General features: G+C 34.6%; 1 protein-coding gene across 8 annotated transcripts; it reads left to right on the top strand.

The window, feature by feature from the left end:
* The first annotated feature begins 39,574 nt into the window (after positions 1-39,574).
* Positions 39,575-112,772, top strand: LOC113120567 (gephyrin-like). Of its 8 annotated transcripts, none has more exons than XM_026290448.1 (25): positions 39,575-39,705; positions 61,775-61,853; positions 69,062-69,119; positions 69,410-69,502; positions 71,468-71,562; positions 71,752-71,818; positions 73,309-73,581; positions 79,370-79,504; positions 90,636-90,677; positions 92,995-93,069; positions 96,283-96,339; positions 98,738-98,780; positions 99,408-99,545; positions 100,675-100,767; positions 102,542-102,597; positions 102,686-102,805; positions 106,376-106,434; positions 106,514-106,667; positions 107,230-107,351; positions 108,387-108,474; positions 108,803-108,876; positions 109,665-109,738; positions 109,866-109,969; positions 110,554-110,650; positions 111,981-112,772. In XM_026290448.1, the coding sequence occupies exons 1-25, from the start codon at positions 39,642-39,644 to the stop codon at positions 112,112-112,114; spliced, it is 2,394 nt and encodes a 797-aa protein (XP_026146233.1). In that variant the 5' UTR covers positions 39,575-39,641; the 3' UTR covers positions 112,115-112,772. The 8 variants fall into 8 exon arrangements, with proteins under 8 accessions (XP_026146233.1, XP_026146232.1, XP_026146236.1 ...); XM_026290447.1 differs by having other exon boundaries at positions 96,277-96,339; XM_026290450.1 differs by having other exon boundaries at positions 39,576-39,705; positions 96,277-96,339; positions 109,665-109,729.
* Positions 112,773-113,565: the final 793 nt, after the last annotated feature.

Genomic DNA, 113,565 nt, shown 5'->3' with positions numbered 1-113,565 from the left:
TAATGATCCTAAAACAGGCTTTGTGCTATTCATGCAAAATGTAATTTCTATATTTCATTCTTTTGATTTATTGGTGTAATCTGATTCACACCTGTCAGACTCTTAAGTTCTTTATCTGTCTTCAGTCCGTATGTGTGTGTGTTTATGTGTGTGTTCACAAAGATTGTTTGTGCGCTTTATGTATTGTGCATCCACAGTTGTGCCTGAAATTAAAGGAAAGCATTAGGGGCCGTTCACATATCGCGTCTTTTGCGCGCTCAAGTTCATTATTTCATATGTAGGCGCGCGGCATGCACGCTCATAATGGAAGCGACGCGGTGCAACGCGCCCGTTTTTTCCAGACGCGTCCGCACCGCATCGAGTTAAAAACGTTTCAACTTTTCAGAATGCCGCAAGCGCACCACGGGTCATGTGACAAGAACTAACCAATCAGCTTCATCCTTTCCTGTAACACTGTTGAAAGCTCAGCCAAGATGAACGAACAGCTGATCATAGCTGTATATGGATTGACATTTTGACATAAATTTAGTAGCAGAGCTACTGCAACCGATATTTAGTCATGCAAATTCATTTATCCTTTGCTGAAATTTCCGCGTCTTCATGGAGAGAGCACGTCATGGTTGCTTAGCAAAGGCAGACGCCTCAGGGGCGCAACTGCCCGAGCGCTTTGGAAAAGAAAGAAAAAAGTGGCGCGCCTAGCGTTTTCCAAGCGTTTTTAGGCGCGATATGTGAACGTCCCCTTACATATAAATATAAATACATATATAAATTCTTAAATAGGTGGTACTTCACAATTTTCCATCAATATCGAATTACTCATTGTTAGCGAACCCTGAAGCATTTGGACATTTTCCAAATTAATAAAAAAAAAAAACAATGAATACTTTAAAGTATTAGATTTATAGTCAAATTTTAGATGTTATGATTTATAAACATGATCTCATTGGAAGTATTGTAATGTAAAGTGACTAGTACAAATTTTACATTACATACATTTCACGTAAATGTTTTCATGCATCAATTTATATAATGTGCACACTGAATGCAATGCAAGTTTCTTTAGATAAAACAAAATCAATATACAAAAATTGCACATAAATAAAATTTTAGTTCAAAGGTCAAAATCGCAAATTTACTTTACACACAGATACTTATGAAAACTAATGAGATCACTCTAGATTTAACAGAATTAACCAAATTTTTTTTGGTTTAATGTTCATTAAAGGGATAGTTCACCCAAAAAAATTAAATTCTGTCATCATTGTCGTTCCAGACCTGTATGAGTGGCTTTTTTATGTTGAACAGTTGGTGGTTGCCATTGACTTACATAGTAGAAAAAATAAAATACTATGGAAGTCAATGGCTACCACCAAGTGTTTGATTACCAGCAATCTTCACAATATCTTCAGCAACTCATACAGGTTTGGAGCGACATGATGGTGAGTAAACGATGACAGAATTTTCATTTTTTGGTGAAGTATCCCTTTAAGCATCTTTTTTTAATGATGAGACTATAACCCCCAGAAATGAATTGTGTTTTTGCATCATATGGAGAAATGGATGTGATTAAAGTGTCACTGTTAGTTTAAGGCTTTGTTGTTGTGTTAGAAACATTAATGGTTACTGTCGCTGCGATTACAAACTGAGGATTTAAAAATGACAAGATGCTCTTTTGAAATGGTTTCTGAATGAAGCTGAAGGCAAACCCAAATGTTCTTTCAGCTTTCATCGTTTCTTTATTTGTATTGACACTATTTGTCTGTTTATTTGCTGCTTTGAACTCGGAGTTTAACTTTCTTTTGTAATGAAGACAAATAATGTTCACTTTGTCTGCGAGATGGTTTTCATTTGTTTTGTTTTCGGGTTTTGCCTTCTATAAACCCAATGATCGATTAAAGTGGAGAAATCTGATTGGCTGATGTGTTCCTTCAGATGGTTGTGGGTCTGCAGACTTTTCACTGGTTCCTTTCATCAGAGTTCAGGTTTAATGCGCCTGCATGACATGAATCCCTCAGACCAGTGCTTTGTGACCGTCTTCTAGCAGGTAACTCTTTTGCAACCTAGATGTTTAATTGTGAAACTTCCATGCATCTTCCATGCATCCTGTGCTCAGGCCATACAAGAGAGTTTCTCCATCAGAACAGATTTGGTGAAACGTAGCATTCCATCACTTTCTCATCAATGGATGCTCTGAAGTGAATGGGTGCCATCAGAATGAGAGTCCAAACAGCTGATAAAAACACCACAATAATCCACACCACTCCAGTCCATCAGTTAACATCTGGAGAAGACAAAATCTGTGTGTTTAAAAGAAACAAATCCGTCATTAAGATGTTTTTAACTAAAATGCATGTCCATAATCCATAATGCTTTCTTCAGTAAAAAGTCATCCGATCTGAATCAGGAGAGAGATCTGCACAGATCAAGCACCGTTTACAAGGTAAAACAATTCTAAACAAATATATGGCTGGATTTTGATGTGAGAGATAACAGGAGATGGACTTTTTCACTGGAGGAAGTGTTATTATGGATTATGGTCTTGTATTTTGGCTGGAAGTGCCTTACTGATGGATTTGTTTCTTACAAACACACAGCTTTTAGCTTCACAAGATGTTAACTGATGGACTGGAGTGGTGTGGATTACTTGTGGATTATTGTGATGTGTTTATCAGCTGTTTGGACTCTCATTCTGACGGCACCCATTCACTGCAGGGCATCCACTGGTGAGCAAGTGATAGAGTGCTACATTTCTCCAAATATGTTCTGATGAAGAAACAAACTCATCTACATCTTGGATGACCTGAGGGTGAATAAAAATTTTTTATTTTTTGGGTAAACTATTCCAGTAATAAATTTTTAATTTCCGAAGCCTTGTATCTAGGTCCCATTGTTTTGGATTATAATTCATACTAAGTTTACTTGCTCATGGATTATGACTTTGCACAGAGTTGGTGAGTGTTTCTGTCACAGAAGTCTCTTCTTATATCTTCAAACAGTTCCACAGACTTTCATGCACGTGTTTTACTTTAAACATATTTGTGTTTGATTTTATGCTCATCACAGATGCTGGAGCCTGGAAATATCCTTCAAAAAGTACTCGTGCAGTGATTAAATGAGTGGAAAACCCTCACGTTATCTGAGAGCACTTTGATTATAAGCCGTGAGTGTGCTGCCCTGTGACCTTTTTTCTGAATGGATCTTAGTTTGGATCCATTATTCTGTTAATTGGCCACCGGTCCCTAGTGTCTTGTGTTCAGATTTATTTTGATCTGTTTCGATCCTTCCGTATATTTAAAGCATGAGCTATTTCTGCATTATGAGAGAGACAGTCCGGAGAATCAGAGCTGACAGATACTCTTTACAGTATTACAGGAAAAGTGCATGCAATAATTCTGTCATCTTTTACTAATCCTCATATTCCAAATCCATATGACTTTCCTTCTTACTCTGTTTTCCATTCAGAGAACGTGTATCACTTTTTTATCAACGTTTGGCAATATCCATTATATATTTTCTCTTAAATATGGGTCAAATTGTTGATTAATTTAAAAATATATATTTATTTATATATATATATATATATATATATATATATATATATATATATATATATATATATATATATATATATATAAAGAGGAACCATAATTTTAACCAAAAATAATAATAATCTAGATTTAAAAAAATTAATCAAAGCAGGTTTTTTTTTTTTTTTTTAAACCAGCTTTCACTAAATCAATCCAATTAATATTTATTAATTTATTTTTCATATATATGCATTGGCATGAAAATACATATTAATAAACAGAAATATTTATTTAATATGTTTTAATAAGTCATTTTTAACAAATAATGCCACACAATGGACAATGAGTGAATTAGGCTAAACAAAGCATTGAAACAGAGTTTTGAATTGATTCACTTCGATCTGATTCACATAAATGAATCAATCTGACTCCCTATTCATGCACAAATAAAATCTGAATGAAAAATGTACTTTTGTGTTCAATGGAAGAGAACTCACACAGTTTGTAACGACATGAAGATAAATAAATGACATTTCATTTTTGGTAAACTTTAAACACAAATCGCTGTATTTGAAATGATGCTAGTTACTCAGATCTTTACTAGAGGTAAATCACCCTGTGTGATTACATGAGTCTAATCTGTATTTATGCATTTGTGAAATCTAGACTCACAGATTGAAAAGTGTGTTCCAGCGCAGTGAAAGGTTTGCTGTCAGCTCGTTGTGAGTCGCTGTGATGACCATTAGCACGCAGCGGCGGTCTGCGCGAGATAACCGGTGATTTAGAGCTCTTTCTCTCGTCTTATCGCTCCTGCTCAAAGCCATCTGTCTCCGTCCGCAGCCTTTGATAAAACTGCAGGGCTGTGCATGTTCCCATCGCATTATGCACTTTCCAGAAGTCTGTGTTTACTAAAAACCGTTTGGAATCCCATTAGATTGTTTCACGGTGAGTTTAACAGCTCAAAAACAGGTGTCAAGTGAGTTTAATCTTCTAGATCAGGATTAAAGGACTAGACGTTGTCATCATTGTTGTTTCAAACTTGGAAGCTTGTTCCCGCCACGGTGAAAAAGACTCCAAGGGAATTGCAACTGTTTCACAATTCAGACTATTTTCTCTCTCAAATTCTCAGAATTGCAAGATATAAATGCAGAATTGTGAGATATGCTCTTTTTTGGAAAATCAGTCAGAATTGCAAGATGTCTTTTTTTACTAAAAAGCAACTATAGAACTTGTTGTTCTACCATCTGAAAGAGTCTGTCAGACAGTAAACTTTCAATAAAAGTGCTGCAACAGCAAAGATGAAAGTTGTTGGACGTCTTCAAACTTTAAAAAGTTTGTTCTATACACACGCGCACACACACAGAGAAACACAGACAGACGGTCCCCAGACGACCCAGAGTGCTTCAGGCTCCAGGTTTGTTTTCATCAGCACCTAATCACACTGTTGTTGTTTGACAGCTTAATAGCTTTGTGAAGAGTTAAAGGGGTGCAGACGTCCACTGCAGAAATACTACAAAAATCATTTCAGCAACAATCTGACTTTTACTGTGATACACCCATAAAAATAAAGCTTTCATGAAGAACCTTTAAAGGTGCCATCTGTAATATTTTGCAAAAAAAATCAAATCATACTCCACATTCCTTACCAGATGGGGGCAGCATGCCTCAATAAAGTGAATTGGTCTACTCTAGATTAACAAACGAGAAACGGCATAGTCTCTATGCTCCGCCCCTACTTTCACAACAACACTACAGCCATAGCCGAAGCCTAACTGTGCGTTCACACCGCCGGCGTCTAGAGCGTAAAAAATCGCTCTTGCCGCTCTGCTCACGATGCTGCAGAAAGATTTGTGAGCGCTCAGACGCTCTGACGTAGATCGAATGCTTATTTTGTATTTAAAGCGGCCGCAAATCAAAACAAGCTTGTTGATCTCGTGCAGACTAACCACTGGGAGTTATAAGTTAACGTCATTAAATAGTGTTGTGGACGAAATATTAGGATCCTTTACTTAAAATGAACAATCCCAGACACCTTGGTCCACGTATCACTTTTAATTTATTTTTTATGTCCCTGTACGCAAACAGGGACACATCATAGATTAATACAAACGCTAAACAGCAATAATCAACCTGTCCTCTATGTGCCAACTCTCAAGCATTCACCGTGAGACACACGCAATAGACTCTTTTCACACGCTTTCACGCCACACATCAATTTTTTCACGCACAGAAAAACCACGAAGCAAAGAAGACACGGAGACCAACAGACTAGACAGAGCAGGTTAGTTATGATATAATAAAATGGGTAACGTTAAGTTATAGCTAGCTAATTATCAAACGCAGCTACGGTTAGCCATCGCTAACATTAGCACGTTTATCGAACAGCCTTCGATACATTTCTATGTTATAACTTCCCGAAAACAAATACACAAACATATAAAACAAACTTTTAGCGAAATACTAACAGCATCTAACTTACCAATCCAAAAGAAATGTTGCAAGTTCGGAGTCGAACCTCATTTCTTTCAGGTCCATCAGATGTCTCCAGCGATTAAAAGCAGTGCCGATGTTAATTTGATTTGTGATTCCGAGCGTGGTTGTTTCCCTGTAGCGGGTGGCGCTCTCTTCCCTGAACTGAAATGGGTGTACTTTCCACACGATTGACATCAGGTTCAAGTACACGCCCAGAAGCCGTGCGAGTTATTTGTGTATTACAGGTTTGCTGGTGGTTATGTTGCCCGCATATCGCCTCCCATGGCCGAAACTGGTATTACGACACCTGTCGGGCCGGGGCTAGTAATGCTAATGCTAATTAAGGTTGATATCTCTGCAGCACTATAACTTGACATTTTTTTAATGACATCATCGCCCTTATTTCTTCTCATTCTTTTGATGCGTGTAGGTCATGTTATGGATATTTTTACCTCAATTTTTGCATATGGCACCTTTAACACCCATGGGATATTTCAAAGTGTTTCTTTAGATCATTAAAGTGTTCTTCAAGAAAGGTTACTCTATAACTGAAGGGGTCTTTGGGGAAGCCAAGATGGTTCTTTTACAGAATCAATGCCTAAATAAAATAAAATAAATTAATAGAATAGAAATCTGTTATTATTATTATTAGTATAGGTTTAGACAAATAATCATTATTTTGTTTTATTATGAAGTCATGCAAACTTTAAAATATGCAATTCGTCTTTATCTGGTCTTCATTTCTGCTCAATAACTCATGCAACTGTAAAATGTGCATCAAGCTTTTAGGTAATATTGAATGAGAACATATTGAGCACTTGGTGCTTTTCCTTCACTATCCTGTGTTCTGTTCTGTAATTCAAAGTGTTTCAATCGAACCGGATGAACAGAACATTTAGAAAATATCTCTACTTAAAGCACAATATGTTCATAATAAACCCAGAGCACTGCTTTATCTTCAGTCTTCATTATTTTCTGCATTTTTTAAGTTTATTTTGATTATTTTGTATCCAGCACAAATTCTTGAAATGTGCTTTAATTCGACCAAGCTTTAAAACTTTTTCTCATGTCTTAAGTGTGCAAACTAGCAAAACTGAGAGAACAAAGCCAAAAAGTGTGAATCCAAAATCCTGACATTAACTAGAATTGGAGGCCTGTAAAACTTTCCAAATACAGTAGTTGTAATGACATATTGTGCTAGTTAAAATACACTGTGCAATTTAGTGAGAACTGAAACGGCAAAGTGACTTTGGGTTCATTATGAGATAATGAGGAGAGAAAAAAGTTTGTGTTTGATTCTCATTAGCTTTCAGTTGATTACTAGTGGTTTTTATTTATATTAGTTTGCTTCATATGAAATGGCCTGTCAGTTTCCTTTCATTCTAGGTAATGGCAAAAATGCTCTATTATTAGTCAAAATGTGATTGATTTGCTTCAGCAGTGTTCTTGCAATTGGATACTAATAGAAAAATCCAATTTTCCAATGAAATGTACATTTCACAGCTCATTTTTAAAGGTCATTTTGCTAAATTAGACATTTTGAAACTGTAAATGGTCCATTCAGAAACAAAGCCTTGAGTTTAATAAATGCATTCATCTGTGGGCCCTGAATGACAGATTCACAGCAGTTAGTGAATGTGTTAAGATTTATAGTTCTAGATATAGTGTGTGTGTGTGTGTGTGTGTGTGTGTGTGTGTGTGTGTGTGTGTGTGTGTGTGTGTGTGTGTGTGTGTGTGTGTGTGTTACAAAAATTACAGGGTTGGTTTAACCAAAAATGAAAATGAGCCATCCTATATGAATATGACTTTCTTCTTTGAGTTGAATCCAATTGGAGTTATATTAAAAATTGTCCTGGCTCTTCTAAGCTCTGTCTTTGTAGTGGACGCATGTTTCACGTTAACAGTCCAAAACACATGAAATAAAGCATGCATCCATAATAAAACATGCCCCACACGACTCTCAGAGGTGAATGAAGGCCTCCTGTAGCGAAGCCGTGCATTTTGGTCAGATTAACATCCATATTTTAAATGTAATAAACATTTTCTATCACTTCCGCTATTACAGTTTCAGCGGATGATGTGGATGTTGGCGTAGTGTTATTAGTGATCAGTGCAGAGAGAGAACAAAACAAAACGCTGGTCATGAATTAAGCACAAAAAAGCCAGGACAATTTTTAATATAACTCCAGTTGGATTTATCTGAAAGAAAAGGGTCATATACATCTAGGATGGCTTAAGGGTGAGTAAAACAGGCTAATTTTCATATTTGGTTGAACTTACCCTTTAAGTAAAAAATTAAAAATAAACTATAGCCAAACAAAAATCAGTGTTAATATGATCTTTTATTATTAAATTATATTGTTTAGATTTTCTTTAACTTAAAATGTATGTTAAAGTTAACACTAGTTAACTTAAAAGTTTTTTGTTTTCGCCATTTTATTAATGAGTTTTTTTTAACACCACGTTATTTGTTGTTTATTAGTAGTATTAGATTTTTTTATATTTTATTTAAAGTAATGATTTTTTTTTTTAGTTTTGGTTTGTTTTTAGTTTTAGTTAACTATAATAACCCTGACTTAAATATAATGGCTTTCTGCTATTATTTACGTAAAGTCTTACTAATCTTCCATAAAAAAAAGTGTTTTCTTTATTTTTAGAGCTTTTTTTTTTTTAGAGTAGGGTTTATGACCTGGACATGTTTCTTGAGATTCACAATAAGAGGGTCTCTCAGTAGCAGTCATTAGTTCTGATATACCGTCTGGTCTCTGGTTATTCTTTGCAACCTTTTCAAGGTAAAAAAAATGCCATAACATGTTTCCCGAACCCCGTGAGGGTCCCAGGAGTCTGCGGTCCAGATGCAGAGAGACACAGGCTGACGGGGACCGTCTTGATTAATATTCCTATGAAGACTCATTGAACCTTTAAAGAGATGCAACTAAGACAGATTATCTACATGGACATCTCGCTGTGTGTGTGTGTGTGTGTGTGTGAAAGAGAGAGAGAGAGAGAGAGATGTTCCCCAGGAGATAACCGCATGGATGCAGCTTGAATTATTTAGAGTGTCCCAAAGAGACTTGAGAAATGTTTCACTGTTGAGTTGCATTAGACTCAGTGCCACTCCAAAAAGTGACTTTTAATAAAGTGGGAGAAATATTTTGGATGATCATTTAAAGTGTGTAGCATACTGTTGCAGTTTGTGAGTGACTCTAAATATTCCTGTTTTCATTTCACTGAACCTCCTCATGAATATGAATACATAACAATTTATTTAACATTTATACAATCATGTTACTCAAACTCAAACTAATGCTCATATTACACAGATGTTTTATAAGATGATACTTTTCAGTTTTTCTGCTTAAAAATTTTAAGTTTAATTAAGTGTGTTGCTTCTTTGAAAATATTGGGGAATTTTCCTAGCAACATCAGAGTGAAAATTGTTTCTACAGTAATTATTTATTTATTTATTTAATTATTAAATTTTCTGGCAATTCCGAGTTTACTTCTTGCAATTCTGACTTTTTTTCTGAGAATTCTGAGTTTATATCTTGCCATTTTGGTTTTTGCCTTCCAGAAAACTGAATTATCCCTTACGAAAATTAACCATGGTTTTACTACAAATAAAACCAAAAAACCATGTTTACTATAGTTAAACCATGGTAACCACAAAATAACCATGGTTTTGTTATATTAACCATAGTTTAACCATGGTATTTGTAGTAAATATGTGGTTATACAAATGGTAGTCAACACGCCAAAAAACCCATGGGTTACTACAGTTTTACTATAATAAAACCATGGTAATTTTTCGTAAGGGATAACCTGATTTGCAGTCCCCAAAATGACTCAAATGATTCGCGAACCCGCTTTGAACTCCCGAACTGATTCAAATGATTTGCGATCCCCAAAATGACTCAAATGATTCGCGAACCTGCTTTGAATTCCCGAACTGATTCAAATGATTTGCAATCCCAAAATGACTCAAATAATTCGCGATCCTGCTCCGATCTCCCGAACTGATTCAAATGATTTGCGATCCCCAAAATGACTCAAATGACTCGCGATCCCGCTACGAACTCCCGAACTGACTCAAATGATTCGCGAACCAGCTACGAACTCCCGAACTGATTCAAATGATTGGCGATCCCCAAAATGACTCAAATGATTCGCGAACCTGCTTTGAACTCCCGAACTGATTCAAATGATTTGCGATCCCCAAAATTACTCCAATAATTCATGATCCCGCTCCGAACTCCTGAACTGATTCAAATGATTCGCGATCCCCAAAATGACTCAAATGATTCGCGTACCCGCTACGAACTCCCGAACTGATTCAAATGATTTGCGATCCCCAAAATGACTCAAATGACTCGCGAACCTGCTTTCTGCAATTCCGAGTTTACTTCTTGCAATTCTGACTTTTTTTTCTGAGAATTCTGAGTTTATATCTTGCCATTCTGGTTTTTGCCTTCCAGAAAACTGAATTATGAATTAAAAAATAAAAAAGGTAATTGTGACTTTTTATATCTCAAAATTCTAAGTTTATATTTCATGCAATTCAGAATCATGAGGGGGGGAGATAGAATAGTGAGATAAAAAGTCACAATTGCCTTGATTTTTTTTTTTTTCTGTGGTGGAAACTTTTTTGAAATTTTGAAATAACAGCTATGAAAAACGTTTTACAGTGTTTGACATACTGAGTTTGGCATAATATAAAGTAGGCATATTTGGAATTTCTGATGCAGAGCAAGTCTGTTAAATTTTCAGTGTAAGTGATTTCCTCGCTTGTTTTATCGTTTGCTAGGTGAAGATTATTAGGGTTTGGGGTTTGTTCAAATAATGCTAAACTGCTCCATGCACTCACAACTCATCTCTTTTGAAGCAATAGAAAAGCATTCCCAACATGTGTGCATTCATCTGTCACTTTACAAAACATACTGAAGTTGTCAGAATATATCATACTGTTCACCTCTCTCTCCCTGTATATATCTATGCTCACTCGCCCAGTCTCTCTCCAGTTCTTTAGCTTTTTTATTTTATCAGGTTTTTACTGTCGCACTCATATCTGCTGAGCTGGCGGAGTGTCTTTAAATGCTGATACAGGCCTTCCTCTTATGTGAACTGCTGACTTTTCTAAGTTTCTTCAATCCCACTTTGTGTGTGTGTGTGTGTGAGAGAGAGAGAGAGAGAGCGAGATCCAGCGGTATGTGTGTCTCAAACAGACTTGACTATCAAATGAGCCCATGCACATGAAAGAATACACAATGATATATAGAGGTCTTCTGGCTGAAGGAAGAACAGATGTTGAACATATTTTGGCCTATTGATTGTTTATTATTATTATTATTATTATATTTTCTTTTTTTTAATTACCCAAATTGTTTTTTTCACAAATGTAAAGATTTTTAATTATATATTAAAACCTAAACTTTTGACATTTGACTGCATTAAACCTATGTGTGTGTGTGTGTGTGTGTGTGTGTGTGTGTGCGTGCAAATAGCTGATTCAGAGGAAGTCAGGAATCATGTCTTTGTGGCAGTTTTTCTGCTTATAAAGGGAGAGTGCAAGACTTCTTCACTTTACAAATGGTTTTAAAAGCAAAAAACTGCTAAAACAAAACACACACACACACACAGAAATGTAATGAAAAAGTGTGACATTCTTAAGCAAACGGGCAATATTTTTGGAATTAGCCGAAAATGAATAAGAAGCAAGTATTTAATTCAGCAAATGTGACGCATGGTGGTGTTATCAAATAACTTTTTGTTGGTTCTCAAAAGTATAACTTTCCCAGTGAAGTACACACATCGAGGGAATAGTAGAAGTATGCAAACTGGGATAAAGACATAGTTTAGACATTCAGCCCTGAAGAATCATCACTCGACAGTACGCTGCTGTCTTCTTGTCTGAAACAAACCTCCAGAAAGAAAAGGGTGAAAAAATATGTGAATTTTTGATCCAAGCTCAGAATGTTCTGCACATAATCTTTAAGTCCCTCATGAAGGGATTTGGGATAGAAATGCATGACTTTCAGACAGGATTGTCTTCATAAGTTGTACTTTGAAGCTCTGATGAGGTCTACTGAAAAGGAAAAGCATTTGAGGACAGATGAATGGAGTAATAATGCTTAGAATAAAGTCAAATCAGCTCAAAACTGAGTGCAAATAAAATGATCAGGCCTCTCGCTATTTATGGAGGAAGTGCATCACAGATCGCATTATAACTTCTCCTTACCTCTGACATTAAAGGACAGATGCAGGTGGACATGAAGATCAAAGCTTCATCGCTCTGGATCTGACTGAGTCAGAATGACTTGCTATTGGAGCTCAAAGTGACGTAGTGTAAAAGCATCAACCTTAGAGTGACAGATAAAACAAGAACAGTACATCGGTCCATCATTTCTGACAAAAATAGTCTTTGATGTGTAACATGAGAATTTTTTTTAAATATGAACAATCTACACGTTTTACCAAAAGTGACAAAGTCAGAAAAGTTTTTGTATAAGTATTGTAAGTAAGTAAAAGTTTACGTATTTGCTTTTTTGAAGAAATTGATAGTTTTATTTAGTAAGGATTCATTCAACTGATCAAAAGTGACAGTACATATCATTCTTTAATAAAAGTAAGTAGTGTTCAAAAGACCTCTATTTCAAATAAATATTTTCTTTTAAACGTTCTATTTATCAAAGAATCCTGAAAAATAAAATATTTCACAGTTTCTACAAAAATATTGGGCGGCAGGCACAAAGGCAGCTCTTCCTCTTCTCCGTAGGAGCTCAACAAGACCACACCCCCCCCCCTTTTTGTGAATTCATGTGGGCGGAGGTTAGTCAAAAAACTGTTTTAGTGACGTCTTTAGTGAGGGCTGTAGTCCAAACTGGTCGTTTTTTGTAGGCGAATTCTGTTAAATAAAATATCTCGCTTTGAATTGAACTTTGAGCTTTAGAATTTTACAGATATTATTTATACTCTAACAACAACATTACACACTAACTAAAGTTTAAAACATGGGATCACGAAGAACGGGACCTTTAAAAACATTTTTAAAATCTCATCAACCCCAAACTTTTGAATTGTGTAGTGTATGTAAAACGTTGTATTTATTAAAGCATTTTGTCAATGTAAATTAACATTTTGTATTCTAAAAGATCAAAAGCTTTGAAAAAAGAAAACCTCCTTAAAAGGAGTTAAAGAAACATGAGATATTTGTTTAATGGCAAAATGTCAAGAAAATGGCTTTTGCATGAGGCAAGATAAATACATTCTGGTTGTATAAAATAGTGTGTAAGAAAGTGTAAGTAAATAAATAAAACTTCATAATTTTCTTTTTTCTTGTTTTTTCTTTTTTTATTCCAAAGTCGAAATTTGATTAAAAAGGAACTGCCAATGAATCTTCAGTGTTTCTCTCAGCCTTAATGATGTGACGTCAGAGGCATTAGAGCGCAGAGCTCCAGTCAGGTCAAGATCTGCAAACTGACTCAAATGATTCGCGATCCCGCTCCGAACTCCCGAACTGATTCAAATGATTTGCGATCCCCAAATTGCAAATGATTCGCGAACCTGCTACGAACTCCCGAACTGATTCTAATGATTTGCGATCCCCAAATTGACTCAAATGATTCGCGATCCCGCTCCGAACTCCCGAACTGATTCAAATGATTTGCGATCCCCAAATTGCGTCAAATGATTCGCGAACCCACTACGAACTCCCGAACTGACTCTAATGATTCGCGAACCCGCTATGAACTCCCGAACTGATTCAAATGATTTGCGATCCCCAAAATGACTCAATGGATTCGCGAACCCGCTTTGAACTCCCGAACTGATTCAAATGATTTGCGATCCCAAATTGACTCAAATGATTCGCGATCCCGCTCCGAACTCCCGAACTGATTCAAATGATTTGCGATCCCCAAAATGACTCAAAGGATTCGCGAACCCGCTTTGAACTCCCGAACTGATTCAAATGATTTGCAATCCCAAATTGACTCAAATGATTCGCGATCCCGCTCCGAACTCCCGAACTGATTCAAATGATTTTCGATCCCCAAAATGACTCAAATGATTCGCGAACCCGCTACGAACTCCCGAACTGATTCAAATGATTTGGGATCTGCAGGGGCGTAGATTACGCGGGGGATGTCATTATTATTTGTTAGTGTCCAGCAGTTATAGATTTCTAAGCCATTTAAAAGCTAGAAATTATAGAAAAATTTAAGTTGCCTATAGTATCCACTACCAGTCAAAAGTTTTTGAACATTAAGCTTGTTAATATTTTTTAAAAAGTCCCTTCTGTTCACCAAGCTTGCATTTATTTGATCCAAAGTAAAGCAAAACAGAAATTTGTTTAATATTTTTGCTAACCTATTTAAATTAACTGTTTTCTATTTGGATATATTTCAAAATGTAATTTATTGAGATTTCAAAGCTGAATTTTTAGTATCATTACTCCAGTCACACGATCCTTCAGAAATAATTCTGATATTCTGATTTGCTTCTCAAAAACACACACACACACACACACACACACACACACACACACACATTATGATAATGTTGAAACCAGTGGAGTAGATTTTTTTGTCAATAGAAAGTTCAGAAGAACAGCATTTAATTTGAAATAGAAATCTTTTGTAAAATGATTACTTTATCATCACTTTTGATCAATTCAAAGTGAAGTGAAGTGACATACAGCCAGGTATGGTGACCCATACTCAGAATTCGTACTCTGCATTTAACCCATCAAAAGTGCACACACACAGTGAACACACACCCGGAGCAGCGGTGCCTCGGGAGCAGTGGTGTTTCTGGCCTGAGACTCGAACCCACAAAAGAGTCCTTGCTAAATATAAGTGTTAATTTCTATAATATTTTTTTCCAAAAAACAAAAATTATATATTGGCTCTAAGCTTTTGAATGATATAGTATATTATGTTGTAAAAGCTTTTTATTTCACATAAATGCTGTTCTTTGGATCCTTATATTTATCAAAGAATACTGATTTTTTTTTATTTTTATGATGTTTTAAATATTGATAATTAGCAAATCAGCATATTATGATTTCTCAAGATGTGACACTGAAGACTGGAGTAAAAATGCTGAAAATACAACTTTGATCACACGAATAAATTACATTTTAAAATATATTCAAATAGGGAAAAATGTTATTTTAAATATAAAAATATTTCACAATATTACTATTTAATATTTCTGTAATCTATATAGCCTACCAATTAATAGTTTTTTAACTGTAAGATATATATATATTTCTGTCCCCCTCACTTCTGAAAAGATGGCTACGCCCCTGCAGAGAGCAGACACCTTTGAGCTTCTATCCATCAAACCGTGCTCTGATCCATCACCATCACTCACTGCGGATGGGAAAATCACAGCTGGAAGAAATTGCTGGGAGACTTCCCATCTCCTATTAGAAATTATTTCTGATTTATGTCTAATAAATCTCAATTATAAGCACCGCCACCGGACAGAGGCCCGGAGCACGGAGCCGCGAGCGCGAGCAAACGGCAGGAAGCGTCAAACGATGTCCAATCACAGATGGAGGATTGATCGCGCGCTGGGAGGCTCTGGAAGGGTGACAGCATTGATTATGGCTCCGGGCGCAGCACGGCACAAGAACAATGTTATCACAGCACAACCTCGAACTAGAGACTTAAACACGATAGATGATGCCTAACTCAGAGAGGATCGAGCATTTCTGCACGAGTGACACTTTACTGTCTAGCAATTAGGGATTTCGATTTTGAAAATTAGTCATTTGCGCTAGCCAGTGGGTTACCCAAATGACTAACTTAGGGAAGAGTGGAATTAAGTTAAAATATATTCAATAATGCATTCTGAGAAATGAAGTCCATAAAAGTCTAATATAAAAGGCTTCCACCAAAACAGTTTGCACTACCAGTGTGTTCACAATTAAGATTATACATTAAAATAATATGATAAGTCACACCAGTTTGGAAAATTAGCTGTTTTGTACAGCTGAAATAGCTGAAAGCAAACAAACTGGAAGACACATTAAATTTACAAATGCCTTGCATGGTATTTTCCCATACAAAAAGTACTAAAATAAAGTTATGGAAAAAATACGAATGTTAAGTTAATATTTAATATTTTAAGTTTTACTTAAATTTCATCATGTATTTTATATCATTTTATGTCGGCAAATATTTCAAATATATTTTCAGCAGGAAAAATATATATTTTATACATTTTTAAGAATTCTGAACAAGAGCTTGCATTAACTTTTCTAGTTTAATTTTATGGTCACATTTGAATTTTGGTTCAGTTTAGTTTTTTGGTTAAGTGTAAGTGTATTTCCTTGCATTCTATTTCAAACTGTAATTCTGCTTCCTGATAGTTACCTCATTTCAATCTCGGGACATGCAGTGCAATTTAAAATGCTCGTTTCAGTTCTGAACGATGCACAACCATTCTGTTGGTGAGTTTGTGATGAAGTACTGTGCTTTTTATTTTAGTTTTGGGTAAAGTACTTGAATCCTCTGTAACAGATTAGATATGACACAAGACTGATGATTCTGGTCGTGACATTCTGGTGGTGTTTCTTATGAGCGTGTGGTAGGATGTTTCTGGTACATGCAGTCAGAGGTCTGTCATCAGGTTACAATGATGAACACACTGCAGAATGGAAACGAACACTAGCTCACGGACTCCAGCAGCTTATTGCTTTATTTTTAACACAAATGCATTGGGGGTGAATCTTCCTGACCACAAAGAGAGGAGAAAATTCACTATAAATTTTTAAAAAGCTAGTATGACCATCCATCTTGAGGAATGATGCTGGATGCTCTTAGAGTAAATTTGGATGCATTGCAGTAAGAAAGGAAAAGTGGTCTTAAGCTTACACTTGACTGATGTATCTGCAGATATCAATCCTCCTGTCAAGATGCGTTTCATTGGGCGCTAAACCACTTTTTTCTCTTTCTTTGATTGGATTATGATTTTTTTTTTCTTGGTTTGCTGAGAAAAATCCTACAGACTTGAAGGAGGGTCCCGAGCCACTTCTAGAGATGTGATGTGTGAGTCTAAGAGACTCTTTCAACTTCTAACTAACACTTCATTTGCTTCTGAATGTACCAGTGTGTGTAAAATATTCAACAAGCCGCTGCTCTTCAGATCACTAGGAACATCATAATTTGTCCATCTTCACTCGCTAACTGTGTGTATATATATATATATATATTCCTAAAGTAAATGTGATTTCCATTGCACACAGTGTTACACTTGCATCTTTCCATGTCAATCCTTGGATCTTTATTTTAAAGATGTTCTGCTTGCAGATGGTCAGAAGAAGGGTGTCATGAGATTTGCATTATTTCCCCTGATGCTTTCCAGAAAGGCTTATTTTATTATGCGAGCTCAAGTCTTGTGATAAATAAAACAAAAATCCCATCAGGGATTTTATGTTCATTGGAATATACAAAACAGGGAGCTTCAGTTTATTTGAATAAAAGTAAAAAGTGCAAACAATGTCCGAATGTCTCTTTTAATTGGGCAAGAACCAGTTTGAGTTAGCTTGCCTGAGCTCTGCTACAAAAAAAAACACATTCACTGCCACAGGATGAAGAATAGTGTTTAAATAAGTTATTTCGGGGTGCTTAACAAAAAAGGAGAAAGATGATGTTTGTTTCTTTATGTGATTCACCAACAAGACCTGAAAACACTGTTCTGAACACCAGGATCATGCCATTCAAAACTGCAGAGAAAATCTCTTTCAACATGTCAATTCCGGTAAGTATAATTTTTTTCATTTTACAGTATCAGTAAGCCATAAATATAAGCATTCATATCTCTGTTAATGTGTCATCTCAATTGCATACATTTGAACTTTTAATAAACTAATATTGCAAATGTATTTTGGTATTGTTATAGAAGTTCAAAAACAAGAGCTTGCATTTAAATTTCTAGTTCAAATGTAAGGTGATATTTAATTGAATTTCATTTAATTTCATTTCTACTTTCTTGCATTCAATTGGTAATTCTGCTTCCTGTTTGCTACCTGATTCAAATTCAGAAAATAGATTTAAATTTTCCGACATTAATTAAGGCTGCCATACAGTTTTTATCAGCCGACAACTATTTGCAGTGTAAAGATATAGTGTAGTAATGACATTTTTGACTTTATTAGGATAGAACAGATAAAAGCTGAGTCAATCCTGTAATGAAAGTGTTTGCACAAAATGTTTAATGAGCGATTAAGTTGGTCAAACCGCATGTTTTTATCTAGTTACCTGAAAAACATAGCACGCCTTGAGTGTCTGAGGTGTGTTACAGTCACAGCAATGCAGAACGGCGAGTTACAGGTATGTAAAACCAAACCTTTTCCTTACAGTTATATATAGGTAAGCATTCACATAATGGACACATGTGAGAACAGATTGCGGTGATTTTACTGAGCGCTAGACGAATGCTGCAAAAAGCCACAGTTAGAGAGAAAGTCTGAGAGAACAAAAGCACTGAGTCAGAACGAAAGAGATGAAGATGATGGTTAAGGAGGTCAGGTTGCTAGGAAATGACATCAGAATACAGAACAAGTGCTCTCAGAGAGAGAGTCGAAGAAGTCATCTCTCGTGAAGAAAGCCCAGAGGATGCATTCAGAATGAAAGCATAAGATGTTTTTCAGTCACACTTTATTTTAAGGTCCAATTCTCACTAATAACAAAAAATTCACTATGACTTTTGCCTCAATAAACTTGCTTATTAATAGTTAGTAAGGTGGTTGTTAAATGTAATTATTGCGATGTTGAATATGGTCATGCAGAATATGTCTCTATGAGAACTGGTCCCTGTACTAAAGTGTTACAGATGCTTCTCCTAAAATTCCCTAGCGGAATTAAAAATAGACACAAATGTAAAGGTGACAAATATTTAGAGCTAAATGAATATGGGTAGCAGCTCAGATCATTTGATTTAGAGAGAATTTGGTTAAATTTATAAGTTATTGTGAGATATATCTCTGAGATATTTTCTGAAAATCTGGAGGAGAAACATGTTGGTCTACTGGGGTCTTTTTCTCAGGAGAAAGATCTGAAAATCTGAAAAATCAAAACTCCGTTAAAAAAAGAAAATTATTTTGTTTGTGAGTTTTTTTTTTTACAAATGTACAATGTGCACTGATGAATCTCAGCAAAGGAACTTTTGCTAAATGCCTTTAATATTATATTATATTATATTATATTATATTATATTATATTATATTATATTATATTATATTATATTATATTATATTATATTATATTATATTATATTATATTATATTATATTATATTATATTATATTATATTATATTATATTATTGACTCATTTAAATTGTTAATGTAACCTTTTTCTTGACTTTTCCCCCCTAGATTACCATTAATTTCATTAAAAAAAAAAACGCTCATTCTCAGTATAGCAATGCGTCTGTGTATGTATGTGTGTGTGTGTGTGTGTGTGTGTGTGTGTGTGTGTGTATTTATATATGTATGTATATATTCATGGAAGTTTGTGTTTTAATTAACCAAGACTTCTCCTAAATGAAAATGTGACATTCTCATTAATGTACTATATTACCATTAATGAGGTTTGCTCACATTACTGTAATGCGAATTTAGAGAGGAAATGTGCTAAATTGTCATGAAAATAATGTCCTTGAAGAAAATTAATATATGTTGCTTTTACTTTATTGTGATTTTAGGATGAAATAGAATGTACTATTGTCCGAATTAAAGAATTGCATTACATTATTTCTTATTGCAATTTAACCAGAGTGTGAGATGAAGGTCGACTGATTTTGTTTAGTTTTTATTTGCATTTATCTTGTGTAATTTGACTTGATACTGATCAGAATTGCTAGCTAGTAGCCTGCAGCACTACAGATAATGACATCTCATGTCCTCATCCTCCATGTGATGTTCATCCATCTGCACATCTGTCCATCGTCATTAATGTCATGATGAGCGGCGTGTGTGCTTGTGTTTGTCTCTGTTTGGCAGGATTTCCCCTGTATGAGTGCATTCAGATGGAAGACGAGCGCTCCGTCTCGGTCTCAGCTGGCCTGTGTTCTTCTGTATTATGGACTAATTGAAGAAACGAGATGTTGTCTCATCCTGCACTGCTGCCCTTTCATCTCACTGGCCATTAATGGAATCATTTTCTCACACACACTCACAGTGAGGAAAGCTTTATCGGTTTTCGCTGTTCGAAAACAACACAGCATGAACAAATATAGGGAGATTACGGCGTGTTTAATACATCTGAAAACAGCAGTTGGTCTACACGAAATCATATCTCCTTTCAGGAAGTGAGAGGGTGTGTTCTGATTTCGGTCGAGGCTGGGCGACTCTTCTTTAAGGTGTAACAAAACCTAATTATATGAAGTCTGCACCGTCAACTGTTTGTGGTGAACACTGGTGAAGAAAGAATCTCAAACAGGTTGAGGATGAGTAAATGATGACGGAAAAATATTGCATCAGTTTGACATGATTTGACACATTTCAAGTGACTCCAAGTAAACCGTGGAAATATTTGAAATGCAGGAGTAGAAACATTGTTTTCACATGCTAAAATTGACCTGTTTGAGTTCTGCTTTTGGCCCTGCTTCTGACTCTTGTCTCTTGAATTATGTTCATGTCTCAGGGGATGTTTTTATAGCAAGAACGCACCACTTTTTACAGCTTTAGCTGGAATAAATTATAACGCTCTGTCTGGATCCTCTGGCTGAAGCCCCATTAATCGTAGCCGGGATGACACGTGAAGCCACAGGCCCTTCCTGCAGATTATTTGCAATTACCATCAGGTCATGATGTACTTCTGCTTCCAGCAGAGACTGAATTGCTAAAACACTAAACCCCAATCTCAGAACCAAAGTCTCACTAGCTTTAACCAGTCTGTCGAATGTAGCACTCTTTCTGCTAAATCCTAAACACGTTCAGTCAAATCTCATGCAATCTTTTTTGCAAAACTCTATAAACTCATTCACTTAATCACTTATCACACTGTGATGCATTTGTGCTGCAAAATGCAAAACACAAGCGTCAAAAGTTAAACACAACTAAAAAGCACAGTTGTCATCATCTACACAGCGAAATTGTTCACACTTGTTTCTTATGATGTGATCAAACCAACTGTACAAAATAGAGGAGGAGGAGTACATGTAAGAAGTGGAGGATGAGGAGAGAGTGTTATCAAGGCTGGATTTGTCAGACCAGAGGGTTTTTTTCTTTGTCTGGCAGAAAAGACAACATTACTTGTGATGTGGACAAACTCTTTATAAAGACGTGATGCTGAGACGGAGTTAATCTCTCACTGACCCTGATTTTACAATTGCACAACTTACATTATTTGAGTGTACTGTAACATGCCATTCATCTCGAGTTTTACAGTGTTTCTTGATTGCCTAAACACATTTCTTGAAACTATGCCTCATATTCTCAAAACAGTAAACACAAATCCATAACTTCTCACCCAATTCCCCAAACAACCTATTTTCAGGTCAAAATGAAGCTCTACACTCAAAACCATTCACTCTTGATGAAAAACCAAACTTTGCCCTCAGACATCACACACAAGCCCTAAAACACACACACACACACACACACTACAACATAGTCTTACACACTGGTGAGATACATTCAGTAAGAGTAAGAGCTGACCAAATCTGACCCGTGTGTTAAAGCAGGGGAATTGTGTTTATAGTTCAGCGAAATGGGTGTGCTTTCTGAAAAATTGTGTTATGGTCTTAAAATTTTTAGCTCAAAAGCCTGCTTGGTGTTTAAGCAATCGAGAAAAACTGTATTTGACCCTTTTGGTCTTTGCAGTTGGAATAGAGTATTTATGCAGTTTCCAAATTCTGTACTATTCAATATTCAGCACAATACTATTCTTGCAGTACATACAGTATTTCTATACAATACATTCAGTTCCAATTATTATACTTTTTTACAGGATTGCAAATTTTCTATTACTAAATACAATATATTTTTCTCTGTAGTGTCTAATGAATGCTCTGTACGGTTTATTTTATTGGATAGTGTGTGTGATCTGAGAGCACCGTTTGATTTTGAGTGAAAGAAAAATGGTTTTGCAGTGATTGTTAGATTTTTATGGAAGAGTCAGGGTTTTAATGAATTTAGCTTAGTATTTGGATTTGTTTTTAAGGTTTTGGGAAAATGAGGGATGGTTTCGAGAAATGTGTTTTAGCAATTCAGTAAAACTGTAATAAAACTTCAGGCATATACTGACACCTGCTGGATGATGTGGAGAATACAGTCTGGAGAAACATTGCAAAGACCTAGTCCAGAGTAGCTATCTATCTATCTAGAAAAAGGTGCTGAATGTACAGTATGTATACAGATGGAAATCAATTTATTATTAATTTTATATGATTTATTCTATTATGTCATACCGCCCAGCAGATTTCCATGTTTTCATTACAAGTTTAAACTGAACATGACACTTTTCATATCGACACATTGTCACATGGAAGCACATGCACGAGTGTGAGTGTGTGTGTGTGTTAGGCTCTTCTTTATAGCTATCACTCACACAAGTGTTTATTAATTATTGATCTGAGCATGCTGTGCTCTTGTGACGGCACGCTTTACTCTAAAGCGCATTGCAGCAAAGTAGAAGAGGACGGGACAGAGCAGAGAGGTGTTTTACAGGAGAAACGGGTTAGAAACTGGGGTAGAAAGACACAAATGTCCTCCAGAGAGCAAAGTGGAGGACACTTTCATTTTCAGCTTACACTCTTACAGTACAAAAGGTGCATATTGCATATATCTAGGCCTATACAGAAGGAGTAAAGCGGTGTCTGTTTTTGGGGTTATCACGGTTTTTATCCTTATTCACTTCAGTCTGGATTTTATCAACAGGACCTTAAAAAGAGAAGATATGCTGGAGATACTCTGCCTATAATTATTTAAAACACATGTCATGTTACACTGTTCAGGAAGAACATAGAGGCACAACAGAATGTTTAACAGTCTTTAATCAAGGAAACACTGTGAAACATCACAACAGTAGCTTGACCAACACACATCCTGACAAACACAAACTGAACAGACTGGGGCTTGTAAAGATAGGATAACGAGGGACAGACAGGTGTAGGGAATCAACTAATAATCAAACTAAACAAGGACAGGAAACAGACCAAATAAGGCAAAACAGGAACTGAAACACACGACAAAACAGATCCAATCCTGACAACATTCTGGGAGATAATGATCCTCTGTTTCTTCCAAAGATAAAAAGACAAGCAATTATTATGTTTGAAGGACATCCATTTTATTTTAAATTAATTATTTCATAAAGAAAACATTTCTCACATGACATTTCATATGAAAGATGATTCAGTTATTGTATTGTAGTCATTCACATCTCTTTATACGTATGAAGTATGAAGAAACATTTCAGCACTTGTCACCTAAATGTCTTAATATCAATGCATTAAATATATCTACATTTATTCATCTAGCAAGTGTTTGGCTTAAAATAAATGCCACTCGTTTTGATATTTTATTTAACGCACATGACATTCAGGCATTTTAAAGTCTGTCTTTAGTATCCAAAAACCTTTTGGGCTTACTTTCTGTAAAGAGGTTTGAAACAGATTCTTCCTCGTTCAGTGCCATTGCAGGTTTTGGTGTTTGATTAATGTGTAAAACCTCGACCTCAGATCTTCTCAAAGGTTTCAACTCATCTGATCTGAAAAATAGGCACAAAAACAGTGGAGGAGATAGCAGAAGGAGTAAAAGGACAGATAAAGAAAGGCTTTTAAGAGGAGAGCAGAGTGTGCAGAAATGCACCGGCTCAGTAGGGATGCGCAGAGGCCTCTATATGTGTTTTTGCATATTTATGTGTGTGTGTGTGTGTAAATAATTGTTCAGAAATATAACAAAAAATATTAAATAATCTTTTATATGTATTTGCATATTTATTAAACGTCTTCAATTTTCTACTGCCATAGTCTGTGTGTTCATTTTGCATTTTGTTTATTGTAAAACAAATAGGAAAATTGCTGTTTTTAATAAAACATTTCATTTTATTTAAATCATTTATTGGACCCTGTTATAACAGCACTTTCCCAGAATGCTCTGGTGTCTCAAAATAGAGTCAAACAGCATATAATCTGAAACCAGAGTGGAGCCATGTGACAAAATAAGAAGCTATTAATTGATCTGACCTATGTTGATATTAGTTTAGATAAAGGTTTAATCAGTTAATATATTTTGTGTATATCAAGTAATATATCAGACATAATCAATAGAAATGTTACAATGTAATTATTTATGTTTATGTATGTGTACTGGAATAAAGTATGTTTGTTGACACTGTTCAGTTTCTTTTAATTGCAGTTCAGTAATTTTCTCTTCCTGTCATTCCAGCTTCCTGCGTTGTGGTCAATTTATTTCAACATAATGATTTGAAAGGAGACAGTTCTTAAATTAGAATTTTGCCCCACCCCTGATAGTAATTCTATTCTATCTCTTTCCCTGTGTGTCGTGCAGAATTCCATCATTTGTCTCTGTAAGACACTTTCTCATTAGTCATCTCACTGACTCTCTGTCTCTCTGCTCTCGTTGCAGTAAGTCTGTCATCAAAGTGCAGCACACATCTAACAGCAGCAACAACAGATCTCTCTACTGCACACACACACACACACACACGACTGCAACACAAAATTCTTCAATAAGGGATTCATATGATAATTTTGTGAGGAACAAACTGACATTTGTCAGTATTCACTGATAATCTTGCTCAGGCCATGCAAGATGTAGATGAATTTGTTTCTTCATCAAATTTGGAGAAATGTAGCATTGTGTCACTTGTTCACCAATGGATGCACTGCAGTGAATGGGTGCCGTCATGATGAGAGTCCAAACAGCTGATAAAAACATCACAATAATCTAGTAGTAATCCACATCACTCCAGTCCATCAGTTAACATCTGGAGAAGCCAAAAGCTGTGTGTTTGCAAGAAACAAATCCACCATTACAGTTTTTTTTTCAACTGCTTACACATAAAATCTTTACTTGTGACACAATTTCTGAAACCCGACACTGAAATGCCAGAACCACACACCAAATCTGCAAAACTATACACTAATTCTCAGACTCGTATTTTAGCCTCTGTTTCAAGTTAAACATGTTTAAATGATGGATTTGTTTATAACAAACACTCAGCTTTTGTCTTCACTAGATGTTAACTGATGGACTGGAGTGGTGCTTGATTATTGTGATGTTTTGATCAGCTGTATGGACTCTCATTCTGACGGCACCCATTCACTGCAGATGATCCATTGCTGAGCAAGAAACACAATGCTACATTTCTCAAAATCTGAAGAAGAAACAAACTCGTCAACATGAGGCTGGGTACATTTTGGCAAATTTAGATTTTTTTGGTGAACTATTCCTTTAAATACCAATACACAAAGCATAATTGACTACTACTGTAATAAGATACGTTTAATTATTTATTTTTTAGAGCTTGGCAGCATAAATTTCATTAAAATGATTTTACTTCTCTATCATTTTACTACTTTAATGCATCACAATTCATGAATATTGTGTCACATTGCATTACATTGCATTGCATGTAATTTAATGCATTGAACGTACTCAGTCTCATTTGTCATATAAAAGTTTACTAAATATGTTTATACTGAAACTCCATTCATAATTTTAATTTGCGTTAATGTGGCTTTGCTAAAACTGGGCCAGGGGTTTTTAGTTCCCAGCATGCTTTTCATGTAATTGAATGTGGACTGTAACTGTGGAGATTAAGTGGCATTTCGTGTGTTTTTATACTATGAGACAACAGAGAGACCTAATAGTGTTTTGTGTTCTGTTACTGAGATTCAAAAGAGATTCTGTTAGCAGTTTTAAGGGTTACCATTATGGTGAAGAGTGGTGCATTTGTTTAGCTTCAGGATAGATGCATCAAGAATATCTATATTTCCATTTAATTATTTAGCCGACATTTTTTTTTTTCAGAATACTCTAACTTTGTTATTTACGATTTTAACAATACTTTTGCATTGTTTAATATGGCAACATTTAGCATGCTAACAAGTGCTTTTCCCCAGTAATAGTTAGCTTAGCTGCTGGGTTGCTTTGATATTTAGTAGCTTTATTATGTTTCAGGATTCTCACACACAAAGTGTTTCATTTAATGTTAAGAAAACCTATTTCCCAGTACGTGGAGTCACCGTCCACAATCCAATGAGTTCTGCCGAAGGATTATGTTCTTGTGTTGAGTGGAAAAAGGAAAGTCACACGTTTGGATGGGCATGAGGGTAAGTCAATGATTTTTTCGGATGAACTAACACTTTAATATTTATTATGTAAAGCTTGAATGGGTTGCTGTGGCTCAGATTTTCTGGCCGCGAGCGTTTGAACACCAGAGCTGCTGTAATTCTGCTGAAGTTACACTTTTACTGCTGAGTAAAAACTTCACCTCATCTAAAGCTCTGATCCTCTCATGACCTTATTAGAACTGCAGAAGGATTTCACAGACTGTGTGTGTGTGTGTGTGTGTGTGTGTGTGTGTGTGTGTTGTGATGCTCCTCATCAGTGGATGCTAATAGATCCTGCATATGGCTGTGAATGTGGAAGAGATGATGAGTTTGCTGATGTTAATGGAAGTCTGTGTGTGAGTTTCTCCTTCAGTGATGTCTGTGTTAATGCTTTTGCTTTAGGAAGTGAAGTACTTGCTAAACTATTAATAAGATGTTCTGTGTTGTTTCTATTGTTTGACAAACATTGTCTGAACAAGTCAGTTCATTTAGAAAAGCATAATTTGTCCAATATGTTGAGCATGGTGAAATTGTTTGATATAATTACTTTTGCAATGTTTTAAAGACTTCTAAACAGTAAGCAACCAATTCCTGTGGGGGATTGAATTTGTGAACAGCACCACCTACCGACGAAAAGTATTTTTTAGTGCTAAACCTGCTGCAGTTGTCATATATCCGTAGTTTTGCTGTTTCTCTATCATGCTTAATCCCATATCCATGTCTATAAAATTGTTAATTTTGCAATTATTCAATTTAGCACAGGGTTTCGTAATTGAGGTTCATGATGGAACTACATGGGGGTTCGTGTTGGTGCCTTCACTTTCTGTTTGTTGATGCTTAAAACACAAATATTTAGGTGCATCATAATTTTTTTCATTGCTTTTGACCAGTATTTTCTCACATTTGGTCCAATAAAAGAATCTTTACTGACTTATCCCTTATCTGACTTAGAGTTTTCCTGATTATCCAGGCATGTAGGCCTACCTGAAAACATCCTCCAATAGCTGATCAAATCTATACATGTTTTTGCACTTCAAGTTGTCAATCAATACTCTGAAAATGCTGAAATAACAGAAACTGTTACTCCGACTGTCTGGTTATGTGCATTTCTCAAAACTACTTGTTCAACCTCCACATCATCTAGTCACTTGTGCGCATCATAAAAGCAGTTTCTCATTCTTTTGAACAAGTTGCGATTGCTTTGGTACATTCATGAAATTGTTTAAGTGTATTTGTCTGCGGTTTCCTACATTATCAGTTGCTAATGTCATGTTGCTCAAAATGTATATATCTCTGTGCAATACTCTTACCCTTCAAAACATCTAGGCATTAATTCATCGTATAAATAATTAAATGCAAAATGGTCATAATCTGTCAAAGCATTTTTTCTACACATTTCTATTAGACTTTTTGTAAACTTGCCATGAACTGTGTAGGTCAATCGTGACATTCACTGATGAAGAGAAATGTAGATCATGCCAGTGATAAACCAGTTCTCTGAAATAACTCAAAAGTGCATCTGATGAGACAGAGGACACCACACTAGTTACAAATTCTGACATTCGATGAGCATCCAGGAAATGTTCAGGATCTACAGCTGAGAGGAGGAATAGCAGTAAGGATGAATGGTGGAAGGGTACAGAGGACAAGACAGAAGAGGCCAAGGACATAGGTGCATATCAGATGAAATAAGGGCCACTGTGGATCATGCTGTCAGTCTCTTTCAATCAACACACTACTTACTGTAGTTTGTAAATTTGTACTTTTAAAATGGATATATGGCATGCATAAGAAGTGCAGCCTTCTACAGTTCAATACAGTAACTGACATCCAAACTGTTGTCATATCAGGTAATGATAACAGAGTGAATTTTGACTCTCTTGTTTGTGAACAATGACAATCACAATGACTTTTCATTCTGATGGTACTGATATGTTCGTTGTAAATATATACTTTTAAGAGATGGACTAAAGATTCTGAGAAAGTTACAGGCTTTTGCAAAACTGTAGTCACTATAGTGTTAAGCACAAACCAGCAAACTGAGTTCATTTTTAACTAGGATTTTCTCAATTTATCTTACCAGTGTTATAGGAAGACATTCAAAGTGTTTGTTTTTGACAAAATGCAACTTGGCAATTATTATTATTATTATTATTATTATTATTATTAATTTTTTTTTTTTTTTTTTTTTTTTTTTGCCAAAAATCAATTGAGGTTGCCTTTAAAATGCCAGTTTTTCAATTTGAATTACAGTTTTTCTGAGTCACTTAAAGTAAATTCTCAAAACTACTTGTACAACCTCCACATCATCTAGTCATTTATACACCTCATAAAACCAGTTTCTGCTTTTGTACATTCATGCAATTGATTGCACATTTATCTGCGGTTTCCTACATTATCAGTTGCTAATGTCATGTCGCTCAAAATCTATTATGTAATTTTCTGTGCAAATAGTCTTACCCCTCAAAACATCTAGTCTTTAGTTCATCGTATAAGTCATTAAATGCAAAATGGTTCATCTAGTTGTCATAAACTGCCAAGCACACTTTTTATTTATTTTTTTACACTTCATTATTAGACTTTTTGTCAATCTGGCATGAATTGTGCAAGTGAACTTTCACTAATGATGAGAATGTAGATGATAAACCAATGATAAACCAGTTCTCTGAAAAAGCTCATAGGTTCATCTCATGACTCTTCAGTTGAAAAGCTTATACTGTACAGACAGAGGACAACACAAGAGTTACACATTCTGACAATTTACTTATTTTCATCTTTGTGCCCATATTTCTTTTTCCTTTTCTATATCACAATGACATTGTAAAGGTTTTTCTAATTGTTATTTTTGGGTCAGACCACTAGTACTATAAATTGCGTAACTGGGAATTCTATCCAGTCTCTTTCAGTCAATACCCCACATACAGTAATGTGTAAATCTGTACTTTTGAAATAGATATATGGCATGCATAAGCATATGGCATACTGTTCAGTACAGTAACTGTCATCCAAAATGTTGCTATAGTTTACATCAGAGCATCCCTCCAGAGTACACTGTTATACTGACAACATGACGAAGTCTTATCCGTAAACTACGACACAAGGACTTGTCATTCTGATGCCACTGACATGTTCATTGACACAGATATTTATTTTTGAGAGATGAACTAAGGATTTTGAGCAAAAGACTGGCTTTTGCCGGTAATCCATTGTGTTTTGCTATTTGTACGAGTTGTTCCGAGAAATGCATTTACTGTTTTACAAATCTCAAGAATGATTCCAGAAATGTACCAAAGCGACTGAGAAAAACTGTAATATTGCATGCTTTATGCAATATTATTGCAAAATATTGCATGCTTTAAATTGAATATATAACCCTATAAAACCCATTATATAATTTTTTTTTGATAAGCAAATTTCTAAATCTAGAAATTCTAGAAACACACAAATCTTTACGTACTTTCATAATGCAAACATTAAATGAACACTTATTAGACTGAAGCAGCTGAATTTTACTTGATTATCCATGCATCATTTTTTTTTAAAAATCGTGTGTTAAAATTTGAGCCGCAAATATTATCATCAGACTTTTGAGGGACGTTTATTTGTTCATCCTTCAATCATCATTGTATTGCATTGCATTATATGTTTTGATAATCAAACTTATCCACTGATTTACATTACAAAGATCAGAATTTCATCACTTTTTGTCCATATAAATACTGTACCACATTCTGCACCAAATTGCATATTTTTGCTCATGAGTTGCTTTTCTTCCATATTCTCACTATGATAAACTAAGCCTGCATCACGTTATACTCAACAAGCAACACATGAAATCTTTTCAATATTTTCTGTAAAAGTTCAATAAACTGTTTTCCAGACTTCTCTTTCATACTTCAGGCTTTACAGGGTTGATATCTTCTCCTATTAGAGGGAGCTTCAGGTTGGCCTGCTCCTTTTTTTCTGAATGAGTCTCTACTATTGCGTGACTGTCTCTATTAGTCATCTCTTCCACTCTGCTGGCTTCTCTCTCCGACAGCGCCGTACCTCAGTCTGATCCCCTGCGGCGGCTCAACATGATGAAGACAGCAATGCAAAGGGTCACCGCTGAGGCACCCAAAAATAAACCAGAAAAGTCAAATGAAGACTGACCAGAGCTGCATCTGCGACTAGGTTTTTAGAAATGATACAAGCATGTGGCTGTTATTTCTTTCGTAAGGACCATCAAAAAATCTGTATATCATACTAGATCATACTAACCTTACAAAGCCTACAGTGTCACATTTGATTATTATTATGTATTTTTATTTTTTTCCAATTCAAAAATAAAAAGAGCTTGCCTTTAAAAAAAATCTATTTGAATTAATTTATTTAAAGCATGCAATATATTGCAATAATATTGCATAAAGCATGCAATATTATTGCAATATATTGCATGCTTTAAATTGAATATATAACCCTATAAAACCCACTATATGTAAAACACAATCTACCACGTGGATTGTGTCTGATTCTCATCTGACTAACAATTTAGACTTTTTATTAGCAAGTAAAAGGCCTGAACAAACATCCACCTACAGTTTGTGCTTCATCTGTCTTTTTCAGACAAAACCACCCTCCCCATCCAACTACCCCAACATTTTTGCATTTGACCACAGTTTCATATCATGTCAAGTCTTTATTTATAGCTATGGTAGCTAACATACTCATTATTCATAAAGACAGCTGTTTTATAGCATATACATCAGACAACAATTACACAATTTTGATTATGTAAGACCAGCATATCCATAAAATCATGTTTAAATGAAGACCAAATATGATCATCAGGCCTTTGAGGAAAGTCTCAATCATCATTGTATTGCATTGCATTATATGTTTTGATCATCTAACTAAGCATTTAAATATCACCGTACTAAGAAATTATAGGGGAATATCGAGTGTCAATTGATATTTATATAATTTTATCTAAGTATCTACTATATAGTGATTTACAGCTATGTAAATCATTACAACTATGAAAATGTCATCACTTTTTGTCCAAAAAAATATCAGCATCTGCACCAAGTTGCAAAAATGTAGCTGTTTTGTTCTTAATATTGTAACTAAATCAGACTATCTGAGCCAGTCTGAAAAAAGCCTGAAGTATCATATGTTAAACATAAAGCATTTCGTTTTGTCCAAAGGTTCAGTAAATGGAATTATTTGATTATTAATTCATATGTCAGGATTTACAGGGTTAAAGTCACCATGAAATCACAATGGAATGAGTTGCTCTGAAGTTGCTCAAGAATTCTAAACATAACAATCAACATCATCAAAGAAAAGAAAAAAGATTTTGCAGTGATTTAGAAATGCATTTCTCAAAGTAGTATGCATTAGAGCAAACATAATTCAAGCACACTAAATGTCCACGGGCGGTTTGTAGGAGATCATTCTGTGAGCAGTACGTGACTCATGATTAGAGCCTCAATGTTGGACCGCTTGTGTAATGAACTGATGGCTAATGTGCTCTTCTCTTGTCTTTTTGATTCCTGGCATCATTGTGTGTGTAACCTCTTATGTGCTCATTTTGAGGTTATGTGATCTAGTGTTGTTTAGATGATGATTTAGATGTTTCAGATTCCATGCTAACCTTTGCAAAAACCAACACATGGTGCCAAATGTGAGCTTGTCTCTTCTCATCTGTTCTTTATTGATTGGTCTCTTTCTTCTTTTTGTTTCTACAGACCAGGGGCGGATCTACCACCCCAGTTGCTAGTAACGAATTAAAGGTTATGGCCAATTTGAAAATTTATGAGGCACATCTTTTGTGATTCGTGATCCTGCTCCGAACTCCCGAACTGACTCAAATGATTCGCGAACCTGCTACGAACTTCCGAACTGATTCAAATGATTCGCGAACCCGCTTTGAACTCCCGAATTGACTCAAATGATTCGCGAACCCGCTTTGAACTCCCGAATGACTCAAATGATTCGCGATCCCGCTCCGAACTCCCGAACTGACTCAAATGATTCGCTTACCCGCTTTGAACTCCCGAATTGACTCAAATGATTCGCGAACCCGCTTTGAACTCCCGAATGACTCAAATGATTCGCGTACCCGCTTTGAACTCCCGAACTGATTCAAATGATTCGCGAACCCGCTTTGAACTCCCGAATTGACTCAAATGATTCGCGAACCCGCTTTGAACTCCCGAATGACTCAAATGATTCGCGATCCCGCTCCGAACTCCCGAACTGACTCAAATGATTCGCGTACCTGCTCCGAACTCTCGAATTGATTCAAATGATCCGCGAAGCAGCTCCGAACTCCCAAACTGATTAAAATGTTTTGCGATCCCCACACTGACTCAATTGATTCGCAAACCCGCTTTGAACTCCCGATCTGACTCAAATTATTCGCGAACCCGCTCCAAACTCTGACATATATTCAGATATAAATGTAATTTAAAAAATAATTAATAATTTTCGAGTTTCAAATATTGCACCGGTCACACATAGTCAATTTTGCCGTCAATACTGTTGATGGTGTCCTTTATCAGTAGGCTTTATATTTATGTTCAACATGAAGTATAGATATTGTCGTCGTGAAGACGAGATCCTGGCCTGTCAGCGGTCTCTCTCTATGTCGCCTACAGCAGCAGCAGTGCGCCAGCGCCGCGTCAGGCACGATTCTGGTGTGTAAAGACCATAGACTGTATAAAAACAGCAACCAGTGTGTCACCGGCCTGAGACTCAGGAGAAAAAAAAACTTCCTCCATTCTCCCATCAGCGCTCGCGACCGCTCGCACCTCATGTTTGCGGCTGAATGTTCATAATTGATGGATGAACATCTATGCCAGGGTAGAGTAGGCTACATCAGCAATCCAGCGAAGAGAAAAGAAAACTAAAAGTAAGAAGAAAAAAAAAGCATAACAGGCATAAAGTTGGCTTGACGTTGGGCGTTGGACGAGTCTCAATTTAGGGACCGTCTCTAAAGTTACATGCGATATTGGTATACACTTTTCTAACGTCAGTAGCATTTGAGGAGAATAACTTACAATACACACCTTATACATTTTTAATATATATTAAAATAAAGTATAAATCATTTAGGTAAAAATGAGGCCCGTTTATAACTTTCAGGCACATTCCTGTGAAAGTTTTTTTTTTTTTTTTTTCAGGTTCCGTTACGAAAATTACCCAGGGTTTTAACAATTACACCACAAATCATCGTTCTTGTAGCCATGGTAACTGCAAATTAGCCATGGTTTTGTTACTTCAAATAATAATTTACAAAGTATTAATATACTGTAATATTTTTGATGTTATTGTTGCTATAAAAACAGACCTAAGCCATCAATAGCCTTTAAAATTACTTAAAATGCATTATATAAAAAACAATGAGGCAATAATTATTGGTTAATAATAACACTGTTAAAATACATAATGAAGGCAAATACAAAATAAACAATTTATGTACATGTTATTACAAATGCCATGTGATTGCTGCTGTTACACTTACAGGACAATATAATCCTTGTTTAGGCTACTGACCAAACATTTCATTCAAATATTCACTTAATCTTTCATTTTTGGACACCTTTTTGCTATAGATGAAACGGGCATTATCACAACCCTTACAAAAATAAACCATGGTTTTATTATAGTAAAACTGCTTAATTTCTTTTTGCATGATTTCTGAGAGCTTGAGACTATAAAATAAATTAGAGTCATAATAAAGTTATAGCCACAGGTAAATGTCGAGAGCTACAATAGTGATTTGTAAATAATAAAATTTATTCATTTAGTTTTTTATTTGATTAAAGTTTTTTTTTTCACCCCTATAGTATGTTTTCATTTCATCATCATATTTGAGGAAGGGGGCACAACAATACAATCCTGCTTATGGGCACACAATTGGCCAGCAGCCGCCCTGAAGGTGTTGTTATACACGTCACGTACATACAGAAACAGCAATGTCTTTACGACAACCTGTCAAAATAACATTTCGGTATAGCTTGAAGAAATTTAAACAGAAATATAGTACTATTGCACAGTAGAGTATGCTATACTTCAAGTAGGCCTAATAGCTAATAATAATAGTTCATTAAAAAACACAGAAACTCTGGTTACAACTCATGTTATGTAAGAAATTGGTTAGTAAAATATACTTAAAAAAAGATATACTAAAACATTTAGTAAGTTTTCATAGAAGTTTTAATTCAAGCTTGCCAAAACAATAACACCATATTTTTCAAAAACAATTTCTAAAAGTACATTTCTATTTGTGCCTATAATGTTTATTTATTTATTATTATTGTCAGCTAATAAAAGCTATGCTTCAGGGACTATATTCATATTACATCTAAGGCTAAATGTAGCTCTAGACTGGTTGAGTTAGATGATGATTAACACTAAACAGTAGAAAATCAGTTGAGTCTCCACAGCTGGAAATGTCATTGGCTGTTAAAATCTTGTGTTCCTTATAATAAATTGACATACTGATAACACTGAATCTTTTATAATGCTCTTAATGACATGTCGATGCATACTGTATGCATTAGTGAGTGTGGTGGTGCTTATGGGGTATGGTCACTTATTCTTTATATGAACTGTTTCAAATGCAAGACACTGATTGCATGAGATTAAGTTTGTAAATGACAGCCTGTGTCCTTTTGTAGTATGCACATATATTTATCATCAAACTATGACTAAATTCAGTATATATATGTCTGCCATATGTTGCCACCCTTCAAAAATTCCTGCCCCCTTCTCACCACCCCATCAATATTTTTCTAGATCCCCCCGTTACAGACCATATATATAATATTGCTTTGTTCTGATAAGTTCTAATGTAAATATTTAACTAATTCGATTTCCAATTGATTGTTTATTATTTGTAGTAGACCTTTAATATCCCATTTCCTTCCAATACATTCTTAAAGTTATTTTTCTTCACTAAATTTCATACAATTTAAGTTGAGTGAAACTATTTCTAAAGTAAAATCATGCCTTTTGTTTACATTTACATGTGGCATTTATCTGTATCTGATTTATGATAAATAATGTAGGCTATTGTTTAGTCTCTTACAGATTATTTCTTCTCTTCTGTTTCTACTTGAACTGCTTTTTAACTAACTTTAATTGATTTTTTTTAATGTTTTATTATTCTCTACCTTTATTTTCTGTATCCCAAGTTTTTTGCATCCCAAGTCTGTATCCCAAGTTTCTTTATTTTGTTATTTGTCAATGCTGTTTTTATTTATTATTTGTATTCTTCTAATTTGTTGCTTTCTTGCATCTCTGTTCTCGTCTGGTTTCATCTGTTTTCTGATCTGGTTTGGTTTATTCTTCTAGTTTCGTTTTTGTCAGCATGTGAATAAACATGAGCGGTTGAATCATTAGCATCAGTTCTACCATTTTTGAGAGCGTAAAATCTGTAGGTTTAACGCGTGCTAAATCAATTACACGACTCAACAAAACGGCCTGCGGTGATTTAATGTTTCACGTAGATTCTTCCTGATTGCCCAGTGAATGCAAATGACGCTACTGTACTGACATTTGCTACTAAAAAGCGGTGGTTGAGCGTCTGAGCAGGAAAGTTCGGATTAATTCGGAACAGAACGCGCGAGTGACTCCGATGTAATGGATTTAATTCTCACTTCCTCCAGGCCATTTTCTGCGCTGGTGGAAAATGAGAGCGAAATGGATCTTTCTTAACTCAGTATGCTGGATCGAGTTTAACGCTCTGTTGATGTTCATCAAAGTCTCATCAGTCTCCTTTGCATAACTTATATTTCATATTGCAAATATTTACTTATCATTAGATATACCATCCTTTGACGTTTCATTTGAGGCATTCAATGTCTATGTTAAGGCAAATCAAATATTTGAACTTTAAAGCATTCTAAACTGATTTTTAAATGCCACAAAACCGTACAGTTTAAAGTTTCAATTAGTTATTAACTATTAGCCTACTATTTGGTCGTGCTTAGACCTACATTTAGTCAAAAACATGCTTTTGAACGTCTTTCATTCAATAAGTTGTTCAAAGGTAATTAGGCCCCTGCTCAACTGAGTTTAGCGCTAGGGCCTAATAAAAACAGAGTTTGTGTAACTGTTTATGTCCATCAAATCACAATTGGGTAGAAACAGAGAAGAATAGTCCATCTTTTTGTAAGCAAATGATTGGGTCTGTCATAACCAATTCAGCTCAGTGTATTAAATCTAGAGCCCACTGCTGGTAATACTTAACAATGCAGGAACTCCACAGTGTCCCAATGATGTTCAGTCAAAACCGATTTGAAGAGAGAAATACAAGTGTTTTTGTCGACTGAAATTTATGTGTGCGCGTGCGTGCGAGTGTGTGAGTGTGCGCGTGCGCGCGAGCTTGTAATGTTTCACGTCGCAAAACTACTTTGCGTGGACAGATTATGCGCCAAACTGGATTATAATGAAGAGCCAAAGGTTTTGTGACTGGGATGTTGCTGTTTCATTAAGTCTGTGGTAAATCCATGATTTTGACAGCGAAATATAGGGTTTCTGATATTTCCCCCCCCCCCCCCCCTTTAGGAGATCAAAACTGAAAGCATTAGATTTGATTAAGAATATTCAGACAAATATCAGAACACTGAGATTCATGCTTACTACTTTTAATCCATTTTTACATACATTTTTACATTGATTCTGACATTTAGCATCATACATATAAAAGTGTAGAATTATTATATAAAATTATTTAAATCATAATAACTCTTCGTTAATTTATTTGATCAAAAATACAGGAAAACAATAATAATGATATTATTACAATTAAAAACAATTGTTTTATATTTGAATATGTAATATTCCTGTGATCAAAGCTGAATTTTCATCATCATTACTCCAGTCTTCAGTGTCACATGATCCTTTACAAATCATTCTAATATGCTGATTTGCTGCTTATACTTGCTTGCTTTATTTGTGTATGTATTTATTTATCCATTTGTGCTGCATATTATAATTGTGTAAACTGTGATACACTTATGAGTAAGCAAGCATGTGAATCAGTAAGATTTCAAATGAATTCTGTTATTTTGAACTTTCTATTCATTGAAGAATCCTGAAAAACAAAATGTGTCATGGTTCCCACAAAAATACAAAGCAGCACAACATTTTTCAACATTGATGAACATTTACACAGTTTATGCATGGTCAGTCATTTAGGAGATTCTGTAAATTCTTGCATTTGTGCAAGTTCTCCATAAAATTGTCAGCATCTTAGATGTAGCCTTCAGTCTGTATGCCTGATGTACTTGATTTTCTTTATGATCAGACAGAAGTGTTATGCAACAGAAGGTTCAGAGATGCAGAGCTGAAATAATGAGGCTGGTGCTCGTATGCTCACTTTGAACACTCAAAATACATGCTACCTATGAACAACTCTGGAAAAAAATATCCCACAGACCATTTACAACACCTTAGAAATATCAATGCAATAGCTTAGAAAACACATCACAATACCTGTTCCCTCACAGATTCACAGTTGCATTGATACCTATCTTTCTCTTTATGCTTTCCCAACACAAATGTGCTCATGAATAATGAATCTTGACATAGGAGGAAAAGACTTGCTGTTTTTTTTTTTCCATGAGCATAAACAAGAAGAATCTCACACCGCAGAAGCATGATGTGGCGCTATAAATAGAAACGTGGCTTCTGCTTCAGGCTGTGATTGTATTTGCATAGGTCAGGGCTGCTATCATCTGCAGAAGGAAGGTTGAAAACTGGAGACTTCCTGTGTTTCAAAGCTAATAAATCAAAAATGCCAGACATAAGAAAGGTTGTGACCCAAGCGGTGATTGGCACGTCATTGTTCTGCGATGTTCTGTGAGTCCAGGAAAGGAATCGATGGAGCTCTTCGTAAGTTGATGTAGAAAAGCCCACACATGCATTACTAGCGTGGCATTCAGCCAGACTACAGGTGTGTGTGTGTGTGTGTGTGTGTGTGTGTGAAGCCCCTGCATTATGACCCACTGATGCCATCCACATGACAGCCAGTGATTCCTATATTTTGTAATGGACATGAGTTTCTTAATATCTCTGAGATCATTAAAACAGTCCTTGTCTGTTTTAAAGAGGACATCACGGGGTTCTAAGAGATGCCAAATGTTCTGAGTAAATAAAATTGATTAGAACCTTAACCGATAGCTGTGGGTGGGGAAATTGGTTTAAAAATTGCTAAGATTAGAGCTGTTAGACAATAATTGTATTGTAGAGTCACCATTTTTGTTTTGGTTATTTCAAAAGTATAAAGACTAGTCAGGATCAAAGATTTACTTGTTGTTGTTGTTGTTGTTGTTTTTTCTCTTTTTTTTTTTTTTTTTACAAATATCTGGGTAATCAGGTTCCAAGAGCCAGTAATAGACAAACAACACAAACAAGCTCAGGCGTTTTTATAAAGAGAGAAGAAACTAAGATATTCTGTTAATCTGATACTAATATTTATTATAGAATGAGTTACATGATCATTATTGTACGAGTTAAGTCTGGAATAAGAGGAATTCAAGTGTGGTTTGGTTTTATGAAGTAATAATGTAATATAGTATAAAAACAGATTTGAAAGAGTATTTAAAAAAAAAAATAATAATAATAAAATAAAAAAAGGAATTTATGCTCACTAAGGCTGTACTAATTTGATAAATACAACAGCGAAAAAATAATAATAATATTAATAAAAAAATTATAATAATTTTATATTATATTGTGAATATTATTACAGTTTAAAACAACTGTTTTCTATTTGAAATATATTAAATATTTAATCCTCTGGTGCAAAGCTTCAGTGTCACATGATCCCTCAGAAACATGCTGATTTACTGCTCAATAAACTTTTCTGAAAACAAACAAACATTCTGAAGGTTTTCTTTAAAACAGTTGTACTGCTTCACATTTTTGCAGAAAACATAATATTTTTCAGGATTCGCTGATGAAGAAAAAGTTCAAAAGAACAGCATTTATTTAGAATAGAAATATTTTTGTAACAAATATATAAATAAATAAATTATATATATATATATATATATTACATGAATTCAAAATGACCCTAAAAGTTTGAACGGTAATGTATATAATTATGTAAATGCATTTTTTGTTTTACATAATTAAAACTCTATAATTGTGTAAACCTACAATCTCAAGACATTTGTTTGTTCGCTGATTTCCCAGTGAGATATTATGAGCGCTGAATCTTCGCTCTGCTGCTCTCGCCTGCGCGCTTCCCTCATTCCCCTCCAGAGTTCGATGCGCTCGGCTCTCGACTCTCGGCTCTGCCTGGAGTTCTCAGTGCGGCGACAGCGGTGCTGAATATGGCGACAGACGGGATGATTTTAACAAACCACGACCACCAAATCCGGGTCGGCGTCTTGACAGGTAAAGGCCCGAATCCTTCAAGTCACCCTGGGGTTTATATTGAGGGAAAGTGGCCGCGTATTTCCAGCTGTTTTCCAGCGGTGCCTCTCCTCCCCAAGTGTGTGTGTGTGTGTGCGTGTGTGTGCATGCGTGCATGTGTGTGTGTGTGTTTCTCTGTTGGACAGCGGTGATTTTAAGCCTTTTCCCTCTTTGCCATGGATTAATTTACCTGCCAAACCTCCTGCTTCTGGTTGATGTGTATCTGTTATATTATAATTAATTTTCATAGGAGGATATAGCTTTATCTGCGGAATTATTGTGTGTGTGTGTGTGTGTGTGTGTGTGTGAGTGTGTGTTGCACCTTTAAAAATAGCTCAACGTTCACGCTACACCGTTCCATGAGCAAATTTAATTCAGTGAATGTTGTATTATTTGTGAAGTACCCGGCCATTTAGACATCGGTGAAAGAAATATGTTTTACTGTCAGAGACAGTGGATGCAGTGGGCTGATATTAGTGAGGATGGCTGTGAATCGTGGGCAGAATGCTGGTTTCCTCTCTGCATGACAGTCTTGTTAATGCAAACATGCCTTCGCCGGTCATTTCCATTCGTGCTTCAAGTTTTTTCAGTGGTTTGGTTTAGAACGAATTAATTGTTTGAGGAAAGACTGTATAATATGCGATTTAATTCCCTTGCTCGGTCAAAAATGGTATGAAATCAAATGCAGACCCGAGTTACTGAACCATGGTATTTTGTGTTTGACATCTTCTAAATTGGCAGGATAATACAGCTTTAGGCAGAGGGGAAAAAAACCCAGAGGCCACGGATTTTCGTGTGATGTGATTGGAGATAACCCTCTCATGGAAATCCGCTGGTGAAGGTGGTAATGTGCAAAAATGGGGGGGGAGAGAGAGAGAGAGAGAGAGAGAGAGAGAGAGGAGCTCCATCCAGCTCTGAGGGAAACCCCGCTTCACCTCCCCCCTCCTCGCTGCTGTAGAGCGGGGAAACCAGCAGCAGTGGCGGCGCTGTCCATGGTGCTGAATTACAACGGTCGCTCGATGAGCGCTGTCCGCGGTGCTGAATTGCTGCGGCGGCTCATGAGCGCTGTCCGTGGTGCTGAAACGTTGCGATCGCTCCGTGAGCGCTGTCCTCGATTGCGTCTAGTGCTATATATTGTGCTGAAATATAAGCGACTGTCGCTTCTCACTGGGTATTTCCGTATATGTTCTTCTCCGTCATTTATCTGATGGTTTTTGTTAGGGCAGGAGACATTAAAGGATGACACATTCCCCCAGTATTTAGATCAACTATATAGGTTTCTTTCTTATATTATTGGATTTGGCCCCAAATTTGATTACAGGCTTGCTTTCATCTGTACATTTATGACAGGGGATGTCCCATGGAAGTAACCTGAGGATATGTATATTCTGCTCAGTTGCACAATGCATCAAACCTGGTTGGGCTTGAACCTACAACCTATTGGTTAACCATGCAACCTACTTTTTTTATTATTATTTAAAATATTAAACTTTTTTTACAAGAGGAAATGTACAGGGTATTTATAAGGGCTACTGGGGTATTTGTCTTGCATGTTATGCTCTGTCATTTATTAGACTCTTTATTTCAGCAAAACCGGGCATCGAACAGGAAATTTCCCAAAGTTTTGAGATTAGTGGCTTTTTTTCAGTAGCTGATTGCTAAAATGATTACATTCATACATTAATTTGTGTTTTTATGAAGTAACTATTTGCAAGGGCAGTACCCATTAAGGAAACAGAGGTTACATTATCAATAGCGGAATAGATTATACCTTGGAGGGTTTGAACAAACAAGCATTTGGTATATAATATTAGATTTTTCTAGGTAAACAGGGCTGCTGTTGTATTGACCTGCATTGTTCAGAACTATCTTATTTATCAGATACTTTTATCAGAACACTTATTACAGGTTCGGTCACTATGGTTAAATGTGAGGTAAAGAGTCTCGCACAAGAGTACAATAGTGATAGTTCATTGATCACTTCTTTTGGGGCTTGGACATACAGCCTTTTGGTTACGAATCCAGATGACCAACTTCTGGTTTGAAGGGCAAACAGTGATACTGGGGTGTTTCCTTGCATTGTTCTGTAGTGCTAAGCCCTTTATTAGATGCTTTTATCAGTTCATTTTTCCAGAATCGTCCCCCTTGAGTAACCTCAGGTTAAAGTATCCTGCTCAGTGGCACAGTGGTGATAGTTCATGACTTGCTCCTTTCACCACTAGGCTATAGCACCACTGGTGTATTGGCCTGCATTGTTTTGTCATATGCTCTAATGTGATTACCGCATCAAAATCAATATCCAACACCTTAAAAACCTCTAATGAATTTCACCACATATTGCCAGTAAAGCAAAAACAAGCCAGCAGACACATGCATGAACATGCATTGGTCACGCTTGTCATGCATCAGATTACTTTTGCGACCCCCTCTATTCAGATATGACATTTGAACAGGAAGATTGCCAATATTTGTCTTGGTAACAAATCTACCATTTCCACTTCTACCAGTTACCCTCTCTCTCTTTCTCTGTATCACCAAAGGCCTGTGTGTTGAGGGAAATTAAGACAGGAAGGTAAAAAGAAAGAGGAGAGAGATATCACAGTCTGTGCGTGTCATCTGACCTTTAAGAAATCTCTCTCTCCTTGCTGTTGCTCTTCCCTGTGTGCAGCTGTGGGATTTCACGATGCTGAAAGTGATTTCCTTCCAGATCTCTATCTTGCCAGTCACCTCTGAGACTCTCACTTACGGGCCATTGAAGTATCTTTATTACCAACAATGGAAAGATAAATGTGTTCAGTGATCAGGGATGATAGTGTTGACCTTTGACATCAGTGTTGTTACTTCAATCTTGTGTGCCTGTGCTTGACTAATCATCCAATGACGGAGGGCCCCATCCACATCTGCTCAATCTTCCCCAATGACAGTAGGGTCATGTGACCAGAACTGTCCCCATCTCTGGGGTTGAGAGGAGCTTTGGTTGGCATAGCAACACTGTGGCGGTTTTAGGAACACGACAAGCATACAGCAACTCCAAGATGTTGGGTAGGAAAAAGTGTGAGACCTGGAAACAATATAGAGATGTTGTTAGAGCCATTCAACATTCATTCTCTTGGATTGCCTATATTTTTTGAGGGCATTGAGAAAGAATTTCACTCATGTGAATGAGTGTCTGTTGAGTGTTTTTAAGGACTATACCATTGGTATTGGTGCATATTATTAAACTCATTTTATCCAGTGTTAAGTATTGTTTATATATTATTATTATTATGCAGTATTAATCTTTTAAATGAGCTTCTAGTTTTGTGTTTTCAGTCTTCATTTTAATTTAAGTTTTAGTGATTTTGTTACTCGATTTGGCACTTTTATTTATTTCTGTATTTTATTCAAGGAGAAGTCGTGGCCTAATGGTTAGAGAGCCGGACTCGCAATCGAAGGGTTCTGAGTTCGAGTCTCAGCCGGCAGGAATTGTTTCCCTGGGTGTCCACTAGTGTTCTCACTTCCCCATAGGCACCCCACTGCAGGCACTACATTTCCCACAAAGCATTGTCCCTTCATCACGGTTAATTGCACACCTGTTAATTGCACTCAGCTGTCTCCACTTTCATCATCTTCACCTATCTATATAAACCGGTCTGTTTTCTATCTGTGTTATGGAGTCCTTGTTTTCTGTCACCCGGTTTTCTTATGGTCCCTTGTGTTTTCTTATTGCTTGTTTCTGGACTGATTTTGTGTTATGACCTCTTGCCTGTTTTTGGATTATGATTTTTGTATTACCCTATTAAAACAATGCTTTTGCATCTCTCGTTTCCGGTGTGCATTCGTCACAATATTGTACTACTAACTTCATTTTTATTATTATTTTTAATTCAATTTAATTCAGTTCAGTAATTAGTTTCCAAGGCAATATTCCAAGGAAATATAATTATCTTTATTTAAATTAACACAAGTTTTATATATATATATATATATATATATATATATATATACGTTTTTCAGTTAAAACACTGGTTCCATGTAGGGTTTGATTTGTTGAAATCATGTAACACATGAAAAAGTAATCTACTTGAGCCAAATGGAAATTAGCATGTCATTGGTTAAGCGATTTGTCATGCTGCAATTAAAGATCACATGACTAACAGATCCAACTGAAAGGGTTCCAGTTTCTTCATATGTGTAGTTTAGGTTCATATTTCAGTAGCTATTGGGTTTTGAAATATTTAGTTCCACCCCCTTTTAGCACTGTGTCTCCAAATGTCTTCTTTTTTAGCATCCTCACCTTGGTGAGTACTGGCCTAAAAATAAACCTGATCTGACCTTGGAAGGACCGCCATCTTCCTGTCACTTCTACAAAACATGAGTTACTATTAAGGGGACCAAGGAAAGTAGTTCAGCTCAGAAAACCTTTTAACTGATCAGTGATTCACACTGGTTTTGTATATAAATGCTCATTGCATTGTGTTTTTTGTTTTTGTTTTTTGATGGTACTCCTATTTGCTTGATTTTGTCTTCTTTTCCAATCATTAATGGTGTTTGTTTAGTCAAGCATAATAAAGAATACATTTGAATTGAGGTACCAAACAGGATGAAGTATTGCAATATGAATTTGAATTTAAGGAAGTAGAATTATAATAGATTTAAATTAAGTTTAATGTAGTTTTCGGGTTGTTCTAGTATCATCAAGATACCATTGATGTAGTGTTGTATTAATATTTTACATTTTTCATATTTTACATTTTCATTTTGAATGGAAATTTTGTTGTTTGCTGGTATAAAAAATATATATATCTTGATATTGTCATAATTTGTATGATATTCAATATATATCTCTGTTTGCATTTAAATAAAAATAAAAACTCTAGACTATCACTGCTTTTTATTAAATGAACACATGTATAATGTAACTCAAGTAGTGCAAAACAAGTACAAAAAGTGCATTCTGTCAACCTTTTTTAGTGCATGAAATTCACAGTTTACACTGTGCATCTGGGGGAACTATAAACTGGGATATGTATTTCTAGGAACATGTCTTACTTGGCCAAATCACGGCGACTGTTTCTCTATTCACACAACAGTGATTGAGTTTACATTTTGAGTTTGCATTTCTATATTGCATTTATGTAGCTACCACAAATCACAAACAATACAGTCAAGATCTCATGACAGAACACAGACCGGCTGAATCATGCTTTCATTTAGATTGCCAAACTTTGTTTATATGTTTTTCAGATCATCTGCATCAAGGTTTTTATTAATTATTTTAAACTTATAAATTAAGTATACTTTTTTTATATATTTTATTTTAATGAATTTTTAATGTCAAGATAGGGAACAGGTTTTTTTTATTAGTTTTTAATTTAGTTGTATTTAACTATAATAAACCTGGCAAATTTTAGCGGTTTAACTCTACGAGCTTTGAAAATCATCCTGCTAAAAGCCTTGTTTGAAAGATTTGAACAAAGTTTATAAAGCATTGAAGTTTTATGGTTTATACACTGGATTTATGGAGGGATAGATGGCGCCTATAGAAATTTGTACTTAGTTCATATATTTCACTGTATTTAATAACTTAACTCTTGTGTATCAAGGTCAAAGAACAAGTAATTTCTCAGAATTAATCACTCACATTAAAATTCTTTGAATTGCAGTTCAGTAACATCCACTCCAATTGTACACCCATAAATGGAAAAGGAAAATTTTCTTTAATTCTAAAATTTTCAAATCTCTGTAAAGCAATTGGATTTATAAGGGTGTAACTTTCACCCGTCAGACGCTAAAATGGGTGATAAATCATTGTGACAGTGACAGAGCACCTCTGCTTTCATTTGACACAGCGCTGTCATTATAGTAATTACATAAAATGCATTACTTTTAACTTGTCACGCTGTTTGTACGCCTCATTAGTAAAGTGCAGCGTATTGTTGTCTAATTGGTGTTTTCTGTTAAAGCTCGACTAAAACTCTCTGTGTGTGAAAATTGACCTGGCAGTGATCAGAGATTGTGAGCCAGACGTTTCGACGGCAATGCAGTGGTCAGTGCTATTGACACATGGAAATGAGAAGCTTTGTCTTCACCCCAGTGTCTCTCGTAAAGGTTTTTATTTTTTTTACAGCTGTGATTTTACACACGCGTATCTCCTTTCTGCATGTCACTGAGCTGGATTCTGTCTAGACTTCTGTCCTTCCACAGCAGGACCATTGAAATGCAGTCACTGAACTGAACTGCCGCAGACAGCACACAACTCTCTCTATCTTCCTCTCTTTCTTTCTCTCTTTCTCTCTCTTGCTTCTTAGCTCTTGCAAATCTGGATAGCACAGGATTGTGTGGGCGGCATTCCAATCTCACATGTGTATCAAAGAGACATGCATCGACCACATTTACACAAGCTGCTAAATTTAGACGCCTGACAAAGTCATAAATAGTTATAAGATACAGTCCCCACTGGTTATTTAGCATGAGCAATTGAATGTGTGTGTTTTAACTCTTCTCCTTCCAGGTCTTCTTCCGATCTGAGCTCAGTTATTCTGTTAGGTATTTTGAGTTAGTCTCCTGAATGTAAATGCTAGGTGACTAATGAGTCTATTTTAAATGAATTATTACAATTATCCCATTTATGGATTAAAAATGGCAGCATGCCTGATTGCAGGTGCTATTTTTAATCAATACATGTGAATAGCATAACAGCATCCAGATCTTTTCGTTTAATGGATTTGAATGCTTGACACTTACACGTGATGTCTATTCATAAACTAATGGGTGTGTGTGTGTTTTTAGCTGATACATAGATAGATGGATGGATGGATGGATGGATGGATGGATGGATGGATGGATGGATAAATGGATAAAATGACACATAAAACAATAAATGGAGAAAACTATGGATTATAGAGTCAAAACCGGGCCGCATATACTTGCAAAAGAATAGAAGTAATGCAAAACAAAATAAAGTTTTGAAAAAGAAAATGAAAGTACTTCTTGCAAACCAAAATAAAGAATTGCAAAATATAAATGAAACCGAGCAAAAGCAATGATTTGCAATACATATTTTAAATGGACAAAATTCAATCTATTTGCCACGTTGCTTTTATAGTTGCTTTCATTTTCCTTTGCAAATCTTTAATTTCTTCACTTAAATTTTTTGCAAGTATATGTGGCCCTATTTTGACTCAATAGTGGATGAATGGATAAAGTAATGGATGGATGGATGAATAAAACAATGGATCGGTGGGTGGACAAATAAAACGATGGATGGATGATAAAACGATGGATGGATAAAGCTATGGATGATGAATGGATGAATGTAAAAACAATGGATGGGTGAATGGATAGATAAAACGATGGATGGATGGATGGATGAATAAAACAATGGATGGATGGATAAAATGATGGATGGATGGATGGATGGATAACTGGATAAAATGATGGATGGATGGATGGATGTGTGGATAGCTGCAGTTTCAGGCCATCTGGACAAAATACATCTTTACGCTTTAGTGCTTCATTTAAACACGTGTGTGTGTGTGTGTGTGTGTGTGTGTGTGTGTGTGTGTGTGTGTGTGTGTGTGTGTGTGTGTGTGTGATATTGCAAAAGGGGTTAATACATCTAAAAAATGAAAAACTTTTTGAACTTACCTCAAATCCTCCACCATAATTTTACAGATAAACACACAAATGAATGTGCTCCAAATACTCTGACATACTGACCTTTCAAATGGATTTGGGATTTAATTCATCTTTTCACACACAGGAAATTGTTGTGTTTGAGAATTGAGTCTAGATGTATTGCAGAATGAAGCTTTCTGCAATGTTAAAGTCAACATGAAATCAACAGTGAACCTATTTACTTAATACCTGTTCCTGTTCTTCTTTTTTAACGATTTATTGCAGTGCATGTTATTGTAAAAAGATGTCTGTCCACTCCAAACACATTCTGATCAATTCCTGATGGATAATTTCAAGTCTTGAGCTGTTTTGTTGTTGTTTCACTTAAAAATATAGTAAAGTAAAATGGGTTAAGAGTGTTTGGTGTTGACTTTAAACACGTGGCGGAGAGGTTTTATCTGCGCTGGACTCATTAAGAGCCGCTGTAACACACACTTGATTGCCAGTAAAAAGGAATTGCTGTCAAGGGGATGGTGAACATGAGTTTGTGTGTGTTAGGATTAATAGATCGTGACATTACATGTCATGATACTTTGTAAGAGAGTTGTTTCTGTGTGAAGCCATGCTGGAAATTTGTTTTAAGCTTGACATGCCCATGAAAAAAGGATTTGGACACAAATCACACTTACAAATGTCTGAATATCATTGCAGTACAGAAAAAAACACTTTTTATAAAAAGTTTACATTTTAGTAATTTAGCTATGTGCTTGCTTTATTCATTTATTTATTTTTAATATCCGTTTCACTTATAATATTTTAGCTCATTTAGAGATGGCTGCCAAGGCAACATTTATAATTCATCTAATATTTTATTTATTTTATTGTATTTTATTTAGTGAAGCCAATTTGAGTCTTGAGTTAATGTCAGTGTGTAAAGTGCGTGTTTGTTTACACAGTCGTGTGTGTGTGTGTGTGTGTGTGTGTGTGTGTGTTCTGATGAGTCACCACATGCTTCATTGCCATCCATTGAGCGCTTCTCTTTAATTAAGGAAGTGGGGATTAATGAAGTCGTCAGTGACCTGCCCACTCACAAACTCTCGTTCTCCCACATGGTTTTCACCACATCACGATTTGTAAAGTTGTGGGAGAAACAGCATTCGTATCCACAGCTATATCTGCCAGAGCAGTGAGGATGCCTTTATTTCAGTGTTATTTTAGTAGTGTTTATACACTATTATGGTATAATTCACATTTTTATTAACTTGCCTTTGTTTTTACATTTTTCACTTTTCATGTACATTTGATTGACTTTTTATGTGCTTTTATAATTGTATGTGTATTTATATTTAACTTTATTTTAATTTCAGTTTTAGTTTTAGTAATTGCAAAACTTTAGCTTATTTTTTCTCAGTTAGTTGAAAAAGCAACATTTATAATTTTATAGATAGAATGATAGATCAATACAACGATAGATAGATCTAAAATGGATGGATGGATGGATGAATGGATGGAAGAATAAAATGATGGATGGATGGATGGATAACTAAAAGGAAAGATAAAAGGATGGATGGATGGATGGATGGATGCGCAGTTATATAAAATGATGAATCGATGGATAAAATTATAAATTGCTAATATGACAAATAAGATGGATGGATGGATGGATGAAATTATAGGTTACTAAAATGACAGATAAAATGATGGATGGATGAATAACTGGATAGATAGATAGATAGTAAGGATTCAGCTTCTCCTTAAACACAGCAGATGTGTTTGATTCTTGTTGACTGACGTGGGAAAGAGTAAATTAGGTTTTGGAGGCTTCAATCCTCTTCCCTGCCTAAATTTAACCTCTTTCTCTGATGGCTCGTTGGTTCCTCAGTAACACCCACTCCAGTGTGCTGGATTCTTCTGTAAAAGCCACTGCTTGTACTCGCCGGCTTTAAATAATGGAGGAAGGTGCTTTCACAGGGCAGCATGTGTGTAATGGCAGGGGTGAATAATTCAGCCTCATCTACTCTCTGTCCTGTTCACTAGCACCATTATGAGAGGAGACTCTCAGATCATGCAAACACGCCATCAAATCTTAATGTCGGTCTCTGGCCCCGTGCACCGGTCCGCTCACAAGGGGCCGACCTGAGGTCAGGGCTTTCAGGACGAGAGAGAGAGTGAGGCTGAACTCGGGTCTACTGAGAGGAGCAGATATCTTCTTGAGAGCTGACGCAAAGGGTTTGGTTTGCCTTTATGAGTTATAGAGTGTAATATTGGAAAATCCTGCTTGGATGTACAAATGTACTGGAAGGTCAGGGATTAAAGGAACAGTTCAGCGAAAAAAGTTCATACCTTTTTAAAACGTTATTTTCCACACAACATAAGCACTTCATGGTGCAAAAGCATCACAAAAGTATCATAAAAGTTGTCCATATTAAAAAAAAAAAAAATGTTCCAGATGATCTAAAGTGATATGATGACGGGGAAATGTAAAAAATAAAAAATGCTAATCGTCGTACAGGTTGGGATCAATATGACTTTCAATGTTTTTGACAGAAGTCTCTTCTGATCACCTAGGCTGTATTTATTTGCTCAAAAAAAAAATACAGTAAACACAGTATTATTGTCAAAAATACTTACACTTTAAAATAAGTGGTTGCTTTTGTAATATGTTTTAAAATGTAATTTATTTCTGTCATGCAAAGTTGAATTTTCAGCATCATTACTCTCCAAAGTAATCTGATCCTTCAGAAATCATTCTAATATTCTGATTTGCTGCTCAAGAAATGTTTCCAATTATTATCAATTTTGAAAACAGTTGTGTTGCCAAATATGTTTTTAGAAACAGTGACATTTAATTTTTCAGGATTCTTTGATGATTAGAAAGTTCAGAAGAACAGGTTATGATTGGTATTGTTATATGAACCATACACCGACCCTGAAGAAAAAAAAAACTATTTTATGAAGAAAATGTGAGTGATGTTTTTCTATGCAGAACACACTATATGGCCATTTTTCAATGCAAATACTATTTTAGCTATTTTTAAGCACTTCAAAATGTCATGTTTAATTCAGTGTGATACTTGCTGTTTCCTTGTAATTATTTGTGAAATTTACTAGCAATTTCTGGGTCGCACTTTATTTCAACAGTCCACCTTAATAATGTGTAAGCAGATATTAAGCAGACAGTCTACTACTCGCATGATCGGTTGCATTGGTTGCAGGTTGCATGAAGCATTTAAAGTAAAAAACACAATTGTTCACAAAAGTTGCACTTATGTGACCAAAGGCTAAGAAAATGTTAAAGTCTGCTGCCTGTATAGCACCAGTGTGGGCCTCTGTTGACCAATGAGAATATAGCAAGAGCAAGAAAAACATGTTATAAATGTCTCGGCAAAAGGAAAGATTGCAAATACAGAGAGGTTCTTAGAAATGGGAGGGCTTAAAAGAAAGCAGGATGAAATGCGAGCGAGAGGATAAAATGGGCAGCAGAGGACCTGCAGTCTTGTAGAGGTAACAGTGAAGCTGTGCTGTAATTGCTGATGTCGTCCAGAGAATTGAATGAGATGAAGGCAGCTGCTTACAGCCAGATTCATTAGGACGGCTGTGCTCAGAACAGAGAGACAGACACAAGCAGAGAGATTGTTGTGTCTTGGGAAATAAGCTGATTCCAGAATCTGAGCAAGAGCGAGAGAGAGAGAGAGACAGACAGCTAGAGTGGAAGCGAGAGAGACAGGGTTAAGAGGAGTCTCTCTGTCAGGGGAAATAAGTGCACTGCAGAGTCAGGAAACTCCAGCCATGAGCAGCGTGTTTGAAATCACAGATGCTGTAAAGCAGCGCTGCAGCAGAGAGAGAGCAGAGGGTCTTCCCTTACTGCAGTGTGCTGAACGCAGCCCACCACTGCATACTAAACAACAGCACACGTGACCACTGCAATACTGCACTTCACACGGCTTACCCAACCACAGGAAATGAAGACTTTTCATCAGCAAGGATGCATTACGTTGGTTGAAAGTGACAGCAAAGACATTTCTAATGTTGCAAAAGCTTTTGATTTCAAATAAATGCTGTTCTTTTGCTCTTTATTGTTCACCGGAGAATTGTGAAAATAAAAATATGAGGCACTACAATTGTTTTTAATGTCGATAATCAGAAATGTTTCTTGAGCAGCAAATCAGCATGTTAGAATGATTTCTGAAGATCATGTGACACTGAAGACTGGAGGAATGATGCTGAAAATACAGCTGTGCATCACAGCAATAAATAAAATGTAAAGATGTTTTGAATAGAAAAAAAAATGTTTTTGAAATGATAATGATATTTTACAATATTACTGTTTTAACTTTATTTTTAATCATATAAATGCAGCCTTGATGAGCAGAAGAGACTTCATTCTACAACGTTAAAAAATCTTAACGCCATTAAAATGTTATACGTTAATAAGCATCGTCATACTAAACAAGGGCACTAGGGACTGAACCTAATGTTTTTTGATTTTATACGATTATCGTATATGAAGGTGGATAAGGATGGGTCTCCAAATAACCAAAAAGCATTGTAAAAGTATCATAAATATACACACTGTGCCTCTTGGTGCTATTTGTCAAACCTTATGGAGTCTTTAGAGCTTAATGAGCACAGTCCTCAGTCACTTTCACTCTTCAGAAATACACCTTTTGTGTTCCACAGAAGAGAAGTAGAGAGCCATATGGGTTTGGAAAGACATAATGGTGAGTAAATGATGACAGGATGGTTATTTTCAGGTGAAGTGTTATATTAATGGTGTAGTTCTGTAACATCTGGATGAGTGTTTGTGTTGATGGTTAAATCACCAAATGTTCAGCTAATCTCAGTCCACTTGTAACACATTCTCATCCTTTGTAAATCTACAAAACGGTGACCTTTGACCCTGACTCAAAACCACATCACCCCCACATCAGTGTATCAAACATCTGTGGTCGTCATATGTATTTGATGCATGATAATCAACTCCTAGCGTCTGCAGTGGCGTCCTCCATTAATGTCTCTCATTGAAATCTGATGAAATCTGAAATTCATAAGGATGCATGGTTGAAGAGGGCCATCGGGTAGATTTTAATTTTCATACTCCTGTGCGGGGATGGACGCTTACGCCGGCAGTGTGTGTGAGTGTCATGTGGATTAAATACGCAAGAGGCTGGCAACACTATAACTGCTGCTCATAGTTAGTGATCTGACATGTGCTTCAGAGCATCATTAATGTACTGTTATAGTTTGTTTTAGATTTGTTTTCATTGAAATTTCAGTTAAAGTTTGTCTAAATACTTTAAACTAAAGATTTTAATTTTGTTGTGATTGTAATGTTTTTATGTCTTTTGAATTTCAGTTTTTTATTTGATTATTTCACATAAGACTAAAATAAAATGTTAATTTTATTTATTAGTTATTTTTATTTTATTTTTTCATTTTTCATTATTAATTTATTTAAATTTATATAATTTATTATTATATAAATTGTATTATATTATTTCCATAATATTTGTTTCCAAGTAATGTGATTTTTTTTTTTTAATGGTTTTAATTAGTGTAAATTAAAGTGTAACAATATAACAATAACTGTGCTCCAAACATGAAGTATTCCTCAAATCATTTGTCTTTGTTTAGTTCAGGTCCAACGTTTTCACTTGACAAACAATAAAACTGTGAAAAAATGTGAACAGGTGCATAAATAAAATGCAGGAAAGAGGAATATCAGAAAATAAAATATGAAATACACGAAAGAATAAACGTTTTCCTTGTTTTTTCCATTTCTGAATTTTGGACATTTTTGGAGATTATTCTTTTCTCCAGTTGCTTCATTAGTCATTGTTATTTCCATATTCATAGAGGAGTTGATGAATTATCAATAATACAAGCCTTCATACAGATCTGAGAGCAGAGAAACAAAGATTTCTGTGAGAAGTGAGTGAGAATGACAGTCAGCTCTTAACATCCAATCAGTCTGATCTCTTCCATTGTCACAGGTTTGATTCCCAGCAAACACACTACAGTCACCAGATGTACGGATACAATCGGGACATCCCTGAATTTACAAGCCACGACGATCAGGAATTATGGATTATGGAATTAAAATATATATATACTTATTGCACTTTTATTTTTATTCTGGTAGATGACACACAACATATCCATAGATTTTTAATTTTTTATTTCAAGATTAATGTTTAACATATTTTAGGTCATGTAACTTGTCACTATATATATATATATATATATATATATATATATATATATATATATATATATATATATATATATATATATATATGTGTGTGTGTGTGTATATGTATGTTCTATGTAGTCTCGTACAGGTCTAAAATAATTACATTACATTATAACATTTTTAAACTTAAAATAAAAATATTTCACGAAGTGTGTAAATTGTTGATCACCGATCTCATGTTTTTTTTGTTTTTTTTTCATCATTTGTAATCAGCCTTTTGATTCAGGTTTTGATGTGGCAAATCCGTTTTGAAAGAACAAATATTCCATGTTCAATGTTTTTTAATCAATTAAAATTCAAGATGAATGTGTAAGGTTAAAGTATATATTTGAAATGCTGTAACTGGACACGTTATTCAATGTAGTTCCATATGCAGATTTAATTAATATGATTTGTTTTAAGCTTTTTTATTTTATGAAATTACATTTTAATTTAATGTAGTTGAAAAGTATGTATTTTGGGTCCTGTAACTGGTCACAATATTATAATTAAGGTTTTAAGTGATTTTATTTTTTATAATTTTGGATCAGCTTTTTGTATTCACTAGTTTACTTAACCTATGACTATGTTAGACTATGTGATTAGGCATATGTATGTATGCATATTTTTTTTTTTTTTTAGTTATAATTGAAGATTACTTTGTAGGAGAAAGTACTGTATGTAAATTAGGTTCTATTTTGTTTATATTTCATTATTTATAATTTTTATCAAAATATTTTAGTAGAATGAATTAATCTTAATATTTAATTCAACTGAAATTCAAGAACATGTAGGGGAAAGTGTGTATTTTATTTTTCCTAATTTTTAACGTATGTGTATACATTTTTAAATGCACAAGTATTCCATTTAGTCTCGATTAATACGAGGTCATAACAGCTTCATGCACAATTATAAAAAAAAAAAAATTATACTGTCAGACCACATTCTCACATCAGTGACCCGTTTGCTCTATATTTCAATACAATTTCAGAAAAAAATAGATGCAGCCCAGTGCATAGCTTTAAACATAAAATAGTTGATTGGCAAAAGATCTTAACAGTGCTTTTCATACTCAATAAGTGCATGTGATGTCTTCAGTATACTTCCATCGACATGCTGGTTATTACGGAGTGTTTGATAAGAGTGTTTTTGGGAGCGTGTTTGATAGCTGCTGCGATCCCACTGTGGACCCCGTTGCTGCTGCTCTCACAATGAACAAGGTTGCTAAGATACGCTGGGCTTATATTAGATTATCTTATCTGCTGTTACTATATTTTCCCCAGCACCGTGAAACCTTTATTAATTTGGAAATTTACCCAGCTGCGGAATTAAGAAGCTGCTATGTGTACAGCAATGCTCTCTCACTCTCTCTCAGCTGGACTGCTGGGTGCAGCATCCAGAACTCCCTCAGGTTTAATGTCAGCCCCTCCTTTTTACAAAGCCTGGCTTGATAAACAGCAGTAAGCTGCTGTAATCTACATCCCATGGGCCTCTGGCTCCATTTGATACCCCACTAATCAATAAGATATGTGAGCGAATGAAGCAATGATGTCATCTCCTGCTGAAGCCATTGGTGGAGCTCTAATATGGAAGGCCAATGGGGCCAAAAGTCATTAACGGACAATCATAATAATGTGGCAATTTTGAACGCATTTCTTTTGTATGTGTAGACACACACAATCTAGCTGTATTAAAGCATACATTTTTGCTGCATTTTTAGTATATGTAAAGATGCTCGGTTTTTCTTCATTTAGACAACAAATTTAAAAACACATGCACATTCTGGATGTGTTTGAATGTGTAATACTTTTTAAAAATGATTACATGTAAATATAAAGCAGATTTACCTCTAAAATAATTAACACATATTAATAATTTCTTAAGTTTATTATTTATCAGTTAATTTACTACAGTAAATTAATTGATGTTCCAATGTAAATTGAAACATTATGTAAAAAAGACTACCAGAGAAAGAATGTTGAAGTTAATAACTAAAAAGGACTTGAAAAAACATTACTTAAGAATGACATCACACATGCATCATACCAAAGCATTATCCCTCATGAACAAATATAACGTCTGATGTTTGCATACATTGCATCACATATGCAAATATGGTCTCAAATAAAGTAATTTCATTGGCTGCTGTGCATGTTGTCACATTAATGCAGAAAAACATGCATTTAGACATCTATTCTTTTGGCCCCATCTTCCTTCCATACATTGAGGCAGTAACACCTGTGTTTGTCATGTTTATTGTGGGCCAGTTCTTTGTGTTTATTCAGAACGAGGTGAGAAAAACCTTGGAAAATGCTCCTGGAGGAATTAATATTTCCTCATAATTAATGCACAAGAGGCCACGTTAATGTATTTTATCGGTAAACACAGAGTATTGTCAGGATTACCTCTTTATTTCATGGCACTGTGTGTACAGCTCTTGCAATGTGAGTGGAAATTAATCTGTTAGAGTTCTAAGATATTATTCAAATGACTGTTTTAAAGTTAATTTAACAAATGTAATACAGATATTTTAATACCTGAATGTTTTGTGCTGCTGGAAAGAAACATAGCCCTTACTGAATGTACTGTAACCTGCTTGTATTGTTGCAAAATATAATCATTATCTATTCAGGTATAGTCTGTTAAATTCAACTATACATGAAGATATTGAGATATTCTAAATATTATTATAGACATATGGATTGTGAAAAGCGCTAAATAAATTTGATTACTATTGAAATTATGAAAAAAGTTAATATGAAACAGCAGCATGCAGCGATGAATATTTCAACCTGTTGTTATCTATGTTGTTGTTACATGACCTCATTATTATATTATCAGTTACCATACACTGAATTTTTATTCAGTTTTAAGTTTTGGCAACAAATTATCAGATTATAGTTGTTATTCATCACTGGTCAAGTTGAGAGTTAATGCACATTTTGGCAAATGTAATAAGCAAAAGGCATGGCATCTAATGCCGCCAGTGTTATTTTAATATCATTAATAGATTGTTGTAGGTTTTGTTACTTTTTGATACTTTTGAATTCGATTTTATTATGAGATTTTCTGAAATTATTAGTAATTTTGTTTTGTTTTTTGTCATTTGTTTTTGTTAGTTGTGTGTGATATATATATGTTTTTTCAGTTATGTAATGTTTTACTTGATATCTATGGTTTTAGTTTTAAAGTCTGTCATTTTGTTGTGTGTTTTTGTAATTATTTATCATTTTAAATATATATATATATATATATATATATATATATATATATATATATATATATATATATACATATATTATTTTTTAATGTGTATGTAGTTTTATTTCTATTTTTTAATTTGGTTTATTTAGTTTGAGTTATTTTAGTAATTCAACTTAGTTAACATTTATTTAGTTTCAGGTAACTTTCTTATGTTTTGGTTTTAAAGTTGTAGTAATTTTGTCATTTTTATTATTTAAAATTTTTATCATATTTATTTTAACATTTCATTATAGTCTACAGCAATTTTTATTTATTAGTTGGTTTATTTAGTTTGAGTTATTTTAGTATGAAACCAAATGAGAAATGTTGCCTTGACAACTTAAGGTGTCCAAACAATCCCACTTCCATGACAGCTACACTGGTAACACATTTGCATTGGCCGGTCATGAACATCTTGACCCCGCCCACAAACACGTCATTCTACTGACGACTGCTTCTCTAATCTCGGGGAGTTCAACACGGGATTCACTTTCTGTTGAAAGATGGATCACTATCCTGTTTATTTGGACCAGCTGCTCCACTGAATCACAACCTATAAGTATAATAAATTATAGATGTATATGTTTTCTATAGGTTGTTTTAAAATACAGAACTATTGACATAGGTGTATTGTTTCTGACACCGCTGTACACCATAGACCAATCAGAGCAGAGCAGGCTCACAGAAAGGAGGGATTTAGACAGACTGAATCTTTGAACTGCTTTGAACAGATCATTTGAGATTCGCTGGAAAAAGAGGTGATATTAAATGCAATTTTCTGACCTTGCATGTTTGTAACCCTATTGAAGGAGATATTGCATAATGCAGAAAGCCAGTGTTTGTAAATTGTTTTTGCACTTTTGCAGCAGCATTCAAATATATTATGCGCTTTCTCGCCCTAGGTTCAACATTGATTAATTAATCCATTCCTAATTAACTCATTGAGAGCTTTGATTGGCTCATTTCCTGTTGCTTTCGTCCTGTATGTTGATCATGTTTCCCTCATCTTAGCACGTGTCACCTCTGTGCATTCTCTCTTGAAGGAAATATGAGAAGTAATGAGGCGTGACCTCCTGAAAAATTAGCAAAATTCAATTAACAGCACTCTGACATAATACAATTCTGGTGGGACAGAAATTCATTCAAGATTCAAGGTATTTTCCAGTGCGACTTGCTGTTGTGAAGCTTGAAGATGATGGTTTTAGTGTGTTTCTAGTTTTGTATTTGACATTATTTCGGGTCAAACTCGAAAAAAAAAAAATGACGTAGAAACAATTTTCCTTCAAAACTGTTTGTAAATTTAACTGTTCATTACAAAGTAACTGCAGGTAACATATTTAATTAATCATGAAATTTTGAAGTAGAAGACTGGAAAACCATTTTTCCAGCAATTTTTCAGCATTTTACAAAGTCTCCAAATTCTATTAAATGTTTTTCCCAAAGTCTGCTTTCTAAATCCAATTTCCCAAATTCTGACATAAAATAAAAATTGTGTTGTATTCCTTAAAAGTTATTATTATTATTATTATTATTATTATTATTACCTTGAGTAGTACAGTTTGCTGTACAAAGTCATACATTTATGTCAACTTTTATTTTGACAGGTCGTAGTGAAGACCTACAGTATGTGTTTCTGTGTCAATATCACATTTTGAATAATTGTACAATTCATCAACAATTTGCCAAAATCCGTGACATTAAACTGTAAATTCCATTTTATGACTGTAATTTGTGATTCCGTCTGGGTTTTCCATATAACAGCAAACATATGGGCCTAATTAATGAACACTGTTTTCCCAAACAAATCCAAATCTCTTCTGCTAGTAAGTGTTACTGCTAGAGACAATAAATAGTTTTTGTAACAGCATGCTGGCATAGATAACACTCATTTATGCATTATATAATTTGTGCTTACTATAAAGTAGCGCCCTCTGTCCTCATTCCTGTCTGATAACAGCGGCTCTCCCTGATCAGGGCAGATGAGGGTCAGGTCAAAGGTCAGGCGCTCCATCTTGTCCCTGTTGCAGTACAGATGGAGAAGCAGCAGGACTGCGTTTATTGCAGCATTTGCTTTGGGCCTCTGGACCTGTTCCCTGTCCTGGACCCATACCGCACGGCCTTAACAGAAGCCCAAAACAGCTTTCTCTGATTAATAATTTGACATTTAGCTGATGCTTTTTATCCAGACAGACTTACACCCTGTTCCAACAAATACAGGCATGATTTGTCTGTTCACACTGAAAAAGAAAAGCTGTATTGTGGTTCGAGATGCTCACATCTGGTTTGGAGTGTTTTCTACACTGAGATTAAAAAGTTTAAAATAAAGTATTTTTTTTAAATATTATTATAATTTTAAATAACAATTTTCTAAGTGAATATATTATAATCACAGTTACATAAATGATTGTATCTTTGCTGAATAAAAGTAAAGACTTTTGTTTCATTAGCAAACATGAACAGACTGCAACATATTTCTGGATGCCTTGCAAACCAGTTTTATTTCTTGCATTGAAATATTTCCTGTTAAATCATATTTATATATTTATTATTTTGCATACAGTATTGTTGGGCCTGTGCCTAAGTCTCTATGTATAATGCATTATAAAGGTATTCATAATGTACTCATAATGTCTTTTCATAAATAATTGTAACCAAAGTTAAAATGCATTATATGTTAATTCCCTGATATATCTAAAATATTTTGTCATGTTTTATTGCATTATATTCTTTAAATATTTTCTTTTTAAATCAATAAATTAATATTATAATTTATTATTACGGTATTCACAATTATTCATGAGATCATACAATGCATTACAATGTGCATTACGAAGCAAAATAATGCATTAAAATTTTTAGAATGCATTCTATTTAAAGGCTAGGTTATAACGGCTTTGTTAGTTTTAAACCATTGTGTCATTGTGATTGGGAGTCCAAATGGCCTCAAAGCTATAAGAGATGCACTAAATAACTTTAAATATCTCAACTATGGTTCAAGATAAAAGAATGACAAGCATGTCCTGAACCGAAGGAAAGAGTAAATCAGATATCATGAATCATATTGAGCTCCATACGCTGGGATGGCCGATAAAACAGGAAACATGTTCCCTCGTTTCCCTCGTCTTTCTCTGTCTTGCACTGGCTCCATTAACATTCCTTTGAAGCCTGATTCCAGAGCAGATCTTCCTCAGCATCTTTATCTGTCTCTCCTGATCTGCTGTTTGAACTCTCTCTTTAGCTCAGAGTCCTAATGAAGGCTGCCTGTGTAATCCAATGCTTTCTTTAAACCCAACATGAAACCAAAATCTGCATTGAAATGAAATGTATATTTCTCTTCTTACTGTGAGGGATTCAGTGCATATTATGCCAAAAATAAACATAATGTTGCCCGTATGTTTCCTGAAGTGGGTTAACAGCATGAAACTGACCTCAGCACAGATCATGTGTGTTTGAGCTGTACACAAAAGCCAGCTTTCCCCTCTTTCTTCCCTTTATGTGTGTTTTTTTTTTCTTTCTTGATCTTTTCTTTCATCATGTGTTGGTGCATTACATCTCTGGGGACCGGCCTGGTTTGAAGAGCTCTTTGACTCTCTCACTCTTTTCCTTTTGCTTGTGTCACAATGATGACTCACGGACCATTACTAAACTCTCATTGGATGTTGTGTGTGTGAGTGCATGTATGTGTGTTTTGTCATTTTTATTCTTTTTAATAACAAAATTATTTTATAAATAATATTCTTTTATTTCTCTTTCTTCAGTTATTTAGTTCGTATGTTCTTAACTTACGAAATTAACCCATATTCACAATTCACCTGCTTTTGTTTAATTTATAAAAAGTTTTTCACATGATTTTATTTGTTTCCTAAAATAGTTGACTAAAGGCAGTTTGTTAATTTGCGTTATTTTTAATTGTGTTTAGCTTGTTGCCGGTTTTGTTGGGTTGAAACTTTTGGTTCTGACTGTGATTTATCTATAGAGTAACTTTTAGAATTAAAGACAAATGTAAATTAATTTCTGATGTAACAAAAGCTTTTAAATTTGAAAAGTTATTCTAATCAAAAAAAAAAATTTCTTTCATTTTAGTCTCTAAAATACAGTGTGGTGTCCTTTCACTGAAATAAGGTAGGTTGTGTTGAAAGATGTCTCTTTCTGCTCAAAAAGGCTGCATTTGTTTAATAAAAATACATTAAAGCATTGTGAAATATTATTACAATTTAAAATGCTAGTTTTCTGTGTGAATATATATTAAAATATAATTTATTTCTGTGATGCACAGCTGTATTTTCAGCATCATTCCTCCAGTCTTCAGTGTCACATGATCTTCAGAAATCATTATAATATACTGGTTTGCTGCTCAAGAAACTTTATTATTATCAATTTTGAAAACAATTGTGCTTCTTATTTTTGTGGAAACCGTGATACATTTGTTTCTTCTGGATTCTTTGATGAATCGAAAGATCACAGTGTTTATTTGAATCAGAATTCTTTTGTAACATTATAAATGTATTTAATGTCCCACATTAAAAAAATACTATAGTAATTTACAGTAAATAGTGTTTTTGAACTATACTACAGTTAAGTACTTGAATTAATTTGTCATGGTAAATCTATAGTTGCTGTGGTAATATAACAACTATAATAATATAAACAAAGTTTCCTACAACTATAAGGTATATTATACTACAATACACTAGTTTACTGTAGTAAAAACTAAAGTATACTTCAGAATTTATTATTGTTTATCAGTTCACTAGTAAATACTCCAGTACACTACAGCATTTAGTAACAAAGGGTTGTAAATGCTATAATATATACAGAATAATACACTGTAGTATTTACTATGAATTACTATAGTATTATTTCATGTCACTTTTAAGCAATCTGAATACTGAATGTTTATCTGTAATTCTACCTCATTTCTAATCCTCTGGTGTCTGTTTAAAGCATGTGTCTGCTCTCTTTCTGTTTGTGTTGCAGTAAGCGACAGCTGCTTTCACAATCACACTGAGGACCGTAGCGGGATCAACCTCAAAGATCTGGTGCACGACCCTTCCTTGTGAGTGACCGTCACAAAACGCACACACACTTTACACTTAATAGATGTCCCCTGATGCTTTTCGAGTTATTTAATGATGTGTTGCACTGTATCATGCTGCATGACTTCAGTGGACTGTTAGCTTCAGCGCTCATGTAATGAGATCTTCACGTCATGCTAATCACTGAACGCTTGTCTGGAGTTCAGGATGTTTAACAGCGGCCTGCAGTTTTACATGCAAAACATGTGGTCGCAACGAACCCTTGATGGATATTAATGTCAGAAGGACTCATTGTCACGGTCACACTGCGCTGTAATGAAGTGTCATTGCTCATGTCGTTGTACGTGAATGAAATGTGTGTGAAGCATATCAAACAGTTTAACCACACTAATGTATAGGGTACAGAAAATCACAATAGTGAAAATTTGTTTTAAAATAATTCCTTTTTTTTCAGTGTACAGCATTAATCTCTATTAACATTAACAAAAACAGTCTATGATATTATTTGTCATATTAACATTTTTTTATTCCTGGTTGCATTAGCAGAAAACACTTTTTTTTTTTTTTTTTTTTGGAAAAGATAGTGCACTTTTTTTTCTTTAGCGTAATATGCTGATCATACTCAACATTGAACAGCAACATTTATTACAGGATATTTTATACAAATATAAGGATTCTTATTGTTTGTTGTATGGGGAAGAAAAAAAATCCCAACCTTGCCGTTATAAAAGCTCTTTGAATTGTATGTATTTGGGTCGTTTTTCACCCTGTTGACCCTGTCATTTTTCAGCTGTTACATTTAACCTCAACAATAGGGTTCACTGTATAGTTTAGAAAAATAGAAAAAATAACATAATTAGTTGCAAGCTTGTCAGTTATTTCTGAATAATTCTCCAGTCTGAACTCAAAAGTTGTCAGCCCTGTTTGAAGTAAGGTGAAGTTTTAGGTTTCCTGGACAGAATTGACATGTTTTTGCGTTTCATTAGCATACATGAACAGACTGCAATATATTTCTAGATGCCTTGCAAACCGGTTTTACTTGTTGCATTGAAATAATTCCTGCTAATATTATATAAATATTTAATATTATTTTGCATACAGTATTGTTGGGCCTGTGGTCCTGTGCAAAACATTAAGCCTCTATGTACAATGCATTATAAAGGTATTCATAATGTACTCATAATGTCTTTTCATAAATAATGCATTTTAACTTTGGTTACAATTATGTTAATTCTCTGATATATCTAAAATATTTTGTCATGTTTTAATGCATTATAATTTTTAAAGATTTTATTTTTAAATCAATAAATTAATATTATAATGTTTTATAATGGTATTCACAATTATTCATGAGATCATAGAATGCATTTCAATGTGCATTACAAAGCAATATGCATTAAAATATTTTAGAATGCATTCTATTTAAAGGCTAGGTTATAACAGTTTTAGTTTTAAACCATTGTGTCATTGTGATTGGGAGTCCAAACGGCCTCAAAGCTATAAGAGATGCACTAAATAACAAATCTCTGCTCATGGAGTCTTTAAAGATCTCAACTATTTTGCAAGATAGAAAGAATGACAAGCATTATCCCTGGTTGCATTAGCAGAAAACACTTTTATTTTTTTGGAAAAGATAATGCACCTTTTTTCTTTAGCGTAATCTATGCTGATCGAACTCATCAGGACCAGCAACATTTATTAAAATTTACTGTATCCTACGAGGTAATGTTAGATCTTTTGCTCCAACCACTGGTTAAATAAAACTGCGCCAAAACACCATAACCCATATGTGTAACCCATCTTTCTCTGGAAGGCTCGCTTCCCCATCATTACTGCCAAGCTGTAACAACAAATAGGAAAGATCTGAAGCAATCTTTCACTGAAGGTTGAAATCCCTTCTGTTAAGAAATTTCTGTGGTGAAAGGAACAGCGTCTTGGCTATCCCTGCGTCAGCAAATTTGTGCTGGGGTGCTGGGGTGGTGGGAAGGTCACGACCTTTGTAGAGCATTAGTAAGTAACCCTCATTTACTGTTTGAGGGAACAGAGATGTTATGTCCCCATGCCATGATCACGAACCATCGCTGGTTGCCAGGGACAAGTGTTCGGCTCTTCAGCATAAAACCTGATGAGTGGATGCACCTGTTGCCTATTTATACATGTGGAGTGGCTCAGCATGCAATATCCACTATCAAAATTGTATTGCCGTTTTCTCTTATTCAAAGAGGATTCGGGCTCCCAAGTAAGACCCCATAATGTCGAGTCACTACATAACACCTCCATCAGGAAATGAGGTTTAGGTACATAACCTTCATAAGGTTCATATGGTGCCTTTTGCTAATTTTAATAGCTATTTTTGTAGCTACCTTAAAACTTCATTCTGACTGTATAAAAGAAAAGTAATTTTGATTTGGAATGATATGATTGAAGGAAAGTGATGACAGGAAGTACATTTTTGGGGTGAAGTGTCCCTTTAAGACCACCGGCCTGCTGAAAGCCCTGTAATGAATCCAGGAGGAAGTTTTTGGACGAGCTGTCAGGTGGTTTTGGGGACGGCGAGATGACAGACACAGATGAAGGAGATGCGTGTTAAGTGTGAACGCTGCGGGCCAGACAGCTTGTTGTCCTCACGCGACTGCAGTTGTAACATCCTCTGTCAGTGGTGCTAATTGGTGCCGCTAAAAATAGGCAGTGAATAAATCAGATCGGTGGCACGCGGCTCGTCTTGCGCTGACCCTTTGTTAGAAAGCCAGACAGAGAGTTCAGCTGACCTTGGGCATGCTGGGAGAATTAAATTCCATTCTGTTTGGCTGAATCTAATTTTTTACCCTGAAGTCTGAAGGGAAGAAAACATTTCTTTTGTATACTGAAAATATTTTAGAACATTATAGTATTTTAGGTTTATAACAATGAAGTAATTTATTTTTATTAACTTAAACAATTTTTTTTATATTTTTGTTTTAAAAGAAATGTTGAATTGTTAAAATGGTTTGCACTTCAGCACATTTTTCAAGTAAATTCTCAATATATATATATATATATATATATTGTTTACTAATCATGTGTTAAATTGCTCAAACATAATTTGCACTTATTGTAAAATTAAGAACTTTTTTAATTAAAATTGCTATTGTTCATTATTGAAGAGTGAAATTTCTCAAGAATAGTTTGCACTTATATAATAAGAATTATTAAAATTCTATTCTCCACATGGGAATATGTTTGTTTATTAATAAAATAAAAAGCATTAAGCATTTTGTATTAAATTACATATATATATTACATATATATATATTTGTAATAAAACATACAATAAATCAAATATGGTTAGCACTTATATAATTAAGTTTTTTTTATGAAATTCTCAACATAGAAATCCTTTTGTTTTAATAATAAAGTAATTTTTTCAAATTGGTTTGCACTTTTAGCAATTTTTTATTTATTCAATTCTCAAAAAGCTGATTTTTTTATTAGTTTTTTAATTAAATGTTAAATTGCTCAAACATGATTTATATTTATTGTATAATTAAGCATTTTATTAAATTTTCAAATAAGTGATATTAATGAAATGCTAAATGGCATAGATATAGTTTGCACTTATAATTAAGCAGATTTTTATTAGGCTCTCAAGCTTAGAAATATTTCGTTTATTAATGAAATGTTGCAAAATTTTTGCTCAAACATGGTTTGCACTTATTGTGTAATTAGGCATTTAATTTACATTTCTTTAAATAACTAGTAATATTTTAGCTTAATAATGAAAAGTTGAATTGCTCAAATATGGTTTGCACTAATATTTAACGGCTCATCCATACTTCAGATGTTTTGTGAGTGTTTTCAGGCAGCGTCCCAGCGAGGGTCTCTGCGTCCTCCAGCAGTGTTTTAAAATGCACCAGAAGTTGTCATTCAGCACAAAGGCACTCTATTATTAATTAAATTACAGCAGCAGATGTCCTTGGTTTTGTAGCCCATCCAGAATTGAAGTAGGCCCGTAAAGCTGGGTCACAGATGTGTGCAGCCGGGATGCGCTCGCTCTCTGTCTTTCTTTATTCATACCCCGAGGAACGCAGCAAGGCCAGGAATGATGCTTTTAAGTGTGGCAAGGTCCATATGACAGCAGGATTCAATTAAACACACATAACTCTTCCATTAGACAGAGAAAGACTCTGGCACCGCAAAGAGAAACATGCAACTCTTAAACCACGCCAGAAATATCACTGGAATCCAAGGGAGGATATCAGTCCTGAATGTTTTAAAGTTTTTGTGTTATTCATGTTTTTTCATTATAGGCTGCTCTGTTTTCTAGACATTTCTATAAATGGACTTATTAATATATAAATGCTGCTGGAAAGCATGCCTTTTTCACAATATCAGGATTCCCAGATAATTAAAAAAATATATTTAATTTAATTATTTAAAATTATTATTATTATTTCCAATCTGAAAATTATCAAGAATTATGGAAAATATTTAATTTAATTTAATTTTGTTTTATTTTATTTTACAATCAAGGTTTAGTCATTATGTAAGTATATTGGAGAATAAAGCCGTATTCTGTAAAAATTCTGTATTGGAAAAAAAAAAACATTATGTAACAGTCGTAATAAAATTTCTAAGTGCTATTTAGTATGTAGATGACCTACATTTGCCAAATACAGTATGCAACAAAGATTTGCCATAAAAAAGTCTCTTCTGCTCACTAAAGCTGCATTTGCTTGATTTAAAGGTCCAGTAAAAACAGTAATATTATGAAATATTATTGTGATTTAAAAGAACTTTCTTATATTTTAATATTTTTTAAAGCATAATTTATTCCAGTGATAAAATGCTAAATTTTCAGCATCATTCCTCCAGTCTTCAGTGTCACATGATCTTCAGAAACCATGATTTGCTGCTCAAGACATTTCTGCTTATTATAAATGTTGAAAGCAGTTCTGCTGCTTCATATCTTTGTAGAAACCATGATATATTTTATTTTTCAGGAATCTTTGATGAATAGATAGTTCAGAAGAACTGATTTATTTAAAATATAAATCTTTTGTAGTTATAAATGTCTTTACTGTCACTTTTAATCAATTTAATACATCTTTGCTGAATTAAAGTATTGATTTCTTTCAAAATCATCTTACTGAGCCCAAACATTTGGACGGTAGTGTGTATATTGCATGAATAGTATATAATAGTAATCAATTTAAATTTTTGGGATCTCTATTTTGACTCCTTTTGTTGATACTACCAAAAGTTCGTTACTTTGGACTATAGATACAAAACAACATTTGAGAAAATATACACTCCAACACTTTCAAAGAACCCGTTTGAAAAAGAAAATGTCATTGTGTGAAGAACTTTTTATTAATCTAAAGAACCGTTTCCCACTGTAAAGAACCTTTTGTGGAATGAAAGGTTTCCATGGATGGTAAAGGTTTTTTTGTGGTACCATTGATGCCAATAAAATAACTTTTATTGTTAAGAGTGTAGCACACTTTATATTTTTTATATACAGTTTTACACACTATTTTTGTAATAAAACTTGATAGTTTTCTGTGTCTAGTGTCCAGTAGTCGTGCTCTTTCACTTTCTCTGTAGTTTAGTTTCCATCTCACTTCCTGTATGCTCGTCTCTATAGTGTCTAGAACCTCTGGAAATTATTTTACTCCCATAATATTTCCTTTTTAGACCAGCACACCCCAGGACAAATGATTTTCTCACTCAGATGCTTAATAATCTCCAGTTGGAGTCTCACAAAGCCATTTAGCTCATAAGCATTTTTTCCTAGGGGCTAAAATATAATATTTGAATTGCATCTAGACCTTGGATTCTTTTGTGCAATTGTTATGAGTTCACAATCCTAAATCACTCACTGGGTTGGATTTACTTCAAAAAAACTTTACTTATGGCATGTCAAGATGTGTTTTTGTTCTTTTTGGAGCTTGAAAATCAAAAATAAGTGAGCGAACAGATGGTGACTAAATATTATTTTAGGTTAAATTGTACTGTACATTTAAAGAGAGAGAAGCTGGAATGAAAGCACAGGAATTTCACAGCACTGGCTCCTGTTCAACACATTAAGCAGAATTATCCTCAAGCATGTTCTGTTGTTAACTAAACTCTGAGTTTAGACAGAGACACTCACTCTGGGCCCAAGCCATGTGTCTACCTGTGTCAGAGTCAAAGAGTGAACCGTATAGCATCACGAATGCTCTGAGAGAGAGAGAGAGAGAGAGAGAGTTGCTGCCACCAGAAGCTGTAGTCTGATTTGGCTGACAATTGACAGGTGTTACTGTTGCTCTGTTATTGAAGAGTATCTCCAATAGAATAAACCATGTGTTTAACTGGAAATAAAAACTACAGCAGTCTCAATGTATAATATAGATCCGTCTATATAAGGTGTGTGCGTGTGTGTGTGTGTGTGTGTGTGTGTGTGTGTGTGTGTGTTTTCTCTATATTCAAATATTAATTCATGCTTATTATATAAGTAGAACAAAGAACATCAAAGTATATATACATATATAAAGTTGTATACAATTATTTTATATTAATTTTCATGTAATGGGGCGTCTGAGGAAAAAAGCAAAACCAGTATAGAATTACAATTACTTATTAGGTATTTTTCAAATTATAATTTACATTTAATTATGGTTTTTAATTTACCAATATGGAGTCTTTTTATTATTATTATTATTTATCATTAAATTCATTTAGATTTTCCAGAATCAAATATATTAGTATATTTTCCTTTGCAAAGCTAGAAAAAGTACATTTATTTCATCCTTTTCATATACAAACTTCAATACGGTTTCTGTGATGAAAGTGTGTGTAGGTAATTTTACAGGAGTCTTGTGTGTGTGTGTGTGTGTGTGTGTGTGAGAGAGAGAGAGAGAGAGAGAGAGAGTCTGCTGTCACAAGGAAGCATGATGTTATAGTTTCCTAAAAATAACATGCACGCAAAAAGGGGAAAAAAGAGCGAGAAGGAAAAAGAGACCTTACATAAGACCTGTCTGCTGATCTACACCTCCTGCCTCAAGTGCTTTTCTCCTCCTCTCTTTCGCTCCCTCTCTCTCTCTCTCTCACACACACACACACACACACAATCTCTCTGTGCTTGTCCTAATTCTTGATTTGGCCACAGGATGGCACCATGCATTAGAAATAAAAGCTTGACTTCTACAAACACATTATCTTTATGGTCCTAAAGATTTTCTTATAATACTGACATGATCTTCTTTTTCAGGCTTGGAGGAACCATCTCCGCTTATAAAATTGTCCCTGATGAAATTGATGAGATCAAGGTAAGGTAACAGGAAAATGTAATGGTTTTATCAACAATTGATAATGATATATAGCCACCTAAAAAAACACACCAGTTTTAAAAAATTAGCGTCAGTAAGAATTTTTACAAATAAATCGATACTTTTTTTCAGTGAGGATGCACTAAATTGATCAAAAGTGACAGTAAAGACATTTGTTTATAATGTAAAAATTTTTCAGTTTTTACTGTGTTTTTGATTAAATAAACCTGTGATGAGAATAAGAGACAATTGAGTGCTTGATGAGATTTATTTCTTTTTGTCTGGTTCAGGAGACTCTGATCGACTGGTGTGATGAGAAAGAGTTGAACCTGATTTTGACCACCGGTGGCACCGGCTTCGCTCCTCGGGATGTAACTCCTGAGGTCGGTCCTGCACCACATATGTGTGTGTGGAAAGTGAGATGTGTGTTCCTGCCTAAAATATTCTCTTAAAAACCTCAATAACACACTGCTAAACTCTGACCAGAAGTCAAACTGAATCACCTGAATCAATGCCATCACTAGAGCACTTCCAGCGCTCACACAGATCCAGATCAGATCTCAGCCTTCAACAGCTCTCAGATCTCTGATCTCACCTCATCTCAGCTTTACTGATGTGCCATACTCATCCAGACGTCCTGAGATGAGCTCTGGTCTCACACCAGGGATGGGTGGATGGTTTGACAGACGAATGGATAGATAGATAGATGGATGGATGGATGGATGGATGGATGGATGGATGGATTGTTTGACAGATGGAAGGACGGATGAACTGATGGACAGATGAATGGATGGATGAACTGTTAGATACACAGACAGATGGGCACATGGATGGATGGGTGGACTTATGGAAGGATGGATGGATGGATGAATGGACAGACTGATAGATAGATAGATAGATAGATAGATAGATAGATAGAAATGGTTTGATGGAGGGATGGATGGAAAGACTGATGGAAGAAATAGATGGATGGATGGATGGATGGATGGATGGATAGAAAGACTGATAGAAGAAATGGATGGATGGACTTATGGATGGATGGATGGATGAATGGACAGACTGATAGATAGAAATGGATGGATGGATGGATGGACAGACTGATGGATAGAAATGGATGGATGGATGGATGGATGGAAAGACTGATAGAAGAAATGGATGGATGGACTCATGGATGGATGGATGGATGAATGGACAGACTGATAGATAGAAATGGATGGATGGATGGATGGATGGACAGACTGATAAATAGAAATGGATGGATGGAGGGATGGATGGATGGATGGAAAGACTGATAGAAGAAATGGATCGATGGAGGGATGGATGGATGGAAAGACTGATAGATAGAAATGGATGGACTTATAAATGGATGGATGGAGGGATGAATGGACAGACTGATAGATAGAAATGGATGGATGGATGGATGGATAGATGGATGGAATAACTGATAGAAGAAATGGATGGATAGATGAATGGATAGACTGATAGATAGAAATGGATGGACAGACTGACAGATAGAAATAGATTGGATGGATGGATGGATGGATGGATGGATGGATTGATAGATGGATGGAAGGATGAATGGATGGATTTACTGATAGATAGAAATGGACAGATGGATGGATGGATGGATGGATGGATGGATGGACTGATAGATAGAAATAGATGGATGGAGAGACTGATAGATATATAGAAATAGATAGATGGCTGGATGTATGGACGGATGGATGAGAAGATGAATGGATGGAACTTCACGTGTGTTGTGGCCAATTCAGTTCAAATTTAGTTCAAGATGTGCTTTGAAACATCTTAAATTATTAGTTATTTCCTTCTCCAGTGCTGCCATCATTTATAAAATCAGAATCATGCAAAATAGAAGCTCTAGTGGTCTCAGATTTTGGACTCCACTATATCTCTCTGCAAAAGGAGACTCTGGTACTCTCTGGCTCATCCCATGAGTCTCATCAATGCTCCTCTTTTGATGTTTTCCCTCGTTCTTCTCTAATGATGTTTGAAGTGTCACTCAAGGACAAAGAACACACACAGATGATTATTTTGTGCAGTGAGGGATGAAAGTAGGTTTTAATGTGACCCGCCTCTGTTGATCCTGACATTCCTGTCAAGCTTTTCTCCCAGAGGAGCATGGTATCGCTAAGAGGTTGCTCTTCAATAGCTCAGAAGACACAATTAAATATATAAATAAGACACAAATAAGACAGCTGTTGACTTACAATAAGTGTATAGTGCTCTAAAATGAAAGTGGATAGCAGCCCGGATCATTCATGAAAATCTGACAAATCTGAGACTACTTTTCTTTCTCTCTCTCTCTCTAATTCTGTCTGTCTGTCCAGGCCACTAAAGAGGTGATCGAGCGGGAAGCTCCAGGGATGTCTCTGGCCATGCTGGTGGGATCTCTGGATGTCACTCCTCTGGGAATGCTGTCCAGGTCTAACTTCAATACGTCCTCAACATGCTCATCTCATCGTAGAAGATCTTTGACTTTCATTCATAATTATACTCACTAGTATATTCAGAGAAAACTGATCCCAGATCAGCCTCTCAATCAAAGACACTGACTTCATTGAAGTAGCTTTCATTGGTCTCTTTTGAATTGTCTTGATTTGTGTGTGTACAGACCCGTGTGTGGTATCCGAGGGAAAACTCTCATCATAAATTTACCTGGCAGTAAAAAAGGTTCACAGGTAAGGATTTTTTTTTTCTTTTCTTCTTTTATTAAGTGTGTGGTTAGTCGTATGTCTGCATGTATGTCCTCCATTAGCCAAAACCTTTAATGTAGTCCTGCTAATAATCCAATTCATATATAATAAAAGATAAAAGGGAGTGTTTTACACATAATGTGCAAGTTTAATTATTTATGAACTTGCTTTTGGTCTCCGTGAAATATACATTAATGTGTGCTGGAAATAGAGATAACCTTGAATATTTAAAGAGCTCTTTTTGGATTAGTCCAGAATAGTTTACTTAAGGGTCATAATTATTTCATTGCTTGGTCAATTTATGAGAAAGATCATGCACATGATATAGCTTTTCAATCAAATTTGCACTTTACCATCAATTTCAGTAAATCACCTATAATAGTAGTTTATCCCAGTGTTATTTTAATATTAATGAGATACTATGATAGTTTTTATTCATATTTTGAATTATATTTTATTTTTATACGTTTTCATTTATTTGAAGTTTTAGCAATTTTGTTGTGTTTTTGACATTTTTTTTTTAAATACATTAATATAGTTTAATCCATTTTGTTTATTTTTGTTTTAGTTATTTAGTACATCAAGTTAAACTAAATGAAAATGAGAAATTAGCTGACTAGCTGAATTCAGATAATTTTTTGTATTTGTATTTCTTATTTTAATTTTTTTTAGTTATTTACTGTTCAAAAACAGTACTAATTTTGTTTTCAGTAGGATTGTATCTAGAGCAACATTTGAATAAAAAAAATTGTGAAGATGCCTTTTTATTGTTTATTTTTTTATTGTACATGATTTTGTTTAAATTAATGTAATGTTTTGACTTTCTTAAAAATATTTTAAAGGCTGAAATGTGCATTTTATCATTTTATAAAAGTTTTTGTTTTTTTGAAAACCTAAACCTGAATTACAAATCATGCTTTTTACAGTAGTTTTATGGTTTAATGTGTTAACTTAGACATTGCCCTGTTCGTATGGTATTCATATTATTTATGCAAGTCTTTTAAAAATAATGCAGTTACCCTGTTGTAAAACGGATAGTTCTGGAACTTGATTGGCCAGAATCTGTTTTCTTACTGGCCAGGAGTGCTTTTCCCGAAACCATAAACTTCATGATACTTATGAAGTATTAGTGACCCTTGCTGGCGGTATGTTGCATCATTCACCTTTGTTTTGAAGAGCCCACCCTTCCCACTGTCAAAGAAAATGAATGTTTTCTCATGCTGGGAGATTAACAAATGTACGTGTGTGCGTTGTTGAAAATAATAAGCAGATGAGAACAGTTCTGAGGCTATTTTTGTAGTTGAGCTCCACTGAACATTGCTGTTGTTGACTGTAACTGTTACTGCACAGGGACTATTTTTCCTAGCAGAAGGATGGCATTTAATAACTTTACTTAAACAAAAAGCAACATTAAGGATTGAGTTGTAATTTTTTGTCTCAAGCTTTTGTATGTATGTATTCTTTGTTGCATGTAGGAATGCTTCCAGTTCATCCTGCCCGCTCTCCCACACGCCATTGACCTGCTTCGAGAAGCTGTGGTCAAAGTGAAGGAGGTGCCAAACGAGCTGGAGGACCTGCCCTCGCCTCCACCTCCTCCGTCCCCGCTGCCCACCGGCAGCCCACACCGGCAGACCGAGGACAAGGGTGTGCAGTGTGAGGAAGAGGAGGAGGAGAAGAAGGACAGCGGTGTGGCCTCCACAGAGGACAGCTCCTCCTCGCACATCACCGCCGCCTCCATCGCTGCAAAGGTAAACCTGAAGCTATCAGTCTGTGGTGTAAAAAGGTGGCATTAGCAAACAAAGAAAAACAAGTGAGCAAAACACGATCTGATCAAAGTGTCTAAATCATTTTTGGTCCTAAAGTTTTATCAGTTTTACTGGTGTTTCACTGTATGAAAATTTTTGGGTATAGTACATCAGTTCACTTAATTTGTCTATTCTCACTTACATAAATTAACTTTAGTGTTCTGCACCCACTAGTAAAAAAGCATAAAAAATTATATCTGGTGTCTGATTAATTTTTGGTTTGACTATAGATTGGAATTTTAGGCCAGGTTTGCAAATCTTTTGATACATTGTAGCGGGAAGGGGGCAGGAATTTTTGAGGGGTGGCAACATATGGCAGACGTATATATATTGAATTTAATCACAGTTATCACAGTTTGATGATAAATATATGTGCATACTACAAAAGGACACAGGTTGCCATTTACAAACTTAATCTCATGCAATCAATGTCTTACATTTGAAACAGTTCATTTAAGGAATAATTGACCATACCCCATAAGCACCACCACAAGCGCGGATGGAGAATGGGGGAAGTTCTTTTTTTCTTTTTTTTTTGAGCAACTGGGATGGTGCCCCCCTCTGGGAGTTGGTGCCCTACGAAGACTGCATTCACTAGTCCATATCGAGATTTGACTAAATGCTCTACTTTTGATTTATTCATTCAAAAATGGCCATCCGATTTGTTGATTTATCTGAAGTTGACCAATCACGAACTAGGAAAACCACAGAAGAAGAAAGACGAAGACGGCAGCTGAAGTCTGTCAGGAACAGCGAGCGCTGTATGATGTTTCTAGCAACGTATTCCAATGCCTTTTTAGTTCTCTCTCTCTCTCCCTCTCTCGCTCACACACGCATATGTAGTTTACAGGGACTCTCCATAGACGTAACGGTATTCTATACTATATATCCCCATACACTACTTCTATCCATCACGAAAAATGCATGTTTAAAATTTCTATTAAACACCGTATAGTATTTTTTAAAGCCATTTGGTTTACGAGAGCACAGTAATTGTCCTCATAAACCATGTTTACATTTTAATACCCATTTAAGATATTTATAAACCATATAGGCCTACAAGAACACACACACAGGGTAACCAAACGTCCCGGTTTCCTATTGCTGAAAAATAACCTGTACGTGTAGGAAACAGTCACGGCTCGTATCAATATTTTATTTGCAGTTATGAGAGAGGGAGAGCAGTTATATTAGGCGCGTTCCCCTTTAGGCACCGCTGCACGCACGGAATGATCACCTGTATGACATCAAAGTACCGCGAGAGCGATTCGAATGCATTGGATATGTGTGCTCTCATATCGCTCTCGCGGTAATGTCATACAGTGATCCTTCTGTGCGTGCAGCGCTGCTTCAAGTCGAGCGCGTCTATCAACTTCGTGCGATTGCTTCTGGAATTCACAGGTTGTAAAATCGTGTCGTATATCATGTCGTCCGTACGATTTTCAGATAAAGTCACTCGTGCCGTGTGCGTTAACATACGATCTTCCGACCATCCGAATTCGCACCGTGTACGTCTCCCGCCAATATACAGCAAGTTCCATTTCCGCGATTCAATCCCTGTCGCTGTTCAAACACAAACGGGGTGAATTTATGAATGAAAGTGTGAAAGTTCTGACACAAAACGAAGTTGTTGCATATCCTCACGCTTTTTAAAAGTGGGTAACTATCGCGCAGTAGACTACACCACTGTAACGTTATTTATTTGTCATCTCAAAGTCTGTGCTTTCATTAAAGCTTCATTTATTGATATATAGATAATCATTTTTTTTACCCAACTTTTCCTCCTGAGTCTCAGTCCGGTGACACATTGGCTGCGTGTCGTGAGCGTGGCGGTTCTGCTGCGTGGCGGCTGCTTCGCGTTTTCTGTGTTTTTATACAGTCTATGGTCTTTACACACCAGAATCGTGCCTGACGCGGCGCTGGCGCGCTGCTGCTGCTGTAGGTGACATAGAGGGAGACCGCCGACAGACCAGGCTCTTGTCTTCACGACAACAATATCTATACTTCATGTTGAGCATAAATATAAAGCCTACTGATAAAGGACACCGTCAATGACGGCAAAATAGACTATGTTTGACAGGTGCAATATTTGAAAATCGAAAATGATTAATTTATTTTTTAAATTACATTAATATCTGAATATATGTCAGAGTTCGGAGCGGGTTCGCGAATCAAGTCCGTTTGGGGATCGCGAATCATTTGAATCAGTTCGGGAGTTTGGAGCGGGTTCGCGAATCATTTGAGTCAGTTTTTGGGGATCGCAAATCATTTGAATCAGTTCGGGAGTTCGGAGCGGGATCACGAAACACTAAAGATGATAAAATTGGCCATAACCTTTAATTATGGAAGCATATGGGTAGCATTATTCAATTTGGGATGTAATATGCAAAATGACAATGCAATATGTAAAATGGCAATGCATTTCTGTATTTACATTTACATTTTCCAATACATATGTGCAACGTTTGGTGCAAAATGAAAATGAAAATTAAATTACATAATTTTCATTTGCCATTTACTACACCAGTTTTAAAATGTAAAATGAATATTAATTTTAACGCTTTATAAGTTGCAAAATTAAAATGAAAATGTATTACAGAAATGATTAGATATGTCTAACATGTTAAAGCAAAAAACTGTGGCAAAATGATCATTTAAATGCTATTTTTCTTAATTGCATTAACACTCACAGTCAAGACACTTACGATTGCATTTTCATTCGGTGTCCCGCAATGAATGTAGCAAAACTCAATGTGCACATTGAAAATGCATTCCGAGCCGATCACGTGTCCCAGCCCGCGCGCCACGTCAATCATTGTGTGAACAAGGCGGGGCTTACAGAAGGTCAGAGACTCAAGTCTCAAGAAGAGGATTCAATCAAGTGAGACAACATGGACAAGACAGTTGGTCCGTGTATGTTTTGATCATTTCGGTTTATGGCTTCAATATTTCATTCGCACTTGTGGGCGGAGCTGAAACGCTGCTTTCATCTGATTGGTCGAATCGGATCGGTTTTCATCTGACAGCCTTCAGCTCGGTCTTGTCATTCTTTCAGGCAAAATAAGAGTCAGTGCGAGTGAAGCACTGAAATGTCTGAAACTACGCTCACTGTTAATTAGCATAATATTTGAATCAGATGTAGCTGGGCAAATTCGTGCTGCTGAGACCTGCAAATTATTTCTAGTTTGTAGTATTGTATGAATATTGTCCCACTGATAAATACAGTGCAAATAGTTCTGTCCCTTTGGATAACAGTGAAGTGGAAATTAAAATCAATAATAGACTGAACAGTTCCATGTCTGTAACATTTACCACTCTCATCTTTTAAGTCATAAGGCACTAGGTATGTGTGTGTGTGACATTAATAAATAATTGTAAAAATGAATATAGTTACATTTCTAAATAAAAATAGTAAAATTAGCTCTATGCTGCTCAGTGCTCCTGTAGCCTACCCCAGAGCGCCCTCTCGCGGCTGTAGACGGTAATGTTTTCTCTTTGTCTTGAATAAATGTGACATATAGTCCAGTGCGACTTATATATGTTTTTTTCCTCGTCATGACGTATTTTTGGACTGATGCAACTTATACCGAAAAATACAGTTAACATTATTATTATTATTTATTATGAGAGTAATTGACACAGACTAGAACTTTAATGTTTCACCCAATTCAGCTCATATCTTTAGATTCGTCCGACTCGTGTTGCTTGTATAACTGGCCAGACTTACCTTCCCAAAAAATCCTATTTAATTTTATTTCATAAATTTAACTATATTTATTTCCACTTTACTGTTATCCAAAGGGACAGAACTATTTGCACTGTTTTTATCAGTGGGACAATATTCATACAATACTAAGTGTCTTGACTGTGAGTGTTAATGCAATTAAGAAAAATAGCATTAAAATGATCATTTTGCCACAGTTTTTGCTTTAACATGTTAGACATATCTAATCATTTCTGTAATACATTTTCATTTTAATTTTGCAACTTATAAAGCGTTAAAATTAATATTAATTTTACATTTTAAAACTGGTGTAGTAAATGGCAAATGAAAATTATGTAATTTAATTTTCATTTTCATTTTGCACCAAACGTTGCACAGATGTATTGGAAAATGTAAATGTAAATACAGAAATGCATTGCCATTTTACATATTGCATTGTCATTTTGCATATTACATCCCAAATTGAATAATGCTACCCATATGCTTCCATATTTAATTCGTTGGGTGGCAAGGCTTTCTTTAAGGGTGGCATTTGCCACCCCGGTAGATCCGCCCCTGAAGATTGGAACTTCGGATCATTTGATTTAGATCAGGACTTCAGAGCATGGATCATGAATCATTTGATTAAGATTGGGACTTCAGAGCGGGTTCATGAATCTTTTGATTCAAATCGGAACTTTGGAGCTCATATTGGGAAACATTTGATTCAGAACTGTACTATTGCATATCTTGAATCTTTACTGTTTTACTGCAAATACCAAGATTAAACTATGGTTATTGTATGGTTAATTAGTGGGTACCATGGTGTGTTTTATTTGTGTGTGTATGTGTTTATGTATGTGAAATTCAGCTAGCAGGGAACACAAATTAATGAATTATTCTTTGCTAAATTCTCTTTTGAATACTAAGACTTTCAAAACATCTTTAACACTATCGCTGTAATGTTGTTGGTTTAATCCGTTAATTACCATAGCTGTTATTTAACGTAAGTTTATCATAAATGAAAAAATGTTGGTGTAAGTGGATGGGGAGGGGGTGTTTTCTGCTGTTGTGTCCTCTTTAGAGTCAGAATCAAACCTTCAGCCTAGTTCTCACATGACTGTGTTGGACGTTTGCAGGTGTTCCATCTGTCTTCATTCTCATCAAGATATTGTGTGTCATCTTCATGTGTGCCGCAGCATCCACTGGTGTGAGTGAATATCAAGACATCATCTTCACATCATTTGTGTGATTGTGTTTGTGTCGACCTCATTCATCATTTATAATTTGTGTTTAGAAACTATTCTCTGAATTGCCATTACACAGACTTCAAGTGAGATCTGAATGTAATGTTTCAGACACTTAGCTGCATGTTATTTTCCGATTAAAAAGATATATATTATAATGTAAATTTATATGAAATCCATTTAGCTGAGCTTTTTTTACCTACTTAAGTGGGATGTAAGTACATCTTATATGTAATTTCATAATTACTTCTATTATTTTATGATTAATGTGTAAACTAAAATGTAATGTAGGCTAATTTTTATTCAGACTTTTATGTTATGTATTTAGATATATTTGTAATTGCTGATTTGTAATGATGTTGCTATATTTAAATATATATTTAAAAAAAAACTCATTGTTATTTTTAATATAATTATGGCTTAACATTCCTCACAATTTTCTGCTGAAAACAAAAAAGTTGATATTGAACTGCCACGGTCTTCTCCTGTTTCACATAGCAAGAGTTTGTGGGTCATATTAGGCCAAAAAACGTGACAAATCTCGAAATACTGTTCCATTCGTGTATTTTTAAGCATATTATTTAAGTGTACTATACAGCCTGGATCACACTAAATAGAACGCAGTTTGGGAAGTGATTAGAAACATGACAAGAACATGTTTCACCACAAGCTCACTTGCAAACTTTGATTATATTATTTGATTATATTAACATTATATAATGCACAAATGATAAAGAATGAAGTTGATGATTTTAATAAATATCCGTCTTTTATGTCTCAGATTCCCGACTCCATCATCTCACGGGGCGTCCAGGTTCTTTCCCGTGACACGGCATCTCTGAGCACCACGCCGTCCGAGTCGCCACGTGCCCAGGCTACCTCCCGCCTCTCCACCGCTTCCTGTCCCACCCCCAAGGTGAGAGCGACTCACTTCCTGTTTCCTGTCCCCGCACTGTTCGCTTCCTGTCTTCCGTTCCTCTGCCTCCCCACCTCGCTCACCCTGCTGCCGACCTCCACGCTCACCTCACCCCAAAAGCCCTGTCAGAGTCCCATCCATGTGTGGTTTTCACAGGTTTCTTTTTCTGATGTTGCATACTGAAAAATTCTGCAGTTTTGTCTTGTTTTCCAGGACAAATATCTAAACATTCTTAAATCAAAATGCATGTACTAAAGAAGCAAAGTATGTTTTGTTTTCTGAAAAGTTAAGCAACTTATGTGTTAAAAAATGCCAATGGGGTCAGAAAAATAAACTTACTTCAAAGAGAAAACAAGTTACATTTTCTCACCCCATTTGCAGATAATTTTTTCTTGTTTGAACAAAAACACAATTAATCCTGATCAGTTTTTCAGAAAACAGTGCTCAATATCTTGAAGTCATTTTGTATTTCTAATAAATATTTTAATTTAAGAATGTTCAGATATTTGTATTGGAAAACAAGACACAATTACTAAGGAAGGAGGTTTTTGTTCATTTTATTTAATTAAAAATGCTACATTAAAAAGCAAAATATAGAACAAATACAGTTGCAATGCTCTAAAGGTCTAAACTGCTTTTTTGCTAACTATAAAAAACAAATGTAAAACAGCACCATCAGACTGCTAAAAAAGTATTTACAAGTCATATTAAGCCATAAAATATTCTGTATGATTCACAGACCAGAATTCAAGTCAATATTTATGGATGACTTTTATGAAATTACCATCATTTTAAATGCTAATAAATGCCAGAGTAAAAAACCTGTTAACAGAAAATTCCCTTCCTTTATATCATGAAAAACTCTAATAAATACAATTTTAAATTTACAGTTTTTGTAAGTGACATTTTTTAAATCATTTAGATATGCATAAACTATACATATACCAAAATTAAAAAATTTTAACAACAGTTTAGCCGTTTCTTAGGTTTTTTTTTGTCACTTATAAACATTAGGGTTTTATATTGCATCTTATGTTGAACACTTGAACACTTCAATTCTTGTTGAACACTTCAATTCTTCAGAACCCCGGCGTATGTGGCAAGGCATACTATCTATCACAGATTACAAACCACCTAACACTCTGCCCCGCTCCAGCTCTGCCTCCCTCCCAGACGAGCTCAATCACTTTTATGCTCGTTTTGATCAAAATATCAAGGAGATCTCACTCAAAGCTGAGCATCAACCCAGTGAACTGCCTCTCACACTCTCCACATCAGATGTTTACTCCACTCTGCGTACGGTGAATGCACGGAAAGCAGCTGGCCCTGACAGAATACCTGGTCATGTGCTTTAAGCCTGTGCGGAGGAGCAGGCTGAGGTCTTCACGGACCTTATCAATCTGTCCCTGGTGCAAACAACTGTTCCCACTAGCTTCAAAACCTCCACCATCTTGCCAGTACCAAAACACTCCACAGCCTCGGTCCCTAACGACTTCCGTCCTGTTGCACTCACCCGCATCATTGCCAAGTGCTTTGAGAAACTGGTTGCATCCTGCATAAAATCCTGTCTCCTTGCTACATTAGACCCATTGCAATTTGCCTATCGCCATTTCAACGGCACTCCACTCTGCCCTCACCCACCTGGACAGTCAAAACACACAGATGAGAATGCTGTTCATAGATTTCAGTTCTGCATTTAATACAGTAAACCCCTCCAAGCTGTTCTCCAAGCTCAGCCAGCTTGGAATCAGCACACCCATCTGCAACTGGATTCTAGATTTTCTGACTAACAGACCTCAGTCTGTTAAGTTAGATGACCTTTCATCCTCCATCACCCTGAACAACGGCGTCCCACAGGGCTGTGTACTGAGCCCTCTCCTGTACTCCCTATTCACCCATGACTGCATTCCTGTTTATGGCTCCAACACCATAATCAAATTTGCAGATGACACCACGGTGGTAGGTCTGATCAAGGATGATGAGGGTGGGACTTCAGGCGGACAAGGACTCATGCACACACACCCATCTACATCAACAGAGCTGTGGTGGAACGTGTGTCGAGTTTCAAGTTCCTTGGCATCCACATCACTGATGACCTCACTTGGTCCCATAACACCTCCACCCTGGTCAAAAAGGCTCAGCAGCGCCTTTACTTCTTACAGAGCCTTAAGAAAGTCCCAGGATCCTTGTGGAATTCTACCGCTCTACCATTGAAAGCATACTCACGAACTGTATCTCAGTATGGTACAACAATTGTTCCGCATCTGACCTTAAAGCATTCCAGCCAGTGGTGAAAACTGCTCAACGGATAACCGGCACCCAGTTAATTTCCATCGAGAACATTTATCAGAAGCGCTGTCTGGGCAGGGCAAGAAACATCATCAAGGATGCCTCTCACCCTAACCATGGACTCTTCACCCTCTTACAGGAGCCTATGCTCTCGCACTAGCAGGCTCAGGAAGAGCTTCATCCCCGAGGCTGTGACACTCCTGAACGCCACACCACCAATCTAACCTGCTCTCTTACTGCACTGGTCACAGTACTTTACATTTATTTGCACTACTCATATTTTGCACAGACTGCACATTGTTAAAGCTATTACAGTATATACTGTCTAAAGTTGTTACTATACAAAGCACAGTAAACTATTTCTATAAAAATATCATTGCACTACTGTTATTTTGCATAGAATACATTGTTTAACAATACTTTTCCACACTCATCTAACTGTATTTATTACCACTGTTCTCACGTTCCTGCTGTTCATAATGTACATACAATCCCTACATTGCATTCCTATTTATATTCTGTATATACTCTGCTCAATACTGTATATAGCAACTCCACTGTACATTCTGTAAATCATAGCTTCACTTACTCTGCACTTTTATGTATATAAGACACTATATTCTTGCACTTCTGGTTAGATGCTAACTGCATTTCATTAGTTCTGTACTTGTACTCTGCATAATGACAATAAAGTTGAATCTAATCTAATGTTGCTAGATGAATGTTTATAGCATTATTTTAGCATTACCATGATGTGTTAATGCCACCTTATTTATTAGTATTGACCTCAGCTTGTGGAAAAGCTAGTTGTGATGAAACAATTTAGTTTTTTCATTACCAACAATGTTTTATGGTGGTTGTCAGTGTACTACATAAGTACAAAACTAGTCCTCGAGATGGCTGGTATGTATATTGACGTTTACTGTATTTTAAGTTAAATCCATAAAACCTCAAATCTTGCTACCATATTTTTCCAAAAAATCCACAGATTTTTTTTGTTTTATTTTAACAGTATGGTGTAACTATTTATATTAGGGGTGTCCCCGACTAAGGATTTTCATAGTCGAACCGGAAATGTTTTGGATGGTTGGATTTATTCATGCAGTTTAAAATAGTAATTTGAAGCTTCTTTCTTTTCAGATTCTTACAGCTTTATCATAATTGGCTGTATATTAACTTATTGGCAGAAAACAGCAAGTTCTATGTGAAATCAGACATTTGAGCTCCCCCATATAGTCAAAATGGCATAATCCATAACACCTCGTGAATATTCAACTGTTAGATTAGTAGTCGAATCAGATTGCTCGAATCAAAGCATTGATTCGTCGACTATTCGGGGTCACCCCTAATTCATATATGTATGTATTAAGTACTTAGCAAGTGTTTATCATTATTTTTAAATGTTTTGACCAATTGACCTTCCTGAGGTTTAGAATGCATGCAAATTATCAGCAAATTTAACTTAATATTTTTCTATATGTGGATTTATAAAATCCTAGTCATTTTTAGCTGAAATTATTCCCTTCCACCATTGCTTTCAAAACTTGTTTTAGAAATGCATTTTTAGATTCCATTGTTATTTTAGTATCATTGAGATGCTATTGTAATTTTGGTTAATATTACAGTATGGTACTGTACAAAAACGATTAATTAATTGCAAATAAAAGTTAAAATGAATTGACATCCGTTTATATAAATTTTGAGTTTTCTGAAAATATATTACATGTATGCCTTTGGCATTATGCATTCATCTAAGTGCATTCAAACTGTACATTTTAATGCAATTCATGCTTTCCCTGGGAATCGAAACCATGATGTTGCTGGTGTTGCTGACACGATGCTCTACTGCGTGAGCTGCAGGATGACTATCCTGTAACTTTGACCCATAAATCTCCAGACTCTCACCCAAAGCATCAGCTCATGTCACAGTCATTTCTCGCCCCGCTGTGTGGATGCAGATGGTTGTCATGGGAGCAGGCATTGCTGTGGAGACTGTTCTGCTCTCATATGACTGAGAGAGTTTGCACAGGTGTCAGTTTGACAGAGATGCAGAATTCTGTCAACATTCATTCTCCTATTGCCCATTTTCATGGCAAACCTTTATGACATTCATGCAGATTTTTCCTATACAATGCAATTTACAACCATCCTGATCATAAGCATACTGAGACTCTCTCTGTGTCTCTCGATGTCACTTCCTGTGTTCTCTCACAGAGAGTCGCACACACACAGATGATGAAATTGCTGTGGCAGTCCTCCACACAGTTATATAATACGGTTGCATAACAGTGAGCCACTAACACACATCCCAGTTCCTGTGATTATCTGCAAATGCAAGCCTGAATCTCATTTTCATGCACAAATGGTGATGGCTCATTTGTTAAGGATATATTGATTAAAACCCTCTCAATTCTGTCTTAAGATGGGCACTTGCATTTGCATTTGCAACCTGCTGTTGATTAATACAGAAAATAATCATTACGACTTGTAACGTACTTTAATCATGCAGCATGCATGTACACTACACAATCAAATATTGCATAATAACCTGAAATGCTCCATTAATCCTGGTTTTCTCCATGTTGAACTATTTCAGCAGTTTGTGTTTGGGATGTTTTGATTGTCAAAACCTCAATGTGAAAAAACAGCGACTTTACTGACAGCTGCAGATGTGTGTTAGATGAAGGATAAATCCACATTGCTGGTGTGTGTGTGTGTGTGTGTGTGTGTGAAGCTCAGACGTATCGCTGACAGTTTTATAGTGATTAATCTATGAATCTTTATCTGTCAAATCTTATTTATACCTCTTCCATCACATTTCGTTCCCACTCTCCTCCTTTCCTCATCTCTACTCGCCTCTGTGTTTCTCTCTGTTGATTTCTGTGTGTTTAGGATGATGTCTCAAATACGGTCTAAAAGCCTCAGAATTATGTAGAAGTATAGAAGTGCAAATGATGCGTGTGTGTGTGTGCGCGCACTGATAATGTTCCTCCTCTGAACAGAGCAGCTTGTAAAACTGACTGGCTTCTTGTTGTCACAGAGGTGAGAACAGTTTAATGTAATGCTCTGTGAAGATCAGATAGTGATGGCCAAGGAGAAAGAGAAGAGAACAGGATAAACAAGCGCTTAGCAGTGTACATCCTCAGCTCAACATCTCTGACTATCACTTCATCAGCATTATTCCCACACAGAATCATTTCTGCTTATCCAGGTTGCTGTGAAATGTTTGTTTGTTCATTTGTAATGTGAAGCTCTTGATGCGGAGGGTCTGTTTTACTCGACATGGACGTATGTGTTTTTGTAGCATTGGTTTAGGAGCTGTACATGACTTTGTACCGTGGTAAAGCTGTTTTTGATGATGCCTGGTTTATTGGTATCTGATCTAGTAAGCAGAAGTTATTTCTATAGTTTCTGTACTATACTTCAGTCTTGTTTAGAGAATTCTAGAGTTGCTTTGAAAGAGGCTCCAGATCTGAATTGCATTTACTGTAAAATGTCCTTCCTTTTGGATTATAGTTTTGTCACAAACTAATAAACCTGTTATGATGCAAATCTGTCAGTCATATGTAATTGAGACATAATTTATTACTTTTTTTTTTTTTGCATATGGTTGATTTTATTTAAATAATCATGTTTTCAAAATGCATGTATTCAACATGCATTAAACTGTTCATTGTTAGAATAATAAAAAAATGTGTATTTATTTTAAAAGTATGAACGGATAAATATTTCTAGCTGTGGAACAAGCAATATTTCATTTAGATAAAAATTAATGAGATTGAAACAAATTGGATTTATTGATGATAAATGGATTTATTGGATTTATTGATGATCAATAAACCTGGTTATTGTATTTTTTAAATGCAGTCAGTTTACTATTACAGAAATCTGACCCATTTCATTTATTTATGATTGACAAAATGCATCACATTTATTAGTTTGTTAAAACTATACAATCCAAATAGATTTGATTTATGTATGTAATTCATACACATTTATGATTATGTTTCCGTTTTACCTTATGTAGACATAATCCGATTACCTCTTTTTAGAGATATCCTCATAGAGACAAAATATTCATAAATAGCGTTTTCTTTTGTGTTATTGATCATGAAATGATCCATTCACTGTCCATCAAATGCACAAAAGCACTTTTTTTAAGTCAGGTTAACAACATTCAGATATTTAGTTTTGATTTAAACATATTTCCTATGTGTTTTCTGTACAGTTGTGAATGTACTATATTTTGAGTTGCTCATTACCAGTATACTGTATTATGTAATATAATATTAAATTTCAGATTGACGGAAATGACACACTACACAAGACAAACTGGTTTGGTGGTTGATTTATGTGGTCTCTTTCTGTCCCATAAAATACCATAGATTTCAGTTATAGTGCATAAGCGTACATATTTGTAAGTTATAGTCCAGAGGTGTGTGTGTGTGTGTGTGTGCGTGCAAGTGTATGTGTGTGCGTGTTTGTAATTTTCCATTTCTCTTTTTATACTGTTTCTTTCTACTGTTAATGATTCCTGCCTGCTTTTTCTCTGTGGGCTTCTCTCTCTCTCTCTCTCTCTCTCTCTCTCTCTCTCTCTCTCTCTCTCTCTACTCCTCCTCCTCTTCTCTCTCCATCCATATGTGTGTGTTCACTTCCTCTCTGTGTCAGTGTGTGTATGTGTGTGTGAGATCTCAATCTTCATGTAGATGATGGTAAGTCTTCAGTCTTCCTCTGTCATTTGATGTTTCTTGAATCAGGAGACACTTATGTTTCGTATTATAATCCATTTGTTAGTTTATTAATCAGACAAATTGTGCATAAATCAAGTGCTGGTATGTTTGAGTGATTTTGTGCATGTTTTTTATTTATTTAATGGAATGTGTGTGTATCTCTGTGAATGATAAAATAAAATACAGAAGACATAGAACAAACTTTCATCAGCATTCATCAGTCTATCCATCTGTCTTCTTGTGTTGCATTTTTTTAGCAATAATTTTGTATATAAAGTTTTTGCATAATAATGCATATTGACACTTGGCAGTTTGTCTAATGTGATACTGTCCATTTGTGTCCATTTTATCGTACATTTGCGTTATTCATCACACAGGATGAGATGTAGAAGATCAGATCATGTGTTCTTTCAGATGTTTGGCTGAATTATGAGTTTGTTAGATAACTCCCTAAAATAAGCTCTGGATGTTTTGCGACTATTTTGACTAAAAGTTAAAGTAGTAAATGCATGCAGTGTTGCAGTTTTTATATAAAATGTATTTATTTATTGTTTACGGTTATGGTTGTGATTTTTGTTTATAATATTTTATTTTTATTTTTATAAAATATTATTAAATATTCATGTTATAATGTTTCTGTTTATTTGTTTTAGATTTAGATTATTTAAATTTTGTTTTAGATTTTATATGATATTATGATTTGTTCATATTATTCTTATTTTTTTATCTTAATTAATATTATGATTTTTATTTTGATAACTATTATGAATGATTATTGAACATTAAAATACAGAGTGTTGAACTGGAAATTATTGTTACAAAACAGTTTTAGATTGAGGACACTGGCATTATTGTCCTTTAGCTGTAGACAGATATAAATGTGTCAAATGACTCGACTTTGCAGATAATGACATGCAGGCCACTGCTTATTTAGCCCAACTGTGATATAAGATGTGTGCTTGTTAATGGACATTTAAAACCATACACCAGCACTGATATCTCAGATTGTGGATTATTTGAAGACATTAATGCTGCATCCAGAGATTTTTGGATATCTAAAGTGTAGTTTCTCATCCTGATATCTGCAGTACAGAAACACCTACTAAAGCATTATTAAACACAGCGTAGCAGAAACCGCTTGGCTGTACATTAGCAGTCTTGAGCAGATTGTGTTTGTCCTGTTGTCCGCCCTCGCTCCCTTCAGAGGGGTCAAGTCTGAGGATCAGGATTGAGCCAGACCTGATATGAGAGTTCAAAGAGAGAGCTCATACGAAATGAAAACGCTGTTATCATTTACTCACTCATTCACATTCATTCAAAATATTCCTGCATTTTAAATTTCAGTTGCACAGTTTAGAAATAAATGATTTGATTCATTTTATGTGATGTATATTTTTTGTGAACAAACTTAATTGTGTTTTGAATGGAAAATAGTATTTTATATATATATATTTATCATTAATAAATCCAGTTAGTTTAAATTTCATACATTAAGTCAAGCAGGATTAACTAATTATTTTGTATGCATATTTAAAACATGTTTGTACTTTTCAACTGATCAAATTGATTTTTTTTTCACTATTAACAGATTTATGCTGATGCAGTTTGAATAAACTCATTTGAAAATATGAATTTAAATCTAGTTTAATTAGTTACCATGCTATGATTATTAATTTACTTACATTTTTGTGTGCAAAAGCACTTTTTATAAGTTGTAATTGAGTTTATAACTACATGATTAATTTTTTTCATTCTGTGTTTCAGTGAATTTTGTATTAATTTATTCTTTAAAGTAAGTGATAGTGCTCACAGCAGGCAGCAGCTCAGCTCCCATCACCACCTAGTTAAAAAATGTCTTACGAAATACATGCACTTTATTACATTCTCATAGAGAAGCTCAGAGTTTTCAGATTGTAGTTCAAGATTCTCAAAGACCAACAAAGGTTCTGTAAGATACTCCAGATCAAGAATACTGAATGCTGTAAATTTGGCTACACCTTGCAAAGGTGCACTTCTGAAATGGCATTTAGGTGTCTTTACACAGCCCTTGTCCAATAATCCAAAATGATTCCAATAGGAAAACTGTTTTAATTGGAATTTCTATCATCATTTGGAATCATTCCGATTAGATTTGAAAGAACTTGAGTTTTTTTTTACTGGGATCCATTGGCATTCGATTTAAATCTATTTTGTGTACATTGTCTCAGTAAACAAGAGAGCTGCAAAGAAAATGAACAAGATGACAAAACCCTTCGTACAGAAAGCATGAAGGTCCACACATAAAACCAAACCATCACTGGGACATAAACATATTGTATGATAACCTACAAATGTAGATCGATGAATCAGCCACCAATCTGGCAAAACATAAACTAGTTAGGAACTGTCATGAGATTTTGCCCTTTTTGTGTTGAATCACCCTTGAGAAAAACACTTTTTGGAGGACATTGCACACGTGAAGCAGTGTATGCTGCAGTAACAGTGCTGTGTGTGTGTGTGTGGTGATAAATAACACTCCTAAAGATTATATCTGTAGTGCTTGAGTTTCACTTGAGCTTTAAACCCGGGTGGGCTGCAGTCTGCAAGATATATTATACTATTCCTGGACCACAAGGACACCTTGCATGCATTGAAAGTGAGACGCAGCGCTGATTTTATGTGCAATAAATAGCAAATGATTCCTGTCGTACGCTGTGACCATTTCAAGTCAACATGAAATCAAGACTGATGGTGTATACTTTAATACGTGTTTGGCTCTTTTTGCTTGTGATTCATCAGGACATGTTATACTAGGAATTCTTTTTTTGCAAATTAAGCAACTTTCTTAAGTTTTCTTAACATGGCTGTGTTTTACTCACTGTTCAAAATGTGGGGTTGGTATAAAAAATGTTATGGGTTTTTTAAAGAAGGTGCTTCTGCAGCATTTATTGATCGAAATTGTAGTAAACATTTAATATTGTCAAATATTATTCAAGGTAACTCTTCTTTTTGAATATGCAGTCTGTCACAAGATGCTTCAGAAATCATTCTAATCTGTTGATTTGCTGCTCAAGAAACATCTCTGATTATTATCAATGTTGAAAACAGTTGTGCTGCCGAATATGTTTGTGGAAACTTTGATACATTTTATTTGTCAGAATTTTTTTATAAATATAAAAATCAAAAGACAGCTATTATTTGTAATAGAAATATTTTGCAACATTATAAACCGCTTTACTGACACTTTTGAACAATTTAATGCAGCCTTGCTGAATGAAAATGTAAAAAAAAATTATAATAATAAATAAAAAAATTGCGCCATTTTTGACCCTAAACTTTTGAATGGAATGGCATATATTGAATATATGATAAATAATTCCTTAATATTTTAATAAATATTTATTACACTGACATCAGTATTGTAGCTTTGAGAAATATAATTTTAATAATGTAGTAAACTGGATCGTGGAAGCTCAAGGATAAAATTGGCGTTATTTAAGTGTGTTCACCCATCTTTTCATCTTTGCTGTGTTTGCATCTGTATGTGTTTTAAATCCAATAGAAATTGGATTTAATTTGACTACACTTTTATCCCCATGCTAAAATTAAACTGATATATGGAAGCCTATTTTTTGCCACATATGAAAATATCCATGCTTTAGAAAGTGATATTTATGAGAAGAAAAGGCATTATAAGTTTAAATTACTACATTAAAAATTTAATAATTATGAGATAAAGACCATATAATTTCTACTTTATCTCATAATTTAAATGTTTTGTCATAATTTAAATCTAATATCATAATTTTGACTTTTTGTCATTATTTCTAATATATCATAATTAAATTATTTATGTCATAATTTCAATTTAGTATGCCATAGTTTAGACTTTTTGTCATAATTTCTACTTTATCTCATAATTTTTATTTTTTTATTTTTTTATTTTTTGTATATCAGTTTAAACCTTTAAAGTCGTAATTTCTACTTTATCTCAAAATTTCACATTTTTGTAGCTTGTGGTGCTCCATCATTCCTCCAGGCCAGCAGGGGGCGGCAGTGTGTGTGTCTCAGCTTGGCTTTGCTGGCTCTTATATTTAATTGCCTTCTCTTCTCCCCCTTTTCGTGGCACCCAGGCGCGGCTCCCCTCCTCTTCATCCACCCTAAGCATTGCTGAGGTATTCCTGCATGTGACTGAGGCTGCATTGCCATGGCAACATCTCTCCTCCTCGTCGACATGTTGCTATGCTACATGTTTATTCCTGCCTGTGATGATTGTTGCTTCCTGCTCTGCTTGAAACCCTCCCTGCATGCTTTTTGCAAGCGCACAAATTACTGGCAGTCCTTTTTGTAACAATTTTAGATGTGTGTATTGGATATTTTTTTCATTTTTGAGTGGTTTTGACTTTATTGGTTTATCCATTAGCATAATCATATCTGATATTTTTATTTTTAAAACGTTTTAATGCATTTCTATTATATATATATATATAATATATAATATATATATATATATATATATATATATATATATATATATATATATATATATATATATATATATATATATTATTTATTTATATATATATATATATATATATATTTATTTATTTATTTTTTTCGTTTTTTTTTTTTTTTTTTTCTCATCCATAACTCACTTTAGTGTATGTATGACCAGAGGGGTTGTATTTACTAGTGACAGACTGATACAGTTTATTGACCCGGCCAGTTGATTAATAATAATTGGCTATATTGAGATTACCATAAGTAAAACAAAGATTTGTCTATTGTAAATTTTATATATTATTATTTATATGTCTGCAATAAATTGGCCAGCGTTGTAAGTTGTCCTCACACGCAGTGCAGTTATATGAGCTAAACATACTTGCTTTTAATTTCTCATTCAGCTGCATTTTACACATCTTTCACAGCTTGATCTAAAGACTTTAAAATATGGGTCATATATAAAATATGGGTCCAATTCTCGATATTAATGAACCGTTAACTATGGCTTTTGCCTCAAAAAACTGCACATTTTCTGCTCATTAATAGTTAGTAAGGTAGTTGTTAAGTTTAGGTGCTGGGTAAGATTAGGGATGTAGAATATGGTGATGCAAAATATGTGCTTTATAAGTACTAAAAACAGACAATATTTTAATAATAGGCATGCTAATAAGCAACTAGGCAATAGTGAGAATTGGTCCCTAAGCTAAACTTAAGCATGTTTTAATAAATTATGTTTTAATCAATAATCCATCCATCCATATACCATAAATTAGAAGCTTGTACATTATACCGTATTTTTTTATTGAAATGTATACATTTTTATTAGCATTTTAGCATGATTAATATATTGAAAATTGTGTTGCTTTTTCTAATAACATGTGGATTCTATTTTTATTAATATATATATATATATATATATATATATATATATATATATATAATTGTAATACAAATTGTATTGTCGATATCATAAAATAGTAGCTATTTTTATTTGTTTTATTTTTCGTTTTTTAGGTTTAATCAATATTCCAGCCACATGCCATAAATTAGAAGCTTATATATTACAGTAAATACTGCTACATATATAATATATTATATGTTGTGTTTTTTAGCATTCAGTTATGTAGTAACTAGTAAAAAAATACATTTATAAAAACTATTTATGTGTTGATACATTTATATATTAGCATGATTAAAATATACAAAAGTGTGTTCTTTTTCCAGTAACGATCCAGTGTGTGTGTGTGTGTGTGTAACAAAAATAAAATTGAAAAAAAGCTTGCTTTATTGCAGAAATAATAATAACAAAAAAACCTAGAAGTTAATATATTTTATATACTTTTTATTAGTGCAACAGTAGCTCTGCTATTAAAACAGCTGCTGTCTTTTTCCAGTAACAATTTATTTATGTTAAAATAAATACTTTTTTGTCAGATTGTACTGTTCTGATGAAAAATAGTTTTAGAGACAAATAAACACATTTATTATTATATAACTCTGTTTCATTGCTTCTATTTGGTTAGTTTATTGTGTTTTGTAATTAGCTTGACTGTAACCGTTAGCTTCAATATGAATAGCTTATAACTTGACAAACTACATTTTCCCAAAACATTAGTAGCCCTAATAAGTCAAATTGCTTGGAGAAGCTTGATTTGAGTGTTGTTCACTTTGAATGTGATTTCCCCAGCTCCATGATTTCTTTTCTCTCGGTTTGTTCCTGATCACTCACGATTTACAGCATTAGATCAGTTGCATTGCTTTGAATGCGGGTGAGCTTTCATTTCATATTTTCCATTGTACCGGTGCACACCATGGCAGAGTGTTTCAGTTCTGTGTGTTGCTGGAGAGAGTTGTGTGTGTGTGTGTTCATGTTTGTGGCAGCGCATGCTTATAAATGTATTTGACAGAATCTGGATGGATTGTGGATATTGAGAGGTGTGTGTGTGTGTGTGTGTTTCGGGGGAGTGACTGTCCTGTGGCTTCCTCCAGGCGTCGCGGCGAGAGTTCAGAGCACACCTGGATGAGGTCATCACACTCAAGTCAAGGTACTCTACCTTGGACCAGGTAAAGAGCTCATCTTCAATCATAGTTTGAGACTAATTCAGCCTGTAAACATGACTTTAGTACCAGCAGCTACTGAAGCAGCTCAAATACAGGAAAAATCCATTTTATGAACACAAACCTACAAAGATTTACTATCGTCTTCTAGCCATCATGGCACTACAGAACAGGTATCAGTAGGTTTACATATTTAGTTTAGTTAATAAGTTAAACCAAACCACCGTGTGGTTAGCATTATTTCTTTAAGTATATAAACTTAGCAACATAATTACAATTTCCACCAAAAATTCCAAAAAACTACTTCAAAAATCTATTTTTTTACAGTGTTGGTATTAGGAACCAGTATGTTAATCAAATAATGCAAATGATATATAATGTGGCAGCTTAATTTTTACATCATGTCCTATCAAAGTGCAGTGCATTAAGTTTTCCAACAATGTTTCTAAATACAAGCAAAAATGTTGTAAAAATCAAAGATTTGGTTTGCTGTTTTACCACCCCCATGCAGCGAAATAAAATATTTTAAAAAGTATTTTAGAATATGCCAAAAATATATTTCTTAAAGTTTCAAAATATAGTTATGTAAATATATGAATATAGATTTGAATAAAGATGATCAGAGTGCATTTATTTGAATACTGTCTTTCTACAATCAAAATTTCACATTGAAATCAATGTCATCTTGTATGACATCATCAACATTTTATGTTCCATTTGCCGACATTTAAATCCAAAGCAAAATGATTTTGCTCACCTTTTTCTCCATTTTTTGTTTTACTCGCTTGTGATCTTGTTTGTTTAGAGGATCTAACAGTGTGTTTGCAGAAGTCTGTGTGTTTTTATATGTGCTGGAGTTATTTTAGTATCAATGATATAGCAGTTTTTGTAATATTTTTATTTGTACAATTTCTCTTGTCACTTGAATTTTAGTTAAAGTGTGTTTTATTATTTGTTTTTTATTTGTTTTAATTTATTTAGTTTTAATTATTTTAGTACTTCAAGTCAGTGAGAAATGCTAATATTTTATTTCAGTTTTTTTTTATTTATTATTTTATAATTCAATCCTGACTTCAATGAAAAACACATCGCTGTTCCAAAGTTCTTTTCCAAATCCTAGTGATTTCCCTACATATATAGCAGTCTTCTAAGACAGTGTGACTTATTTTATTTGAGCTTATTTAGTTTGAATGGCATGAGAGTTGTTGCAGTGGAGTAAGCACGTGTTAAAGCACATGCACAGTGAATGTAATTTCCCATGATGCCTCTGCACTGCAAGAGTGTGTTGAGTTTTTTGTTTAAGATTTGCACCCCATCACTGTCTTCATTTACAGAACAAGCTCCATCACATGGTTTTGTTTTATTCATGACACCAGCAGTATGTCTAGATTCTCGAACCATCACTAATACACAACTAACCCACACACACTCCACTTTTATTACATATGCTCTTAAAAATAAAGAGCGACGCCATAGAAGAACCATTATTTGTTCCCAAAAGAGCAAATAATTAACCTTTTGTGGAATGGAAAGATTCCAAATTTGTTCAAGATTCTTCATGGAGCCATCAATGCCAAAAAAGCTTATTTTTAAGAGTGCATGGACATTAAGGATTTGTCATTTGTCTTTATTCATTCCACTTTCATCACTAAAAAGGTATGCCGAGCACAAATAATTCCATGAACTTCTGAAGCTATGAAACTAATTATCAAGAATAAGACTTTTTAAACACCTGATACCAAAATGCCCTTTTTATTTTATATATTTTTTAAATTACGGATTGCTCAAAAACAACATGAGCTGAAAGATGATTAATCAGCTATCATGTGACATCACGAAAAGAATAAATCATCTTCCGGGCGATTTCTTGTAAACCCATATTAGATCAGTATTGTATTAATTTGCCCACATCTAGGATATTTAATGAGGGAACTGTTTGTTGAACTGATATCCCAGTGCTTTTAGAGTTGCTGTAATGCAAGTCTTATTTAGTGTGATTTAATTATTAGTTTTTATAATTGGTCTGTATGTACGTGTGTGTGTGTGTGTGTGAGAGAGAGAGAGAGTATAATGTTTGTCCATTGATCTCTGATTTTTTTATTTGTATTGATGCCTCAGTTTCTCTGTTTGTATCTTCCTCTGAGTGCACTTTAAAGTCAACATGAAATCAAAATCAAACTCTATTTACTACTTAATATATGTTCCTGCAATAGCAGTTATTAAAGTGGATGTTGACTTTAAACTGTTTTTGTCCTACTGGCTCCTACTGGTAGTTATCTATAAAGCATTGCTTTAAAGGAATAGTTCACGCAAAAATTTAAATTTGCTGACAATATATTTTCTCTAAGGTTATTCGGTTTGTTGATGAGTTTGTTTCTTCATCAGATTTGGAGAAATGTAGCATTGCATTACTTGCTCACCAATGGATGCTCTGCAGTGAATGGGTGCCGTCAGAATGAGAGTCCAAACAGCTGATAAAAACATCACAATAATCCACATCACTCCAGTCCATCAGTTAACATCTTGTGAAGCAAAAATAAATTTTTAACAATTTCTTCCGGCTAAAATATGAGGCCATAATCCATAATAACGCTTCCTACACAGATCTGCACAGATCAAGCACTGTTTCCAAAATAGTCCAAAAGAGCTCTAAACAATTGTGTGGGTGGATCTTGAAGTGAGAGACAACAGGAAATTAACTTTTTTTACTGGAGAAATACATTATTTCTCCAGGATTATGGACTCAGAAGTAAAGGTTTGAAAACAAAAATGTCTTGATGATAGATTTGTTCCTTACAAACACTCATCTTTTGGCTTCTCCAGATGTTAACTGATGGACTGGAGTGGTGTGGATTATTGTAATGTTTTTATCAGCTGTTTGGACTCTCATTCTGATGGCACCCATTCACTGCAGTGCATCCATTGATGAGACACTGATGCAATGCATCATTTCTCCAAATCTGATGAAGAAACAAACTCATCTAGCATGAGGACATTTTCAGCTAATATTCATTTTTGGGGGAACTATTCCTTAAAGGTGTCTCTGTGCGTGTTATTAATATTTTAGCTTGTATTATTCTTGGTGATTTAAATGTAATTGCAAATGAAATGTTCACTAACAACCTAGTGCAAGCTTTCTCTCTGTCTGTCTGTGGCTGTCGCTCTGTTTTCCGTTGCTTGTAACTGATGGACTGATGACTTTATCTCCGTAAGCTCCAGTGTAGGTTGGAGGTGCTTAAAGATGATCGCCGTGGCCATAGGACCTTCAGTTCTCGAGTAACTATCCCAGAACAATCAGCCTTTCACATGCCAAACTCTCTCTTTGTCTTCTTCTTCTTCTGTGCTTGTGTCTTTCTTTTAGCATCTTATTTTGCTTTTCTTTTTGTATATTTTGAACATGATATGATACATGATTAAATTATGATATGAATATTTCATTTCAAGACTAGGATACTATTTTTTCATTCTTTTGTCATATTGTGATTTCTATAACTGACACTGTACGAGTAGAGTACAAAATTATTGTTTTATTAAATTTTTTTAATCAATGCAAGTAATGCAATGCAAGGCTTTTTTGTAGAATTTCAATTATTAATAAATCTACATACAATATGCAAAAAAATATTTTTATCTAAATAAAAGATTTGTGTATTTAAATTGCATGGAAATATCCATCCTTTTATATTAGACAGTTTTAAACAAACAAACTAATAAGCTTGAAGTGAGGCATAATTTTCAGTCATACATAAATGAAAACGGTTCGATTTCTGCACTCAGATAAATAAGTCTATATATTATTCACTATTTTATTTTATTTTATTTTACATAAATACAATTCAGTAAAACTGGTAATATTTCTGTCGTCAAATAAAATAAGAAAAAGAGGAAGTAAATAAAATAAGGAATCAGTTCATGGGTTTTTTATTAGATTTTTTTTATTGTTTTTATTTTAAGAGCATAAACACATTTTAAATTCAGTCATGCATAAATGATCAAAAACGGCATAGTTTATTTCATTTATAATTTTATTTTATTTACATATATTTTCCTACAAGTAAATGTATTAAGTTAAAAAGCATGAACATGGTTAAAATATGACTAGCTGTGAAACAAGCAATATTGAGTTAGTTCAAACGTATGAAACTGAAACAAATTGTTAATTATTAATAAATGCATAAATCTGATTATTGTATATTAAAAAGAAAACATTTAGTTAGTACTATTACAGAAATCCCACCTGTTTCATTTATGTATGACTGAAAAATATGCTTTACAATAAGTTTATTATACTAAAACTGAAATCTAAATGGATGGAAATTGCATATGCAATATTCAAATACAAAAATTTCAGATAATGATTTAGGCCTACTTATTTATTTGAGCATACTATCTGAGATTATAAAAAAAAAAAAAAAAATTATGGCATGAAAAGCTAATAGCATAAAATTATGGTTTTAGTCCAAAAAATAAAGTTCTGGTTATTGAACCTGTGCAATTCAAATCCACGAACAAAGTTTGAGAAGTGAGTGTGTTTTGGGGCTTTTGCTGACCTCAGCATCTGGTTTGATTTATTATTCCCTCGCTGCTCGCTGCGGTTTGCTCTTTCAGCTGTTCTGTGCGTCTCTCTCTCATGTTTCATGAGCTCTGTGCTGTTCAGGGTCTCGCTCTCGTAATTGTCTTCCTCTCCTCCTTCAGTTCTTCTCCTCAGGCAGCAGTAGCTCCTCAAGAACATTTTGCTCGCTGTAGTGCTCCAGAGAGTCTATTAGAGCTTTCCTGTCACTGATTATAGGCTGCTTTAACAAGTACAGTCATCACAAACTAGCACTCCAGTCCAGAAGGGTTGAGGTTACAGAGAGGACAACAGGAGAAGAACCACAGCGTTATTAAGGACAGGATCTACCCATTTATATCATGGGAATAGAGTAGACTGTCTTAAAATCAGATGACATTGAATGTTATGTTTTTGGTCTGTAATATTTCGGTCATTAGATATAATGGAAGGCAAACGGGTTTAAGTATTTTTGGCCTGGTTTAGATCATGTTCAGTTTGGACAGGTGAGAAGTCAGTTAGATGGTATCACTGATACAATACTGTTTAAAAGATTGAGATCGGTATGATTTAAAAATAAAAAATTGTAAAGAAATCTATCATTTTATTCAGCAAGGGTGCATTGGATTGATCAAAAGTGGCAGTAAATGTTTCAAACGAATTCTATTTCAAATAAATGCCATTCTTTTGAATTGACAAAAAAAATTTTTTAAACAAATGTCTTCACTGAAGACTGAAAATTCAGCTTCGAATCTGCAGGAATAAATTTGATACTAAATTACATTCAAATAGCCAATGGTTGTTTAAGTTGTAATAATATTTTACTATTTTAACAGCATTTTTTGATCAAATACATGCAGCCTCTGTAATCAGAAGAGACTGTTTTTAAATAAAACATTACAAATCTTACCGACCTCAATCTCTGTGTTTTTCTCCTCATTACATCCCAGAATTCCCGGTTACATGTTCGTCTCTGCGTTTCATATTGATATGACAGCAGCATGACATTGCTTATTGTTTTCTGGGGTTTAGTAGCAAACATCTCATAACAGCTCCATGAATACACAGCAAAATATTAAACATTAACCGGTTTTGTCTCCTTCTTCCCTTGTTTTCTATCTTCAGGTGCAGTCACGATGCAGCAGCAAAGAAAACATCTTACGAGCAAGTGTGTTTCTTCATGGAATTACTTTTCCTGTGTTTGACCTGCATATGATTATGAAATATCTTTTAGTATTTGTTTTTAAAACAGTATACAATAATAATTTCATATTTCATTATTGTTATAGTTAACTAAAACTATAAAATGTTACTTGGTAATTATTAAAAGTAAAAAAATAAATAAATAAATAAAATGAAAAATATTTGTAATAATAATAAAAACTATATAGAAACTTTTTTAACTATAAAAAAATAACACACAACTAAACAAAACAAAAATAAAAAGAGAAAATATAAAAATAAATATTAATAAAATCTCAATGATACTAAAATAATCATAATTAATTCTACATAGTTATATTTATTTAAAAGACAAGCTATTTAAAAACATATAATAAATAGACACGCTATAAATATTATGTTAAAGAGACATCATACAGTTTCTATTTTCTGTGATATTTATTATCGTAAAATTATGTGAAAATACAGCCTCATTTTTTTAATATATATATTTATATATTGGCATCAGGATCAGGCACGGGACAATCCCATATCAGTTGAACTTTATTTTTGTACTGTTTATATGAAGTGTTGAGGGGTGTGTGTGTGTGTGTGTGTGTGTGTGTGTGTGCAGGTCATAGTGCGGTGGACATCACCAAAGTGGCTCGGAGACACCGTATGTCTCCCTTCCCTCTCACCTCTATGGATAAAGCCTTCATCACTGTGCTGGAGATGACCGCAGTTCTGGGCACTGAGATCATTAACTACAGAGGTACAAACACATTCTGCATTGACTGTTTACCTTTCACTCTGTCTGTCTTTTAATGATTTAGTCCTTTAATAAAGCACTTTTTTGGAAGCTGGAAGTGAATCCCAGTGTGTGAGATGTAGATCGTATCAGTGTGTGTTAATCTGCTGTGAGACTGATCCTTCAGTATTCTGATGATAGCTTCTTATCTTCAAACCATGTCTGTGTGAGTGTGTGTGTGTGTGTGTGCAGAGCATCAACTTCATCTTATATGTGTCTGCTAAAATTCCACATGATAAATAAAAATAGAAAAATAAAACTTCAGTTTATTTCCGCCCAAAAACTGACTTTGACTTTTTAGCAGACAATTCTTGGGGGGTTTCTCACAAATTTATAAATGAATAAACTATTAGCTTTTTTACCATAGTAGAAAAAAACAGGATTGCAAGATCCTGCAATCCTGTTAATAATAAAAATTAAAATTATACATTTATAACTGCAGTTGTGAAATATAAACTTATAATTGTGTGGAAAAAGGCAGAATTGCAAGATTTTAGCCTGCAAAATTTAGAAAAATTTTACCTTTAAAAAAATAATAATAATAATAATTCAGTGGTGAAAAACAGAATTACAAAATGTAAACAGAATTCTCAAGAAAAAATCAACTGCAAGATGTAAATTCAGTTCTAATAAAAAAAAGTCACTATTGTGATATGTAAACTGAAAAATAGAGAGAAAAAAAATCAGAAATGTTAGATCAATTCTGAAAAATCATATTGTAAACTCATTATTAAAAAAAAATCTGAATTATGAGATGTAAACTCAAAATTATGAGAAAAAAATAATTTGAGTTGTAAACTCATTATGAGAAAAAAAATCTGAATTGTGATATGTTAACTCAAAATTAAAAGAAAAAGAGATGTAAAGTCATAAAAAATTGTTATTCCTTGGCAGAAATAAGCTTCCATAGAAGCCAGCATTTAAAATGCACATTTTCTCCAGATTGTTTATTTTTGTATTATATACTATTTATTTGTGGGGGTAAATATCAGGCAGCTCATCATCCTCTGTGTGTTTTTAAAAGGCCTGTTTTACATGCATATTATGTGCTAATAAACATATCTAATATCATTATCTGTCGATGTTCTCATAGACGGCATGGGTCGTGTTCTGGCTCAGGACGTTTATGCCAAAGACAACCTGCCTCCGTTCCCTGCCTCTGTTAAAGACGGCTACGCTGTAAGAGGTGAGATGACTCCACGATTACCCGGCGTTCTGACAGAGCTGGTTAACTCACGCTCTAGTGCTGCATGTTGAAGCATTACTCATGTCTGCTGGAGAGCGACGCTCCAAACGCCTCTCAGGGGATGCATGTCAAATGCTTCATTCATTTCTTATGGACTTGGTGCTGGATGGGAGTCTCCTGCTTAAAAATGTCATAACAAGAACTTATGCAGAGTAAACTTCAGCACTTGGGGATTTTGCATTAATTGCATATTTATGAGCTCATGAGTATTTACTGACAGTCTGTAAACACGTGTCTGATGTAGGCCATGTTAAGAAAGATTTCTAGAGCTTCATAACATTAGGAAGATCTTAACATTCAGTTGCTGTAAATTCAATACTGAGCCTATTTTAGTTTCTTCATACCCACGAAATAATACAGTCTTTCAGTCCCAGCAATTTACCAAATAATATGTCTTGCACACACTCTGTACTGCATACAGTTTGCATATTAATGCGAAATAATACACAGTATGCAACAGTAACTAACAAATAATAACTTAATAACTTCAGCCATTTCAAACGAGCTTAGATTCGACAGTTACACTTTATTTTGATAAACATATCAACTTCTGTAGCTTTCGTCTAATGTGTTTTTTAAAACATTACACTGTTTGTTTCATAACTTTCAGAGAACATTCAACGAAACATATCCTTAATACTGTTATTAAATAGTAAACAGTTAAGAAAATATTTCAAATGGATTAAAAGTCTTGTTTTAAAATGTTCAGAGAACATTCAAAAGTAACGTTCCAATAACGTTTGCAGAATTATTCAAATTGGAACATTCCTTTAATGCTTTTTTTATGTTATTGTCTGCTTCTTATTTCAAAATGTTCAAAGAACATTCCAAACTAGCGTCCCTATTATTTCTGAAAAATGGAAAATTAAATATGTTTTAGGTAACATTTTTAAAAAACTGTCCATTTTGAACATTCCTGAGAACATTTGAAATTACATTTTAAGGTGTCTATAACTTAAGAATGTTACCAAAACATTCTTTGAACTTTCCTTTAATGTTTTAGGTAATGTTATTTATTTCAAAACATTCAGAGAACATTTAAAAGTAACATCCCCATAATGTTTGTAGAATGTTTAAAATGGAACTTTCCCATAATATTTTGGGGAACGTTATCTAAACCTTCTAATAACGTTTCCTTAATGTTGTTGCTAACGTTCAGTAACATATTTCCAAAAATTCAAAGAACATTTAAAAGTAACACTCCCATAATGTTTGTAGAATGTTTAAAATGGAACTTTCCCATAATATTTTGGGGAACTTTATCTAAACATTCCAGTAACGTTCCCTTAATGTTGTAGCTAACGTTCAGTAACATATTTCCAAAAATTCAAAGAACATTTAAAAGTAACATTCCCATAATGTTTGTAGAATTTTTAAAATGGAACTTTCCCATAATATTTTGGGGAATGTTATCTAAACATTCCCTTAATGTTGTAGCTAACGTTCAGTTACATATTTCAAAACATTCAAAGAACATTCAAAAGTAACATCCATTACAGAATGATTCAAATGAAACATTTTCTTAACGTTACTACTTGTTTTAAAATTCTCATAGAATGTTCATGTTCATGGACATTTTGAACATTCCGAGGACATTTAGAACCTTTATTCTGTCCATAATTTAATGGGAATGGTATCAAAACGTTCTTATAATATTTATTTTTTTAGCTGGGAAACAGTAGCATGCTACAATGTTGTCTCTGTGTCCTGACAGCGGCTGATGGTCCTGGTGACAGATTTATTATCGGCGAGTCTCAGGCTGGAGAGCAGGTGAGAAAAGAAAAGATATCGTTTGAGAAATCCACCTTCAGATGTGAGGAAAGTGATCCATAGGGACTGCTGTAACGTGTGTTTCCAGCCCACACACACCGTGATGCCCGGTCAGGTGATGCGGGTGACCACAGGCGCTCCGATTCCATGCGGCGCAGACGCTGTGGTTCAAGTAGAAGACACCGAACTCCTGCGAGAGTCTGAAGACGTGAGTTACAGCCTGCTGATTCTTCAATAAAACATAGTCATACATTATTAAATCATTTTAATTTATTCATATGCACTATCGTTCAAAAGTCTGGGGGCGGTAAGTTATTTTTATGTATTTGAAAGTCTCTTTGCTTGATCAAGGCGGCATTTATTTAATCAAAAATACAGTAAAAAAAATTAAATATTATTACAATAATTTCTATGTAAATATATGATAAAATTGAATTTATTTCTGTGATCAAATCTGTATTTTCAGCATCATTCCTCCAGTCTTCAGTGTCACGTAATCTTTAGAAATCTTTCTAATATGCTGATTTGCTGCTCAAGAAACATTTCTGATTAATATCGATGTTGAAAACTGTTTTGCTGCCCAATATTTTTGTGGAAACTGTGATACAAGATTCTTTGATGAATAGAAAGTTCAAAACAATAACATTGATTTCAAATAGAAATATTTAGTAACATTATAAATGTCTTTAGTGACACTCAATTTAATGCACACGTGATAGATAAAAGTATTAATTTCTTTCAGAAAAATCTTTCTGCCTCACATTTTAAGAACTGGAACTGAGTGAAATGAATCTTTATTTCCTAAGGTTTATTGTGGTCATTTAAATTTATGAAGGCACACTATGTAATATTATAATATTTATGTTTTTAAGAAGTATATTGTATTTTCATATAAAATAAATGTTGCAGTTACCATGGCTGCAAGAACAATGATTTGTTATTGTTAAAACCATGGGTAATTGTCGTAAGGGAACCTGAAAAAAAAAAAAAAAACTTTCACAGGAATGTGCCTGAAAGTGATAAACGGGCCTCATTTGTACCTAAATGATTTATACTTTATTTTAATATATATTAAAAATGTATAAAGTGTGCATTGTAGCTGACACCTAAATGAACACATTACAATTGTTTTATGACTGCAAGTCTTTCTCCTCAAATGCTCTTGAGCTTCAAATTTGTGTTTGAGCCAATGTGAAAGAGTAGCATGATTTACATATGATTTACAGGTTATTTTAATAAATATCAAACATTTAATTCAATTGTGCATTATAGCTGACACCTACATGAACAATTACAGTTGTTATTATGACTATAAGTCATTCTCCTCAAATGCTACTGACGTTAGAAAAGTGTATACTAATATCGCATTTAACTTTAGAAGTCCCTAAATTTGAGACTCGTCCAACGTAAAGACTTTATGCATAAATAACTTTATGCCCGTTTTTTTTTTTTTTTTACTTTTAGTTTTCTTTTCTCTTTGCTGGATTGCTGATGTACTCTACCCGGGCATAGATGTTCATCCATCAATTATGAACATTCAGCCGCAAACATGAGGTGCGAGCAGTCGCGAGCGCGGATAGGAGAATGGAGGAAGTTTTTTTTTTTTTTTTTGGAGCAACTGGGATGGTGCCCATAGACAGTAGATGGTGCTCCCTCTGGGAGTTGGTGCTCTACGAAGACTGCGTACTCTGCGTTTAGGGAGTGACGGTACTGAACACCTTTAATATTGCAGACACTAGTCCACATCGAGATTTAAATGTTCTACTTTTGATTTATTCATTCAAAAATGGGCGAATTCCGTGACGTTCTGCTTTATACAGCAAGTTCCGTTTCCGCGATTCAATCCCTGTCGCTTTTCAAACACAAACGGGGTGAATTTATGAATGAAAGTGTGAAATATCTGACACAAAACGAAGTTTTTACTATCCTCACGCTTTTTAAAAGTGGGTAACTATCACGTAGTAGACTACACCACTGTAACATTATTTATTTATCATCTCAAAGTCTGTGCTTTCATTAAAGCTTCATTTATTGATAGATAGATAGATAGATAGATAGATAGATAGATAGATAGATAGATAGATAGATAGATAGATAGATAGATAGATAGATAGATAGATAGATAGATAGATAGATAGATAGATAGATAGATAGATAGATAGATCCCAGCAGTAGGGAGACCGCCGACAGACCAGGATCTTGTCTTCACGACAACAATATCTATACTTCATGTTGAGCATAAATATAAAGCCTACTGATAAAGGAGACCGTCAATATCTGAAAATCGAAAATTATTAATTTATTTTTTAAATTACATTTCTATCTCAATATATGTCAGAGTTCAGAGCGTGTTCGCGAATAATTTGAGTCAGTTCGGGAGTTCAAAGCGGGTTTGCCAATCAATTGAGTCCGTTTGGGGATCGCAAATCATTTGAATCAGTTCGGGAGTTCGGAGCAGGATCGCAAATCATTTGAGTCAGTTTGAGGATCGCGAATCATTTGAATCAATTCGGGAGTTCGTAGCGGGATCGAATCATTTGAGTCAGTTATGGGGATCGCGAATCATTTAAATCAGTTCGGGAGTTCGTAGCGGGATCGCGAATCATTTGAGTAAATTATGGGCATCGCGAACCATTTGAATCAGTTCGGGAGTTCGTAGCGGGATCGCGAATCATTTGAGTCAGTTTGGGGATCGCGAATCATTTGAATCAGTTCGGGAGTTCGTAGCGGGATCGCGAATCATTTGAGTAAGTTATGGGGATCGCGAATCATTTGAGTCAGTTTGGGAGTTCGTAGCGGGATCGCGAATCATTTGAGTAAGTTATGGGGATCGCGAATCATTTGAGTCAGTTTGGGAGTTCGGAGCGGGATCGCGAATCATTTGAGTCAGTTTGGGAGTTCAAAGCGGGTTCGCGAATCATTTGAGTCAGTTTGGGAGTTCGTAGCGGGATCGCGAATCATTTGAGTAAGTTATGGGGATCGCGAATCATTTGAGTCAGTTTGGGAGTTCGGAGCGGGATCGCAAATCATTTGAGTCAGTTCGGTCTTCGGGAGTTCGGAGCGGGATCGTGAATCATTTGAATCAATTCGGGAGTTCGTAGCGGGAACGCGAATCATTTGAGTCAGTTATGGGGATCGCAAATAATTTGAGTCAGTACGGGAGTTCAAAGCGGGTTCGCGAATCATTTGAGTCAGTTTGGGAGTTCGGAGCGGGATCACGAATCACGAAAGATTTGCGCTCCTAAATTTTCTAATTGGCCATAACCTTTAATTCGTTGCTGCAAACTGGGGTGGCAGCAGGGGTGGGAAGGCTTTCTTTTAGGGTGGCATTTGCCCCTGCTAAGAACTTAATTTGAACAACTTTAAAGGGGATTTTCTCAATTTTTTATTATTTTTTAATCTTATAGTTGTATCTCAGTCAAATATTGTCAGATCCAAGCAAACCATACATCAAAGAAAAGCTTATTTATTCAACTTCAGGTGATCTCAATATCAAGAAATTGATTCTTATGACTGGTTTTGTGGTCCAGGGTCACATATTGACTATCTATTTTTTATACAGCATAATATACAAAATATTTATAATACAAGTAAACAAAATTGCAGAAATGAAATGAAATTACTTTATCAAATGTTTAGTCAAATTCTACCAAAATTATTTGAAATGTGTGAGGAAATGAATTGGTACTGTTATTCACTGATGATAATAATCTGAAAATATTTCACTCTGCCATTAAATACCAGCTCGGCTGTCAGTTATCATCTGTTTATTTCTCAGGGCACAGAAGAGCTTGAGGTGCGGATTCTGGTTCAGGCTCGTCCAGGTCAAGACATCAGGTGAGCGTCTGTGAGCGTATCCCAGTCTGACTGTGTGAGTCTCACATGCGTCTGAAGGAGTCTATCCCATCTTCTGCAGGCCCATCGGTCACGACATTAAGCGTGGTGAATGCGTGCTGGCCAAAGGCACTCACATGGGCCCGTCTGAGATCGGGCTGCTGGCCACGGTGGGCGTCACAGAGGTGGAAGTGCAGAAGTTTCCAGTCGTGGCTGTGATGTCTACAGGCAACGAGGTGCCACTAACTCACACACACTGCTGTTAAGATCTCAACTGTTTCTTCTAGACAGCGATTAGATCTAATGGAGAGTCTCTAGCTTTCTCAAACTGTAAAAAATATGATCTTACTCGAGATTTTTGCCTTGACTCCATATCTAAACATTATTAAATATAGATATATTTACCTTAGAAGGAATAATGTTTTCTGAGAACTACATTAAATGGTTAATCACTGCTTGCAGGATGGGCTTTAAATAAAACATTATATATATATATATATATATATATATATATATATATATATATATATGCTATATGACTAGAGGAAACAGAGATAGAGGCTGTGCTGTTCCATTTTTCTAGTTGTGAATAAGCATTAAAAAATATAAAAGTTCAAGCTGTAGTTTTCACAAAAATGCGGACGCTGTCAGAAGTTTGCAGGATCATTCAGTAGACTTCTGCTGACATGTTAGTGACAAAAGCAGTGCTAAAAAGTTACTCTTTAAGTCTTATAAGAAATTCCTGAGCAGCAAGTGTGATTTCATGTAAATGCATGTATATGTGTATGTATATTTCAGCTGCTGAACCCAGAGGACGATTTAAACCCTGGTAAAATCAGAGACTCGAACCGCTCGACGCTGCTGGCCACCATACAGGAGCACGGATACCCCACCATCAACCTGGGCATCGTGGGAGACAAGTGAGTCAAATAATAGTGTGTAAAATATAGACTATATAAAAACAGGGGGAAAAAATATTAATTTTTTACCAATCAGTTTTTGATCAATGAATGTATCTGTCATATGCCAAGTCATCTTTATTTATACAGCACTTTAAACAAAAAAGATTGCGTCAAAACAACTGAACAACTTTAATTAGGAAAACACTGTGTCGATATGTAGTTATATTTTTTGGTTGTGTTTTTTGTGCCTAAGCATATTGTACCAACAAAAGTACATATAACCAAACTTGTCAGGAATATGCAGAAAGGAAAGAGTACTGAAAAACATTGTGCATGTCAAACAATTGCATAGTTAGTATTGTTTTTAGGTTTACATTTAATGTCAGTTTTAAATGTAAAAAAAACAAACTGTTTTTTTTTTTATTTAAACCATTTGACTTGAGTAACGAGAAAACATCAAAACTGCATCAAAGTTCAACTTCAATAACACCTTTGGCTCACATCAGCATTAACAAAATGAGTAACAATCTTAGCTTATTTTTGTAACCTTTTCAATTCTCTCCCCCCAAAAAGTGTGCATATATTAAAATAAATTACTAATGGAGACTCATTTCAGGGGCATTTTTACAAAAATCACAAGCATCTTCCACTGAAACACAAATGACTTAACTAGGTAAACTGCTAAACTAGGTATTAAAGCTCCTTCTCTATATTTATCATTTTACTCCAGCAAGCAAAATACATATATTATTGCAACTAGGACTTAAAATGATGTACCATGCATGCATCCTAAATTCCTGAAATGGTTGTAAAGGAAAATTATTACTACAGCCTCATGGAATTGCATGTAATATTGTTAAATCTTGGTAAACTTATGTTAAGTTGACATATTATAAACACAAATAAATGAATTCAGTATGGTTGTAAAAAAAACACCCTCCTTTTTATTCTGTTTAATACAGTTATTGCATTTGGTTTTGGTATCTTTAAGGCTATAAATCATGTTTTTGTGGCATCAGTTGTCATGGTTACTGTAACCGTGGTTTCCTGCAGCCCTGATGACCTGTTGAACGCTCTGAATGAGGGAATCAGCCGCGCTGACGTCATCATCACCTCAGGGGGCGTGTCCATGGGGGAAAAGGTACAAGAGTTCGTGCACGTGCTCTGTGAATTTAGTTGACAGTTTTAGTTTTAGGAAGACGCATGGAGAAGCATGACACTTTGAGTTTACTTTAGTAATAACTTTATACTGACATCTAGTGGCTGGATTGCAGTAAGACTGTCACATCAAAGAGATCTAAAGCTAAAGAAATGAGGTGCCTAATACTTTAAGTATATTAAAGAGAAAACAATTAATACAATCAGGCATTGGTGATATATATATTTTATTTTATTTTATTTTTATTTATTTTTTAATTGGTTCAAGTTTAGCAGATCGTTAAGATCATTGTAAATGGATGTTTTAACAGGATTACCTGAAACAGGTACTTGATATCGACCTTCATGCTCAGATACACTTTGGACGTGTCTTCATGAAACCAGGGTGAGTTTTTGAAGAAACCGGTGACATCTGCGTGAAGATTGTACAAGTAATGCACAATCAGGGCGTTTCCACTTCTGAAACTGCATGAAATGAACCAAACACTTTGATTTAATGAAAACTTTCAAAAAAATAAAAAAATAAATAAATATATAAACTACTAACTAAAAATATTTTAATCACATTATTTTTTATTGCCATTTATTTTATTATAAAATAAAATGTATATTTTTATTTAAATTAATAGAATAATATTAAAGTATAGTTTTTAATACTGTTATTATACATTTATCCACTTTAATTATAGCAAAATTTTATCTAAAAAAAAAATCAAACTTGGTTATCAGTTCATTTAATCCATAGTACTACATTTTATTCATTTTATTTTATTTTAAGCATGTATTTTATTAAAATATTTTTATTACCATTTACTTACATTTTTTATTAAATATATTCAATTACATTTATTTTAATACTATTCTATTTTTATTGAAATGATAAAATTCTGATTATAAAATTTTTAAACTCCAAAGAGACAGCCTAGATGTCAGTCCATTTAATACATAGGACTTCATTTTATTTCCTTTTATTTTACTTTATTTTAAAATGTATATTTATTTTATTTAAATAAATAGAATAGAATAGAATAGTTTTAATACTAAACATAAGCGTGTATTGAGACGGTCTCACCTCAGATGACATGCTCTCAGTGTGAAAATGCCCTGATGTTGAGTGTCAAACGGTGAAAATGAGTTCACGCGGGTATTGAGCTCTGGTTTGTCTTCCGTTAGTCTCCCCACAACATTTGCCACTCTTGATATGGATGGGTCTCGAAAACTTATCTTTGCTCTGCCAGGTAGGGACGGTGAGAGAGTTTATTGGTGTATTTTTTCAAAACACATACTAGTCTGTAATCTCAACACATAGATGTGGCTATTTCCTCATGTATTAGTGATTGATCTGTGTGTTTGTGGCTCTCTGGTGATTCACAGGTAACCCTGTGTCAGCGGTCGTAACATGTAACCTCTTCGTCATTCCTGCCTTGAGGAAGATGCAGGGAATCTTAGACCCCCGACCCACTATAATAAAAGCCAGGGTAAGATCACCTTCAACCTTCAACTTTACATAGAATTATATTGGACATTTATATAAAGAGTGCTTCAAAAGTTTGGGGTCAGTAGGATTCTTCTGCTCATATACAGTACAGTAAAAATACAGTAAAAATCTTAATATTGTGAAATATTATTAGAATTTAAAATAACTGTATTCTATTGTAATATATAGTAACATGTAATTTATTTCTGTGATGCTCCGCTGTATTTTCAGCATCATTCCTCCAGTCTACAGTGTCACATGATCTTCAGAAATCATTCTAATATTTTTGCTGCTCAAAAGAAAACTGATACATTTTATTGTTGAATGGAATGTTCAAAAGAGCAGCAGTTATTATATATATATATATATATATATATATATATATATATATATATATATATATTATATTATAAATGTATTTACTGCCACTTTTGTTTAACTGAATGCATCCTTGCTGGATAAAAGTATTAATTTACAAAATAAAAGAATATGTCAATGCATGAATTTCCAAACATTAATTGCAAAACATTCAAATCTATTGACAGTCTTGATAACAACATCTGAATTGTGCTTAATTGCTTCCAGTTGTCATGTGATGTGAAGCTGGATCCCCGTCCGGAGTATCACCGCTGTATTTTGACATGGCACCATCAGGAACCTCTGCCATGGGCACAGAGCACAGGTCACACATTATATTATTATTATTATTATTATTACAGAAGTGACATGTACATTATATTCCTTCTTGATTTTTACTTTCAGAATGTTGAGTTTTGTTTAGATTTATTCTATGTTTTAGACTTTTTGAACAATTGTGTAAATTACATGCCAATGTAAGAGTTTACCAATCACCCTTGATTTCAGACAATCAGCTGTAGTTTATATATATATATATATATGTGTGTGTGTGTGTGTGTGTGTGTGTATATATATATATATATATATATATAAAAAATATTAATATTTTGAATGACTTTTTTATTTTTTGTTTTCATTTTAATTTGAGTAATTTGTTTGTGTGTTTTATCATTAGTAGCAGTTTTATTATTATCATTTTTTATGTTAATATAGTTTTTCAAGTTCAATTAAGAAGCAGAAATGGCATAGCAGTAAGTTCAAGGGGTTTTATTTTATTTCCGTTAAGTTTAAATGATTTCAAGTTGCAAAAATGTTGTTTATGGTTTCAGTTTAGTTTAAATATAGTACATATATTTTCATGCATGGTTGGCATTATTTAATTGTTAATTACTAAATTCTTATCCCTAAAAATAGTGATTGCCTGTTGTTTTAAAAAAAAATGCATATTATGTAAAAAAAATATATATATTTTTTTTCTCTTTTGTGAAGAGAAGCTGATTTGATTTGGGATACATTTTTCAAAGAAATGCGTAACATAATATAAAAATATATTATAAATTTACAGCTGTTTAAATGTATAATTTATTAGTGTATATATGCTATTGAGTGTGTAGAGGGTTGCTATTCTCTCTTATTTTCTCTTGTTTGTAAAAACAGCAAGATGTACGTTGGTTCCTCTGACATTAGTGTGGTCTGGTTGAAGGCAGTATATGTGTCCCTGCAGCACAAAAACAGTCATAAGTAGCACAGATATATTTGTAGCAATAGCCAACAATACATTGTATATGGCTCAAAATGATTGATTTTTCCAAAATGCCAAAAATAATTAGGTTAACTCATAGGTTAATCATCATAGGATATTAAGTAAAGATCATATTTTCAATTTAGATATTTTGTAAATTTCCTTCCAGAAATATATAAGAACTAATATTTGATTAGTAATATGCATTGCCAAGAAATGTGAAAATATTGTATCTCAGCCAGATATTGTCCTATCCTAACAAACCATGCATCAATGGTAATCTTATATATTCAGCTTTCAGATTATGTATAAATCTCAATTTCAAAAAATTGACCCTTATGACTGGTTTTGTGGCCAGAGTCAATATTTTCACACATATTTTCATGCTTTTCTTCATCTGGTCTTCCTCCAGGTAACCAAGTTAGCAGCAGACTCATGAGCATGCGCAGCGCTAACGGACTCCTGATGCTACCTCCCAAAACTGAGCAATACGTGGAGCTGCACAAGGGCGAGGTGGTGGACGTCATGGTCATCGGCCGTCTATGATGACAGAAGCGTCCCGACGGACGGAGAGCGACGGTGGTTCACGGTGCATGTTCACATATCATTGACTGTAATATGCAACGGCACAGCTAGTTTTTATTGATTTGGATAACGCTGAAGTATAGTCAACATCTTGATCACAGAACTAGATACATATGAGAAAAAAAATATTATTTCAAAGAAAGAAAAAAATATACTTTTAAATGATAAAATCTAATTATGAAAAGACATTTATTCTGTATTATTATTAATTATTATTATTGCATTTTTCTTCTCATTATTATTAATTATTATTATTATATTAAGGCAACTTTGTTCTTTTCATTGCAGTTGCTTTGTGTGTTCAATGCTAGATCTTATAGCTGTAGCATTTTAATAGAAACTGAAGGTGCCTGCCAGGAGAGTGAGAAAAAAAAGAAGAACATTATTCCCCGTTTTAACGCAAAAATATCTAAAAAAAAACGAGCGCTTTTGTTTTCGTACGTGGGGAAGAACTCGACAACTTCTGGACTCTGGAGGGTGGCACTTTTTGTCTAATGTGTCACTGACGTGACACTTTTACTTTTTCTCCCATTAGTAGGCATCATGACATCACAAAGAGCTTTGCTTGTCGTTTATATCTCGTGAGTCTTGTTTGTGTGCGCAGTGCCAAACGCGTGGGTGCACGAAGGGCGTGTGCGGGGGAACACGGGCCTGGTCACCCAATCCCTGAAGCTTCCTTATAATCACATGACCTGGTGTAGCCCCGCCCCCATCCCCCCAGGGGGCGGAGTCACAGGCGAACGTTTTATTTGAATTTACTTTAAAAGACACTAGGAAAAAAGAAACCACAGCTTATTTAAGTGCTGACTGCCTTTTTAATCAACTACACACAAATGTACAGTAAAAAACGAATAATTGAATTGTACAGATAAATGTGACCAGCACTCCTGCGGAATATGACCAAGCAATGAGGAGACATTGAACAAATCTGTATAATAACATTTTCTGTAACGATAAGAATCTAATGAGAGAGAATACAATAATAAAATCCTTGATCATTATATAAAAATAGCATTGTGAAATTTTCTTGTAATAAAATGAATAAAAGCATAATTCCTTAATGTGTGTGATTTTATTTTATTTTTTTTTTTACATTTTATGTTGCGGCAAATTACCATGTGTTCAATGGCTGAGACTGATGGATATTGACAATCTGGAGAAAAAGTTATATATATATATATATATATATATATATATATATATATATATATATATATATATATATAAATAATATCAAATATAAAAATATATATTTTTTTAAAACATATGTGATTTTTTGTAATAAAAAAAAGAATAGCTATATATATATATATATATATATATATACATACATACATACATACACACACACACACACACACACACACACACACACACACACACATTTTGATTATTAACCTAATCTGAATACA

The sequence above is a fragment of the Carassius auratus genome, chromosome 20 (genome assembly GCF_003368295.1).
Source record: "Carassius auratus strain Wakin chromosome 20, ASM336829v1, whole genome shotgun sequence".
NCBI lineage: Eukaryota > Metazoa > Chordata > Actinopteri > Cypriniformes > Cyprinidae > Carassius > Carassius auratus.
This window is presented reverse-complemented; position numbering and strand designations above follow the sequence as displayed.

What these genes read in the sequence shown, in the direction of transcription:
- LOC113120567 (XM_026290447.1), top strand. Translation starts at nt 39,642, where the DNA reads ATGGCGACAGACGGGATGATTTTAACAAACCACGACCACCAAATCCGG. An exon ending in CTTCCTGTCCCACCCCCAAG is followed by an intron (nt 79,505 to 90,635) that starts GTGAGAGCGACT and finishes CGTGGCACCCAG; the next exon opens with GCGCGGCTCCCCTCCTCTTC. An exon ending in AGTCTCAGGCTGGAGAGCAG is followed by an intron (nt 102,598 to 102,685) that starts GTGAGAAAAGAA and finishes GTGTGTTTCCAG; the next exon opens with CCCACACACACCGTGATGCC.